At 36.8% G+C, this 144,179-nt stretch overlaps 1 long non-coding RNA gene and 2 pseudogenes across 1 annotated transcript, besides 3 other annotated features; 2 read left to right on the forward strand and 1 right to left on the reverse strand.

The window, feature by feature from the left end:
* Positions 34,972 to 35,172: a silencer, noted in NCBI's record as "peak5367 fragment used in MPRA reporter construct". NCBI's record gives its function as "represses an SCP1 promoter by STARR-seq MPRAs in K562 erythroleukemia cells {active_cell/tissue: K562}" and the evidence as "EXISTENCE:reporter gene assay evidence [ECO:0000049][PMID:32103011]".
* Positions 35,332 to 35,532: a silencer, noted in NCBI's record as "peak5368 fragment used in MPRA reporter construct". NCBI's record gives its function as "represses an SCP1 promoter by STARR-seq MPRAs in K562 erythroleukemia cells {active_cell/tissue: K562}" and the evidence as "EXISTENCE:reporter gene assay evidence [ECO:0000049][PMID:32103011]".
* On the reverse strand, positions 41,498 to 44,461 carry LOC100652833 (putative POM121-like protein 1-like; annotated as a pseudogene).
* GUSBP8 (GUSB pseudogene 8) lies at positions 51,728 to 53,467 on the forward strand (annotated as a pseudogene).
* LINC02113 (long intergenic non-protein coding RNA 2113) lies at positions 53,090 to 97,054 on the forward strand. The gene is made up of 4 exons (NR_110562.1): positions 53,090 to 53,698; positions 56,950 to 57,021; positions 68,513 to 68,632; positions 96,823 to 97,054. It is a non-coding gene; the product is annotated as a long intergenic non-protein coding RNA 2113 (long non-coding RNA).
* Positions 81,948 to 82,448: an enhancer, noted in NCBI's record as "NANOG-H3K4me1 hESC enhancer chr5:98898552-98899052 (GRCh37/hg19 assembly coordinates)". NCBI's record gives its function as "activates a minimal SCP1, AML or CMV promoter by ChIP-STARR-seq in naive H9 embryonic stem cells {active_cell/tissue: H9 hESC(naive)}" and the evidence as "EXISTENCE:reporter gene assay evidence [ECO:0000049][PMID:30033119]".
* Positions 97,055 to 144,179: the final 47,125 nt, after the last annotated feature.

Below are 144,179 nucleotides of genomic sequence, written 5' to 3' on the forward strand. Positions count from 1 at the left end.
CTTTATGATTAAAACTCTCTGCAAAATTGGCATAGTAGGGACATACCTTAAGGTAATAAAAACCATCTATGACAAATGCACAGCTAACATTATACCGAACGGGGAAAAGTTAAAAGCGTTTCCCCTGAGAACTGGGACAAAACAAGAATGCCCACTTTCACCACTTTCATTCAACCCTAGCACTGAAAGTTCTAGCCAGACCAATCAGAGAAATAAATATATTGATCAAGAGAAAGAAATAAAGGGCATCCAAATTGGTGAAGAGGAAGTCAAATTGTCTCTGTTCACTGATGACATGATTGTATACCTAGAAGACTCTAAAGGCTCATCCAAAAAGCAACTAGCTCTGATAAATGAATTCAGTAAAGTCCAGGATACAAAATCGATGTAGACAAATAAATAGCACCTATACACCAACAGTGACCAAGCTGAAAATCAAATCAAAGACTCAATCCCTTTTACAACAGCTGCCAAAAATAAAATAAAAAATACTTAGGATTAAACCTAACCAAGGATGTGAAAGAGCCCTCCAAGAGAAACTACAAAACACTGCTGAAATGAATCATAGATGACATAAACAAATAGAAACACATCCCATGCTCATGGATGGGTAGAATCAATATTGTGAAAATGACCGTAATGCCAAAAGCAATGTGCAAATTTAACGCAATTCCCATCAAAATACCACCATAATTCTTCACAGAACTAGAGAAAATATTCTAAAATTCATATGAACAATAAAAGACCCTGCATAGCCAAAGCTAAGGCTAAGCAAAACAAAATCAGCAATAATAATAATAATAATCCCATCAAAAAGTGAGTTAAGGACGCAAATAGAGAATTCTCAAAAGAAGACATACAAGTGGCCAACAAACATATGAAAAAATATTCAACATTGCTAATAATCAGGGAAATACAAATCAAAACCACAATGCGACACCACCTTACTCCTGCAAGAATAGCCATAATTAAAAATAAAAAATAATAGATGTTGGGATGGATGTGGTAAAAAGGGAACACTTTTACACTGCTGATGGGAATATAATCTAGTACAACCACTCTGAAGAACAGTATGGAGATTCCTTAAAGAACTAAAAGTAGACCTACCATTTGATCCAGCAATCCCACTACTGGTTATCTACCCAGAGGAAAAGAAGTCATTCTATGATAAAGACACTTGCACATGCATGTTTATAGCAGCACAATTCGCAATTGCAAAAATATGGAACCAGCATAAATGCCCATCAACTGAGTGGATAGACAACTAAATGCAACTTGAGATCCTGGATGACATTCTGCATTGAGGGTGGGGAAAGGCCTAAGGAGAGCCAGACTTTAGGCAATTGGGACAACTAGTTGTTTGAATAATTAATTAGACATGGCTGAAAGAATAATCTGGGAGGTGGTGCTGAGCATAGAATTTAATAACTCACTTGTAGAACATTGTACTTCTCCAGTGTAACATTTCTCAAATGATAGTGACATGTCTGTATCTTTTACTAGAATGTAAGCTCCGTGAACACAGTGAGTTGTCACATCTATCTGGTTCACCACTCTGTCCAAGTGCTCAATGCATTGCCAATAAATGTGGTTTAAAACATAAAAAAAAAGAAAATGTTGCTTGTGCTTTTTATGTCATAGTTAAGAAACCACTGCCAAACCAAGGTTACAAAAGTTTATTTCTATGCTTTTTACTAAGAGTTTTATAGGCTTAGCTCTTCCATTTTGTGTTAATTTTTGTGAATAGTATGAGATAGGAGTCTGAATTTATTTTTTTTTAATGTCCGTATATAGTTGTTCCAGCTTCATTGGCTGAAAACTCACCACTGAATTGTTTTGCCACCCACATAAAAAGCCATTTGACCACAAATATATGACTTCATTTCTGAACTCTTAATACGGTTAATTAATCGATATATCTACCCTTCATCCAGTACCACTCTGTCTTTATTACAAGAGATTTTTAGTAAGTTTTTAATGAAGGAAGTGTTAGCTGTTTCACTTTGTCCTTTCAAAATGTTATGTTTGTCTTTGGGTTTTAACATTCTGATCATGATATATCTGTGTGTAGATTATTTGTATTTATCCTACTTGGAGTTCATTAAATTTTAGGATATACAGATCATTTTCCATCACATTTGGAAAGTTTTCTGCCATTAAGTTTTCCAATATGTGGCCGGGTGCAGTGGCTCATGCCTGTAATCCCAGCACTTTGAGAGGCCGAGTTGGGTGGATCATGAAGTCAAGAGTTTGAGACCAGCCTGACCAACATGGTGAAACCCTGTCTCTACTAAATATAGAAAAATTAGCTGGGCTTGGTGGCGTGCACCTGTAATCCCAGCTACTCAGGAGGGTAAGGAAGGAGAATTGCTTGAATCCCAGAGGCGGAGGTTGCAGTGAGCCGAGATTTCACCACGGCACTCCAGCCTGGGCGACAGAGCGAGACTCTGTCTCAAAAAAAAAAAAAAAAAAAAAAAAAATTCCAATATGTTTCCTATTCCAATATGTCTTTCTCTCCTCTTCTGGTGCTTCTAGAATGTTGTTGCATTAACTGATACTCTTATTTCTCTGAGATTATGTTTACTTTTCTTTATTTTTTTTCCTTGTCCTGAGATTGTCATTCTCTATCCACCTGTCTTCAAGGGTGTTGATTTCATTTTCTTCTACAAGGCTATATCTACTATGGATTCCCTTTAGTAAATTTTCCATATTGAGCATTTTAATTTTCACCTCCAGAACTTCTATTTGGTTTTTAAAAATGTTTTATCTCTTTATTGATATCTCTAATTTAATGAGACATTGCCATTATACTATCCCTTACTTAATCATGATTTTCTTTAATTTTTTAATATTAGCATTTCTATTTATATTAGATGCTTTGAAGTTTTGTTTTTATTTTGGTCTGTATCTCGGCCCTGTCAAAATCTGTTTCTATTGGCCACTTTTCTTTTTAGTTTTCTGTGTATGGGACCTATTTTCCCATTTCTTTGCATGGTGTTTTAGTTTGCTCTTCTATAACAGAATACCATGGATTGGGTGGGTAAAACAATAAATAATAATTTACCACAGTTCTGGAGGCTGGAATGACCAAAATCAAGGTGCCAGCAGATTCAGTAGTTGGTGAGCACATTCTCTTCGTATACTCACATGGCTGAGGGCAAAGAGAAAAAGGATGAGCTCTTACAGTGTTCTGATAAGAGGAAATGAACATGCTTCATCTTCATAACCTAACTACCTCTCAAAGGCCCCACCTCCTAATACCATCATATTGGAAGGGCACAAACATTCTGTCCATAACACATATTTCATAATTGTGTGCTGGAAACTGGATACTTTAGACAATATATTGTATCAACTCTGGATACTTATCCCTTCAAAAGCATGTTATTGTTTGGTTGTTTACTTGTTTGTTTACTGATTTGAATGGAGGATTTGGGTGAAGTTTATTTACCCCACAGTATGCAGCTTCTGATGTCATACCTTATATTGTGCAGCGTGGGTTTGTATTAAGTCCCTGACTACCAGTGAGAGGACTGGTAATTTAGCCAGGATGTCTCTTTGACCTTTGCTTTCTCAGTTGATTAACTGGCTCATCTGCCTCTTATTATCTTATATGGTTTGGCTGTGTTCCCAACGCAGTCTCATCTTGAATTGTAGCTCCCACATTTCCCACCTGTTGTGGGAGGGACCCAGTGGGAGGTAATTGAATCATGGGGGCAGGTCTTTCCTGTGCTGTTCTCATGATAGTGAATAAGTCTCATGAGATCTGATGGTTTTATAAAGGGGAGTTTCCCTGCACAAGTTGTCTTCTCTTGTCTGCTGACACGTAAGGTGTGCATTTCGCCTTCAGCCATGATTGTGAGGCCTCCCCGCCACGTGGAACTGTGAGTCCATTAAACTTTTTTTAATTTATAAATTACCCAGCCTCTGGTATGTTTTTATCAGCAGCGTGAAAACAGACTAACACATGATCGGACACTCAGCCTCCATTGTTGACCTCCACCAAATTCTAGCTGATTGTTGTATTGTTTTTGACCAACGGGGCATGTATTATAAAACAGTCTGATCCAATTAATGTTGGGCCGCTTTGCACGAGTAGATATATTAGGCTTAGTCTGACCTTATACTTTAGGAGGGCCCTTCTTAGCTGTTTCTTTCCCTGTTTCTCTCTTATAAACATAATCTTGTAGCTGGTCTCCTACTTTTGTCTCCTTTTAGTTGTTCACAATCAAAATCTCCAGTATTTTTGACAATACCCTTAGACATAAACTTCTACACTGCCTTCCAAATATAGTTGGTCTCCTTAGGAAAAGCTGAGGTGACTCTATTCTGGTGGCCTGCTTTTTAGCTAGGAAGAATCTAAATAAGAACCTAAACTAAGGACTCTGATTCAGAGGTGATGATCTTGAGCCCTTTTGGCAAGGTGGTTTCTGCTGGATCTTGGTGGAGTCTCTGGAATTTTCCAAGATCTCCACTCCACACCAAGATCACTGGGAAAATTTGTTAATCAACAAAAATTAAGCTTATTAAACTTACCGCAGCAAGAGAGAACATGAACTACTTAGCAGAGCCTTATTTGTGTTTCGAAAGGAGAAAGGGTTGTTAAAAGAAATAAGACTTTTATTTTGGTATTTTAGGTGATTTTACAAGATAAGAAACTTGAAATTAAACAGAATTATGATATAATAGCTTTGGATTGGTGGGTTCCTCAAATCGATGGTCTTAAAATGAGTCTTGATAGTGTTCTTAGTTTTGACATGTAGAATCATTTATTTGGGTTACAAACTCATTTTCTGTGAGGAAATAATTTCCTAGGGCCAACTGCTAGGTTATTTTTTGTTTGGTGTCAGAATTGTTTAACTAGGAATAGAAAAATGTGCATGGTTTCATTTTTTATGTAGGGACAGGTAATTATATTGTCTTCATTTCTCACCATCTATATACGTCCTATTTTTGAGAAGGAATGTGGAGGAAATAATATTAAGGAAAAAAAAACAGGACAAATAAGCTACTTATTGAACATTTATAACTCAATTACATTTGGTGTTTGAACTTTCTATGCATAATAAAAATATTTAAATTAACATTGGTAAAACAAGGCTAACTTTTAACCTTTTCTGCTGAAATTACTTATATAAAAATTTAAGGTCAAAACATTTTAAGTTTTATCTGTCCTCAGGTTTATTTGAAATGTGGTTCTTTATTTAAAATTCTTTCATATATTTGTCTAAGTTTCTTCTTTGGTCCTAATAATTTGGTTTAACTGTGATATTTTTATCTCTGTCTTCATTTTTTCAATATTATTCTTCTTAATGGGCTGCAAACAAAATGCACATAGAGCCAATTAGGGTCAGATACATTTAAACTAATTAATAAGACTTGCATTTTCTCCCATTTTGTAGGTTGCCTGTTCACTCTGATGGTAGTTTCTTTTGCTGTGCAGAAGCTCTTGAGTTTAATTAGATCCCATTTGTCAATTTTGGCTTTTGTTGCCATTGCTTTTGGTGTTTTAGACATGAAGTCCTTGCCCATGCCTATGTCCTGAATGGTAATGCCTAGGTTTTCTTCTAGGGTTTTTATGGTTTTAGGTCTAACGTTTAAGTCTTTAATCCATCTTGAATTGATTTTTGTATAAGGTGTAAGGAAGAGATCCAGTTTCAGCTTTCTACATATCACTAGCCAGTTTTCCCAGCACCATTTATTAAATAGGGAATCCTTTCCCCATTGCTTGTTTTTCTCAGGTTTGTCAAAAATCAGATAGTTGTAACCTACTCATCTGACAAAGGGCTAATATCCAGAATCTACAATGAACTCAAACAAATTTACAAGAAAAAAACAAACAACCCCATCAAAAAGTGGGTGAAGGACATGAACAGACACTTCTCAAAAGAAGACATTTATGCAGCCAAAAAACACATGAAAAAATGCTCACCATCACTGGCCAACAGAGAAATGCAAATTAAAACCACAATGAGGTACCATCTCACACCAGTTAGAATGGCAATCATTCAAAAGTCAGGAAACAACAGGTGCTGGAGAGGATGTGGAGAAATTGGAACACTTTTACACTGTTGATGGGACTGTAAACTAGTTCAACCATTGTGGAAGTCAGTGTGGCGATTCCTCAGGGATCTAGAACTAGAAATACCATTTGACCCAGCCATCCCATTACTGGGTATATACCCAAAGGACTATAAATCATGCTGCTATAAAGACACATTCACACGTATGTTTATTGCGGCATTATTCACAATAGCAAAGACTTGGAACCAACCCAAATGTCCAACAATGATAGACTGGATTAAGAAAATGTGGCACATATACAGCATGGAATACTATGCAGCCATAAAAAACGATGAGTTCATGTCCTTTGTAAGGACATGGATGAAATTGGAAATCATCATTCTCAGTAAACTATTGCAGGAACAAAAAACCAAACACCACATCTTCTCACTCATAGGTGGGAATTGAACAATGAGAACACATGGACACAGGAAGGGGAACATCACACTCTGGGGATTATTGTGGGGTAGGGGGAGGGGGGAGGGATAGCATTGAGAGATATACCTAATGCTAGATGACGAGTTAGTGGGTGCAGCGCACCAGCATGTCACATGTATACATATGTAACTAAGCTGCATTGTGCACATGTACCCTAAAACTTTAAGTATAATAATAATAAAAAAAAGACTTGCATTATAATGACTAAGTAAATATTGTTCAATTCAGAGCCAAAGGATGTGCTACTACATATATAGACACATATATACATAGATAGATAGATAGATGGATAGATAGATAGATAGATAGATAGATAGATAGATAGATATAGATGTATTTTGTCACAGTTGCCATCATCCCATCACCAGGAGGTACTTATTGCTTATATTTTTCTTATCTGCCTTTTTATGACATGCCTAAACTGTGTCAATGTCTCAAGCTTATCTATTGATCTACGGAATCCAAGAGATGCAAAAGCATTTATATCCACCTGGCCCTCTTACCCTGTTACCCTCTTCATCTGTTCTCATCATTGAGTCTAATGATTTCTTTAGGCCTTCTGCATAGATGTTATTCTCTACTTGTACTTTCCTTACTTTTCTGAGTCCAAATTTTGTTTGCTTCAATCTTCTTGGAATAATCTCATATTTTGCAAAGCAATCCTCAGGTTACTTCTTAGCATATGGTATTCAAGGGGTAAAATTTCTGGATGTTTTTATATCCAAAGTTGCCTTTATTCTGCACTTCACTTGACAATTTTGTTGGGCAAAATTTGTAGTTGAAATCTTTTATTTGTAGTTGAAAATTTGTAGTTGAAAACCTCAGCATATTTTCTTCCAGCAATCAGTTTGATTTTAACCTGATTCACATTACTTTTTTTTTTTACAGAAATTTCAGAATCCTTGACTTTATCCACAGTGTTCTGAAATTTCATGACAAGTGTGTTCACTTATATTATCTTCTTCAGCATGAACGGCAGTTTAAAGAAGCTTGTCACTCTTAAATCCAGCATATTGGTGTAAATGATTGTATAATCAAGCTTTCTGCCTTTGAAACTGTTGGACATTTGGAATCAATTAGGTACTTTATATTTTCGACTTACCTTTTATTCTACATTTTTGGGTATTTTCTTCATTTGAGTTTCTAAACTTTCTATTGCATTTTAATTTTTTCAGTTATATTTTTAATTTCCAAGAGATATTTCTCCCTCTCTGAACATTGCTATTTCATGGTATCTCTTATTCTTATATTATCATTTATCTGAGGCTACTAAATTAAATTTAGTTCTAAATATTTGGATTACGTCTACTCTAACATCAAATTGTGTATTTTATTATCTAGAATTTTTCTCTTTCCTCCTGCAATTTCTGAAACAATTTGGATAACCCTTGGTTTCCCTCTCATATTTAAGAATAAAACAAAATAAATTCTTAGGAGCTCTGAGGGTATGGGTCAAGCACACCTAGTTTTAAGTTCTACTTTAAGAAATAGTCAAGGATCTGTTAGAATTATGTTCTCTAACCTTTAATTTAAAACACCAGACCTCTTATTAGATTGGACCAAAGATTTCTTCTCTTCACACTGTACACCACACCAGGTAAATTGTCCCTGATTTTTAAACATTGTATTTAGTTGTGATTATCTAATTTCTGTGTGGTGATCATTTTGTAGAAAGGGCAGGGAAAATATGTAGAGAAGTTCGACTTTTTCAATGTAACCTTTTAATTAATACCTGCCCTTCTCCTTCCTGCCCTCCATTGAATGTACATTAATTGTATTCCTGTGTCTTGGGGTATAAGCTAAGCTAAATAACTGAACCCATTGCTTTAGCTCCATTTTGTGGGGCATATCCATCACAATTAACACTATTTCCTTAGTTTTTCATCTTTGAGAAATGTGTTGACTCTCTTGCCTGGTGATAGCATGGCAAGAATTTTCTTCCCATTTTCCTTGTGCTTCTGGCTTATCCTTTTTCCCCTCAAGTTTCTTTAATGTCATTCTGTTGGGTTTTTAGTAGAACAGGAAATAAACTCAGAAGTTGAGCTAGACATTCTAATCTTATTATGCTTTAACAATAGTGTAGGCACCCCACTATTTAATCACATTCAAAAACTCTTTTCACCTACTATGTAAGCAATAGTTAGAGAGTATATTGCTATTGTTGAGAGCAATTAGATGGATGACCGTGCGCTGTCCGTGGCAGTGTACATTGATATTATTATTATGAAAACAAATTTGGCTATATGGATCAAGACACTTAAAGATTTAATGTCTGGTAATTGTAACAATCTGTCCTAAGCAACTATCTAGAGACTTGTATGAAGAACTCTGAACAGAGCTGTTCATAGCAGTTTAAAATAATAAGAAGTTTTAAGTAACCAAACTGTCAAAAAGTTAGGAAGTTATTATACAAAAATATAGTAACAACTGTGGAAAGAAATTTTAGGCAACGAACAAAAATCAAGACATGTTTAAATGATGACAATATAATATTAGAGGAGAAAGCAGGATAAAACTGTGTATTAAATAAAATTGAATTGTAAGTCATTACCCTTTTTTTTAGTCAAAACAGTCAAATATTGCCATTTTAAATAAAAATATAAATGTATTTTAAATAAGTATAATTATATGACTTTAAAATTTCATAAGTCAAAATGGATTATATAAATATAAATTAAATTGGATAGAATGATTACAGGGAGAAAATACTAACAGGTGTTATCTTGAGGTGATATAATTTCGGTTGATGTTTATTTTTCAAATTATCTATAGAGAATGCACTGTATTTGTAATCAGAGTAAAAACTACTAGTTTCTATCCATGTTTTGGAGTTCACACTGTGAACAACTTGTAAACTTCAAAATATCTTGGCTATTAAATACTTATCCAGAATGAGTGACACAGATGTAGGAAAACATATTCTAGTGTTATTCATTGCAGTGTTTCTTTAATATGCATGAACTGTATCATTCTACTCTCAGGGTATTTATACCATTAGAACAGCGTATATAGAACAAGTGCACTGCTTTAAGATAGGATTTGATATTATGGATTCACGAAGAGCTGTGTTCCTGCTCTACCCCATCCCATTGAGGAACTTTGTTGGCTTCACGTCTATTTGGCGTACTTTTTGCTGCTGTAGGCATTTTTCATCTTCTGCATAGAAAGCACCTTTTCTCTGTTAAAGTTCAGTGCCATTCAGAAAGATAGTGGCTTAGAAGGGAGGTTGCAAAAGCAAGATAAGAGACTTTTAAAATTAATACATTAACAGACAAGTCTGAACTGAGTCATTTTCTGATATGCTTGCTGAGGAAAAAGTTCAATTGATGGAATTTTAAAAATTCATTCATTGTGCAAAAAGCTGCACTCATCATTTTCAGTTGAAATTGGCCTAAATGTTTATAGTTCTGTTTTTTATTTGATTGGGAGATGTATATAAACCCATTATATGTTCTTCATTGAAGTGTATTTTTAAACATGGTTAAGATATTTTAGCACTCTGAGAAAACTTATTTTGTAATAAATTCCTATTAAATTTTCAGGCCTTCCTGAGTGTAACAGTTTAATGACACTACACATTGTTGTAGATTGTATAGCACACATCTTGTCAGTCAGTTGTAAAAAATAATTTTATGCACTAATATGATAGATTATGTAATTTTAATATAAAATTAATAATTGTTTAATGACTGCACCGTTTTTTCTGGCCTTTAAAATTAACTTTTACTTTGTATAACTAAATACATTTGTGTATATTCATATATCTGCTAATTTTAAACTTAAATTATGTCAAGTTTTCCTGTATATAGCCTGAAGACTGTGGTAGATCTTTCGAGTTAGCATAAAGTTTTTCAAAAATCTCTTTAAAAAATGCCTTATAATGTCACACTTCTCTGAATTCAGGATGATAAGATTCAAATTGATACAAAGAAAGTAAGCCCTGTTTGGATATAAAATAATTGCCTAATGTGAAATACACATGATTCAAACCAAAAAAGACTGAAGGCAAGAATTCTTTTTTTTTTTTTTAAAAAAATAGCTTACTTTGCTTTGAAAATCTCAATTTCTAGTCATATAGGTTTAGAATACTTGAGCAATAACTTTAAACATAGTATGAAAAATGAAAATATGTACAGAGGGTTTCATATGCTCTGGGCAACTCACCACTCTCCTTAACTAGTCACTGCAAGTATTACCCCTAAGATATGTTGGGCAAGATGTCATTATTTGTCAAGTGTGTCTCCAGGAACTGCTTCTCTAGGTAAAATGTTTTATTTACAGTATTAAATCTTTATCTTTCATAATTCTCTCCAGTATCTAGATAATATTAAAAATGATTGTATGTCAAATAGTATGTATGAAAAGGAGAATAAAAAGTTAACTCATTAGATTAAGGTGGCATGATTATGGATATCTTTAAACTTAAATATTATAGTAATATATTTTAAGACATAAAAATAAACAGTCTAGCTGATTATATTATTAAACACAACTTGATCAATGAGTTGTTTAAAATGCCTAATTATGGGAATTTCTATCCTGGAAAAGAAATTATAGTAACCAGATATATTAATCATGTTCATACTTAGATTGAAGTAAAAAACAGCTTTCTCATAGAAAAAATTGAATGTCTGTGTAATATCACTAAACAAAGCATCCTTTCCATGCCAGCTGTGGGAGGTGTTACTTTTTACTTCTTTTTGGAGCCAGTATATGTAGTCTGCACAAAGGCCCATCACCTAGAGGAAAATTTTTTTTTTCTCAATAAGCTACCAATTTTCTTGCTAATGCTTATTATTTTTACTTTTTTGTCAGAGTTATTGATAACTACATTTTGCTGGTAATAAGTTAATGGTCTAAATAACTATGCTAACTACAATTATATTTGAGGTGATTATATTAACTATTATTTCTTATTTTTTTACTTTATGACCCAATTGGTGATACTATAAAACTGGAAGATACTCAAGAAATTTTAAGTGCAATTACTATATCCTATAAGTGGAGAAACTTTCTATTCAGAAATGTATAAAATAATGTCAAGTTATCAGGCAAAATAGCATCAGAATTGAGAGATATATGATGAATTATGAATTATTGTTTGATGTTTTTTTTCATTGCACTCTAACATAATTTTTCTTTGACTTGTAGTGGAACAGAGTAATTTTTTTCTAATCCTTTGGTTTAGCTGTTGAGAAAATTAAACTACATTTTTATTTATTTATTTATTTTTTGGTGACAGGGGTCTTGCTCTGTCGCACAGGCTGGAGTGCAGTGGAGTGATCAGATTTCACTGCATCCTCCACCTCCTTGGCCAAGGGATCATCCTGTCTCAGCCTCCAGAGGAGCTGGGACTAGAGGTGCATGCAATCATGCAAGGCTAATTTTTAAAAATTTTGGGGGAGAGAGAGAGTCTCACTATGTTGCCCAGGTCGGTCTTGAACTCCTGGGCTCAAGTCATACTCCCACCTCAGTCTCCCAAGGTGCTGGGATTATACCAAGAGTCACTGCACCAGCTAAAGTACAGTTTGAATCAACTTTGTAATGATATAAAACTGTAGAATCTGTGCATCTGCATTTGAACTTTCTTTTTTATTTATTCCAAGTCTACCTATATTTACATTTGAAATGATCTTATATTTATTTTTTATGTTTCTGTACTACCTTATTTAAAATTCTTGGGACCAGATGAGTTTCAGAATTTAAATTACTTTTATGTTTATTTTAGGAAGGAATTTGGAACATATTTTAAATATTCACAACAACTCATAGTCAACTACATTCATATTTCTGCTGCAAAATGTATAAATACTCTAAGTGGAATAAATAAATACCAACATTAAATTTACATGAGTTCTAGTCAGGTTTTGTAGTCAGATCAATGACAGACTGTTTATCTTCAGAAATTTTTGATTTTAAAATTTTTATAGGGATTGTGTAGATGTGGTTGTTTTTCTGAAAAGTTTATATTTAAAGTGAGTAACTAATTTAAAAAAAGGAGAAGTAAATGTACTAGAAGATCAGAATTTTCAAAATAATATAATGGCCAATCCTTGTGCTAAAAAAATTGCCGGGGTAAAGCAAATATTTCTTTTTAATTTCCCTTTCCTAATAGACCATTATTAGTTCCAAGTAGTTAGAAGAAAAGGCTTCAAATTCAAATGCTTGCTTTCTGGGGTAAGTCAGGTAACATAAAGATGTGAAGTGGTCAGATGATTTGTTGAATTAGAGAAAGGTAGAGAATTGAAACTGAAAAGAGGATGCTTGTCTAAAGACATTCAGTCTCTCCCTCTCTTTCCTCTCTTCCTTCTCTCTGTCTCCATCTCATAGTACACACACACACACACACACACACACACACACACACACAGAGTGAGAGAGAGAGTGCCGGATGTGATGTCTAAGTCAGAAATACATATACATTGTAAGGAAAGATGGAACAGAATTTATTATGAAAAGCTTTATTTCACCTTAAGTGATTTTTCACGTTTAGCTTCTTTGTTGTTGTCATTTACTTTTACTTCCCTAAACAATTTACCTAACCTATCACTGAATTATTCATTTTCTTCGTCAATCAGTCTTTCAACAAATAGTATTACATTTCCACTCTATTGAACAAATGTAAAACTCTGGAAAAATACAAATGAATGAGGCAGTTCATACCTTAAAGATGAGCTAGCCAAGATACAATTAATAATCAGAGGTGAGAGCAAGGTGCTGCAGGAATGCAAAAGATGTGTACTCAACTTAGTCTAAGGATGTCAGAGAAGCACTTGCAGAAGTGATGAAACTATGGTTGGAAGGAGAAAAAAAGTTAATCAAGCAATGAATAGGGTGAGTGTTTTCCAAGCAGAGAGAACACGAGGAAAAAATGCACTGAGTGTGAAGGAAGAGGTGTATTTGAGTAACTGAAGGGAATTCCTTATAAAAACAGCCTGGGGGTAAAAAAAAATTATCTCTAGTTTCAAACAATCAGGGCAAAATACAGCTACCTCAATTGTTCAGAATGTTTGAATCTTTGTCACTTCCACATTTTATCCATCCCCCAGCAGTGACAAAATTCAATACAATTTGAATGTAAATGATACTATTTATATGTCTGCTCTAGTTGTTTTCATTTGTTAAAACATTCTTTGAAATCCCTACACTCTGAGACCACAAATAAACAAACAAAACCTCCTCTGATTATATTTGATAAATGCATGCCAAGGAGAAACAAAAGAAATGCAATAATATATAAAAAGGGAAAACTATAGCAAGAAAAAAAGTGGCTAGTTCTTTCTTAAACATAATTTCAGAGTAACTTTACTTCGTATTTAAAAGAGAAAATGCAATTTTTATTACAATTGGGATCCAGTGTTATTTTATCATATCAATGTTTTAATTTTAATATAAACCTCATTGCACTTTAAAACACCAAAATAAAAGTCTAAGATATGCTTTAAAATGTTCATTTTATTGCTATTTGAAGCTGCTGCACAGTAGCAAAATGAAAGAAATTGAATTAAACGAAATTATATATTGCCCTCATTTATTAAAAAATCCCTACAAATGGGGGAAAAATATCTGTTTCAATTGCACCCAAAGTTATGATATGAAAACTATAACAGAGCAACAATATCTTGGAAAATTCATCAGGAGAAACTTCACACTGACCTGGGTAAGACTGCTAATTTAATTTTATCGTTTCAAGTGAAAGTGACTTGAAACCAAGGGAGACTAATTTGAACAGTAAGCTTGATAGCAAATGCTTCAGTACATTATGCAGATAATAACAGCTCCCATGTGGATAATAGAAGTTAGCAAGAGTACTGAAAATTACACTTTTTTTCTTGCCATAGTGAAAATGAACAGATATTGAATCTTATCTCCTTATCCACATACTAAAATAGAAATTGCTTTCCAGGTTTTACTAATTTTACTGACAGGATATTATGTGAAGGATTTTTTCTCTTATGCATTTATTTTGATTTAATTTAAAAGTACACCCAGAAGCAATATTTGAAAGTTATAAAAAAATCAGAAAAGGAAAATTCTAGTCATGTACACATCTATGATTTCATATGGCTTTATCAGCAGCATTCATTATGATATCCAAAAATAAAATCTGAAGATTTCTCTTCCAAATGAGTCTATATTAAGCAAAAGATATTCTGCTGCCTCTTTGAGAAACCGGATGTATCTGAAATTAATGTGAACGGCTAAACCACACACACAAACCTTACACTGTCAAATACCGTAAATGCCATTATGAATAAGTTTGAGATGTTTAATATTCGCATATGAGTTTAAATTAGTTGAGTAAATTATACTTCAAATAAAAGTAAGACTTTCATGTCTCCAATATAGAGTTTTAAAAGAAATCAGCCACTGGGAGAGGTTATATAGCTACACACTGTGGGAGCCTGAAAGACAGTTCTATAGCACAGACCTTCTAAGAGCACTTCAGTAAAATGAACACGAGACTCACTCAAGTCTTGTGACTCTGAGTCAGTTTGTTCAAATCAGTCTCTTAATGATGTCTGATGTACTCTTAGGAGAGTTATCATTATGTTTATTTTTTATATCTCTAAGTTTATAAGATTTTGTGCTCTTTTTCTCCTTTTAGTGAATATTTAGTGAATATACTTACTATGGCATAATAGTCAACTGAACCCTTCCCACTGAATGTGATGATAAAGTCTAAAGCTTTTTGAAAGGAGAGAGGGTGATACACATTAGTTCTTTTAATATAAATGTTAAAACTGAAAATTTGTGCTCATTCCCAAGTTGGAACAAGACAGTTTTCTTTTTGAGACAAAGTCTTGCTCTGTCACTCAGGCTGGAGTGCAGTGGTGCCATCTCGGCTCACTGCAGTCTCCACCTCCCAGGGGTAAGTGATTCTCCAGCCTCAGCCTCCCGAGTAGCTGGGATTACTGGCACTCGCCACAACACCGGGTAATTTTTGTATTTTTAGTAGAGATGGGTTTTTGCCATGTTGGCCAGGCTGGTCTTGAACTCCTGACCTCAGGTGATCCGCCTACCTCAGCCTCCCAAAGTGTTGGGATTATAGGCGTGAGCCACTGCGCCCAGCCTCTGAGCTCTGTTTTCTATCTTTCTAATTACCTCCTTCATATCCTTTTGGTAAATGACGAATCATATATACAGTCAGCAGCAGAGATCCTGATACTTCAGTGAATGGTAGCACTGAAAGCCTCATTTTGTAATTTTGCTTTTTAATTTGTCATCTTTCTTCTTAGGAGAACAGTCAAGTTTGCAATTTATTCTGTTCTTCCTTGATAGAAAGGAATTTATCTCATATTTGTCAGACTGCATGTTTGTTTTACATAGGATTTTACAATTTTTAGTTTTCCTTTCTTTTAAACACATATTTAGTAGAGTTTGTATTTTGTGCCAGGTTCAGTGCTGGGCACAGACAAGGTCTCTGTCCATATGGTGCTAATACTCTTGAGGGAAGGATAGGTACAGAATAAGGAACCACAGATGAAGTTGTAATTTTATATTGTGTTGTAGTGAGATGAACACTGGTGGGGTTAGCCTTATTAGGAGGAGAAATAACTTTTAAATTGTAACAGGAGGGAAGAAGGATAGCATAATGAATGTAGAGGCAAGTGAGTTTGTAGGTGGTGGTAGCAGAAGCCACTTCTAGATTTTTAAAACTACTGTTCATTTATTTTTGTTTTTGATTGTTTTTTAAGACATTATTGTTCGGGCATAAAAAATGACTTTGTTTTCACTTGTATATTTTCCTTGACATCTTTAGAGTTCACGTCTAATTTTAACATAAGTATTATTATTTATGTATGATTCCCTTATATTATGAAATCGGTATTTGCAAGTGCTAATTGAAATGAATATGTTATTTTGTCAGTATCTGACTTATTTAATTATATTAATTACATTTCAAGTCTATTTATTAGGAGAACTGATTTATAGAAACTTCCTTTATGTAAAACGTTGACTCTGGCCAGGCGCCGTGGCTCACACTTCTAATCCCAGCTTTGCGAGTCTGAGGCAGGCAAATCACCCGAGATCAGGAGTTTGAGACCAGCCTGGTCAACAAGTGAAACCCCTTCTCTACTAAAAAATACAAATATTAGCTGGGCGTGGTGCTACGTGCCTGTCATCCCAGCTACTTAGGAGGCTGAGGCAGGAGAATCGCTTGATCCCAGCAGGCAGAAGTTGCAGTGAGCCGAGATTGCACCACTGCACTCCAGCCTGGATGACAGAGTGAGACTCTGTCTCAAAGAAAACAAAACAAAAAAAACCTTTGATTCTTTTACTGTGTCCAATGTATGGTAATCGCATTAAATATTCCTACTGCAGTTCTTTTCTTCTTAGAGGGCAGTAGATCTAGGCACTTTCTGCTTCGAGAGAAAGCTACATATATCTTAGGAACAAGGAGTTACACATTGGATATTGACGTGTGAATTGGACCTAGGAAAGTTCACAGGGAAAGCAATTTTTTTTTTTTTTTTTTTTTGAGACAGGGTTTCGCCTTGTTGCCCAGTTGGAGTGCACAGCCACCATCTCAGCTCATTGCAACCTCTGCCTCCCGAGTTCAAGCAATTCTCCTGCCTCAGCCTCTCAAATAGCTGGGATTACAGGCATGCGCCACCATGCCTGGCTAATTTTGTATTTTTAGTAGAGATGGGGTTTCTCCATGTTGGTCAGGCTGATCTCGAACTCCCAACCTCAGGTGATCCGCCCGCCTTAGCCTCCCAAAGCGCTGGGATTACAGGCATGAGCTAGGGTGCCTGGCCTGCAAATTTTTTTTTTTTTTAAGACAGAGTCTCGCTCTGTCACCCAGGGTGGAATGCAGTGGCACGATCTTGGCTCACTGCAACCTCCGCCTCCCAAGTTCAAGCGATTTTTGTGCCTCAGCAGTACAGGTGCATGCCTCCACGCTCAGTTAATTTTTGTATTTTTAGTAAAGATGGGGTTTCTCCATGTTGGCCAGGCTGGTCTCAAACTCCTGACCTCAAGTGATCTCCCTGCCTTGGCCTCCCAAAGTGCTGGGATTACAGGCATGAGCCACCGTGCCCAGCCGAAAGCAAATATTTTATGGAGCCAATATAAGTACTATTATTATGTGATTAGTCACTTAAAAATTCAACTTTAAAAATAATTGTTTAAGGTGAATATACGGAGCCATTTGACCATAAGGGACAGATAATTCTGCTTTGTTCTACTTTGTTAAATAGATTTCTTAAAGCTCCCTTGGTGTTACTCATTTTGGTAATTTCAGATTCATATGGTTTTCATTCAGTTATGATTAAACTATCTTAAAAGTTTTCCTTAGATTGTATATTGAAAATGCTGAATTATTGTAATTATTTGTAAGATTTTTACTTGTACACTAAAGCACCTTAGTTTATCTTACGGAATTGCAGTGATAGCTATTCTGAGTACATAGTTGATGATTTGGGACAAAATTGTCAAATAGATTTAAAGTATTTTTCTTTATTGCAAAAGAATTAATATAGTAACAAAGTCTAAGAATATAGAAGGCACCATCCATTCCCGCTTTTCAGAAGTAACAATAGTTGGTGGTTTGTGCTTCCAAGGCCTATAACATAGGGGGTGGGATTAAAGAACAGAAATGGGGGTTATAATTGACCATATGTCATTTTGCTCCAGTCATTTTATTTTATTTTTTTAAAACCAGGTGTCTGCTTTGGGTCTGGATCCCTCAGGTGCCCGTTTGGTGACAGGAGGATATGACTCTGATGTTAAGTTTTGGGATTTTGCTGGAATGGATGCTTCTTTTAAGGCATTTCAATCCCTTCAGCCCTGTGAGTGGTATGCATTCACTTACTTAATATCTTCATATTTGACTTAGTATCTTCACATTGGAAGACAGTGCTATTGGCTTTGGAATCCCATCTACAAGGATTTGTATCAAAATACATTATGTTTATATGACTGTATACTGCCTTCATAATTTAAATGAAGTAAAATGAGCCTTACATTTCTTTTGTTTCATAAACTTATATTTTAGGCTGGGCGCGGTGGCTCACACTTGTAATTCCAGAACTTTAGAAAGCCGAGGCAGGCGGATCACCTGAGGCCTGGAGTTTGAGACCAGAATGGACAACATGGCAAAAGCCCGTCTCTACTAAAATTACAAAAATTAGCTGGGCGTGGTGGCGCATGACTGTAATCCAGCTACTCGGGAGGCTGAGGCAGGAGAATTGCTTTAGCCTGAGAGGTGGAGGTTGCAGTGAGCTGAGATTGTGCCACTGCACTCCAGCCCAGCAACAGAGAGAGACTCCGTCTCAAAAAACATTGCAAAAGGCTGGGCACAGTGGCTCATGCCTGTAATCCTAGCACTTTGGGAGGCCAAGGTGGGCGGATCACCTGAGGTCAGGAGTTCAAGACCAGCCTGTCTAACATGGTGAAACTCCATCTCTACTAAAAATATAAAAACAAGCCAGGCATGGTGGCTCATGCCTGTAATCCCAGCTACTTCGGAGGCTGAGGCAGGAGAATCGCTTGAACCTGGGAGGCGGAGGCTGCAGTGAGCCAAGATTGCGCCACTGCACTCCATCCTGGGCGACAGAGCAAGACTCCATCTCAAAACAAAAAAATTTAAAAAACAAAAAAATAGTTTGTTTTAAAACATTCCAATTAATCCCGAGAAATGAGAAATTAACATATGGTAAGCCATTAACCAGGTACCAGTCCATTTTGTACTGTTTAGGTATGGTCGGCTAGCATTATGTTAGAAAGGGCCTTCCATGTTGCTACAATGAGCCAGCCTTTCTCTTTTTTTTTTTTTTTTTTTTTTTTTTGTGACAGGCTCTGGCTCTGTTGCCCAGGCTGGAGTGCAGTGGCGAGATCTTGGCTCACTGCAACCTCTGCTTCCTGGGCTCAAGACATCCTCCCACCTCAGCCTCTCAAATAGCTGGGACTATATGGATGTGCACCACCATGCCTGGATAATTTTTGTATTTTTTTGGTAGAGATGGGGTTTCACCATGTAGTCCAGGGTGGTCTCAAACTCCTGATCTCAAGTAATCCACCTGCCTCGTCTTCCCAAAGTGCTGGGATTACAGGCATGAGCCACCGCGCCTGGCCCATAAGCCACTCTCTTTTCTGTTTTTGACCATATCTGATCTTTTGGCATATTGCTTTCTTTTGGTATCATTTAACTCAGTGGTCCCCAATCTTTTTTGCACCAGTGCCTGGTTTTGTGGAAGACAATTTTTCCATGGACTAGGGGTAGCGTGGAGGTCGGGGTGGTGGGATGGTTTCCGGATGAAACTGTTCTATCTCAGATCATCAGGCATTAGATTCTAATATGGATTGTGCAACCTAGAGATCCCTCGCATGTGCATTTCACAATAGGGTTCGTACTCCTACGAGAATTGAATGCCATTGTTGATCTGACAGGAGCCGGAGCTCAGGTGATAATGCTTGCCCACCCTCCCAACACCTGCTGTGCACCTGCTTCCTAACAGGCCATAGAATGATACCAGTCCATGGCCTGGGCTTTGGGGACTCCTGACTTAACTTGTTTCTTTACCTCCTCTCCAATATTTCCTGTGGAATATCAAAGGCTTTCTCAGAATTATATTGTATCACTTGATGGCATGTATTGTCTAGTTGTTTCACTGTTAGTGACTAGAAATTAAGGTAAATCCCTGGATTAAGGTAGTGACGTCTGATTCCTTCATTGTAAAGTTAATATTTTATACTTGAGATAGGTAAGAACTTCGTAGAGAGATAGTTTGGTACTATGTAACTATCCAGATACTCATCATTCTTTCACTTAATGAGCTTAGTGTCCATTGATGATTTCTTCCTGAATCGGTTATGTCACCGAGGGCTACAAATTGGTGATTTTCCTATTCTGTTATTTCATCTGCCTTTATTACCTGGCATCTTCTTAAAGAAAAACTTTTCCATCGATGTTCATTAGGGATATTGGTCTAAAATTCTCTTTTTTTGTTGTGTCTCTGCCAAAATCCTCAATAAAATACTGGCAAACCAAATGCAGCAGCACATCAAAAAGTTTATCCACCATGATCAAGTGGGGTTCATCCCTGGGATGCAAGGCTGGCTCAACATACGCAAATCAGTAAATGTAATCCAGCATATAAACAGAACCAAAGACAAAAACCACTTGATTATCTCAGTAGATGCAGAAAAGGCCTTTGACAAAATTCAACAGCCCTTCATGCTAAAAACTCTCAATAAATTAGGTATTGATGGGACATATCTCAAAATAATAAGAGCTATCTAGGACAAACCACAGCCAATATCATACTGAATGGGCAAAAACTGGAAGCATTCCCTTTGAAAACTGGCACAAGACAGGGATGCCCTCTCTCACCACTCCTATTCAACATAGTGTTGGAAGTTCTGGCCAGGCAATCAGGCAGGAGAAAGAAATAGAGGATATTCAATTAGAAAAAGAGGAATTCAAATTGTCCCTGTTTGCAGATGACATGATTGTATATTTAGAAGACCCCATTGTCTCAGCCCCAAAACTCTTTAAGCTGATAAGCAACTTCAGCAAAGTCTCAGGATACAAAATCATTGTGCAAAAATCACAAGCATTCTTATACACCAATAACAGACAAACAGAGAGCCAAATCATGAGTGAACTCCCATTCACAGTTGCTACAAAGAGAATAAAATACCTAGGAATGCAACTTACAAGGTATGTGAAGGACCTCTTCAAGGAGGACTACAAACCACTGCTCAACGAAATGAAAAAGGACACAAAGAAATGGAAGAACATTCCATGCTCATGGATAGGAAGAATCAATATCATGAAAATGGCCATACTGCCCAAGGTAGTTTATAGATTCAATGCCATCCCCATCAAACTACCAATGACTTTCTTCACAGAATTGGAAAAAACTACTTTAAAGTTCATATGGAACCAAAAAAGAGCCCACATCACCAAGACGATCCTAAGCCAAAAGAACAAAGCTGGAGGAATCACGCTACCTGACTTCAAACTATACTACAAGGCTACAGTAACCAAAACAGCATGGTACTGGTACCAAAACAGAGATATAGACCAATGGAACAGAACAGAGGCCTCAGAAATAATACCACACATCTACAACCATCTGATCTTTGACAAACCTGACAAAAACAAGAAATGGGGAAAGGATTCCCTATTTAATAAATGATGCTGGGAAAACTGGCTAGCCATATGTAGAAAGCTGAAACCGGATCCTTTTCTTATACCTTATACAAAAATTAATTCAAGAAGGATCAAAGATTTAAATGTTAGACCTAAAACCATAAAAACCCTAGAAGAAAACCTAAGCAATACCATTCAGGACATAGGCACGGGCGAGGACTTCATGTCTGAAACACCAAAAGCAATGGCAACAAAAGCCAAAATTGACAAATGGGATCTAATTAAACTCAAGAGCTTCAGCACAGCAAAAGAAACTATCATTAGAGTGAACAGGCAACCTACAGAATGGGAGGAAATTTTTGCAACCTACCCATCTGACAGGGCTAATATCCAAAACCTACAAAGAACTCAAACAAATTTACAAGAAAAAAAACCCCATGAAAAAGTGGGTGAAGGATATGAACAGACGCTTCTCAAAAGAAGACATTTGTGCAGCCGACACATGAAAAAATGCTCATCATCACTGGCCATCAGAGAAATGCAAATCAAAACCACAATGAGATACCATCTCACACCAGTTAGAATGAAGATCATTAAAAAGTCAGGAAACAACAAGTGCTGGAGAGGATGTGGAGAAATAGGAACACTTTTACACTGTTGTTGGGACTGTAAACTAGTTCAACCATTGTGGAAGTCAGTGTGGCGATTCTTCAAGGATCTAGAACTAGAAATACCATTTGATCCAGCCATCCCATTACTGGTTATATACCCAAAGGATTATAAATCATGCTGCTATAAAGACACATGCACACATATGTTTATTGTGGCACTATTTGCAATAACAAAGACTTGGAACCAACCGAAATATCCATCAATGATAGAATGGATTAAGAAAATGTGACACATATACACCATGGAATACTATGCAGCCATAAAAAACGATGAGTTCATGTCGTTTGTAGGGACATGGATGAAGCTGAAAACCATCATTATCAGCAAACTATCGCAACAACAGAAAACCAAACACCGCATGTTCTCACTCATAGGTGGGAATTGAACAATGAGAACACATGGTCACAGGAAGTGGAACATGACACACCGGGGCCTGTCGTGGGATGCGGGGAGGAGGGAGGGTTAGCATTAGGAGATATACCTAATGTAAATGACGAGTTAATGGGTGCAGCACACCAACATGGCACAGGTATACATATGTAACAAACCTGCACGTTGTGCACATGTACCCTAGAACTTAAAAGTATAATTAAAAAAGAAAAAAAGAAAAACTTTTCCTCATTAACTGATGTTATTTGGTTACCCTGAAATATAGTTACTACTGAAGAGGCAGGATAAAAGCTTAGTTATCTTTCTTTAATTGCCCATTTTTAGCTTAAGGGCTGGTGGTGATAAATGAGTTGTTTCTGTTATTGGTGATGATTTCTTTTTCTTTTTTGAGTATCAGTCTTTACGATTTTTAAATTTTCATGTTTCAGTCAATTGCAGTCATTATTCTTTTTGATGTTTAAATTGTCCTAGATTTGTCTAGTAGGAGTCCTTGATTGCTGTATAATTTTGACATGACCTTATTAGTCTTTAAAACTTTCTTGGTTTCTGGCACAATATGATGTAGGCTTCCTGTTACATTCCTTTCCAAGTCCTGGAATCAGTACTTCGCTGAGTAGCCTGTCTTTCTTTTTGTGGGAATGGTATTTAGAGACCAAATCTGGTTGCTAGGCATGCTCATTGATATTGGGATGTCATTGCTTTTGACCTTTTGATGGAAAGAGGTAGAAAATATAGATGCATATGTATTCATGCATATATGTGTCTATGTTTAAATTACAAGGTCACTTTGATATTTCTATTTCAATGTCAAAATATTTAGTAAACTTTTAAATTTCAGAATATTTTTAAATTTATAGATAAGCTACAAAGGTAGTACAGAGTTTATGCATACACTTCACCCAGTTTTTCTTATGATTAACATCCTATGGTCCGTTTGTCACAATTAAGAAACTAACATTAGTCAGTTACTATTAATTAATCTCCAAACTTTATTTGGATTTCACTTTTTTTTTTTCACTAATGATTCCTCCAAGATACCACATTACCTTTGGTCCTTGTATTTGTTTAGTCCCTGACAGTTTCTCAGTCTTTCATTGTTTTTCATGGCCATGACAGTTTTGAGGGGTATTGGTCAGGTATTTTGTAGAATGTCTCTCAATTTGCTTTTGTCTGATGCTTTTCTCATGGTTAGATTGAGATTATGAGTCCTTGGGAAGAATATCACAGAGGTGATGTGGCTTTCTTATTACATCATATCGGGGTACTTCTATCGTGTTTTTTTAGGTTCTTCATGGTAAAGTTACTTTTTCCTTTCCTTTCCATATGCCATTCTTTGGCTGCAAGCCACTGAGTACTGCTGAAACTAGAGGAGTGGAAAAATTCGGCTCCACTTCCTGGAGTGAGTGGTATTTAAATAAACTTTTTGGTTTTCTTGTGTATTTATTTTGTTGCTCAGCTTGTTTCAATTGTGGTGATTGGGAGCTCTTTTAGTTTGGTCTTTTGTCCCTTTGACATGCCTCCTTTCTTTCGTTTTTAGAAATACTTCCTTAATTTTTGATACTACAGGATGCTCCAGTCCGGGCGCAGTGGCTCACGCCTGTAATCCCAGCACTTTGGGAGGCCAAGGCGGGCAGATCACCTGAGGTCAGGAGTTCAACACCAGCGTGGCCAACATGGTGAAACCCCGTGTGTACTAAAAATACAAAAATTAGCCGGGCATGTTGGTGGGTGCCTGTAATCCTGGTTACTTCAGAGGCTGAGGCAAGAGAATCGCTTGAACCCGGAAGGTGGAGGTTGCGGTGAGCTGAGATCGCGCCATTGCACTCCAGCCTGGGCAGCGAGTGAAATTCTGTCTCAAAAATAAATAAATAAACAAATAAATAAAATCAAATGCTCCAGGCTATAGATGCTTGTATTTTCCCAGCCCCAGTTCTAGAATCAGTTCTTTTCCCCAGGAAAAGTATATTAGCAAATAAGATCTAGGTTCTTTATTATTATTATTTTTACTATAGTTCTAAGTTCTGGGATACATGTGCAGAATGTGCAGGTTTGTTACATAGGTTTACACGTGCCATGGTGGTTTGCTGTACCCATTAACGCATCATCTACATGGCTATTTCTCCTAATGCTGTCCCTCCCATAGCCCCCCACCCCTGACAGGCCCTGGTGTGTGATATTCCCCTCCTCGTGTCCATGTGTTCTCATTGTTCAACTCCCACTTATGAGTGAGAACATGTGGTGTTTGGTTTTCTGTTCTTGTGTTAGTTTGCTGAGAATGATGGTTTCCAGCTTCATCCATGTCCCTGCAAAGGATATGAACTCATCCTTTTTTATGGATGCATAGTACTCCATGGTTTATATGTGCCACATTTTCTTTATCCAGTCTATCATTGATGGGCATTTGGGTTGGTTCCAAGTCTTTGCTATTGTGAACAGTGCTGCAATAAACATATGTGTGCATGTGTCTTTATAGTAGAATGATTTATAATCCTTTCAGTATATACCCAGTAATGGGATTGCTGGGTCAAATGGTATTTCTGGCTCTAGAAGATCTAGGTTCTTAATATGCTCATTGCTCCTGGGATGTCACTGCTCTTAGGCTGACTCAGCTGACAAAGCTAGGAAATACATGCATATATATTATACTAACCTACGTATATAGCATATAGTATTTTGTATTTCTCTACATCCACATTAACCTGAACACCAGTTCATACTGATGTTCTAATTCTAATCCAGTACTATGTTGATTTATTCTAACCTTCCTGCTTTTCCATATCATCACTTTCCAATGGTGAGAAACCTAGCTTCCACTATCCATTTACTTACTTATTCAGCCTCAGTATACATGTAAAGCAATTTAAGAATTGTTCATTGTAACTGTGTTCCAATTTAAATTTAGCATTACAGAATTTTTCTTAATGTCTTTTAATTTGATATTCAAATTAAAAGATAAAAGTCATTTATAAGAAAACACTTATTGGTCAAGGGGTTGGCAAAGATTTTTTATAAAGGGCCAGGTAGCATTTTAGGCTATACAGGTCACAAATGGTCTTTGTTAAATTTATCTGTATGTGTATATATTTATGTGTGTGTGTGTGTCTGTGTCTATGTGTGTGTTTGTGTGAGTGTATACATTTTCTTTTTCTTTTTGTTTTTTTTTTGAGATGGAGTTTCGCTCTTGTTGCCCAGGCTGGAGTGCAATGGCGCAATCTCGGCTCACGGCAACCTCTACCTCCTTGGTTGAAGCGATTCTCTTGCCTCAGCCTCCTGAGTAGCTGGGATTACAGGCATGTGCCACCACGCCTGGCTAATTTTGTATTTTTAATAGAGTCGGGGTTTCTCCATGTTAGTCAGGCTGGTCTCAAACTCCCCACCTCAGGTGATCTGCCCGTCTTGGCCTCCCAAAGTACTGGGATTACAGATGTGAGCCATTGCCCCTGGCCTACTTTTTTCAAGAAAAGACAGTAAAATCTGACTTGATGCCTTTGATTTGGTTAAGAAAGAAAATAAAATCGTTTTCTCGCTGTACTTTCTGTTTGATTGAGTATTCCAAGGGTCATCACCTGATGATTCCAGTAGTTTAAGAGTGCTGTCCAATATAACTTTCAGTGGTAGTGGAGATACTATGTATCCGTATCATCCAGTATGGTAGTCACTCATCACATGGGGTTACTGAATACTTGAAATGTGTTTAGTAATTCTAAGGAACTGAAATTTCTTAAAATCGAATTTTAATTAAAATGTAAATAACTACACGTGGCTAGGTAGCTGCTGTATTGGATAGTGCATATCTTGAGCCTCCCTTTAAGTGGCCAAATCCAGTACACACAGACTACCACGGTAGATAACAAGGTACCTCTAGACATAAAAATATGTGACTTAAGTTCAAAAACAGGAATACTACCACCAAAAACTCACTAAAGTTTAATGCAGATTTTTAAATGAAGAAAAAGTGAGGCCGGGTGCGGTGGCTCATGGCTGTAATCCCCGCGCTTTGGGAGGCCGAGGCAGGCGGATCACGAGGTGAAGAGATTAAGACCATTCTGGCCAACATGGTGAAACCCCATCTCTACTAAAAATACAGTAATTAGCTGGGTGTGGTGACACCTGCCTGTTGTCCCAGCTACTAGGGAGGTTGAGGCAGGAGAATTGCTTGAACCTGCAAGGCAGAGGTTGCAGTGAGCTCAGATGGTGCCACTACACTCCAGCCTGGCAACAGAGTGAGACTCCATCTCAACAACAACAACAACAAGAACAACAAAAAAGACAAAAGAAAAAAAGTGAAACATATGTATTTTTATATTTATTTTCCCCTTCAATTTCATTCTCTTAATTTTGTTGGATCATTGTTCTAGTTTCTGATTGTAACACCCAATGTGTATGTTAATGATCACTGCTTGTGTTTTGCCAATTGCAAATTTGGTGAATGTACAGTAAATTCTCATTCAGCTGATACCTGTGGAATATGGGAGGGTCAAACTCTCATATGCCATTAGAAGCCTTTCTTTATTTTGACACTGATTTTTTTTTTTTTGAGATGGAGTCTGTCTCATGTTGCCCAGGCTGGAGTGCAATGGCATGATCTCGGCTCACTGCAACCTCCACCTTCCGGGTTCAAGTGATTCTCCTGTCTCAGCCTCCTGAGGAACTGGGATTACAGGTGCATGCCACCATGCCCGGCTAATTTTTGTATTTTTAGTATAGACATGTTTTCACCATGTTGGCCAGGCTGGTCTTGAACTCTTGACCTCAGGTGATCTGCCTGCCTTGGCCTCCCAAAGTGCTGGGATTACAGGCGTGAGCCACCATGCCCCCGCCCGACATTGGTCTGTTAACCTTTTAAATTACGTTTTTCACCCAAGTGAGAATCCACACATGCCTGTAACTGAGCTAAATTTCCCCACATCTTTTTGTCACTGATCTGTATTATTCCTATATTATCCACAAAGATAACTTGAGGGAGTTTGTTGACTGTCTTGAAGATGTGGAAACATAGTATGATGTTTTCAAACCGTCTCCTCACCTGGAATAGCAAACATCAGAATTTGTCTGAGATCCAACAGACAGCATCATGGTGAGTAAGTGGATATCAAAGAGGCAGTCACACACAAAGAACGCCCCCATAGCTATTCAGGAAGGGAGATAGAAGTCCAAGTCTAGGAGTGAAGCTGAGGTAAATAAAGTATTCTGGATTTTGGGCATCTCTGACGAATTTCTCCAGAAGAGCTCTTTGGTGCTGTAGTATTCTTAGCTTGTTTCTCACTCACCTAGCACACTTTAAAAAGACTGACGTTAGGTGTTTTTTTCTTGGTCTACCAGTATAAAAATTGAATTTTAAAAAAAGCTTTTCTTTTGTTGTTAAGCACAGTTTATTATTTGATATACATTATTTACCTGAATATATTTTTCCTTCTTGCCGAGACCAGCTCTGTCAGGGAGACCCTAACCCAGTGGCGCTAGAGGAATTAAAGATGCACACACAGAAATATAGAGGTATGAAGTGGGAAATCAGCGGTCTCACAGCCTTCAGAGCTGAGAGCCCCAAACAGAGATTTACCCACATATTTATTAACAGCAAGCCAGTCATTAGCATTGTTTCTGTAGATATTCGATTAACTAAAAGTATCCCTTATGGGAAACGAAGGGATGGGCCGAAATAAAGGGATGGGTTGGGCTTGTTATCTGCAGCAGGAGCACGTCCTTAAGGCACAGATCGCTGATGCTATTGTTTGTGGTTTAAGAATGCCTTTAAGCAGTTTTCCGCCCTGGGCGGGCCTGGTGTTCCTTGCCCTCATTCGGGTAAACCCACAACCTTCCAGCATGGGCATTATGGCCATCAGGAACATGTCACAGTGCTGCAGAGATTTGTTTATGGCCAGTTTTGGGGCTAGTTTATGGCCAGATTTTGGGGGGCCTGTTCCCAACACCTTCTCTTTGACATTTTCATGGTAAAATTATGTAAACTGTCTGTAATAGCCTTTTACTTAATTTCCTGGTTTTTGCTTCCCTCTGTAACTGTCATCAAGTTACATAATTTTAAAATTTTATCTTATTAAGATCCAGTGACCTTCTTTTGAGTCATGTCTCAGCTCAGATGTCAGCTCCTCAAAGAGACCTTTCCTCACCATACTGTCAAAAGTAGCTCCTCTCCCACCTCTCCACTACCACCCACTCTACCCATTACCCTGATTTATTTCTTTTGTAGCACTTATAACAATCAGAAATGATGTGTTTTTCACATTTGTTTACTTCTATTCCATCACCTAAAACAGTGTTTGGGATATACATGGAACTTATTATTCATTAAATAAGTCATACAATAATAGTGTTTCATATTTTTTTTCAGTAGTTTTCTGTTGAGAAATAGAGCAGACGGCTATTTTCAGCAAGGTGTACCCACCTTTTGGAAAAGAAAGGAAGCATAAGGATTTCTTTTTCTGGAAGATCTGAAATCCTTGGCTTAAACCCTATCAGTTCAGGGCAAGTAAGGAACAGTTTTTAAAATCACTGGCTCTGCACTGTAAGTGACACCTTGAGCTACAGGCTTAAGGCTGATATGTTTAGCTTTTTTTAAAAAAATAAAAATATGTATTCTGAAGATAATTGAATAGTGAGTTTTAGTGCATCTTATGATTTCCATTCATTTTATATTAAAAGTGATTGCCACTGAGAAATTTCCATCTATTCACATGGTATTTATAGTTCTTGCTATGTATGAACAGTTACTTGATTAAAGAGTTTCAGAGTTCAAATAAATAAAAAAAAAACAGATACCTACTGTTTTGCATTTCTGAGTCGATCCTAGATTCTGAAATTTAAAAATTTCTGTTACTGGAAATCAGAATGGATGAGTCAATGCTGTAGTCATTGAGTGTTATACACTGTCTTCTCTGCTAATTTAGCTGAGCTTGTGCCATAACTATCAGTTTTAGTGGAATGAGGGGGAGATTACTGTCCTAGATTTTCACTGAAGTATTTTTCCTCCTCTTTCTTTTTTATAGCATATTAGTTGATGTAAAATTTAATTCTGCAACTAAGTATAACTATAGACTTAATGTGCATAATGGAATGTGAGCATGGATTCTGACTCATGAAAATCTGAATTTGAATTATGTCTTGGCTTGTTCATTTGCTGTATGGCTTTAGGCATGTCATTTAATCACTTTGACCCTTAGTTTCCTTGCCTGTAAAATAGAATTAATACTACCAGTTTTTTGGTGTTCTGATTGATGATTAAATGAAATAATGTATATATTATAAAGTGCATGGCACAGTGCCTGGCACCTAGTAAAGCATTCAGTAGATAATAACTCACCTAGTATTTATTTAATATGAAGGAATATCAGTGCACAGATTCTTAAGTTGATATCTCTCATGTCTTTCAAGTATTACTTCCCATTTCTGAGTTTTTAGTATTGTAACATTGGATTTTACCTCTGAAAAATCAGACTACTGTTTAAGACTATCACCTGTCCTGATTTCTTTCTTTTTTTTTTTTTTTTTTTTTTTGTGATAGAGTCTAGCTCTGTTGCCCAGGCTGGAGTGCAGTAGCACGATCTTGGTTCGCTGCAACCTCTGCCTCCCAGGTTCAAGCGATTCTCCTGCCTAAGCCTGCTGAGGAGCTGGGATTAAGGCACGCCACCATGCCCGGCTAATTTTTGTATTTTTAGTAGAGACGGGGTTTCACCATGTTGGCCAGGCTGGTCTTGAACTGACCTCAGGTGATCCTCCTGCCTTGGCCTCCCAAAGTGTTGAGATTACAGGTGTGAGCCATCGCACCTGACCCTGATTTGTTTTCTGGGAGTATAGGCTATTTAGCTTTGGCTCTCTGTTATCTGTTCTCCATTTCCCTTTTTCTCTCTCTGGTCCAGTTCTCTTTATCCTTTTTTTTTTTTTTTTTTGCCACAATTTGTGAAAACTTCTTAAGCCAATTCACTTTACTAATTTTCTACTCTTTTAATGAACTTTTTAAAAGTCACATTTATTCAGGTATAATTTACATTTAGTAAAATTTATTCTTTTTACTTGCACAGTTCTATGAATTTTGAGAAATGCATACAGTCATAGTCATACACTATGATTATCCTCCAAAGTTCCCTTTAGCCCCTTTGCAGTCAGTCCCTCCTTCTGACCCCCAGGTAACCACTGATCTGATTTTGCCTCTATCAGTAGTTTTGTTCCCTTTTATAGCTGTGTAGTACTCTTTTGTATGACTATATTACATACAGTTTGTTTATCTCTTTACCAGTTGATAGACATTTGGCTTATTTCCAGTTTTTAGGTATAAGGAATAAAGCTTCTATAAATACTCCATACTGTAGAGGTCATTTTTATAGACAGGTGTTTTTATTTCCCTGGGTCAATACCTAAGTGTGAATTGCTTTGTCAGATGATATGTGAGTATTAACTTTATAGGAAACTGCCCAACTTTTTAAAAATGCCGTATCAGTTTGCTTTCTTAGCAGCAATGTGTAAGAGTTGTAGTTACTTCATATCCTTACCTACGCTTGGTATTGTCAATATGTTAAATTTTAGCCATTCAGTTGGGTGTGTAGTGATATGTTATTGGGTTTTAATTTGAATTTCCCTGATGATTAGTGATATTGAGCTTATATGTCTTCTTTGATGAAGCAACTGTTCAAAAACTTTTGCCCATTTTAAAAACTGGGTTCTTTTCTTGGATTGGTTGATAAAGTTCTTTATAAGATATGTGTGTCACAGATATTCCAGTCTGTTGCTTAGATAGAAAGAGTTCCATAAATATTTTTTAAAAAGAAAAAGTAGTTTCCAAAAAAATTCCACTTTTGTAATATATAATTTATGTATTTGTGTTTTTTAGTTACTAGGGAAAGTTTGAGAGGTTATGTCCTAAAAATGGAAGTGTATTATGTGGGGGTATTGGAGAACTTTCATTTTATATTTTTATATGACATAACAAAACAGCATGAATTACTTTTACAATTTAAAAAGATATTTTACACTTCAGAAAACAAAGGACATCAAAAACAAAATTAAAAGACAAATTATAAACAAAACATTGTAACACAGATGGAAAGCAATGGGCTACTATCCATAATACAGTTTCTGTAAATAAAGAAAGGGATATTTGAAAACTAAAACTAGCCAAAGGAAATGAATTAATAGGTAACAGCAGAAGAAATACAAATAGTCAATAAACAAAGATATTCAGCTTCATTAATAAAGAAGGAAAAATTAAAGTGCCAGTGAGGTACTATATATTACCTGTAAGATTGGCAAAAGTGAAGAGAACATATACTATCCAATGTGAGAAGGCTAAGGTGGGGGTGTAAATGACCAGACTTTTTTTTCCGCATAACAATTTGATAATGTCTTTCTTTTTTTTTTTGAGACAGAATCTTGCTCTGTCGCCTCAGCTGGAGTGCGGTGGCGCAATCTTGGCTCACTACAACCTCCACCTCCTGGGTTCAAGCGATTCTCATGCCTCAACCTCCCAAGTAGCTGGGAATTCAGGCATGCACCACCGTGCCTGGCTAATATTTGGATTTTTAGTAGAGATAGGGTTTCACCACACTGGCCAGGCTGGTCTCCAACTCCTGACCTCAAGTGATCCACCCGCCTTGGCCTCCCAAAGTGCTGGGATTACAGGTGTGAGCCACCGCACCCAGCCAGTATATCTTATTCTTATGTAAACTGTAAACTATGATGGCAAGATTTGGAGAAACAAATACTATCAGGCATGGTGGGAGTGTAAATTGGCACTGTCTCATAGATGGCAATTTGGCATTCTCTTCCAAATTACAAATGCATATACCCTCTGAACAAGTAATCCACTTTTAGGAATTCCTCTGACAGATATATCCACATATGTGGAAATGGTCAGGAACAAGTTTATTTATTATAGCATTATATGTAATGATGAGACGTTTTCTTGAATTTTTTTTCAGCACAAAATAACAGTCTGATAATATGTTCTTTTTCCTTTAAAAAAATTCCACAGCTATATTCTTTGTCTTTTATATCTTAGAACAGTACAGAGTGTGACCAGTGGCTGAACTCTAGTCCATGGCTTGTTTTTGTACGACACTTGAACTAAGAATGATTTTTTACAGTTTTAAAGGGTTGTGAAACAAACCCCAGAATAATGAAGAAGAATATGATACAGAGATCATATATGGCTTGCAAAGCCTCAAATATTTATCTGATCCTTCACATAAAGTTTGCTGACCCTACTGTAAAAGCTCTTCACAACCGCTTATTATTTTGCTCTTCTTATTTACGCTCTCTGCCTGGTGAGATACAGGCTGAAAAGATTCTTCTTGTATCTCCTTACCTTCTTAACCTCACTGCTTGTGGCCAGTGGAATGTGTCTGTGATCTTAGGAAGTTTGAGGGAGCTGGGGCTGAGAGTAATCCTTATATGTGTGTTGGGGAGTTTCTCCTCTATGTGATGGATGCTATAGTTTTGTTGTTGTAAACTGTGCAACAGAGTGAGACAGAGTCTCACTCTGTTGCCCAGGCTGGAGTGCAGTGGCGCCATCTCCGCTCACTGCAAGCTCTGCCTCCTGGGTTCACGCCATTCTCCTGCCTCAGCCACCCGAGGAGCTGGGACTACAGGTGCCTGCCACCACACCTGGCTAATTTTTTGTATTTTTAGTAGAGACGGGGTTTCACGGTGTTAGCCAGGATGGTCTTGATCTTCTGACCTCATGATCTGCCCGCCTCAGCCTCCCAAAGTGCTGGGATTACAGGCGTGAGCCACTGCTCCCGGCCCGTATGCTGTAGTTTTAGGAAAGATAGTAGGTTTTTGACTATATGCCTTTGTTTTATTAACCCTATATTATCTCTTCCACATTGTTTTTTGTGCCTGCTGCCTAATTTTTGTGACAACTGCTTCCGTAAGGGCATCCTTGCTGCTTTGAGAATGAACCGCCCATGGACTTCATGGTTTCTGGGTACTTTCATATGAGGCTGTTGCACTCTTTCTGGGTGGTGCTTTCCTAATCATTCTGATCTTTTCCTACTAGAAATTTCTGGATAATTTCCAGTTTTCAGTAGTCCTTTCATTTATCCTGATTTTATATTTTTCTAGGTTATTTCTTTTGGCATTTGGAGTAGGGAAGTCTGATGAAGTCCTCAGCTCTTTTTCCTTAGACGTCTTCTATATTTCCTATTTCCAAATTCTTAAGGATTCCTTATTTCTATTCTTTTTTTGCACCCTCTGCAGAATCAACCTTATATTGACAAAATATATTTTTACATTTTTGGGTGACATTTACAAGTCCTTAATTAATTAATTAATTAATTAATTAATTTTTTGAGATGGAGTCTCACTCATTCACCCAGGCTGTAGTGCGGTGGCGTGATCTTGGCTCACTGCAAGCTCCACCTCCCGGATTCATGCCATTCTCCTGGCTCAGCCTCCCGAGTAGCTGGGACTACAGGCGCCTGCCATGACGCCTGGCTAATTTTTTGTATTTTCAGTAGAGACGGGGTTTCACCGTGTTAGCCAGGATGGTCTCGATCTCCTGACCTCGTGATCCGCCTGCCTCAGCCTCCCAAAGTGTTAGGATTACAGGCGTGAGCCACCGCGCCCGGCCCAAGTCCTTAATTTGTAAGTCTTGAGTATTTTGGTTAGCAATAATTAAGACATGTACTAAACATATACTAACTTGTAGTGCATTTGAAATAACATTGCATTTGGCTACCAAGATTTTATACCCCTCAAATAATCTTAGCATTGGAAATAAAGTAGTAATAATAATAATTACTTGTTTCAGTTACTGTACTAGGTGTCTTTATGTATATTATTTTTAATCCTCACCCAATTTTATAAAAAGTATTATTTCTCATGTTTTTTTCAGTGGAGGAAACCAGGACTCAGCAAAGTTATATTAACTAGTACATGAACTCCGTGGGTTCAGGAGCATCTCTGTATAGTGCTGCCATCTAGTCTTGTCTCCTCATTTCCCATGAAATAAGGAGACTGAGGCCGGGCGTGGTGGCTCATGCCTGTAATCCCAGCACTTTGGGAGGCCAAGGTGGGCGGAACACGAGGTCAGGAGTTTGAGACCAGCCTGACCAACATGGCGAAACCCCGTCTCTACTAAAAATACAAAAATTAGCCCAGCGTGGTGGCACGCGCCTGTAATCCCAGCTACTTAGGAGGCTGAAGCAGGAGAATTGCTTGAACCCAGGAGGTGGTGGTTGCAGTGAGCTGAGATCGTGCCACTGCACTCCAGCCTGGGTGACAGAGCGAGACTCTGTATCGAAAAAAAAAAAAAAAAGAGACTGAGTCTAGTGAAGCCAGTGGACTTGCTCATCATCACGCAGCTAGTTAGCAGCAGAATGAGGACTTGGATCCCTGAACTCCTGACTCACATTCCGGTGCACTTTTCACTACAGCAGGACACCTTGGCTCCTGAGCCCCAAGTGACAGCCCCAGACAGCTGTGTTTATCTGTCTTGCATGTCCCAGCTTGTTTTGCTAGCTGAGCAAAAACTACTTAAAAGGATCCTCAATCTTCACCTTCCCACTCCCTTCCACTTCTACTCATATACTCCCACTTGCCCCATGAATGACTTCACAGAAACAATTGTACAATGTCACTAAGCCTTCCTCTGGTGTCAGAGTTACTCCCTGAGAGAGCATTCACTTCCTCATGACTCCGGTTTACTGGTTAGATTGGCTTTCCCTCTCTTCTCTCTGATCGGAATCTTCATTGTTTAGGCAGGAATTTGAGGAGCAGATGTTATGCCCCTTGAACAGGCCCTTTAATTCGCCTTAGTACTGTGTCTAATGACTCTTAATCCTGTCCTTTTAACTCTGTGGCTAGCAGATTTCGGAGTGAAGTGAGACAGGAATGATGAGCTTGAAGCTGAACATTTCATTTTAATGTTGGCAAAGTAGTCTACAGATAGTACATGACAAACAGTGAGACAGAGGGAACATGTTAAAAGTGTTCCTATATAGCAGAAAAACAATGTGAACATTAGTGTGGGATCACTGAAATTTTGGGTTTCCCGTCAAATGTAGATAGAACAGTTTGGTTGATTAGTTTGCCAGAGAAATGGAGCCATTGACTGTTTCTACTTTGTCTTCTTAAACTTTTATATTTTTTAGATTTTCATTTCCCTTTTAAAATAAAAATAAATCATCAGAAGAAACAAAGTGATCTCTTATTTTTCCTGGTTACTGGAGAAAATTACACTTCCCCCAAATGGGAGTAGCATTAACAAGCATATATCCTGTGAACTGATTCCTTCCATTCTTTAGAGACTTTGGTTTAGCGCTCTGAACTTTCTGATTATCAGATCTTATGTGTTTGCTAATACATAAAATAACAAATTAGACATAATGCCCTATAATTTTCTCAGTTTGATTAATTGCCTGAAATTTGATCTATCAGTTAGTGTTTGATTAGAATAGAGAAATCACATGTAATTTGAACAAGGAAAGATTAATACGAAGAACTGCTAGCTATAACAGGGTTTTGGAGCAATGAGGATTGGCTAGTAAAAAGTGAAGAGAACTCTAAGGAATATAAGAATAACAGATAAAAGGAGCATCAACCCCTGGGGTTGAGATAGAACATCCAGGGCCTCTGGGATTAAGATCCAGACCCTGTTTGAGGGGGCATGGCTGTGGCTCACTGAATGAAGAGAAGTTGCTGTGGTAGAAATCTGTCTCATCAGAATCACTCTGCTATAATACTGCCTTGTGGAGGTACTGGTGGAAGATACTGGGTGCTGCTGACTGCTGTGCACTTCAGGAGCCTGACAATGGAGCAAACTGCACGGGTTCTGGATCTGGACACTGGAGAAGCTGTGTTGCAGTACAGAAGCCTGCCAAGAGGAGCACACAAGACTCTTGGAAAGAAGAGGAAAATCTCCTCTTACAATGTCGATCTAACATCATGCCAACTAGCAAAGGAAAAATGTTTAAAGGGTCCAAGTTCATTTTTGCAGAGCAGACAGGAAAGGATGAATTCAGAGCTGAGAGACAATAAGTGGACAACTGGCACATTTGGTCAAACTTGTAATTTTATATCTTAGATGGACAAATTTAAACCCAAGTCCATAGGTGTTTTCCTTACAAGCTTACATTTAAATTTGCGATCCTGGTCAGAATTTTGCTAAGGACTTCATTCTTTCCCAGTGTTTCAGGAAGGCTACCATGGGGCCAGAGCCACTTTTCTTTATTGTAAGGTCCTGGGCTGTGGCCCCTTTTGCTTTTCTGGGCTCCTTTCTCATGGGCATCTGTTTTGGGAGCTTCATTTCCTCATCTGCTTTGACACTTTAATCTTGGACGTTGTAGTGAAATGCTTCACATTGTCACACATTCTAATCTCAGAGACCACTCCAAATCTTTTTGAATTTTCTTGGCCATTGGAATTAGTACTCTGGAATCAGTACATTAAGAATGGTTTTTTAAAAACTATGAGCTAGAATTTCAACATTTTAGAAGAAATAGTCAGTATAAATTTGGAGAAGCAGTTTCTAGCTAGTAGTAGCTGTGCAGAAAAACAGTTTTATTGATAAGTATCTGATTTGGATTTAGGAACCAGCTAGGATGAAAAATTCAATTGAGGTCTGGCCAGTTAGACATAAATTTTATTTTTCCTTTATATTCTGTGTCCAAAAGACAAATTGTCATGAGTTATTTTTTTTTTCTGAAGTATCCGTTTGTTTCTCAGCTTTGGAATTAGAGGTGTAGAAAATAAACGGGACTCAACAGCCTAAGATTTTGTTTAAAAAGATGTTCTTATTTATTTATATTAAAAAAATTTCTAAACTTTTTTTTTTTGCAAGAAACTGTATGTCAGCATTTTCACTTTTGATAGATAAATTTTATATTTGGGATTTTGATTATGAAGTTCTTTCTGCACCAGAATTCCTTATGGATTTTTGTAATAATCTGTATTTAGTGTGTTTAATTATTTGCTTTCCATTTATATTTATTTTGGGATTTCTTTTTTAAGAGAATGGCACCTGTGACAGCATACTGTTAATATTACCCTTGTATCGTACTTTACCATGCCATCTCTGAAGAATGTTACAGACCATTTTGGAGCATGGTGAATAACAAATTTTTACCTTAGGAGTTCACTTGAATAGTCGTTTTTATATTTGTGACTGCAAGTCACTTTTAGGGGCTGTACTTCCTTAGTACTGGTAGCATTATTATCCAATGGACTTTTATAGCTTTCATTAGGTTTTCTTTTGTTTTTGTTCTTTAAAGAACATTTTACTTATCTTAGTATTTCATTTTTCATCTATATTATGAGGCAGTAAGAGTCTTCTGTTTTTCCAAAGTGGAGACTGCTTTATATTTATTTCATATTGTCTACAGCTGTAGTGTTCAATACAGTAGCCACTGGCCACATGGGGTTATTTAAATAAGATGAAATAAAAATTGGCCGGGCGCGGTGGCTCACGCCTGTAATCCCAGCACTTTGGGAGGCCGAGGCGGGCAGATCATGAGGTCAGGAGGTCGAGACCATCCTTAATAAGATGGTGAAACCCCATCTCTATTAAAAATACAAAAAATTAGCTGGGCGTGGTGGCGGGCACCTGCAGTCCCAGCTACTCAGGAGGCTGAGGCAGGAGAATGGCTTGAACCTGGGAGGCAGAGTTTGCAGTGAGCCGAGATGGCGCCACTGCACTCCAGCCTGGGGGACAGAGCGAGACTCCTTCTCAAAAAAAAATAAAAAAAAATAAAAAAAAATAAAAAAAAATAAAAATTAAGTTCTTTAGTTGCACTAGCCATATTTCAAATACTTGATGGATACCTGTGGCTAGTGGCTAACATAATGGATAGCACAGATATAAAACATTTCCTCGTCATATAAAGTTCTATTGGATAGTGCTGGTCTGTAGCTTATAGGATGGTATCTTAGTCTGCTTCAGCTGCTAAAACAGAATACCACAAATTAGGTAGCTTAATCAGTAGATATTTTGACCAGGCATGGTGGCTTATGCCTGTATTCCTAACACTTTGGGAGGCCGAGGCAGGTGGATAACTTGAGCTCAGGAGTTTGAGACTAGCCTGGGCAGCATGGCAAAACCTTGTCTCTACAAAAATTAGCTGGGCATGGTGGTGCACGCCTGTAGTCTGAGCTACTTGGGAGGCTGAGGTGGGAGAATTGCTTGAACCTGGGAGGTGGAGGTTGCAGTGAGCCATGATCGCACCACTGTACTCCAGCCTGGATGACAGAATGAGACTCTGTCTCAAAAAAAAAAAAAAAAAAAAAAGAAGAGGTATTTCTCACAGTTCTGGAGGCTGGAAGTGCAAGATCAAAGTGTTGGCAAATTACGTTTCTTAAAGAGGGCCTCCTTCCTAGATTGGAAATGGCCATCTTCTCTCAGTATCCTCACATGGTAGGGAGAAAAGCAGCTCTAGTGTCTCTTCTTATAAAGGAAGTAATGCCACTATAGGGGCTCTATTCTCATGACCTCATCTAAACCTAATTCTCTCCTAAAGGCCACGCCTCCCAATATCCTCACCTTGGGGGTTAGGGCTTTATCATATGAATTTTTTTTTTTTTTTAAGACAGAGTCTCGCTCTGTCTGTCACCCAGGCTGGAGTGCAGTGGCACAATCTCGGCTCTCTACAAGCTCCGCTTCCTGGGTTCACGCCATTCTCCTGTGTCAGCCTCCTCAGTAGTTGGGACTAAGGCGCCCACCGCTGCGCCCGGCTAATTTTTTGTATTTTTAGTAGAGATGGGGTTTTACCATGTTAGCCAGGATGATCTCGATCTCCTGACGTGGTGATCCACCCGCCTCGGCCTCCCAAAGTGCTGGGATTGCAGGCATGAGCCACCGCGCCCGGCCTATCATATGAATTTTGAGGGAACACAAACATGCAGTCTGTAGCAGATGGTAATAGGCTGATATATTGCACTTGTTGATGTAAATCTGATAGGTTTCTTTCTCTCCAAGGACAGCTTTTAAAATATTTAACAATACCAATAATTTTTCAGGTTCTGTGAGAATTTTGTAATTTATAAGTTGCAAACTTAAAATAATCTATAATCTATTTTGTCCTAACAATTACAAATATATTTTTTTATTTCAGATTATATGTATTCCTACCAGATGGAGATAATTACAGCTTTAAAAATTTTTATTTTTTCATTTTATTTCACATATTGACATTAAATTTTTATTGACACATACTTGTACATATATATGGGGTACAATGTGATGTTTTAATACATGTACTCAATGTGTAATGATCAAATCAGGGTAATTTGCATAATGATTTTTCTGTAGGGAGAAAATTCAAAATCTACTCTTCTGGCTATTTTCAAATATATAATATGTTATTGTTAACTATACTCATCCTACTATGCAATAGGACACCAGAACTTATTCCTGGGTTCTACATCTGTTTATTAAGCCAACCAAGGATTGGAAATATTGGGAAAAAAAATTGCGTCTGTACTGAACATGTACAGACTTTTTTCTTGTCCTTATTCCTTACACAATATAGTACAATAACTATTTGCATAACATTTACATTGAATATTATGAGTGATCTAGAGTTGATATGAAGTATATGGGAGGATGTGTAAAGGTGATCTGCAAATACTATGTCATTTTATATCAGGGACTTGAGTATCCTATGTTATCCTCAGGAGATCCTGAAACTAGTCCCCCATGGATACTGAGGGCTGACTGTATAGTCCTATCCTCACGGAACTTTCATTCTAATGAGGGAAGACTGACTATAAACAAAATATATATAATAGGCGGTGGTAAGTACCGTGGAGAAGTAACAAATGGGGCAAAGTGAGTTATACAGCTCCATTCTTAGAAACCTTGGAGTACTTTTCTTAGTTTATACTCGTGGTGGTTTCCTTTTGTCTCCTTTATTACATGGGACTCTGACATGTGCGCATAGCTAGGGTGGCAGTAGGATCTACCCGATAGTAGGGTGGAAGTAGGATCTACCCAAAAAGCATCCTGCTGATACAGGACCAAAGAATCCTGTTGTTCTCCAGCCTATAAAAAGAGCTAATGGTCTTGCTTCTCTTAACTGTGGCCTCCTACACTGTGTTTTGGACGATTGGTGATGTCTTGGATATTCTGTTTCTTTGGAACTTTGAGTATACAACACTTTACTAGGGAATTAGCAATGGAAGCAGAGCAAAGATGTACAGAGGAAACAATGCATAACTCTGATGGAATTGAAGTCATGAGGCAGCAGAAAGCTGAAATAGGCAGAGTGGGAGGGTTAGAGGGGATTCAGTTGGGAGTAACAGAAGTAATAGTTAACGGAGCCAGAATGCTTGAGTCATATAATTGCAAAGCAGAGTTAGGAGCAACAGGTGCTAAAGAGTAGTTGCTGTAGTTCCTCTCTGGGTGGTAGGAGCAGTTGTCATATTACTATATAGCTACTGAATGAAGAAGAGTTCTTAGTGAGGTCTGGGTGAACAGCTCTTAGTATTCTGTGTGACCCCATTTGACCTTTTAGCAAATCTCTAAGTCAATAAATAGCCCCTAAGGTAAACTAAGTTTTTCTCTGCTATTTTTTTGCTTGAGAGAGCTATAACTGTAATAGACTTATATTTCTGAACATTTTAGTGCTTGCCAATATTTGGTAATATTTATGTTTCCTATATTTGTAATGAACATACTTCTTCTGGTACATTTTTTGTAAATTATTGTTTCATGCATAAAAGTTCGCCTTTTATTGTATAAAATTCACTCAGATTAATTTATACACATTGACAATGGGTAAATAGAATTTTTCAGATTATTAAAAGCTGAAGGATGCCCATGTAAGCAAAAAAAAAAAAAAAAAAAAAAAAAACCAACAAACATAAACCCAAACCCCTCAAACAATTTCAAACACAAAACATTCTTCGCATGCCGGCATTCATTCTCATGCCGGCATCCATGCTTGCAGCTGTGAAGGGGGCAGGAATCAGCGAGGTGACCTGGGCTGAGTCCCGGGAGTGGGAATATGTGGCAGGAAGGGGATCTGAGGAGGAGAACAGGGGTCCTGGTGGTCTGTGCTTCTTCCCAGACACGGGAGCTGTAGAGGGGACCTGTGCAGCAGATGCTAGGGGGGCCACTAGGCCCAGGCAGTCTTGGGACTTGGGTCTGTCCTGCTGTGCATCCATAGTGGGTGCTTTAGAAACGCTAGACCCACCAGAAGCCCCTGTTGCAAGTGAGGACAAAGTGTGGGAAGGCCGTGAGTGTCTGCAGTGCCAGATGGCCTTGTCCTCAACCTGCAGTGCACTGTTGATGCGGGGCCTAGAGGCCTGGGATCTGGGGGAGCCACCCCTGGGGGCGAGTGTCTGCCCTGGTGCTGTATCTGCGTTGTTTTCACAGTGGCTGTGACCCGAAGAGACAGCCTGAGGTCCATCCTCACTCACTGTGTTTGAGGAACTGAGGGCCAGCTGGCAGTGGGATGAGGCTGGCCCCCTCCTCCGCTTTAGTTCCGGGAGGCCTTCCGTAGAGCTGTAGGAGCTCGAGCTGGCATTTCGTTTGGTGCACGATCTGGTCCGGGAGGTCTGGGATCTCTGGTTATATCTCACTTCTGACCTCTGGGCACCTGCTGCAGCTGTGGCTGAGGCCCAGAAATATGAGGGGCCTGCATCCATTGCATTGAGTAGTAACCCCAACATGGGGTTCAATGTGGAGGGGGGAGGGGCTGCTGCGGCAGCTGCAGGAGCCGACGTTCTAGGCCTCCTTCTTCTCATGCCGGCATCCATGCTTGCAGCTGTAAAGGGGGCAGGAATCAGCGAGGTGACCTGGGCTGAGTCCCGGGAGTGGGAAGAGGTGGCAGGAAGGGGATCTGAGGAGGAGAACAGGGGTCCTGGTGGTCTGTGCTTCTTCCCAGACACGGGAGCTGTAGAGGGGACCTGTGCAGCAGATGCTAGGGGGGCCACTAGGCCCAGGCAGTCTTGGGACTTGGGTCTGTCCTGCTGTGCATCCATAGTGGGTGCTTTAGAAACGCTAGACCCACCAGAAGCCCCTGTTGCAAGTGAGGACAAAGTGTGGGAAGGCCATGAGGGTCTGCAGTGCGAGATGGCCTTGTCCTCAACCTGCAGTGCACTGTTGATGCAGGGCCTAGAGGCCTGGGATCTGGGGGAGCCACCCGTGGGGGCGAGTGTCTGCCCTGGTGCTGTATCTGCGTTGTTTTCACAGTGGCTGTGACCCGAAGAGACAGCCTGAGGTCCGTCCTCACTCACTGTGTTTGAGGAACTGAGGGCCAGCTGGCAGTGGGATGAGGCTGGTCCCCTCCTCCGCTTTAGTTCCGGGAGGCCTTCCGTAGAGCTGTAGGAGCTCGAGCTGGCATTTCGTTTGGTGCACGATCTGGTCCGGGAGGTCTGGGATCTCTGGTTATATCTCACTTCTGACCTCTGGGCACCTGCTGCAGCTGTGGCTGAGGCCCAGAAATATGAGGGGCCTGCATCCATTGCATTGAGTAGTAACCCCAACATGGGGTTCAATGTGGAGGGGGGAGGGGCTGCTGCGGCAGCTGCAGGAGCCGACGTGCCAGGCCTTGTTCTTCTCATGCCGGCATCCATGCTTGCAGCTGTGAAGGGGGCAGGAATCAGCGAGGTGTACTGGGCTGAGTCCCGGGAGTGGGAAGATGTGGCAGGAAGGGGATCTGAGGAGGAGAACAGGGGTCCTGGTGGTCTGTGCTTCTTCCCAGACACAGGAGCTGTGGAGGGGACCTGTGCAGCAGATGCTAGGGGGGCCACTAGGCCCAGGCAGTCTTGGGACTTGGGTCTGTCCTGCTGTGCATCCATAGTGGGTGCTTTAGAAACGGGAGACCCACCAGAAGCCCCTGTTGCAAGTGAGGAGAAAGTGTGGGAAGGCCGTGAGGGTCTGCAATCCGAGATGGCCTTGTCCTCAACCTGCAGTGCACTGTTGATCCGGTGTAATGCCGCCTCTTTTTCCAGGTGCAGGTCTTCATCAGTGACCCGGTACCCCCGCTCTAAGGGAGGTGGCAGCATCAAAGGCTCCCCTCGCCTGCGTGGCAGCAGGGGAATCTTGTGTCTATGGGGCCTAGAGGCCTGAGATCTGGGGGAGCCACCCCTTGGGGCGAGTGTCTGCCCTGGTGCTGTATCTGCCGCCTGTTCACACCGTGTTTGACCCAAAGAGACAGCCTGAAGCCTGTCCTCACTCACTGTCATTGAGTAACTGAGGGTCAGCTGGCAGTGGGATGAGGCTGGCCCCCTCCTCTGCTTTAGCCCCGGCAAGTCTCCCGTGGAGCTGTAGGAGCTGGAGATGGCATTTCGTTTGGTGCACGAGCTCGCCCAGGAGGTCTGGGATGTCTGGTTATATCTGATTTCTGAGCTCTGGGCATTCAGTTCTGTCTGCAGAGGCCCGGGCCTGGGCACAAAGGGAGAGAGGCCTCCATTGTCCCGCAGGGGCCGAAATGCAGACCATGCATCCCTGGTGACCTCGGGGACCGTTCTCTGATCATCAGGATTTTCTTGGACTCTAGGGTCCTCGTCCTGCTCAGGCATCCCTGCCCCGCTCTCCTGCCCTGCTGGCCCCCTCCTCCACTTTAGCCCCAGCAAGCCTCCCACGGAGCTATAGGAGCTGGAGATGGCATTTTGGTTGGTGCACGAGCTCGTCCAGGTATTCTGGGATGTCTGGTTATATCTGATTTCTGACCTCTGGGCATGGAGGTATGTCTGCAGAGGCCCGGGCCTGGGCACAAAGGGAGAGAGGACTCCATTGTCCCGCAGGGGCCGAAATGCAGACCGTGCATCCCCGGTGACCTTGGGGACCCTTCTCTGATCATCAGGATTCTCTTGGACTCTAGGGTCCTTGTCCTGCTCAGGCATCCCTGCCCCGCTCTCCTTGAGGGCCCTCAACACTATCTTCCCTGGACACAAGTCTGGGGACAGCCGGGTGTTGTGAACCCCAATGGGGTGACTACCTGCTCCTGGGGCCCCACAGAGTCCTTGTGCTCAGTGTAGTGGCTGAGCTGGAGGATGCCCTGGAACTCGGAGCACACAGCACTGACTTGCTATGGTACCTGTGCAGTGAAATTGAAGGCAGAATCACCAGGATGGAACACAGGTCTTGCAGGATCACGGAAAACCTTCTTGGAGTTGTCTTGACACCACTGATGTCGAGTGTCTGGGTGCTTGTAGGATGACCTGCCACTCAGTCCAGGGGCAGGAGCAACGGGGAGATCCCACAAGCAAAGTGAACTGGGGGATGGGTTGAAGGGGCTCCAGGCAACTGAGCCCTACTCGCAGGTCCTCAGCCTTGGCCCAAACAGGAATGAGGGGCACAGAGTGCCCAGGTAACCGCTCCTGGGAGCAGTGGGGAACCGTCGGATGCTTGAACTCTCGAGAGCTGGGCTCTGAGCGTCCTCATCCAGCTGCCAACTCGGCCAAAGGCTAAGCCAGCAGACTCTTCTGTTGCCGGGCAACGCGCCTTCTAAACCTGAGGGAGTGGGCACGTGAGCACATAATGGCACCAGTGACAGAGCGACCATAATGGATTAATAAGCACAGCCAGGTACCCGCACAAGGCACTTGCTGGCAATGGCAGGAGGCGGACGTGGGGTGTCGTGCAATAGGTACTGGAGGGAGAGACACGGGCACAAAGGTCGTGGGAGGAGCAGGTGCCCACAGTGGCTGCAGATCTGCCCGTGGATCACTGAAGATTCCTGCTCTCCTGCTGAGGTGGAGACTGCAGTGAGCTGAGATCGCACCATTGCACTCCAGCCTGGGCAACAAGTGCAAAACTCAGTCTCCAGATAAAAAAAAGAAAAAGAAAAAAAAGAGGCTGGGTGTGGTGGCTTATGCCTATAATCCTAGCACTTTGGGAGGTCGGGGTGGACGGATCACGAGATCAGGAGTTGGAGACCAGCCTGGCCAACATAGTGAAACCCCGTCTCTAGTAAAAATACAAAATTTAGTCAGACATGGTGGGCAGGAGAGAGCATGTGCAGGGGAACTCCCATTGATAAAACCATCAGATCTCATGAGACTTATTCACTACCATGAGAACAGCATGGGGGAAACTGCCTCCATGATTCAATTATCTCCACCTGGCCCCACCCTTGACACATGGGAATTGTTACAATTCCAGATGAGATTTGGGTGGGGACAGAGCCAAACCATATAATTCTTCCCCAGCCCCTCCCAAATCTCATGTCCTCACATTTCAAAAGCAATCATGCCTTCCACAAAGTCCCCCAAACTCTTATTTCAGCATTAACTCAAAATTCCATAGTCCAAAGTCTCATCTGAGACAAGGCAAGTCCCTTCCACCTATGAGCCTGTAAAATCAAAAGCAAGTTATTTTCTAGATACACAGGGATACAGGCATTGGGTAAATACACTCGTTTCAAATGGGAGAAATTGGCCAAAGCAAAAGAGCTACAGGCCCCATGCAAATCCAAAACCCAGCAGGCAAATCTTAAAGCTCCAAAATGACCTCCTTTGACTCCATGTGTCACATCTAGGTGATGCAAGAAGTGGGTTCCCAGGGTCTTGGGCAGCCCCGCCCCTGTGGCTTTGCAGGGTACAGCCCCCCTTCTGGCTGCATTGAGTGTCTGCAGCTTTTCCAGGCACACAGTGCAAGCTGTCAGTGGATCTCCCATTTTGGGGTCTGGAGGATGGTGGCCCTTTTCTCACAGCTCTGCTTGGCAGTACCCCAGTGGGAACTCTGTGTGGGGGCTCCAACCCCATATTTCCCTTTGACACTGCCCTACCAGAGGTTATCCATGAGGGCCCCCCCTCCCCCCCGCAGCAAACTTTTGCCTGGATTTCCAGGCATTTTCATACATCTTCTGAAATCTAGGCGGAGGTTCATGAACCTTAATTCTTGACTTTGGAGCATCTGCTGGCTTAACACCACCTAGAACCTGAAAGGCTTGGAACTTGCACCCTCTGAAGCCATGGCCTGAGGTGTACCTTGGCCCCTTTTACCTATGGCAGGAGCAGCTGGGATGCAGGGCACCAAGTTCCTAGGCTGCACACAGCAGGGGTTTCTGGACCCACAAAACCATTTTTCCTTCTAAGCCTCCTGGCCTGTGATGGGAGGGTCTGCTGTGAGGGTCTCTAACATGCCCTGGATACGTTTGCCCCATTGTCTTGGTGATTAACATTTGGCTCCTCATTACTTATGCAAATTTCTACAACCCAGTCTCCTCAGAAAATAGATTTTTCTTTTCTGTTGCATCATCAGGCTACAAATTTTCTGAACTTTTATGCTCTGCTTCTTCTCGCATGCTTTGCTGCTTAGAAATTTCTTCTGTCAGATACCTTAAATCATCTCTGTCAAGTTCAAAGTTCCACAGATCTCTAGGCAACTCTAGAAAAAAATTCTTATTTTCACTCTTTCCCGCCTATCTTATGCCCGTTTCTAATACAGGTGCACAATGCCTGCAGTGTCTTTGTATAGTAAGAGTGACTTCACTCCATTTCCCAACAAATTCCTCATCTCTATCTGAGACCACCTCCGCCTGGACCTTATTGTCCATATCACTATGAACATTTTGGTCAAAGCCATTCAACAAGTCTCTAGGAAGTTCCAAACTTTCCCACATTTTCCTATCCTCTTCTGAGCCTTCCAACCTGTTCCAGCCTCTCCCTGTTACCCATTTCCAAAGTTGCTTCCACATTTTCGGGTATCTTTACAGCAGCACCCCACTCTACTGGTATCAACTTATTGTATTAGTCTGTTCTCACACTGCAAGTAAAGACATACCTGAGACTGGGTAATTTATAAAGGAAAGAGGTTGAATTGACTCACAGTTCTGCATGGCTGGGGAGGCCTCACAATCATGGTGGAAGGCAAGGAGGTGCAAAAGCATGTCTCACATAGTGGCAGGCAGGAGAGAGCATGTGCAGGGGAACTCCCATTTATAAAACCATCAGATCTCATGAGACTTATTCACTACCACGAGAACAGTATGGGGGGAACCATCCCCATGATTCAGTTATCTGCACCTGGCCCCACCCTTGACACGTAGGAATTATTACAATGCAAGGTGAGATTTGGGTGGGGACACATCCAAAGTAAATCAGTAGGTTTTGACTTCTTGCTTGATTGCTAGGTTGCATAGAGGACAAACATGGAAATTAATTAAGTACGTTAATATCTGGCTTCAGATCTTAGACAGGATCAGAGGGCCAGCTCAAATTTGCAAGGAGGGGAGGTAGATCCCACCATTTTATGGGTGAATGGCAAAATCAAACAGAAATTATGTGGGATGGGAGATACTGATGCAGGCATCTTTGGAAACATTCTACTTAGCTAATTTTATGCTAGGCTTTAGGTCAAGAAGAAGAGAGAGAGCTGACATGCTGTGGTACACACTTATAGTCCCAGCTACTTGGAAACCTGAGGCAGGAGGATTGCTTGATCCCAGGAGTTTGAGGTAGTGTGCGATGATCATTCTTGTGAATAGCCACTAGCCACTGAACTCCAGCTTGGGCAACATTGAGACACCCTGTCTCTTAATTTAAAAAAAAAAAAAAAAACGGAGGGAAGAAAGTGATCAGTTTTTAAGGTAAATATTTTTAATGGGATAATGATATTTTAAGATTAATGTATATTGTATATCAGTTAACTATAGGTCAATAATTATATAAAGCTTAAGGTACGAAAAACATTTATTTTTGCTAACATATCCGTGAGTTGACTGTTCTTGGCTTGGTGAGGCTGCAAGCTGCAGATGGAGTCTAGGTATGTTTTCTGTGTGTTTGTTCCCCCTTGGATCAGTGGACTACCTGAGAATGTGTTTTTGTCACAGTGATAGAATCACAAGGAAACTCCAGTTCTGGAAGTACATTTTAAGCCATTGCTTCTATCATGTCCACTAACATTCAGTCAGCCAAAGCACATACCTTGTCCATGGCTCACATTGATAGTATAGATAAATATACCTGATCTCTAGCAGGAGGAACTGCATTGTCTTGGGGAAAGGTTGTAGATATAGGGAGGGGTGATGAGTTGGGAACAATAATGTAGTCTGCCACAAACATATTAAAGTGTAACTGGATATGGTTGATGCAGAATTTTGAACCTTTGTTTTAATTCTGATTTTTACTCTTTTCCCCCTATCTAGTGCCCTTTTGTAATACAGTAATTCTCATGATTTTTGTCTGAATTGAAATCTTCTATGAGATTAGATTGTCTACAAAAATACAGTCGATCCTTCTTGTTTTCAGCTTTTGTATTTGTGAACTCACCTACTATTTTTTGTAACCCCCAAATCAGTACTCACAGCACTTTCATAGTCATGTGTTTGCATAGAGTGTCAAAGAATTTGAGTTTGAACAGGGTGATATTCTGCCTTCTTTTTCAGCTCTCATACAATAGTCAGGTATCCTTTTTGTGGTCCATTTAATGCCATGCTTTTCCTATTTTTGTACTGTTTGTTGGTTGTTTTGCCATTTAAATTAACCCCCAAGCATAGTGCTGAAGTGCTGCTTAGCATTCACAAGTCCAAGAAGTCTGTGATGTGCCTTACAGAGAAAATACATGCATTAAATCAACTCCATTCAGGCGTGAGTGCTGTAGTGCCATTGGCTGTGAGTTCAGTGTTAATGAATGAACAATGTATATTATTTATTTATTCATTCATGTAATTAATTATATATTATTTTTTTTTTTGAGATACAGTCTCACTCTGTTGCTCAGGCTGGAGTGCAGTGGTGCAGTCTTGGCTCACTGCAACCTCTGCCTCCTGGGTTCAAGCGATTCCCCTGCCTTAGCCTCCCAAGTAGCTAAGACTACAGGCATGCGCCACCATGCCTGGCTAATTTTTTTTTTTTTTTTGTAGTTTTAGTAGAGACGGGGTTTCACCACGTTGGCCAGGCTGGTCTCGAACTCCAGACCTCAAATGATCTGCCCACCTTGGCTTCCCAAAGTGCTGGGATTACAGGCGTTAGCCACTGTGCCTGGCCAACAATATATATTAAATAAGCACACATACAACAAAAGTAGGTGTTGGTAAGCTTACAAAAATATGACCAGTAGCTTGCTGAAACCTAACTTTTTATTTGTTCATGGAACTTTCTAGACCGTAACTACACTGAATAATGAGAATCTGCTGTAATCTTTTTAGGTGCTGTAGATGAGCCATTGGATTAAATTATTACAGTATGTTTCAGACTGCTGTATGTTGAACCCTAGTGAAATGCCTCTCAAACCCTCATAAGGATCACAATCTCATGTCCTTTGTTTTGTTATTAAATGCCCAGTATGTGTTAGCGATTTAAACAAAATTCAAATATAATTTTATTTTTTTGAGACAGAGTCTCGCTCTGTCACCTAAGCTGGAGAGTGCAGTGGCATGATCTCGGCTCACTACAACCTCTGCCTCCCGGGTTCAAGCGATTCTCCTGCCTCAGCATCCTGAGTAGCTGGGATTACAGGTGCCCGCCACCACGCTGGACTAATTTTTGTATTTTTAGTAGAGACGGGGTTTCGCCAGGTTGTCCAGGCTGGTCTGGAACTCCTGACCTCATGTGACCTGCCTGCCTTGGCCTCCTAAAGTGCTGGGATTATAGGCGTGAGCCACCATGCCCGGCGTTGACTTTTTAATAATAACCATTCTGACTGGTGTGAGATGGTATGCCATTGTGGTTTTGATTTGCATTTCTCTAATGATCAGTGATATTGAGCTTTTTTTCATATGCTGGTTGGCCGCATGTGTGTCTTCTTTTGAAGTGTCTGTTTATGTCCTTTGCCCACTTTCTAATGAGATTTTTTTTTCTTGTAAATTTGTTTAAGTTCCTTATCAGTGTTGGACATTAGATCTTTGTCACGTGCATTGTTGCAAAAATTTTCTCCCATTCTGTAGGTTGTCTGTTCACTCTGTTGATAGTTTCTTTTGCTGTGCAGAAGCTTCAAGAAGAAAGGAATCCGATTGGTTCTGTGTCTATCTCTTTTGGTATTCTCAGACTTATGTAGTCACCCATATAGAAAGATGATTAGGAAAATAGGACAAGAATAGCAGAAATCTACATAAAAATGTAGGAAATTAAAATTAGTTACCAGCATACAAAAAACTACTATATGTTATAATTACATACTATAACTCACCCCTCCTTGCCAAATATTCTCTCTCTTTTGACTTCAAAATCATGGCTTATATGTACTTTCTCTATTTCCCAGATGCAAATATAATTAATTGACTTTATTTATCTAGGAAATGTTACTGATATCTTAATTGTAGTCATTGGCTTGAGTGACGGGTTTTGGTAATTCAACTACTATTACTTGAAAGTGGTAGATTTCATAGGATACTGTTATAAAATCTTTTTAACCTCTTTTCTGATTTCAGGAGTAATTGGTAATTGTGGTTTACTGGAAAATTCAATGAATAGGGTGTTAAAGGAAGCAATTCATTAATAATATATCTAATCTATTGGGAGACTGAGGCGGTTGGATCACCTGAGTTCAGGAGTTCGAGACCAGCCTGGCCAACATGGCAAAACTCCGTCTCTACTAAAAATACAAAAATTCGCCGGGCATGGTGGTGCATTCCTGTATTCCCAGGTACTCGGAAGGCTGAGGCAGGAGAATCACCTGAACTCCAGAGGTGGAGTTTGCAGTGAGTCAGGATCGCAGCACTACACTCCAGCCTGGGTGACAGAGTGAGACTCCATCTCAAAAAAAAAAAAAAATTAAATTAAAAAAAAGCGGGCCGGGAGCATTGGTTCAGGGCTGGGCACAGTGGCTCAAGCCTGTAATCCCAGCACTTTGGGAGGCTGAGGCAGGCAGATCACGAGGTCAGGAGATCAAGACCATCCTGGCTAATGTGGTGAAACCCCGTCTCTACTAAAAATACAAAAATTAGCTGGATGTGGTGGCAGGTGTCTGTAATCCCAGCTATTCCAGAAGCTGAGGCAGGAGAATCACTTGAACCTGGGAGGCAGAGGTTTCAGTGAGTCCAGATCATGCCACTGCCCTCCAGCCTGGGTGACAGAGCGAGATTCTATCTCAAAAAAAAAAAAAAAAAAAAAAAAAAAGCAACAGAAGCAAATGAGGGTGCCTGGAAGTGGTCATTGTGGGGCATTCCCGTTTGTGTGACCCAGGTCATGTCCCTCCCTAAGCCCTGGTCTCTCTTGCCTCCTGCAGGGCTAGTGAATTACCAGATCTCCGTCAAGTGCAGTAACCAGTTCAAGTTGGAAGTGTATCTTTTGAATGCAGAAAACAAGGTCGTGGACAACCAGGCTGGGACCCAGGGCCAGCTGAAGGTGCTGGGTACCAACCTCTGGTGGCCGTACCTGATGCACGAACACCCCGCCTACCTGTACTCGTGGGAGGTAATGGTGGTTTGGGACTTGCTTAAGGGAGGTCTTTTGCCCCCATCTGGTAGCCCTGGCTTCAGCAGGATCCCAGGATAGGTGAACGGGCAGGTGTGGTCCTCTGAGCTTTCTGATGTTTCCCACCCTTGGTGGGAGGCCCAGATTTTTTATTTATTTATTTACTTATATTTATTTATTTATTTATTTATTTATTTATTTATTTATTTATTTTCTGTGATGGTCTCACTCTGTCACCCAGGCTGGAATGCAATGGCCTGATCACAGCTCACTGCAGCTTTGAGCTGCAATCCTCCTACCTTGGCCTCCTGAGTAGCTGGGACTACAGGCACATGCCACCATGCCTGGCTAATTAAAAAAAATTTTTTTGTAGGCCGGGCATGGTGGCTCACGCCTGTAATCCCAGCACTTCGGGAGGCTGATGCGGGCGGGTCACTTTAGGCCAGGAGTTGGAGACCAGCCTGGCCAACATGGTGAAACCCCGTCTCTACTAAAATACGAAAATTTGCAGGGCATGATGGTGCACGTCTGTAATCCCAGCTACTCGGGAGGCTGAGGCAGGGTAATTGCTTGAACCCAGGAGGCAGGGGCTGTGGTGAATTGAGATCATGCCACTGCACTCTATCCTGGGTGACAGAGTGAGACTGTCTCAAAAAACAATCCTTTTTATAGAGTTGGGGTCTTACTCTGTTGTCCAGGCTGGTCTTGAACTCCTGAACTCAAGTGATCCTCCTGCCTTAGCCTCCCAAAGTGTAGGGATTCCAGGCATGAGCCATCTCGTCTGGTCAAGGAGAAGGCCCGATTTTGAAGGGCAGGTCCCAGGGTCAGCCAGTGAAGGGCAGAGCCTCTGATTGCTGCTTCTCTGCAGGCCCAGAGGTGACTGCTGGGGTGCATGCACGAGGGGTCTTCCTGCTGTAGGGCAGGCCAGATGGGGCTCAGGCTGTCGGGGCGCTCACACCTGGCACTTTGGCTGTCGTAGGTGTGGCTGACTGCACAGAAGTCACTGGGGCCTTTGACTTCTACACACTCCCTGTGGGGCTCCGCACTGTGGCCGTCACCGAGAGCCAGTTCCTCATCAGTGGGAAACCTTTCTATTTCCACGGCGTCAACAAGCATGAGGATGCGGACGTGCGTTGGGGCTCCTGGGTCCTCGTGGGGGCTGCTTCTGGTCACCTTCCACTTTAGCCTTCCCTGTGTCCTGCAGTTGAGGGCAGCTCAAGGCAATGAGGCAAATGGCTCCAAACCACCCCATGGTGGAGCCGGTGCTTGGGCTGGAGAGGGGACCTCATGGGGTGGTTCTCCAGGGTCCTGGCTCTCAGAGGAAGTGCCGCTTCGACAGGGACAGGGGTCACTCGGCTCTGCTGTCCCCTAGATCCAAGGGAAGGGCTTCAACTGTCCGCTGCTGGTGAAGGACTTCAACCTGCTTTGCTGGCTTGGCGCCAACACCTTCTGCACCAGCCACTATCCCTACACAGAGGAGATGCTGCAGATATGTTACCGGTATGGGATTGTGGTCATCGATGAGTGTCCTGCTGTGGGCCTGATGCTGCCATGAGTCCCTGCTGTGCACCCGCTCTGCCTGGCCAGCCCTCGGGCCACACCGTGACCCTCTGTCCCTTCCCTCCTGGCCCGCTGGCAACTCTTCAACAACGTGTCTATGCATCACCATATGTGGGTGGTGGAGGAACCGGTGCTCAGAGACAAGAACCACCCCGCCATGGTGATGTGGTCCTTGGCCAAAGAGCCTGCGTCCTTCCTGGAATCTGCCGGCTACTCCTTCAAGTGAGTGCCCGCTGCCTGCCCTGGGCTGGATCAGGCAGGAGACCCTGGCAGATGGCAGACTGTGGTGGACGTGTGCTATCCGAGATCAGCATCCTGTCCCAGCCCAATGGGAGGGCCGTCCATACCCAGACGGTTCAGGGAACTAAATATCTACCCACCCAAATTGTAGTTTTCTTTTTCTATTTTTTTGAGATGGAGTTTCGCTCTGTCGCTCAGGCTGGAGTGCAGTGGCACGATCTCAGCTCACTACAACCTCAGCCTCCTGGGTTCAAGTGATTCTTCTGCCTCAGCCTCCTGAGTAGCTGGGATTACAGGCACAAATGAGCCACTGTGCTTGGCCTGTTTTTTTTTTGAAACAGGGTCTCACTCTGCTTGCCCAGGCTGGAGTACAGTGGCACGATCTCAGTGCACTGCAGCCTCGACTTCCCAGGCTCAGGTCATCTTTCTGCCTCAGCCTCCCAAGTAGCTGGGATTATAGATGTGTGCCACCATGCCCAGCTAACTTTTGCTTTTTTTTTTTTTTTTTGATGAAGTCTTGCTCTGTTGCCCACACTGGAGTGCAGTGGTGCGATCTCGGCTCACTGCAACCTTCACTTCCCAGGTTCAAGCGATTCTCCTGCCTCAGCCTCCTAAGTAGGTGGGACTACAGGTGTGTGCCACCATGCCTGGCTAATTTTTGTATTTCTAGTAGAGACAGGGTTTCACCATGTTGGCCAGGATGGTCTCCATCTCTTGACCTTGTGAGCCACCCACCTCGATCTCCCAAAGTTCTGGGATTACAGGCGTGAGCCACCGTGCCCGGCCAACTTTTGCATTTTTTGTAGAGACAGGGTTTCACCATGTTGGCCAGGCTGGTCTCAGACTCCTGACCTCAGGTGATCCTCCTGCCTCGGCCTTCCAAAGGGCTGGGGTTACAGGCATGTGCCACCGCACTCAGCCGCAGCCAGTCTGTTTTCAAAGATGGTCTTTGGGTTAATGACAATTCTCTCTCTGCTTACTCTCCAGGCAGTGTGGCTTTCTGAATCCAAGGAGGCTGGGAATAGGGAGATGGGATTTGTTTTGCTTAGTTTGGACTCAGCATTTTTTGTACTCGATTTAATAGACTCATAAAATGTCAAAGGTTTAAGTGAGCTTAGAGTTCATCTGGCCCAAACCTGGCTGATCAGAATCTCCAGGGGAAGTTTTTTTTGAAATGCCAGATCTCTGCATTCTGAGATCCTGATTTAGTAACTCCAGGGTTGGAACCTGAGTTTTTTTTTTTTTTTTTTTTTTGTGAAGGCAGGGTCTTACTCTGTTGCTCTGGCTGGAGTGCAGTGGTGTGATCACAGCTCACTGCAGCCTTGAATTCCTGGGCCTAAGCAACCCTCTTGCCTCAGCCTTCCAAGTAGCTGGGACTCCAGGTGTACACCACTGTGCCCGGCTAATTTTAAATGTTTTTGTAGAGATGGGATCTCACTGTGTTGCCCAGGCCAGTCTCAAACTCTTGAGCTCAAGTGATCCTCCTGCCTTAGCCTCCTAAAGTGCTGGGATTACAGGCATGAGCCACCGTGCCTGGCTGATACTAGCATTCTTTTTTTTTTTTTTTTTTTTTTTTTTAAAGATAGAGTCTTGCTCTGTTGCCCAGGCTGGAGTGCAGTGGCACAGTCTCAGCTCACTGCAACCTCCGCCTCCCAGGTTCAAGCAATTCTCCTGCCTCAGCCTCCCAAGTAGCTGGGATAACAGGCACATGCCACCATGCCTGCGCTTGGTCGTGGGAGGCAGAGGTTGCACTATTGTGCCACTCCATTCTAGCCTGGGCAACAGGGCGAGACTCTGTCTTCCAAACAAAGCGAGAAAAGATTATCTGCGAGAATGACTGCATTGGCTCCTTGGGTGGGAGCGCTTCTCCAGGGCAAGGTGAGGGGATGCCCAGTGCTGGGAGTGCTGCCTGGAGAGGAGTCAGTTCCAGTGGCGGGGGCCCTGGGTTTTGGCTGAGGACTACGTGTTGGCAGCTGCTCTGCCTCTCACAGCCCTTCCCAGCTGCACACGTCGTGAGCGTCAGTGTGCAATCACAGGCCTGCCTCCTTTGGGCCACTTTGTGACCATGTTTTTTGCTTGTGGGGCAGGGTAATTTCAGGATCTAAATTGGTGCAGTTGGATGTTCTCAGCCCCGAGAGGCAGCTCTTCCCGTTCTAGGCTTTTTGTTTTGTTTTGTAGAAATGGAGTCCTATGATGTTGCCCAGGCTGGTCTCAAACTCCTGGGCTCAAGTGATCTTATTTGTGCATTATAAGATTTTCTGAAATGCTCAAAAAAATGCAATGCTCATCACAAAATCAGAAGTAAGTTCAGGGACAACATATAATCTTCAGATCAAACAGGACTTTCCTCAACTAAGAAAATTGGAGTGTAATATTAAACGCTAAATGATTTTGATGTTTTAAATATTATTTCTTAAAAACTAACATTTCTTTTTCCGATTAACGTAAAAAGAAGTTTAAACTATCAAAGCACAAGTACCCAGATGTCTATTTAATGCACATAAAGACTTTTTGTACATAAAAAGAACGCATGGGATGATTTATACTGGCTTTTAAACTTTATATATAATAATAATTGAGAAAAACTTTATTTGGCATCATGATGTCAGAGACAGTGAAAACAAACAAACAAAAAAAATCAGATCTCTGAACAATTTAACTTGTGGAAATTTCTTCTTCCTTAAATATAGTTATAACGAGTCTTTTCAGAGTCATTCAGTAATGATCATTCAATATGATCATTATTACTGTATTTTAATGTTGTGTTAGTTTTCGTCATGATCAAACAGACTGATGGTCAGTTAATACCCAAGATGATAGTAACGTTGAGAACCTTCTTATTTCACCGTGAACTCACCCAAAATGCAAATAAAATGGGTCACAGAGAAATACCTAACCTGAGAAATGTTTGCACTTTAAAGACATATGTAGCTTATGAAGGTGATGATTTTACTTGCACATTTTTTCCTAACAGGCACTGCTTTCACAGCTTTGAGCATCTTAAAGGACTTTCTTTACATTCTGAACTTCTGGGAATCCTTAGTTATTTGTATTGCAAATAACTCCATTTTTAACAAGTCACAAAAGAGCCATTAATATGCAATATTATAGTATCCCCTGACAGGTTTAAACCCCCAAACAGACCTCAACTGTAAATAATTTTATATACATTATTTTGGTTTTCTTCCCCTCATCTTCACATTTCATCTTTTTTACTGACACTTTTATCTTAGATTTGGAGTCCAGCCTTCCACACCTGATCTTATACACCAGCCTCGCTTTACATCATGCTGCAAAATCCTCAGGTAATTAACATCATTTTTTCAATGATTTGACCCTCTCTGATATTTCTCAGACATACTTCCAATGATCCTGAAATAATGTCTCCTCTCTGACCAGTTATACACGATTAAAATACTAAAATTATTTTCTGTGGAAATCTCAGAAGCCTATTTCATTTTTTAAATAAACTGCCTATTTCTTTAAGAAAACATGTTTAGAAAACTTCTATCTGAGACGTTAAGACAGCCTGCTTTAGGTGTATCAGGTTTTGAAAGTTAGAAAATTTGATGTGTCCTCTGTGTAAAAAAACAAAAAGGCAAAATTGCAATTGTCACATTAAGTCCAAACATTACTATATAAATCACAATGAATAGCCAATTTTATAAAATTACAAATTTTGAACACCAGAAATATTTTTAAAATCATATTTTCACCATTTAACTTTCTCACCAACCTCTGTAATACATTTTCTTACATTTTGTTTGTATTTTTTCTGATTACCATGTCATATGATGACAATTGTGTAATAGCATTGTCTCTACAAAAATACAAAATTGTAATTCAGTCTTTCTTCTAGCATGGTTGATGAAGACCTTTATTATTAGTTAATGTTTAGAAAGGTTTCTTTCAGCTTCAATCTTGTTATTGGAAATGCTATGCAAATTCTAGGATTGTTTCTAAATTTGTCAAAATCTCTTTTTAGTTTCTTTTAGTATAAACTTTAAGATTTCAAAACTTATTTACTTTGTACTTCCTTTTGCAGTGTGTTGTCTTAAATAATTTTTGGCATGACCACCGTTTGTTGATTAAATTCTTGTTAATGTTTTTGTTTGTTTCATCATCATCAGCGGCATTTTGTGGTATTCAACCAGAAAATAAGGCTCTGTAAAAATGTAACTGGACAATTCATTATAAGATGAAGGAGACATGTAGGTGCTCAGGCATAGCTAAGTAGAGAAAAATAGTGAGGTTAAAAAGTATGGGTGAGATAGAAGTGGGCAATTAGAATGAAAATATATGTAGAGCCAGACAAAAAGATGGCTCATAGTGACAAATTCTGGACATAAGTAAGAATCAACTAGAATATATATATATATATTAAACAAAGTCTCACTCTGTCTCTGCTCCAGGCTGGAATGAAGTGACATGATCATAGCTTACTGCATTCTGGAATTCCTAGGCCCAATACATCCTTCTGCATCAGCTTCCTGAGTAGCTGGGACTACAGGCAATGCCACTGTGCCTGGCTTATTTATTTATTTATTTACTTTGTTTGTAGAGATGTGGTGTGGGGGGCGGTGTCCCATCTTCTTACCCAGGCTGGTCTTGAACTCCCGCCTTCAAGTTTTCCTCCCACCTGCTGGGATTCAAGTGATCCTCCCACCTGCCTCCCAAAATGCTGGGATTACAGCCCTGAGCCTCTGTGCCTGGCCCAGCTAGAATGGTTTTAAATTAAAAGTCCTGTTGATGGATCACTAAACATGAGACAGATAATTTTGTATATTGTTAAGATCATTAGCATTAATTTCAAACAAATTGATGCTTGAATATTAGTGCTGCCCTTATTAGCCTGTGAAACCTTATTAGCAATTACTGAACACAGAAGTAACAGCAGTATGACACACATGTGCACTACATCTAAACTAATTCTAGCGCTAACTTTTTTTCCTGTCAGTTGGGTTCCCAAAACACCTTTGCCTACACCAAATCCCCCCCCTACTAAATAAAACTAGGCAAAGTTAAACAGGTAAGGAAGGCTTATTCATGGATCTTGCAATTGGGGGAAAGACTAGAATGTAGTCTGAACTCAATTCCCTTGAAACAAAAGGGCAGGAGAGTTTTTAAGAGCTGAGGTGGGAAAGAACATACGCCATCTGTGTTTGCTAATTGTCCTGACCTAAAAGAAAAGCAAACTTTCTAATTTCTTCACGACAGAAAGTAGTTTCACAACCTGAAGCAAAGTGTCCACCAAAGTTAGTTTCCCTGCCACAGAGAATGAGAGATAGGCATGTCTATCTTCCTTGATGATGACATTTCAAAGAGATGGCTCCCAGGCCCTTAAGAAAAAAATCATTCCTGGGTTGTAAAACTGGCAGTCTTTTAAAAAGATTTACATCTCAAATGGGTTGGGAAAAAATTTACAATGACAATTTTTTTTTTAAGTCATTGCTACAAGAAAAGTGAGATTGGAAGGTTAGTGAGGAAGCCTGTCTAAAGTTTATTTAAACTCAGGGGAATTAAAACTGTCTTGGCCACAACTAACATAAGGAGAACTGGAAAGAAAGAGGAGTCTGAGAGGAAAGACAGTGAACTTTTACACCTTTTACAGAAGTTTGTGCCCATGACAACACCCTAATCATTTGTAGGGACCTGATTAAATGAAGAATACTGGTTTAAATTTCTTTCACTTCCCAATATATCTACCACTGTAAAAGTACATGGGACATTAAATTAGACAGAGCCAAGCAGAAATCCCAGCTCTGTCATTTATAAAACATTTTCTTGGCATATGCTTGTTCTTTCTTCACCCCTCATTCTTTATATCAACCGAGCAGCCAGATCTGAAAATTAGGCCTCCCAAAGGTTTTTCTATTCTTCTCTTCCATATTCACAGATATCATATGGTTCAGAACGTCATGATCTTTCACATAGAATAACGTTGACACCACCTAATGAGCTGCCACACTTCTGTTGCTCTCATATAATCCTCACACAATAGCCACAATCATCTTTCAAAAATTTAAACAAAGTCTATCATTTACCTGCATACAACTTTAAGAATATCCCCATTTCACTTCGAAATAAATCTGCCTCTTTCCTGTAGTCTACAATGGCTCAAGTTTTCTCTTTCATTTATTGTATTCCAGAAACACTGGCTGTCTTTCATGCCTTGAGCATGTTAAACTTTATCTTATCAGGGCTTTTTCACAGGCTAATTCCTCTCTTAAAACTGAGCATTGTCTGTATTTTCAATCACTCTCAATATAATACAGAGAACCATGTAAACTTACTCTGGTTACTAGTGAGGTTAAATAACTTTTCATGTGTGTATTGATCATCTTGAATTCTTTTTCATATGCATTTTTCACTCAAATTTTTTGCTTAGTGTTGCTATTGTGCAAAATCACTTTTAAAGGCTTTTGTATAAGGTTATAGAAACGTTTTTACATATATTGCAGACATGTAAAAAGTTTTTATTATGTTTTATTCATTGTTTAAAATGGAGTTTTGTGCTTATTTCATTTTTAAAAATTTAAATATTAATTCCATCTTTCTGTATAGTTGGTAGTGTATTATTTTTAACTGTCATTTCATTTCTGAACTAAAAAGGAAGATATGCCTTAGTCTACTCAGGAATTTCTCAAATTTCAGTACTGAATTTTTTGACATATCAATTATTAACAACAATCTATCAACTTAATACCCAGCATTTCATACTTGTGAATTTTTAGAGTAGTCTAAAACATCCCTGTGTCTTCTCATATTAGTAAACTTTCAAACTCTTTCTTAGGTTTTAAGTTTTCACATAATGAATCTTGCAGGAAAATAAAACTAATCTCTTGGTTCACTATTTCACTGAAAAGACTGAACACTTTTGGTGCATCACATACCCTTTTAGTTGCTGGGAATAACGCAGTGAAAACAGACAAAACAGAAAAATAATTTATGTCTTGGTAAGCCTTCTAACAAGTGAGTAAACAGAAAAAAATACGTGAATTTTTTTAAAGATATATATATATATTTTAAAATATATGTATTTTAAAATATATATATATATATAGACAGATAATATGTACACATAGGCTTAAAAGAAGGCTAGTGCAACAATAAAAGTAAGAATAGTTCACTATAATGAGATCAATGAGGATGGAGAGGAGTTTTCAGAATGTGGGGTCAACAGGATTTGCTGAAAGATTTGACTGGATTACATGTAGAAGAATCTAGAATGACACAAACGTTTTAAACTAAGAACTTGAAAATACAGAGATGCCACTTATTGAAATGGGGAATATTTTAAGTGAAACAGGCTTGGTTAAGGGAAAGATCAGGACTTTGATTCAGACCTTTGAATTTTGAGATACTGCTCTATGGTTATGTGGAAATGCTGATCAGGCAGCTGGATATAGAAGCTCATGGGGGATATTTAGGCTGAATATATAATTCCAAAAGCTATCACCATATAGATGATATGTATGCCACATGCTGGTGTGAAATCACCAAGGTAATTATGCAGACTGATACTCTGGGATTTCTATGTCTACTTGAAAGGGAGAAAGAATTAGTGGTGGAATTGTGAAGATAACCAGTGGCAGAAAAGAAAAACCAGAGAGTATAGTGTCCTAGAAGTCAAGTAAATAAAGTATATCAGTGATAAAACAGTAATCAACGCTATCAAATTCTGCCGATATATAGCAAATTTTGAGAATTTATCAAGCATTTAGCAAATGGAGGTTATTGGGTACATCGCCGACAGCAGTTGCAGTAAAATAGCAGGGAAAAATTTTGTTTGTGCAATATTCAAGAGAGAATGGAAGAATAGAAATTGGAGACTAAAAGTCTCTTTCAAAGGAGTGTGATTTAAAAGCGCAGAATAATGTAGTTGGTCTGTAGAACGAATAGAAGGTCAAGGGAAATTTGTTTCAAATAAATTACATGTGGTATTGCTGGCTGGTTTGATTCAGTAGAGATTTAAAAAATAGGTGATCCAGATAAATATTGAGGAATGTCTGAGAAAGGGATGGAATCCAGTGTATAATCAAGGAGTTAGACTCCTTAGTAACAAGAGGAAAGAAAGGCTGAGCATATGGGATTAGCAGCATGTAAGTGAGTAGAAGTAGTTCTTATGTTCTCTTGCAGTTGTCCTATTTTTTTCAGAAATATAATAAGAAAAATCATTAACTGAGAGTTAGAATGGAGAGATATTATTGGTGTTTTCTAAGAAAAGAATAAGATAAGAAATACTAGACTAGGAAATGAAGCAATAGAAATATAATAATTTTGCTGGACTACACTAGACAACAATTCAGCACTTACATATTTATTCAACAAATGTTTATTGTGCCTCTTCTGAATTCTAAATGCTCCTGTAGGCACTTGTGATATAACAGTAAACAAAAGAGATTCTTGATGTTATAGAGCCTAGGTTAGTGGTTATAAATTTTAAATGAGACCAACTGTAATTTTCTTCAGATAGGTTCTGTTTGGGAGGTTTATTCAAGTAGAAAGGATATAGAATTAACCAGAATTGAGATTGTGCCAGACAGTGACATGGAATGAGGGTAAACGGAAAAGAGTGATTTTAATCATGTCATGGAGTTGTAGCTGTTAGAAAGTGAAGATTTTAATGTGTGAGATACAACAACCTCAGCAGTATTATGGCAGATTCTGATAAAAGTCAAAAGATTTCTCAATCTGAAGCATTAGAGGAACTAGGCTAGAATAAAGTGGTACTTTTTAAATAATTGGATTCTTGAGTTTGAGATTACAATAATAACAATAATTGATAATGTGAATCACAGAGATTCTTGATTTTTTGTGAATTATAACAAATTAAAGCAGGTCACAAAACCCCAGTATGGGTCCTGAGGTTTCATATTTTTAGCTGCTCCACAGATGACTCAAATTTACAATCAGAGTAGAAAACCTATGGTAGGATTATGATCATGAGAATGAATGGCTAAAGTAGGATAGAAGTCAAAAATCACTGGAGGATCTGAGAAACCAGAGAAAGAATAAGCTATGTTCAGCCAGGACTTTAAAAGTGCCAAGATTTATAGCAGCACTAGTGTTGGAGAGTGATGGTGATCCAAGAACTCTACAGGAGAGTGATTCTAAAGTGGATATTTAGTAAATATATAGTTGATGGCATGTGATTCAAAGCTGAGTGGTTTTGTTTTTGTTTTTGAGAGAAAATGGCTTTGAAATATCAATAAGGAATTTAAAGATTATTTTATCTACTGCCATCCCAGAGGTTTGAGGTATGTGGGCAGATAAAATCAAACAAACAATAATGATAATAATAACAAAAATACACGCCATAAGGAGGCTGCAGGAGAAATAATGCATCACCTCAAGGAAGAGCCAAAACCTTTTCTTTTTTTAAACTGATGACATTTCATAAGTTCTAGGAGGCACTCGGCGGCATTCCAGAATTTAGGGAATGTGAGAGTGTGGTCAGAAAACAGATTGTTCAGAGCCAAATGAAGATGGGAGATGGAATGAGAGCCTGAACCTCTTACGGTAACAGATATGTACAGGGCTAAAAGGGCAGAATTGTTCCTGGTGTCAGCCACTTACAAATATGAATAAACTGTTGTGTTTTGTTTTTAAATAATAAGCAGACGCCCTAGAAGATCTGATTTTTATATTAAAGCTTAACAAACTAATTAAATTAAAATTTAAAGTGATTACTGTAAACAAATTACGTGGAGATTTAGATAGCTAGTGTCCTAAAATTATGCATTTAAACTGTTTTCCCTGAGCCATAACCTGTCAGGCAAGTAATCCAGTGGTTTCTGTAATTGGTTCAAGCTCTGATAGAGACTTCAGGCTCTTTTCTGTTAACAAAGATAATATTATCATTTCTCCTCCATGAGTAAAGCAGCCTTTGTTGTCAGTGTTAAACAGTAACTGTGACATATAAATCCTCCCCTGTGCTACACATTGGCCGGAGTAGTGATGAGGAAGATAGTCTTCAGTGTCTCAAATACATGGATTTAAATTCTACCTCTGCTACTCCCTAACCAAGTGACCATGAGCAAATGACTCATTGTCTCTGGTCTTCACCTTCTTTGTTTATAAAAATGGGTCATCCTGTTGATAATTTCTTTTGCTGTACAGAAGCTCTTGAGTTTAATTATATCCCATTTGCCAATTTGTGCCTTTGTTGTGTTTGTTTTTGGCATCTTCATCATGAAATCTTTGCCTGTGCCTATGTCCAGAATGGTATTGCATAGGTTGTCTTCCAGGGTTTTTATAGTTTTAGGTTTTGCATTTAAGATTTTAATCCATCTTGAGCTGATTTTTGTATATGGTATAAGAAAAGGGTCCAGTTTCAATCTTCTGCATATGGCAAGCTAGTTCTCCTAGCACCATTTATTGAATTAGGAGTCCTTTCACCACTGCTTGTTTTGGTCAGCCTTGTCAAAGATCAGGAGGTCAGAGGTGTGAGATCTTATTTCAGGCCTCTCTATTCTGTTCTATTGGTCTATGTGTCTGTTTTTGTACCAGTACCATGCTGTTTTCATTACAGTTGCCCTGTAGTATAGTTAGGATAATGTGATGACTCCAGCTTTGTTAGTTTTGCTCAGCATTGCCTTGGCTATTAAGGCTTTTTGGGGGCTGCATATGAAATTTAAAATAGTTTTTTTTCTAATTCTGCGAAGAATGCCATTGGTAGTTGATAGGAGTAGCATTAAATCTGTAAATTACTTTGGGCAGTACAGCCATTATAATTATATTAATTCTTTCTGTCCATGAACATGGATGGTATTTCCATTTGTTTGTGTCATCTCTGATTTCTTTGAGCAGTGTTTTATCATTCTCATTGTAGAGATCTTTCACCTCTCTGGTTAGCTGTATTCCTAGGTATTTTATTCTTTTCGTGGCAATTGTGAATGGGATTGTGTTCTTGATTTGGCTCTTAGCTTGGCTGTTTTGGTATATAGAAATGGTAGTAATTTTTGTACATTGATTTTGCCTCCTGAAACTTTGCTGAAGTTGTATATCAGCTGAAGGAGCTTTGGGGTCAAGACTCTGTGGTTTTCTAGGTATAGATTCATATCTACAAACAGGGATAGTTTCAACTCCTCTCTTCCTGTCTGAATGTCCTTTACTTCTTTCTCTCAACAGATTGCTCTGGCCAGGACTTCCAATATTATGCTTGAATAGGAGTAGTGAGAAAGGGCATAATTGTCTTGTGCCAGTTTTCAAAACGAATGTTTCTAGTTTTTTTTCCATTCAGTATGATGTTGACTGTTGGTTTGTCATAGATGGCTCTTATTGTTTTGAGACATGTTTCTTCAATACCTAGTTATTGAGAATTTGTAACATAAAGGGGTGTTGAATTTTATCAAAAGTTTTTTTTTCTGCATCTATTGAGATAATAATATGGTTTCTGTCTTTAGTTCCATTTATGTGATGAATTACATTGCTTGATTTGTGTATGTTGAACCAGCCTTGCATGCTGGCAATGAAGCCTATTTGATCATGGTGAGTTAGATTTTGATATGCTGCTGGATTCAGTTTGCAAGTATTTTATTGAGGATTTTTTCATCAATGTTCATCAAGAATATTGTCTACAAGTTTTCTTTTTAGTTATGTTTCTACCAGGTTTTGGTATCAGGATGATTCTGGTCTCATAAAATGAGTTAGGGAAGAGATCTTCCTCCTTAATCGTTTCGAATAGTTTCAGTAGAAATAGTATACAGACAACCTACAGAATGGGAAAAATATTTGCAAACTGCATTTGACAAAGGTCTAATATCCAGTATCTATAAGGAACTTAAATTTACCAGAAAATACAAAGAACCCTCTAAAATGTGGGCAATGGACATGAACAAACACTTTTCAAAAGAAGACATACATGCGACCAACAAGCATATGAAAAAAAGCTTAATATCACTTATCACTGGATAAATGCATATCAAAATCACCATGAGATCCCATCTCACACAGTCAAAATGGCTATTTTTAAACTTTTATTTTAAGTTCAGGGGTAACTGTGAAGGTTTGTTACATAGGTAAACTTGCATTATGGTGTGTTTTTGTTATACAGATAATTTCATCACCCAGGTATTAAGCCTAGTACTCATTAGTTATTTTTCCTGATTCTCTCCCTCCTCCCACTCTCCACCCCCTAATAGGCTCCAGTATATTTGTTCCCCTCTATGTGTACATGTGTTCTCATCATTTAGCTCCCACTTATAAGTGAGAACATGTGGTTTTCTGTTCCTGCATCAGTTTGCTAAGGATGATGGCATCCAGCTCTATTCATGTTTACACACACACACACACACAAATTATGTCATTCTTTGTATGGCTGTGTAGTATTCATGGTGTATATGTGACACTATTGCTTTATCCAGACTATCATTGATGGGCAGGTAGGTTGATTCCATGTCATTGCTATTGTGAATAGTGCTGCAATGAACATACATGTAGATGCGTTTTTATAATTCAATGATTTCTATTCCTTTTTGTATATACCCAGTAATGATATTGCTGGATTGAATGATATTTCCATCTTTAGTCTTTTGAGGAGTTGCCATATTGTCTTCCTTAATGGTTGAACTAATTTATTATCCCACCAACAGTGTGTAAGTGTTCATTTTTGTCCACAATGTTACCAGCATCTGTTTTTTTGACTTTTTCATGCAGAATGGTTATTATTAAATAGTCAAAAAATAACAGACGCTGATGAGGTTGCAGAGAAAAAGGAATGCTTATACACTATTGGTGGGAGTGTAAATTAGGTCAACCATTGTGGAAAGCAGTGTGGTGATTCCTCAAATAGCTAATAACAGAACTACCATTTGACCCAGCTATCCCATTATTGTATACATACCCAGGGGAATATAAATTATTCAACCATAGTGACACATGGACGTGAATGTTCATTGCAGCACTGTTCACAATAGCAGAGACATGGAATCAACCTAAATGCCCATCAATGACAGATTGGATACAGAAAATGTGGTACATATACACTATGGAATACTATGTAGCCATAAGAAAGAATGAGATTATGTTTTTTGTGGGAACCTAGATGGAAATGGAGGCCATTAGGGTTAGAAAACTAATGTAGGAACAGAAAACCAAAGACCAAATGTTCTGTCATAAGTGGGAGCTAAATGATGAGAACTCAAGGACACAAAGAGAGCAAAAACAGACACTGGGTCCTAGTTGAGGGTGAAAGGTGAGAGGAGGGACAGGAGAAAAAAAATTATTGGGTACTAGGCTTAGTACCTGGGTGATGAAATAATCTGTACAACAAACCCCCAATACACAAGTTTACCTATATATAAAACCTGCACATGTACTCCTGAACCTAAAAAAAAATAAAACCCAAATGGGTAACTATAATACTTATTGAATGTTGAGATTATGAAAATGAAAAAAAAATCCATGTAAAAGTGAATACTCAGCATGCACTACCTATTTAATAAATGTTGTCACCTTTCTTATCTCTTTCTTCCCACAATACTCCTATTATGCAGATGCTATTAGAACTTTACAGATGAAGAAACTGAGGAAATACAGCTAACAAATGACAGAGCCAAGCTGGATCGCTGTCTCTTCACACTGTACTTTACTTATTTTTAGTTAGCACAGTAGCATATTACCTTCCCTCTCAAGACTGACTCACAGGTGTTGAGGACAATGAGGGCACTGGCCTAGAACTTCTCCAAGAGTCCCTTGCAAAGGAACCAAGAGTTAGCATAGGGAAAGAAGACTCTGTGTTCACTACCATATCAAACTTGGCAATAACCTAATATCCCTTTAACCCTGGTTGTTCAAAAAACCCAGAGGCACAGAGTCATACATTCCAATTAATTCCTAGGATAACCAAATACATACATACATATATCTATCTATATATATATATACACACACACACACACACACACATATATGTATATATATGTGTGTATATATATGTGTGTGTGTGTGTGTGTGTGTGTGTGTATGTGTGTGTTTCTAATGGGAGACATCTGCTAAATTCAAATAATCATCCTGGTATGATCCCTACTAAAAGTAAATAACATAGACTGATTTTTTTAAAACTATAGATTCCAAAGATTTTGTAATATGAAGAGTTACAAAGCAGCTTAGCTGCTATGGTAGACTATGGATATTTGCTTCAGCAGTAGCTGTTTTACAGAAATCTATCTGGGAGAACAAAATAAAAACAAAATTAAACTATTTTCATTCATGTTCAGCCTAACTTATCTCTTCATATGTTTAATAAAATTATTTTTAAATAAATAGGATAAGTTTCAACAGCTATATTGTCTTACATTTTCCTTTCTAAGCAGCATTCAAATTAATTCTTTTTTTTGGAATATGAAAATCTGATTCCTGCATACATTTATTTTTAGAACCAGTTCTAAAGGAATAAACAAAACTAAACAAAAACTGGTCTCTTCTGATAAATTTCACAGCTTCACTGAAAGAGAAATATCTCTCATACATAATCCAAATTTCAATTGTAATAAGTGTGTGAGTATAGTATAATGACTAAGAGCCTGTTGCTCTGACATGGAACAATCCTAAGTTGAAAGTATGACACTATCACTAATTTAAAGTCTCTTAGCTTTCATTTCTTCAGCTTTAAAATGATAATGATATAATTAACTCATAAAGTTGTTGTGATGATTAAATGGGATAATGTTTTAATATAGCAATTAACATATGATGATCACTCAATATTATTAGCCATGAGTTGTAGTAGGGGTAATAAGGTGGTTGAAAAATGTTTTCATTAACAATAGTCTTTCTGGTTTATGGCTTTAGACTGGGAAAGAATAAGTGTCCCCGCAAAACTGCAGCACAAAAGAATTTCAGATCCACCCACTCAGAAGTCTGAAGCCAGTGTGGCTCGCCCTCACTGATCTCAGGGTCTGCATTTGCAATGTAAGGTGCATTTTGTTTGTTGTAATGCTGCTACTTTGGTCTTTCTTTTTTCTATATTCATTGCTCTGAACAGAAGTAATTAAACAAAAACAAAACAAAAAATGCTAGCTTGGAGAATGCAAGACAGGTTGTGTTGTAAAAAATGCAGTCTAGAAAGCCATATCCAAAGCATTTCTAGTTTACAAAAACAAAACGTATGAATAGAGGGCATGGCCTACACCAAAGACACATTCAGTGCTTACAAATTTGGTCAGTGGCACGGAGTGTGTACACTGTCCTGGGCACAGGACTAGGCATTGTATACTGTTTACATGTTTTAATTCTAGAGGAAGGTTCTAGTGTCCTCTTAACAAAGAATGAAAATGAGATTCAGAGAGGTCAAAATGAGGAGGACCAAGGTCACACAAGGGCTGAGTAGGTATCCTAAACTGCCTCTTCTTGGCTCCAGATACCAACTCCCTTTCTCTGTGCCAAGCTACCTGAAAATTTTCTGAAAATGCTCTATGAGAGTTGTCTTTAAACAGCTGAATTTTCCATTTGAAAGATGGAAAACAGCAAAGGGAGGACATATGGTATATTTCTCATGGCAAAGGTAACATTACACTTTTTGAAAAATAGAAAAAGAAATAAACTTTAAATTATAATTACTAGGGTTTCTTACACTAATGGGAAACATCAAGTTCAGCATTTCTCACAAATGTAAATGTGTGTATGAAATTAAATAAACAAAATGTGACATTTTTGTAAGTCAAAGTTATCAAACATTGGCAGCTATCTACAATTCAATCAAAAATATATTTGAGAATCACTTTTATTCTTATTTGCAGACATTTAAAAATATTTCCAAAGTAAATTATATAGTGGGTTAATGTCTTCATTATTTGCTGTGTGACATAGTTGAAAATGTGATTATATCCCTTTAGCATAAAGAAAATAGGATACTACTTTTCATAAAGTTCAATTAAAACTTTATCTTTTTATCCAAAGAGATTTTTGATATATATGTCAGCTGTAAGATTGAAGGGAAATTAGCACAAATGAAATATTTAAGAAAGGAAGAGAATCAGGAATGTTCAGTGAGAACTGGCTAGCAGTTATAGGACATAATATAATGTTTATGAGTATATGTTGATAAAATTGTAATATTAATTAAGATATTCTCTTCTCCCCAAGTTGTGTTAATATCTTAAAATATACTTTATTATAAATGGAAAAAATGAAGGAAGTTATCAATATTATTCCACAAACTTAAAAAGTAGAACCTAATAGGAGATTGTTGAAATTTTTTACCTAAATGAATAAACAATTATTGTGCTTAGAAGTTTATCAAGAAAAACATCATAAGCTAAAAATATACCTTCATGTGATTCTGCAATAAAGAAAATGAGATGAAACACATAAGTCATTTATAGTATACATTTATTATATTATTATAAAAATTATTATCATAGTATACATTATTATAGTAGCAGTAGAAGTATCATTATTACTACTATCTTCTAGGCAGTGGGGCAGGAGCAGTAATGATCTCCGACTTTGTGTGTGTTTTAAATTAAAAGATAGTGTAGGATAGTTACCTAAATTTATTGTGTCTCTTATATTTGTGAAAATCTCAAGACAGGAACACGTTCTGTGGCACATTATCCCATTAATGGATCATTTCTTTTGGCAGCAGAATATGCTCAATTATCCTCAAACTTGATCTCCTATTACTGCTAGATAGAACATTGTGTGTTTAGAGCTTGATAAGAAATTAGACATGTAAGCAATCTATTTGCATTATCTCTTCTTCTTAATCTAATGTGTAATTTAACTCTCCTGCAGTCTCTCTCTTAAAATCCTATTGACTTTCTTAAAGGGCTGGCGATGGAAAGAGAAAAGTCCGTGTAACCAACAATTAAATCAAATGGTGGAGATCTGTATTCATCTAGTGCCTCTGAACCCTTTCAGCCCATAAAAGTCACTTTAGCAAGGGCCTGAGTTACTTTTCTTTACAAAGATTCTCAAGTATTGATTTCAAATGTAATAAGACAGAATCCAGGTGAATTCAGTCACAGCCTTAGTATATCCAGATACTTCATTTCACAGATGATAATACTTAGGAATGTAACTACAGATTTTTGAAGAGAACAGATACAAATCATCAGATCTTTTAATTTTAATTTTTTTTAAACATTGGAGTGTATGACTGAGTTTTAGCATAAATCGGTGTTATCTTACTTCACTTATTACTTACATTAAGTGGATAAAATTAAATCTTGGGAATGAAAATGTATTCCTCATATTTATATTCACCATAATGAGAAACACAATTTGTTCATCTGAGCAGCATTTTGTTCTTAATCTCTACAGATAGATTACTATGTGGCCCCTCATGTTGTTTGGGAGCCTCTACTCAGGTACCTTCAGGACCTTCATTGACAAAATTACCAAAGAACATCCCACAAGAGGCATTTATAAAAATGCATAGTGACAAGTTAACTCAGAGCTAGCAACTTAACGATGCTATTAGTGGGCTTTAAAATATTAGAGAAACATTTATACAATTCAGGATAGAGTAATATAAGTCTGGTGTTTGTATGAGAATCATTCAAAGGTCTTATTTAAAATTGAAATTGATATGATGATATTAATATGAGATCTCCATTCATCTTTAACTGACAGTCATGATAATATCTAATCAACAGAGACAATTTAATTGGGTGTGGGACACACAGTTTTAAACATAAGCATATAATTTAAATCACAATTGGGTAGAATAATGCAATAATATTCCAAATCTCTCAGGATTAATTCAGCTAGTATATGCTATAAATCTAAGAAGAAAAATATAAGTAATTCACAAATTTCAATTCCACAAAATGCAGAGAATATTTCTTAAATTTTATATAAAAGAATAAAATAATCATCAAGTAAATGAAGAATTTTAATAAAAGGCAAATAAGATATTGTGCAAAGGATATAATCCATCTTCCCAATGGTATGTATTTTAAACCTTTATTATAGTATATAATCATTTGGACATTCAAAAGCTATGTAATGAGTATCTGTACTCTAAGCATTATAAATATAGAGATGTATATGTATATTGAAGGAAGCCACAGGTCCTAAGAGTGATAAACAAGCCAGACATTATGATATTTCATGATAAGTCGCTCAGCTATTTTATATATGGGTGCTATCAGGCCACAAAAGTTGGTCATCAAACTCAATTTGAGAAAGAAATAATTCTAGAAGTATATGCTAAAAATGAGGCAGGTCAGATGATTAAGAATACAGTCTCGAGTAAAAGGGAAATATTCTTTTAACAGACAGCAGCATATATAATACAACTATTCAAATTCTATGTCTTCTTTTAGTAGAAAATGGAGGTCCAGAGTTTTGTAATTTTCATTTTATTCCTCTGATATAGTAAGATCCTTATGCACGGTTAATGTGACATACAGATTATTAAATGAATTAAATATTACATCAATTGATGTAATTTATTTGCCACAGAATGTACACATTTGCCAAAACCGAAGATACATACTGAATAAGACACAGGTTGAAAGCAGGTAAATTAAGAAATAAAGCCTGATATATGGAAGATAGAAAAGCAGAAATAAAGAAATGAAGAAGAATACTGTGCTAAATAAAACTGAGTTTTTAGAAGAGATGTCACTTTTCAGAAAAAAAATGGTTTGGAGAAACACTGAAAACTGTTTGAGTTGAAATAAGATAGAGAGAAAGAGAAATAAAATTGCAATATGATAATAAACTAGAGAGAATATAAATGTATTTCTGCTATTGGTGACAGTACTACAATAGCATCAGACCAATGTTGAGCAATTTAAATGGATATGGAAAAAGACGGGGAGTCTCAGTTACAAGATAGATCATTGTCATTAACATTAGAAAATTGACTGGAAAGCTGAAGTTTAGAATGAGCTACTCTCCTGGAAAGCCACAACATGAGAAATTAATCTGCCCAGAGTTTGAGATAAATGCTGTAACAAAAGGAAATGACAGAGAAAACATAATTAATTCCTCAGCTCCCATTTAATTTCTGACTATTCTGTCTATAAGGAAACTCATAAAGCTGTAAAGGAGAGAACAAATGGTATTTGGCAAGACTTGAGTCCTAAGAAGAATACAGAGCCCTTAGAAAAAGACACATGGATTTAAATACTCTGACTTGGGCAAATTACATTCCTACAGGATTATTACAATGTAGAGATGAGATACCTGAATTGATGCCAGTGATCTAAGGAGTGAGTAAAGAATGAGAGGTCTAAATGGAGAAAAATAATCCCGATTAAAACAAAAAGGTGTATTTGTAATACAAATTTTGATATTTCCATTATAAAGCAGAATTCCACAATGGACAATTTTAAATACTCTTCTCTTTATGGAGATTTGCAAATATGAAGAGAAGCCAGCTGGACTTTATTCTGAGGTGGTCATGGAAACAATTTTTTTAACTCTTTTACCCACTCACCTCTCTGCTCAGCAATATTTATTTGTGCTAACAAGGGTAAAGAATTTAAAACTTCTCAAAATACAAAATTGTAATTCATGTGAAATTCCACATTTGGGCTCAATAACCAATTGTAAGTATGAACAATTTTCTAGTCTTGGAGGTGAGAGTGGATATACTAAAAAGAAGAGAATTTTTGCAATGCATATTTTTTCAAAAGAGGGCCACTATAATATTGAGAAAATTTAAAACTTTGTTTATATTAGAAAATTGTTTGAGATTTAGCCCGAAGAAGAAATCTTCAGAGAAAACATGACAACTCTTCAAAAAAGTAGAGGGCTATCATGTGGAAAAGCGAGGAAATGCAAGATCTAGGAACCAACACGAAAAAAGGACATTTGGTTTATTTTGAATTGAAAAAAATACATAACCCTTAATTAAGCAATTCATGCATAAGCGAGATTACTTACTAATGATTTTTTTGGTGGTATCAATGCATAGCATACTGGTCAAGTTTAAATGACCTCTCGTTATTTTTTATTCTAAAATAATATTTTTCATATTATGTTACAATTTTATAGTTCTTTATTGCTCTCATGTTTAAAAAGGTATTTAGAGAAATAGTGACAATAAGTGGAATGATTTAAAAGGTTTTTATTGTAGATTATTGATTCAGAATTATATAATATAGGAAATATATAACCAAGGGAGCAAACGATTATCTATGGTTTTCAAAATGGATTATTTTGAGGACAAAGACTGGTTGTTCATATTTTATACGTGACAACGGGTTTAAACAATATAAAGGGTATTCTCCTAGAATAAACAGACTAATAGACTCCTATCACTTTTTAATTGTTCCATACGCTTCAGAGATAAATTGTGGCACTTTCATAACAGATGAATTTTTATGATAGTAAACTAGGTCTTTTGGATGTCTTAGGAATTCTCACCATCTATGTTTCAGATAGTATGTATTATCTGCATAGTTTCTTTGTCAGAGAAACTCCTTAAAAATCCAGAATTGCTGTGGTCTTTGAAAATTTATCTTGTGTGATATTTTCCTTTTCATTTCCTACTGCCACTGGAATATCTTCTCCATTGATAAGTAGTATTTTGCACAATTTAATTTTATGATGGTTACTGGTGCTTTGTTGATTCTTTTCTGTTAAATAAACAAAGTCACTAACTTCTATTTTTTGACATTAATTATATATGCTGAATTATCTCAATAAATAAAATTTCCATATAGTAATTTTAAGTATTTTCTAACATATTGTCTGTGCTGCTTTTGAGTGCTAGTATTAAATATTATAAATAATATTCTCAAGAATATAAAAATATTATAATATCACAAAATATAAAAATAAATTTAAAACATTTCTGTGCCTTAGTAACACTCTCCTGGCTGAATCAAGCAGAGATAATTTAGAAGTGTGTTTCTTTTGAATATTGCAAAATAGATCTTTGAATTTCTCATTCTATTAGATTCAATGTATACTATAACATTTTTCCTGGTTAAGACAAGACAGTCAATTAAGTTTTTCTTTTCTGCTATTTACTTGCTCTTCCTGCATTTGTCTATCTTTCTTTTTATCTGTTAGGATTATGTTTATTTGCACAAAACAGAAAAACATATCTTAACTCAATTGGATTTATTGGCTTACCAAATTAATTAGTCATCCAGTGTTGGTATGATAGCTTCATGATACAGGCTTTTATCTTCCTACTCAAATATCCTTAACTAGAAGGAGCAAAAAGAAAAGCCAGCTTTTTTTTCCCTCCTTCAAAATGATGTCTTGAGCTTTAACCAATAATTTCTGCTAACATTACATTGTCAATAATGCATGATGGGCCATCTCCAGCTGCAAGAATTGTTAAGAGATCAGGAAACTTATCTAGACACAATGTCAGTCCAAAAAAAATGGATATTATTAGTAAGAAGAAAGAAATAAGTGAATATTGTATTTGCAGATAAGTACCTGTCATAGAATTAAGAAACTCAAATTTCAAAGAAAGCAAGAGTATATAAAGCTAGTATTTTGAGAGACAGGCCAGAAGAAAATCTTTCCTTAGAAACTTTTCTTGTATTCAATATTTATGGTGACTATAGTAACTGCTCTTTAATTCAAAATATTTTGTTCCAGAAGATATAAAGGCATTCAGTGATATTAATTCAGCTCTTACATGAATAAAAAATTGTTGGGGAAACTCCTTAAATAATGTTCATTGTTCCAGGTCCAGTTCAGGTAAGGTAAATTGAAGATACTGTAAAATTAAGGACTGTAAAATTTTTTCAAAAGGGTCAATGTTTTATGGAATTTGTTTGACAGAAACCATTCTTTTTTTAACAGATACATGTAGACATTGTTTTATAAACTTTTTTAAAAGAACCTTCATGATGGTAACTCCACAAAATAGATTTTATGTTCGGTGTTCACTGATGCATCAAATTCCATAGTCCCTCACATCCCCATGACTTAGTCATAATTAAAATTGAAGACTTTTCTGAAAACCTATATTATCATAATATTGAAATTAATGACACCATAGAGAAAATTATAGTAGAAGGCTACCCAATGGTTCAAGGGTTGTGAACCTGTTTGACAGAATAAGTCAACATTTATATTGGAAGGTATATAACACTAAATGATATCAAATGGAGATATGAACTCTCTGACTTTTCTCTCTTTAAATATTTTACTATTGTTCACCCTTCATCTCACAAATTGACATCCCTGTAATCACAGTTCATTATTCATTCATTTAATAATTAATACTTTGGAAGCATCAGAAAAAAATTCACAATATCTTGTGATTGAATTTGATCACAAGGATTAAAAAAGAGACTGTCACTTTGATTACTGAAGATTTTGTTCAGTTATTGCCACTTGCATGCAAGTAAGCAAAAATAAAATAGTCAACAACTATTATCATTCAAAGATATTCTTAAAGATGCATATTCATTTACAAATATAAGGTAAAATTAAAATGTATTGAATTTCAAAAAATAATAATAATAAATGTCATAATTATTTAATATTTTTCTCAATATACAAACTAAGTGACATATAGGCCAAATGATGCTTAGATATTAGATTATTTTTATTCAGCAGTAATCAATTATTTTCAAATAATACTCTACATAGAAAAGTAATGCTACAGTGAGCCAAAAATATGTTACACGAGTTAAGGTCTATTTGCACACATCCTTTCAGAGACTTGAGAAAAAGGAAGCTCACCACAGACAAGAAGAAGCTATACCTATAGAAAAAAATTTCAGAGAAAATAAGAAACCAACATTTCTGAGTAAAGTATGTGTTTTAATAGTAAATATAATACCTTACTATTGATTCCATCAGCTGTTAATTTGACGATGTTTACAAATATAATGCTTGTGAAAATAAAGATGGTACAGATATTTTCCACTGAGAAGAAATCTTATTGCCATCTGCATTATGCACTTTCATAATGCATCGTCTTAGATATTTCTGAGAGTGACATAATATTTAATAGGAGTTATTCATTTTTAAGCCCCTATATTGTCCTGTAATGGAGAAGAATTTCATCTAAAGCAAAACAAAACAATCCAAAAGTCCACACAGATCATTTTTCTAGTTCTTATTTATTTATGAAGTTAATTCCCTAAAACATTAAATGTGAAGTGCAGTTTTTAGTAAGCTTGCTTATTAGTTAAAAATGGACGATAAACATTTACATTCATAAAGATATCTTTTTTTTCTTTTTTTTCATTTTATTATTATTTTACTTTAAGTTTTAGGGTACATGTGCACAACATGCAGGTTTGTTACATATGTATACATGTGCCATGTTGGTGTGCTGCACCCATTAACTCGTCATTTAGCATTAGGTATATCTCCTAATGCTATCCCTCCCCCCTCCCCCCACCCCACAACAGGCCCCGGTGTGTGATGTTCCCCTTCCTGTGTCCATGTGTTCTCATTGTTCAATTCCCACCTATGAGTGAGAACATGCAGTGTTTCATTTTTTGTCCTTGCGATAATTTGGTCAGAATGATGGTTTCCAGCTTCATCCATGTCCCTACAAAGGACGTGAACTCATCCTTTTTTATGGCTACATAGTATTCCATGGTATATATGTGCCACATTTTCTTAATCCAGTCTATCGTTGTTGGACATGTAGGTTGGTTCCAAGCCTTTGCTATTGTGAACAGTGCTGCAATAAACATACGTGTGCATGTGTCTTTATAGCAGCATGATTTATAATCCTTTGGGTATATACCCAGTAATGGGATTGCTGGGTCAAATGGTATTGCTAGTTCTAGATCCCTGAGGAAGCACCACACTGACTTCCACAATGGTTGAACTAGTTTACGGTCCCACCAACAGTGTAAAAGTGTTTGTATTTCTCCACATCCTCTCCAGCACCTGTTGTTTCCTGACTTTTGAATGATTGCCATTCTAAGTGGTGTGAGATGGTATCTCATTGTGGTTTTGATTTGCATTTCTCTGATAGCCAGTGATGATGAGCATTTTTTCATGAGTCTTTTGGCTGCATAAATGTCTTCTTTTGAGAAGTGTCTGTTCATATCCTTCACCTACTTTTTGATGGGGTTGTTTGTTTTTTTCTTGTAAATTTGTTTGAGTTCCTTGTAGATTCTGGATATTAGCCCTTTGTCAGATGAGTAGGTTGCAAAAATCTTCTCCCATTCTGTAGTTTGCCTGTTCACTCTGATGGTAGTTTCTTTTGCTGTGCAGAAGCTCTTGAGTTTAATTAGATCCCATTTGTCAATTTTGGCTTTTGTTGCCATTGCTTTTGGTGTTTTAGACATGAAGTCCTTGCCCATGCCTATGTCCTGAATGGTAATGCCTAAGTTTTCTTCTAGGGTTTTTATGGTTTTAGGTCTAACATTGAAGTCTTTAATCCATCTTGAATTGATTTTTGTATAAGGTGTAAGGAAGGGATCCAGTTTCAGCTTTCTACATATGGCTAGCCAGTTTTCCCAGCACCATTTATTAAATAGGGAATCCTTTCCCCATTGCTTGTGTTTGTCAGGTTTGTCAAATATCAGATGCTTGTAGATATGCGGCATTACTTCTGAGGGCTCTGTTCTGTTCCATCGGTCTATGTCTCTGTTTTGGTATCAGTACCATGCTGTTTTGGTTACTGTAGCCTTGTAGTATAGTTTGAAGTCAGGTAGCGTGATGCCTCCGGCTTTGTTCTTTTGGCTTAGGATTGACTTGGCGATGCAGGCTCTTTTTTGGTTCCATATGAACTTTAAAGTAGTTTTTTCCAATTCCGTGAAGAAAGTCATTGGTAGCTTGATGGGGATGGCATTGAATCTGTAAATTACCTTGGGCAGTATGGCCATTTTCATGATATCGATTCCTCCTACCCATGAGCATGGAATGTTCTTCCATTTCTTTGTATCCTCTTTTATTTCACTGAGCAGTGGTTTGTAGTTCTCCTTGAAGAGGTCCTTCACATCCCTTGTAAGTTGGATTCCTAGGTATTTTCTTCTCTTTGAAGCAATTGTGAATGAGAGTTCACTCATGATTTGGCTCTCTGTTTGTCTGTTATTGGTGTCTAAGAATACTTGTGATTTTTGTACACTGATTTTGTATCCTGAGACTTTGCTGAAGTTGCTTATCAGCTTGAGGAGATTTTGGGCTGAGATGATGGGGTTTTCTAGATATACAATCATGTCATCTGCAAACAGGGACAATTTGACTTCCTCTTTTCCTAACTGAATACCCTTTATTTCCTTCCCCTGCCTGATTGCCCTGGCCAGAACTTCCAACACTATGTTGAATAGGAGTGGTGAGAGAGGGCATCCCTGTCTTGTGCCCATTTTCAAAGGGAATGCTTCCAGTTTTTGCCCATTCAGTATGATATTGGCTGTGGGTTTGTCATACATAGCTCTTATTATTTTGAGATACGTCCCATCAATACCTAATGTATTGAGAGTTTTTAGCATGAAGGGTTGTTGAATTTTGTCAAAGGCCTTTTCTGCATCTATTGAGATAATCATGTGGTTTTTGTCTTTGGTTCTGTTTATATGCTGGATTACATTTATTGACTTGTGCATGTTGAACCAGCCTTGCATCCCAGGGATGAAGCCCACTTGATCATGGTGGATAAGCTTTTTGATGTGCTGCTGGATTCGGTGTGCCAGTATGTTATTGAGGATTTTTGCATTGATGTTCATCAAGGATATTGGTCTAAAATTCTCTTTTTTGGTTGTGTCTCTGCCAGGCTTTGGTATCAGGATGATGCTGGCCTCCTAAAATGAGTTAGGGAGGATTCCCTCTTTTTCTGTTGATTGGAATAGTTTCAGAAGGAATGGTACCAGTTCCTCCTTGTACCTCTGGTAGAATTCGGCTGTGAATCCATCTGGTCCTGGGCTTTTTTTGGTTGGTAAGCTATTGATTATTGCCTCAATTTCAGAGCCGATTATTGGTCTATTCAGAGATTCAACTTCTTCCTGGTTTAGTCTTGGGAGGGTGTATGTGTCGAGGAATTTATCCATTTCTTCTAGATTTTCTAGTTTATTTGCGTAGAGGTATTTATACTATTCTCTGATGGTAGTTTGTATTTCTGTGGGATCGGTGGTCATATCCCCTTTATCATTTTTTATTGCGTCTATTTGATTCTTCTCTCTTTTCTTCTTTATTAGTCTTGCTAGCAGTCTGTCAATTTTATTGATCTTTTCAAAAAACCAGCTCCTGGATTCATTAATTTTTTGAAGGGTTTTTTGTGTCTCTATTTCCTTCAGTTCTGCTCTGATCTTAGTTATTTCTTGCCTTCTGCTAGCTTTTGAATGTGTTTGCTCTTGCTTTTCTAGTTCTTTTAATTATGATGTTAGGGTATCAATTTTAGATCTTTCCTGCTTTCTCTTGTGGGCATTTAGTGCTATAAATTGCCCTCTACACACTGCTTTGAATGTGTCCCAGAGATTCTGGTATGTTGTGTCTTTGTTCTCATTGGTTTCAAGGAACATCTTTATTTCTGCCTTCATTTCATTATTTACCCAGTAGTCATTCAGGAGCAGCTTATTCAGTTTCCATGTAGTTGAGCAGTTTTGAGTGAGATTCTTAATCCTGAGTTCTAGTTTGATTGCACTGTGGTCTGAGAGACAGTTTATTAAAATTTCTGTTCTTTTACATTTGCTGAGGAGTGCTTTACTTCCAACTATGTGGTCAATTTTGGAGTAAGTGTGGTGTGGTGCTGAAAAGAATGTATATTCTTTTGATTTGGGGTGGAGAGTTCTGTAGATGTCTATTAGGTCCGCTTGGTGCAGAGCTGAGTTCAATTCCTGGGTATCCTTGTTGACTTTCTGTCTCGTTGATCCATCTAATGTTGACAGTGGGGTGTTAAAAGTCTCCCATCATTAATGTGTGGGAGTCTAAGTCTCTTTGTAGGTCACTCAGGACTTGCTTTATGAATCTGGGTACTACTGTATTGGGTGCATATATATTTAGGATAGTTAGCTCTTCTTGTTGAATTGATCCCTTTACCATTATGTAATGGCCTTCTTTGTCTCTTTTGATCTTTGTTGGTTTAAAGTCTGTTTTATCAGAGACTAGGATTGCAACCCCTGCCTTTTTTTGCTTTCCATTTTCTTGGTAGATCTTCCTCCATCCTTTTATTTTGAGCCTATGTGTGTCTCTGCATGTGAGATGGGTTTCCTGAATACAGCACACTGAAGGGTCTTGACTCTTTATCCAATTTGCCAGTCTGTGTCTTTTATTTGGAGCATTTAGCCCATTTACATTTAAAATTAATATTGTTATGTGTGAATTTGATCCTGTCATTATGATGTTAGCTGGTTATTCTGTTCCTTAGTTGATGCAGTTTCTTCCTAGCCTTGACAGTCTTTACAATTTGGCATGTTTTTGCAGTGGCTGGTACCGGTTGTTCCTTTCCATGTTTAGTGCTTCCTTCAGGAGCTCTTTTAGGGCAGGCCTGGTGGTGACAAAATCTCTCAGCCTTTGCTTGTCTGTAAAGTATTTTATTTCTCCTTCACTTATGAAGCTTAGTTTGGCTGGATATGAAATTCTGGGTTGAAAATTCTTTTCTTTAAGAATGTTGAATATTGGTCCCCACTCTCTTCTGGCTTGTAGAGTTTCTGCCAAGAGATCAGCTGTTAGTCTGATGGGCTTCCCTTTGTGAGTAACCCGACCTTTCTCTCTGGCTGCCCTGAACATTTTTTCCTTCATTTCAACTTTGGTGAATGTGACAATTATGTGTCTTGGAGTTGCTCTTCTCGAGGAGTATCTTTGTGGCGTTCTCTGTATTTCCTGAATCTGAACGTTGGCCTGCCTTGCTAGATTGGGGAAGTTCTCCTGGATAATATTCTGCAGAGTGTTTTCCAACTTGGTTCCATTCTCCCCGTCACTTTCAGGTACACCAATCAGACATAGATTTGGTCTTTTCACATAGTCCTGTATTTCTTGGAGGCTTTGTTCGTTTCTTTTTATTCTTTTTTCTCTAAACTTCTCTTCTTGCTTCATTTGATTCAATTTATCTTCCATCACTGATACCCTTTCTTCCAGTTGATCGCATTGGCTACTGAGTCTTCTGGATTCATCACGTAGCTCTCGTGCCTTGGTTTTCAGCTCCATCAGTTCCTTTAAGGACTTCTCTGCATTGATTATTCTAGTTATCCATTTGTCTAATTTTTTTTCAAAGCTTTTAACTTCTTTGCCATTGGTTCGAATTTCCTCCTGTAGCTCAGAGTAGTTTGATCGTCTGAAGCCTTCTTCTCTCAACTCGTCAAAGTCATTCTCCATCCAGCTTTGTTCCACTGCTGGTGACGAACTGCATTCCTTTGGAGGAGGAGCGGCACTCTGATTTTTAGTTTCCAGTTTTTCTGCTCTGTTTTTTTCCCATCTTTGTGGTTTTATCTACCTTTTGTCTTTCATGATGGTGATGTACAGATGGGTTTTGGTGCGGATGTCCTTTCTGTTTGTTAGTTTTCCTTCTAACAGACAGGACCCTCAGCTGCAGGTCTGTTGGAGTTTGCTAGATGTCCACTCCAGACCCTGTTTGCCTGGGTTTCAGCAGCAGTGGCTGCAGAACAGCGGATATTGGTGAACCGCAAGTGCTGCTGCCTGATGGTTCCTCTGGAAGTTTTGTCTCAGAGGAGTACCTGGCCGTGTGAGGTGTCAGTCCGCCCCTACTGGCGGATGCCTCCCAGTTAGGCTACTCGGGGGTCAGGGACGCACTTGAGGAGGCAGTCTGCCCGTTCTCAGATCTCCAGCTGCGTGCTGAGAGAACCACTACTCTTTTCAAAGCTGTCAGAGAGGGATATTTAAGTCTGCAAGAGGTTACTGTTGTCTTTTTGTTTGTCTGTGCCCTGCCCTCAGAGGTGGAGCCTACGGAGGCAGGCAGGCCTCCTTGAGCTGTGGTGGGCTCCACCCAGTTTGAGCTTCCCTGCCGCTTCGTTTACCTAATCAAACAACTAACTGGGCAATGGCGGGTGCCCCTCCCCCAGCCTCACTGCTGCCTTGCAGTTTGATCTCAGACTGCTGTGCTAGCAATGAGGGAGACTCCGTGGGCATAGGACCCTCTGAGCCAGGTGCGGGTTATAATCTCCTGGTGTGCTGTTTTTTAAGCCCATTGGAAAAGTGCAGTATTAGGGTGGGAGTGACCCGATTTTCCAGGTGCTGTCTGTCACCCCTTTCTTTGACTAGGAAAGGGAATTCCCTGACCCCTTGCACTTCCTAGGTGAGGCGATGCCTCACCCTGCTTTGGCTCGTGCACAGTGCGCTGCACCCACTGTTCTGCACCTGCTGTCTGGCACTCCCCAGTGAGATGACCCGGGTACCTCAGTTGGAAATGCAGAAATCACCCGTCTTCTGCGTTGCTCATGCTGGGAGTTGTAGACAGGAGCTGTTCTTGTTTGGCCCTCTTGGCTCCTGCCTCAAGATTTCTTTTAATACTATCCTTTATCCATTTTATCTTTACCTGAAACATCAGTCATCTTGGACATGTCTAACATTTCTTACAGATGTTCTAGAAAATCTAAATAAAATTGCTTGTCTCTGCCTCTGGCTTTGTTCATCTAACCTCATATCTATCTTCTTCAACTTGGGAAACAGGATTTTCCATTTTATGTACAAAAGAAAATGGAGAGACAATTCAAAATAAAAAGCATGTTTTATTTCTTATTTCTATACTGTACCCAAAATAAATGAAACAGATTATCTTGCCTTTCGTGAAGCTGTCATAAGTACCTATAAATGTATTGAGTTTCTTAATGTCCTTCGAATTTTAGTTGTGACTATTATAACCATATTTTGAAAATATGATTTCAAGTAACTCAAATAGAAAGTTTAAAAGTACATCTTAAGAGGGCTGCATCACATCAAGACACTAATTTTTGAATCACACATGCTAGCACTTCTAGTTATAGATATATCCTATTCAACAGTGACTTATGTTTCCTAAGGTTTTGTTCTTCATCTGAAGGTGCAAGGCTCATTTATTTTGCAAGACTTTTTGGATTTTTAAAAGGATCAAACAAGGTAACAAATGTAAAGCATCATAATGCCTGACCTGATAAATAGTAACTGTTACTCCTCTTCTGTCCTGGCAACTAAAACCTAACTGATGTTTGTTATGCATTATTTTGAACTAGGAACTAGAAATTAAAGTAAAAGTGTAAATGTTGTGATTTCAACAAATCAACTATATATCATCTTTTGCATTTAATAAAGTGAACATTTTGATGTGATTACTCTTGAAATTAGGAAATCTAAGAATCAGGCCATGTCTGGTTAACTATGTTCTTACACTTAATCTGGGCCTCATTGTTAGCCATCTTAACTTAAGAAGTTATCGCTATTTACACAGCTCTCTAAAAATAATTAATTTAAAAATCAATCTGTTGGAAAATAAAGTACTAAAATTATGAATATGATTGAAAAAAGACAAAACTCATGTTCAGAAGAAAATAATAAAATTAATCATAATTTCCTTTTGTTTTTACCTTAAAATTCATCTACATCAACGGTTATTTGAGTGTCAGAGAAATGTATGTTTTTATACCATTATTTGTCCTGTGTATTCTAATGCACATTAAAGAAAATGAAAACAAAACTAATATTTTGAAACATAAAGGATGGAGACTTTCATATATACTATATAGTTAAGTGCTTAACAGGGCTTGTTATTCAAATGGAATTTTAAAAACTTGAATGTGTGCAAGTGAACATTAAATCCCACAAATTATTTGCTATTAGAATGGCTAGGATTCTTAGATGATAGTAGTTTTGACTTATTTGACTTTGTCAATAATGTAATAACTATATCAATTTATAAATTCTCAATGACTTTTAAAATGTGTTTATTTTTAAAACTTTCTGATTACTTATTTTGCCATCTGCTGATAGGTGAATAAAGATCAACAGTATGGAGGTCTGTGTTCATAATCAACTGAACAGAACAAAAAGGCTGATCCCCCATCCAGTAAGAGAGAATTCTCTTACTTAGGTTAGAGAGGTTAAATTATTTCATTTAAAATAAAGTATATAGTTTTGTTAAATCAAGTTTAGCCTAAAGCTGCCTCCTTCTGGAGTCTCAGGGCCTACTGTGGCTCAGGAGTCTGCCCGATTTGTGAATCTTCCGTTACTCAATTAAACTCCTTTAAATTTAATTCAGCTAAAGTTTTTCTTTTAACAGTTTATAAGCCTGTTTCAAACAAAAAGTTTTTCATTGATGAAGGGTTTACTGTGTGTGAACAAAAGAAAGTGTAGTGTAGTGTAGTGAGGAAAAATAAGTTTTAGAGTCAGAGGATCTAACTGCATGCCCTTAATAAGTGTAATATAGCAGGGATAATGTATATCTACTGTGTTATCATCAGTAGGTGTAGCTGTGGCCAAGTATGCCATGTTAACACTCTCATTATCTTTGTGGTGCAATGGCTATTTAATAGTGCATGTCATAGACTCTTCATGGTCGCATGGCCTTGCCCTCATTACACACCCTGCTAATGTAGTCTACCACTATAACTGGGCCTCAATATGTTTTTTTGTAAGAAGGAAGCTAACCTTTGTTTGATGTCCATTTACTGGAAACCATCCTATATGCATATATATACATAATGTCTTCTTAAAGTATTTGTATAATGCCATGAAATAGTTATTATTAATTCCCATTTTTAACAAATAAAGTAAGGCTAAGAAAATTTTACTTTTTTTACTTCTGTCTCTCTCACTTTCTTTCTGTCTCTCATACACACCTGAGCATGTGCACACACACATACTGTAGGAAATCTAGTAGAGTTCATCTGATGTTTACATCACTATTTTGAGCTAAATGCTGACTCTTCACCAGTTTTATAATATGTGCATTTTTCATTTAGTCATAATCAGAAAAATACGTGTGATTCTTACACATACTCCATGAATGAAAAAATTGAGCACTAGAGAGCTTAAGTATCTTATTAAAAAAAAATTACATGGTAGAACAGGGATTTCACCATAGGATCATTTGACACAAACCTTCAGTTCTAACAACTACTCTACTGGTACTTCTGATGAGACACAGGTTATAGTTTAAGCGTGGTCAGATATATGTAACTGCAATTCATCCAGATAAAAATAGAGCTCCTGTTCAATCCCAAATAAAATGAATTAATATCTCTGATATTAAAGGATATTAATCCTAATGGAATGTAGAATTTTTTATTCATATTGCATTAAAGTATAATAAAAGTATAACTATTATAATATCTACATTCTGTTATTATATAGTGATTGAATTAAACTTTTTTGGCAAATTCTAAAAGAATAGAACTTTGATTCTTATTTTCATTTATGTGCTGAGCAGTAAATTTTAAAAAACACTTTAAAAACTTGTGCTTTTATGTTTGAGTCTTACTATATTCCACGTTTCATTATTTTGTTAATTATTTCAGAATGTAAATATTATTGTCATTCTGGTCAAAAATAATTTTTAAAATTTCACCATGAATAACATTTTGCATGTTTTTCAATAGATTAATATTCTTTCCACTGTGTACATGCATATAAATGATTACTGTTAATGAGAAATATATTGAAATGTGAAAAGAGGAAGAATGCCTTATCTGAGTCTATGAATATATTAAAATTTTAAGAATATTTTGGTTATATCTGACAATCAAATGGATAATTTAAGTATAAATATCTATCTACTTTTCTATTTACTTATTCATCAATTTATATAAAAACATACACACATGCATACATATATATGTGTAGGAATCATAGATGTATATATGCATATGTCATATATGAACACATATTTATATACAGTATGTGTGTGCTTGCAGATACACAGATTCACACACATAGACACACACACACACACACACGCATGCAGAAAGAGAAGACACAGATTAATTTAGTCCCAATAATTATTTAACTATCTGGGACAGCAGATTTTACAAATACTGCAAAGAAATAATGTTATCCTTGCCTTTTAGGGCATCATAATGAAGATGAGCAGAAAACAAAATTATTACTCTCAAGAAATATTTAAAATATGCTTGTATTAAGTTGGGATTCTCCAGGGAAACAAACCTAACTGAATGTGCATATGTGTTTGTGTGTATATTTGTGTGTGTATACATATACATGTGTGTGTTATACACATGTATATCAATTTAAGGCATTGGCTCACATTATTATGGAGGCAAGCAAGTTTCAAGGTCTGCAGTGTGAGTTGGAAACTGAAGATCGAGAAAACTGTTGTTTTATTTCCACCTGAGTGTGAAGATCTGTAAACCAAGAGAGCTGATCACGTTTTTCTAGTCATAAGGCCCCAGACTTGGGACCCAAGAAGAGCCAAGGTTTTAGTTAAGTCTAAAGGCAAGAAAAAAGTCAATACCCCCATTTGAAGGCCACCAGGCAGGAAGAATTCTTTTTTACTGGATGGGGGATCAGTCTTTTTGTTCTTTTCAGGCCCTAATCATTATTCGGAAGGCTACTTTAGGTTGAAGGACACTTCAATATCAAGAGAACTATCTAACCAACAAAAATTGGTTTCCAACATGATCTAGTAGATTGAAAAACTGGCCACAGTTCTTCGTTCCTTCTTATGTTTATGCCCATTTAATGTAGCTTTTATTTATTTTTTGTTTTTTGCCTCAAGTGGTGGGGTTTCTTTTTCCTTCTCTTTAATTCGAGTTGACTATGTGATTGGCTGGCAATAGAATGCAATATAAATGACAGTGTGTCAATTCTGATCCTAGAGCCCAAAATCTGGAGTCACTGACCTCCACTCTTTACTTTGAATTTTGTGCAGTTGCCACTTAAAAAAGTTTTAGCTGGCCTGCTGGGGATTGAAAGACCACAGAGGGCAAACACATTTGTCCACATAAGGCCAGCCCAACTGCCAAATCACAGAAGCATGAGTTAAAGAAATGGTTATAGTTTTAAACCACTTAATTTTGGAGTGGTTTGTCACAAAGCAAAAGCTAACTGATATACATGGTCAATATCTTCCTGGCAGAGGAGTAGGACATTAGTTTGTCATGTAGGCAATCTAAATTCACTTATACTGTATATAAAATTAGTTTGACACTTTATTTAATTATAAGATGAACTTCTTTTCACCCAAGTATATTAGACAAGCCACAGGTGTCAAGTCAGTCTTGCCTCTTTATAGTCTATCTTAACATGAAGATCCAGTGTGGTTTTAGTCTTTCGTGAGTTCTAGCTTTCTGATGCTGCCGTATAAGCACCACGAGACTTTGATTATCCAACTTACTTTTGAAATAATCACTATAAACCTGACTCCTGTTTAATTTTTTTTTTTTTTACATTAGAATGCCACACAGTTGTCTAAGGAAGGGGCCCATGGAATGATACAGGTCTGTGGCCTGTTAGGAACTGGGCCACACAGCAAGAGGGAGAGCAAACATTATGGTTTGAGCTCTGCTTCCTGTCAGATCAGCAGCTGCATTAGATTCTCATAGGAGTGAAAACCTTATTGTGAACTGCGCATGTGAGGGATCTAGGCTGCGCACTCATTATGAGAATCTAATGCCTGATGATCTGAGTGATCTGAAGTACAATGGTTTCATCCCGAAACCATTGCCCCCACCCCAACTCCCACCTCCATGAAAAAATTTTCTTCCACCTTTCAGGAAACTGGTCCCTGATGTCAAAATGGTTGGGGACCAATGGTCTAAGATGTCTAAAGGAAGAAAGAAATTTTTCTGCGTAAAACATTTGGTATATTTTTAGGTAGACCTAGTGTAAGTCCAGATTGAGAGGCTTTGCTGTGTTTCACAGTTGCCTTTTTGTGTGTGTAGACACCGTGTATGTGTGTGAGTATATGAGTGCATCAAATAATGAATAGTAATATAAAACAAATTGCCTTTCTTATTGTCTAATGTTAATTAAAACCAAATGTCCCTTTCACAATGCACCTAATGTGCTTTAATTATTCTGTATTGTGCGGATGTGACAAAAGGGAACATGCAATTATTAAGCGGAAAAAGTACACATTGTACCAATAATTGTCCATAACGTGAAATAGTATTGCTTTTCCCCTGTGAATAACTTGAATCCTTGCCAAATAATCCACTCCACGCCCTTTAAATAATGTAAATTATTCTTTCATAATAATATGTATTTAAAATTACCTTTTATTGAGTTTAACAGAAACATGTTCATTTCCATTTTCCTTCTTTCCATAGTTTGAAATAATACAAAGCCATAATATGTTTTTAATGTTTTCTACTGGCATAAATTTTAATCATAAAAATGGGTGTTACTCTACAGAATATAGAGCTTTGGAAGCAGTTAGAATTAGATTTGAATGCTAATATTTTGTATTTAAATGTGAGCAAATCTCTTACCTCACTGAGATTAATTTTCTTGGGGTAAGAATACCTATACCTACAAGGATATTGGATGTGAAGGGGCTGATGAACAGATAACAGGTATAAGGTGGCCAAGCCACAAATAACCTTTCTTATAATGCTTAATGATTAGGAAATAGAAACAAAATCCATTAAGATAAACTCAGATTCTCAGATATCTGAATTATTTCTCAATCTTTCACTCTTAAATTATCTTCCTTTGCCTTTTCAATTATTTTTTCTATCAGTGAACCCTTACTTTCCTTCTAAATGGTGAAATTATTTGGGAACTACTTGAATAATATTTCTCACTTAACTAAATGCTGACATATCAGAAAGAAACTCTAGATAAAATACAAGGGTTTCCTGAAAGACAGCTACTGTCTTCGTTAGACGTTTTTCTCTCCAAAGGAGGAAGCTGATTTTCTCTAAAGTGATGTTGAAAAAGATCATTGAAAGAAGACCATGAAACAGAGACTGCTTTTCAGCCCAATTTTGGTGGTCATTTTTCTGCAGCTCTGTTCCCTTATCCATTTTTCAGTATCATGAAAGTCAGGTGTCAACTCTGGGAATGGCTTTTTGATTCTGACATTAATTCTCATGGTGGTTTTGAATATACAGGTGTAGTTCATCAGTTCATTATTCTTGTGGGAATTATTTGTGGACCCCCAGTTAGAATCTGGTTTTTAGCCATCAATCTGCAATCACTTAATTCCTAGAACTGAATTACTTCCTTTTTTAAATATCTAGGATGTTTTCTGTTTTTTGCACTACACCCTGACAGATAAGGTTTCAAAATGTTTTTGAAAAGGCAACGTGTTTGCCCAACATAGTGGGATTGTAGGAAAGAAATGAGGATAGAGAGGTAGGTTGGATTCAAATTAAAGGGATTGTTCACTGTGTTGGTAAGGAATTAATTTTAAACTCATGACAAGCCACAAGAAGCTTCTGAACATAGTGGCAGCATGATCAATGTGTGTTTTAGAAAAGTGATTCTAGAATCTGCACCTGGAGTAAATGGAAGGATGCCAGACTGAAAGCAAGTGGTCTGATCTGATGGGACCTGTTGGAGCTGGCATCAACTATCATTGGATCAAAGATAATCTTCTGAGATAACCGTCCTTTCATAAACAATAGGCATAAATTGCTTTCAATACAGCTGAAAAAATCCAAGAAGAAAATTTTTATTTGATACCATAGCCAATAGCTGCCATTTTACTTAACACTTTAAAGAAATATCCATAACAGGCATTTTAAAATAAACATTATAATATGATGTTCTAAAGAGAAGAAATACATTTTCAGGCTGACAACATGGGCATGGAAATATGTAAATAAATGATGTAGGAGATACATATATCAAGTATTCTCTCTGACAGAGTTCTTGGCAAATATATCAGTTCTTAAAGCTTCAGCATATCAGTTGTCTTCAATAAACCAGTAGAGCATTTGCAGAATCAAAAACCATTCAATGAAACCAAGTGCCTGACCTTTTATAAGTCTTTGGTACACACTGGTTCTTTTATTTTCCAGTATCCCTACAACACAGAAAGACTCTGATATTCCAAGCCAAAGCTAGGCATATTCTGAGGTAGAATGTGTCCATAGGTACAGATATTTTGTCTGTGGAGTACCAACAACTATATGGCCATTGAACAAGCTGACATAAGTGTCATAAAAGAAAATAAGTACTCCCTGATGATTCAGGAAAAGGAAGAATTATATAAATCTAACCAATCTTGCTGAAACTATTCCTAAAACTCAAGGAGGAAAGACTCTTCCCTAACACGTTTTACAAGGCCAGCATCAATCCTCATAGCAAAAACTGGCAGACACACAATGAAAAAAAGAAAACTTCAGGTCAGCATCTCAGTGAACATAGAAAAATCCTCAACAAAATACTAGCTAACTGAATCCAGCAGCATATCAAAAAGATAATTCACCACAAACAAGTAAGCTTTATTCCTGCGATGCAAGGTTGGTTCACCATACACAAATAAATAAATGAGTCCCACCATATAAACAGAATCAAGAACAAAAACGATGTGATCATCGCAATAAATGCAGAAAAAGCTTTTGATAAAATCTAACATCACCTCATGATAAAAACCCTCAGCAGATTAGGCACTGAAGGAACATACCTCAAAATAATAAGAGCCATCTATGACAAAACAACAGCCTGCATTATACTGAACAGGCAAACTCTAGAAGCATTCTCCTTGAGCGCTAGAACAAGACAAGGATGCCCACCCTCACCATGCCTATTCAATGTACTACTGAAAGTTATAGCCAAAGCAATGAAGCAAAAGGAAGAAATAAAAGGAATCTATCTAGGAAAAGAGAAAGTCATACTATCTTTCTTTGCTGATGATATGATTCTATATCTAAAAAACCCTACAGACTCTGCCAAAAGGCTTATAGCTAATAAAAAGTTCAGTAAAGTTTCAGGATACAAAATCGATATGAAAAATCAGTCGTATTTCTACACACCAACAACATTAAAGCTAAGAGCCAAATCAAGAATGCAATCCAACTTAAAATAGTCACAGAAAAAAATAAGTCACCTAGAAATATAGCTAGCAAAGGAGACGAAAGATATCTACAAGGAGAACTACAAAACATTTCTAAAATAAATCAGAGATGACACAAATAAATGGAAATATATCCCAGGCTCATCAGTTGGAAAAATCAGTATCATTAAAATGGCCATACTGCCCAAAGCAATTTACAGATTCAACACTATTCCTAATAAATTACCAATGTCATTTTTCACAGGATTAGAAAAAACTATTCTAAAATTCATGTGGAACCATAAAGGAGCCTGAATAGCCAAAGCAATCTTAAACAAAAAGAAGTAAGCTGGAGGTATCATATTACCCAACTTCAAACTATACTACAAGGCTACAATAACCAGAATAGCATGGTACTGGTAGAAAAGCAGACACATAGGCCAAAGGAATACAAAACTCATAAATAAAGCCACACAACTACAACCATCTGATCTTTGACAAAGTTGACAAAAATAAGCAATGGGAAAAAAGTCCCTGTTCAATAAATGGTGCTGGGAAAACTGGCTATTCATATGCAGAAGAATGAAACTGGACCCCTACATCTTCACCATGTACAAAAATTAACTCAAGATAGATTTAAAACAACTGTAAGACCTTGATCTATAAAAATTCGAGAAGAAAACCTAAAAAATACCCTTCTCCATATTGGCCTTGACAAGGAATTTATGGCTAAGTCCTCAAAAACAATTGCCACAAAAACAAAAATTGAAATGTGGGACCTAATTAAACTAAAGAGCTTCTGTGCACAGCAAGAAAAACTATTGAGAAAGTAAACAGACAACCCACAGAATGGGAGAAAATATTCACAAACAATGCATCTTTAAAAGGCCTCATATTCAGAAGATATAAATAATTTAAGCAATCCAACAAGCAAAAACCAAATGACCTCATTAAAAGAGGGCCAAAGACGTGAACAAACAGAAGATATACCAGCAGCCAACAAACATCTGAAAAAAAAAATTCATCTTCCCTAATCATCAGAAAGATGAAAATAGAAAACACAAGGAGATGCCATCTCAAACCTGTCAGAATGGATTTTGTTAAAAAGCCAAAAAAATAGCAAAACTCCTAAAACCCAAGGATGAGGTTGCAAAGAACAGGACTGATGTAAATTAGCTCAGGCACTGTGGAGAGAAGTTTGGAGATTCCTCAAAGAGCTGACATGAATTACCATTCTACCCAACAACGCCATTACTGTGTATATACCCAAAGGAAAATAAGTCATTCTACTAAAAAGAACAGGTACCCATATGTTCACTGCAGCAGTATCCACTATAACGAAGACATGCAATCAACCCAGTTGCCCATCAATGATGTCATGCCTAGTGCCAGGTTCCAGCCAATGATGGGGTCCGAAGGGAGTGGTGGATGAGTGGCAGATAACTGAAAGAACACTTGGGGCATAGGCAGATGAAGTATGGTTTTATTCAGCAGCTCTCTCATCAGCAGCTCACTCACACTAGTTCTCTCATCAACAGCTCTTTCACATTTTCCATCTCTGTCCCGGCCACCTGCTCTGGCTCTGGGGTTTCAGCTGCTCAAACACACAACTGCACAACCAGCTCTCCCTTACAGGGTCAGCAGCTTCACTCTCTCCCTCTCAGGGCACAAGCTGAGCCACGTCCTGGCTTTCCACTGTCTCTCTGCAAGATGGACATCTCTGACTCTCTCTCTTTCTCTGGGAGTGCCCTGAGCCAAGCCCGGACAGCATCAGCAGGGCAGTTATACCTTTTACAAATAATAGGCTCTGAGCCAGGTATGAACTTATAAAAGCAGGTTATATAACAAGTGGAATTATGCACCTGTGCTCCAATCCCACTGAGTCATGCAGGATGTTACCTCAGCATACTCTTGACCAAAGCACATCCATGTAACTTACATATGGTGTATTGGATAAAGAAAATGTGGTATATATATATCATAAAGTACTACACAGTCATACAGAAGAATGAAATCATTATCCTTTGCAGCAACATAGATGCATCTGGAAACCATTATCCTAAGTAAACTAACGCAGAAAGAGAAAACCAAGTACCTCATGTACTAGTAATGCATGTTTTCTCTTTAACTATTACTGAACTATGAGCCTAAGAATTCAAAAGTATTCAAGATCTCAAATGTACACTTTTGCCAATAGTAGCTTATTATTAGTTCATGAATCATAGTTGCTTTCTGTTTACTTTTATTTACTATAAATATTTTTTCTACATGACGTTACTATTCAGACTAGAGAGAGCAGGCTCATTTTAGTTTTTTTTAATCAAAAGCTTGAGTGTGTATCAGAGTCACTTGGAGAATGTTTCAAAAATGAATAATTATGGCATTACCCTATACCTACAAAATAAAACTTTATGGGCAAGGCAAAAGGATCTTACTTATAAAGCTCTGACTATAGATGGATTATTAGAGGTTTTGGATTCCACTAACAAATGGCAAATCAGTGTTACCATTGGTCTCAAGTAGTTATGAATTGTATTGTTTGTGAAGAAGCTGTCACCTGTAATCTGTAGGAACAATTTAAGTGTGAAAAATATAATGAGAGCCCATAAATAATGGCTGGGATATTATGGGAATGTACTATAGATCCTTCAGTTAGATAAAAGCATAGATGACACATTCCTGATCAAAACGTTAACAATGAAACAGAAAATGAAAAAATGAAATAAATGAATAAGAAAAATGATTTATTGAATGCTTCTCTATGTCATAAATTGTTAGTCAATAAACATTATATCATTAGTTTAAACAAAAATTCTAACAAGTAACCATTTGTTTTAAAGTTATTCTGATACGGTAACAGACTGATTTACTACTATATTCCTTGTAGTCATGTACTGATATGTTTGGATTTGTGTCACCGCCCAAATCTCATGTCTAATTGGAAGAAGGGCCTGGTAGGAGATGACTGGATTAAGGGGGTAGATTTCCCATTGCTGTTCTCATGATAGTGAGTGAGTTCTCATGATAGTGAGTGAGTTCTCATGATAGTGAGTGAGTTCTCATGAGATCTGATGGTTTAAAAGTGTATGGCACCTTCCCCTTTGTGTGCTCTCCCTCTCTCTCTCTCTCTCTCTCTCTCGTGCATATTGTAAGATATGCCTGCTTTCTCTTCACCTTCTGTCATGATTGTAAGTTTCCTGAGGCTTCCCAGTAATGCTTACTGTTAAGTCTGAGTAAATTCCCAGTAATGCTTACTGTTAAGTCTGAGTAAATTAAATTTCTTCATAAATTACCCAGTCTCAGGTACTTCTTTATAGCATTGTGAGAAATAACTAATACAGAATATTGGCACCAGGAGTGGGATATTGCTATACAGATACCTGAAAATGTGGAAGCAACTTTGGAACTGGGTAACAGGCAGAGGTTGGAACAGTCGTGAGGGCTCAGAAGAAGATAGGAAGATGTGGGAAATATTGGAACTTCCTAGAGTATGGTTGTGACCTTGAATACTGATAGTGATATGGACAAAGAAGTCCAGGCTGAGGTGGAGATGAGGAACTTACTGGGAACTGGAGCAAAGGTCACTCTTGCTATGCTTTAGCAAAAAAAAAAAAAACAAAAACTGGCAGTTTTGTGCCTGTGCTCTAAAGATGTGTTGATTTTTGAACTTGAAGACATGATTTAGTGTGATTTAGTGCAACTTAGTGTAACTGGTGGAAGAAATTGTTAAGCAGCAAAGTGTTGAAAATGTAGCCTTGCTGTTCCTAAAAGCCTATGCCCATTTGCATAAAGAAAGAGAAGGTCTGAAATTGCAACTCATATTTAAAAGGGAGGAAGAGTATAAGAGTTTGAAAAATTTGCAGCCCACTTATGTGGTAGAAGAGAAAAACCAATTTTCTAGGGAGAATTCAAGCTGGCAGCAGAACACATAAGTAAAGTGAAGACTAATGTTAATAACCAAGACAGTGGGGAAAATGCCTCGGAGACCTTTGCAGTAGCCCCTCCCATCACAGGCCTGGAGGCCTAGGAGGGAAACATGATTTCATGGGCCAGACCCAGGAGGGTCCTGCTGCTCTTTGCAGCCTCGGGATATAGTGCGCTGGGTCCCAGCCACTCCAACTTCAGCCGTGACCAAAAGGAGGCAATGTACAGCTCTGGCTGTTGCTTTAGAGGGTTCAAACCCCAAGCCTTGTCAGCTTCCACGTGGTGTTGGGCCTGCAGGAGCACAGGGATGGAAAGTTGAGGTATGGGAACTTCCACCTAGATTTCAGAGGATATATGAAAATGCCTGGATGTCCAGGCAGAAGTCTGCTGCTAGGGCAGAGTCCTCATGGAGAACCTCTACAAGGGCAATGTAGAGGGGAAATTTGGGGTTGGAGTCCCCACGTGGAATCCCCACTGCCTAGTGGAGCTGTGAGAAGAGGGCAATTATCTTGCAGACACTAGAGTGCTAGATCCACCAGTAGCTTGCACTGTTCACCTGGAAAAGATGCAGGCACTCAATGCCAGCCTGAGAAATCAGCTGCAGGGGGTGTACACTGCAGAGGCACAGGGATGGAGCTGCACAAGGCCTAGGGAGCCCACATCTTGCATCAGTTTGCCCTCGATGTGAGACATGGAGTCAAAGGAGATTACTTTGGAACTTTAAGATTTAATGACAGTCCTGAGTGGTTTTGACTTGCATGGAGCTAGTAGCCCCTTTGTTTTGGCCAATTTCTCCCATGGGAAATGAAAGAATTTACACAATGCTTGCCTGTAACCCCATTGTATCTTGAAAGTAACTAATTTTTTTTTTTAATGGTCTAGGCTCACAGGCAGAAGGGACTTACCTCGCTCACATGAGGCTTTGGACTGTGAACTTTTAAGTTAATGCTGAAGTGAGTTAAGACAGGGGGACTCTTTGAGAAGGGATAATAGTATTTTGCAATGTGAGAAGCACATGAAGTTTTGGAGGCACCAGAGGCAGAATGACAGTGTTTGGATTTGTGTCCACAACCAAATCTCATGTCAAATTGGAGGTGGGGCCTGGTGGGAGGTGACTGATCATAGGGTCAGATGTCCTCCTGTCTGTTCTTATGGTACTGAGTGAGTTCTCATGAGATCTGATGGTTTAAATGTGTGTGGCAATTTCCCCTTTACTTTCTCTCTCTCCTGCCACCATGGTAAGTTTTGCCTGGTTGCCTTTCACCTTCCACTATGATTGTAAGTTTCCTGGGACCCCCCCAGTCATGTTTCCTGTTAGGCCTACATAACTGTGAATAAATTGAGCCTCTTTATCAAATATATAGTTTGCAAATATATATGTATATATGCCTAGACTCTTGTAAATACAATACTCTTGTAAACACAACCAATATATTTCTGGTATGGTTCTTGTTTACAGGTACCAAGACAGACCTGATCATAAAACCAATAACAAAGAATGTCAGAAGTCTTTTACATGGAAGAAGAAAAAAATGCGAGCAAGAAGGCCTAAGAAAGGAGAGGTTTCAATAGACGGTACACTCGGTTGTTCCCTTAGACCACCTTTGTTAGTCTTCGCCTCAAAGAAAAACATTTCCACTGAAAACCACATAATCTGGTTTAACAGATTAAATATATAAACTATGATGTGCTGGGAGAACTTCAGCTTTTTTTCCTAGCACTCACCTGATCCCAGAGATCTTATTCCAACATCTTAAACAGAAGTTAATAATTCTTTATTTGATTTAGAGTTTCAGATTCACTCTAAAGATCTGAGGACATCAGTTTAATTTTTAGGCTAACCTTTTTTTTTTTTTGAGATGGAGTTTCACTCTTGTTGCCTGGGCTGGAGTGCAATGGCACAATCTCGGCTCACTGCAATCTCTGCCTCCTAGGTTCGAGAGATTCTCCTGCCTCAGCCTCCCTAGTAGCTGGGAATACAGGCGCCTGCCACTGTGCCCAGCTTATTTTTTATATTTTTAGTAGAGACGGGGTTTCACTGTGTTGGCCAGGCTGGTCACGAACTACTGACCTCAGAAGATCCACCCACCTCAGCCTCCCAAAGTGCTGGGATTACAGGCGTGAGCCACCACGCCCAGCCTAGGCTAATCTTAAAATACAACACATAAGCAAAACCTATTTAACAAGGGCAAAACTCACAAAATGAATTTAATTTTCATTTACAGTCCATTCTTAAATTCATATCTCTAGCCCTATCATTTTCTATGAGTTGTAGATCTGTTTATTCTGGGGCCCACATGAGATTAACTGATTCTAAACCATTTGAGATTCCATCTTATGCAGGAATTAATTTTTTTCTCTCCTCCTAAAAATGATACATTATCGTTCTTCCCTAAATAAGTGATTGACACTATAAGCACAATTCCTCAAATCAAAAAATTAGGAGTCTCTATTTTGACTAATTAGTTATTAAATATATCAATTTAATATTATCCATGTTTAATGCTTAAATATACTTGTATCTATCTTCTTTTTCCTCTCTGGCCATCATCCCATTTTTTCAGCTATTATTAGCCTCTCATCTGGACCTCTGTCAAATACACATATGATTTGACTCTACCTATGGCTTTTTTTTCTTCTTACACCAATCTTCAGTGCTGGCACACAGGATACAGGAAGTTTTTAGATATGTTCTCTCTCTCTGGAGTACTGTTCCTTTCCTTGTTTACTTTGTTACCTCTTTTTCCTTTTTTTAGATCTCAAATAAGTTGTGACTTCCTCTGATAAATCTTTGGTAATTTCCAGTATAGTGTTAGCTAACCTCGCTTTCTGTTAGTTACCATACCACCATTTACCTCTCCTTTGTAGCAATTGATACAGGTGCAATATCATAGTTGTTTAGAAAATTTTGATCAATGTTTACACCTACTATTTTATAATAAAGTCCATGAAAGAAAAGGAAAAATAAGTTGCATTTGTTAAGAATTTGTTTCCAGTTTTGATCAGTGTTATTACACTTTCTACCTTAGCAACTAACTGTTTTGGAATCAATATGTGAAGTTTTGTTGACAGGTAACAGAGAAAAACAACACTAAGAGCCACAGCCTGGCTGAGTACAATCTGCTTGTCCTTCATGTTGCAAAGAGCTGTCAGCCTGGCCCTCAATGCCTTGGTGTTCTCTTGGTGAACATAAGGCATTTCACAGAATATCATCAAACAAGGCCACTCTGTGACCGTAATAGATCAATAAGAAAAAAAAAAACAAAACACTGTGTAATCAAGTCTGACAACTAACAACAAACATTACTATTTTCCTAAGCATAAAAATAACCAAATGATAGTTAATAGCTTGAAAGCTGTTTCTTTGCTAATTTCATTTGGCCTCACTCTAATCCTCTTTCCTTCTAGATACACATTATTGTTATTCCCAATCTAAATTTACTCTCGCTTCCGAACAACACATAAACTATAGGCAAGCTATGCTTCCTCTATCACTCCCAAATCACCTACCACAAGTTTAAATCTTATACATCCTTTCTAAGATTCCCTAAATGAGAAGCCTCATTATTCCTTGTGGAGTGTTTCTTACGGTCTTTGGCTGGAGAGTATTGGCAGAGGCAACTTAAAAACCTGTATGGATTTCAATCACAGTACAAATTCCACTTGTGCTTTAAGTATACTGACACACACACACACACACACACACATATCCATATTTGAATGATACAAAACCAAATTGACTTGATGTAAAATAATAAATTAACAAGATAATAAAAACTGTCTTTATAATGTATTATACTTAAAGCATGCTAGCCTCTTACCTGCTTAACCTCGTTCAATTCTTAAAACAATGGTATAAGGGAGATGTTTACCATATTTATTTTATATATGAGGAAATACAGGTTTTGCTGTAAAATCTGAAATTTTTGACACATTTGGAAATTGTATATTGACTGTCAGATTCTTGAAACAGTCTTAACTACTAAACCACATTGTATGCATACTTAAGTCATGCTTATGAATTTTCTCTTTAATCTGTGCAATTTCTATCTCATGACCAAATATCTGAAGTCTAAATAAAGTGGTATATAAAGTGGTATAAAGAAAGTAGTGGAGAAACAACACCAAGGAATTTAAACTGCACAAATATTTATAGGATAAGTACTATTTGCTAAGTATCAAATAAAAGGTCTCAAATCTCAAGATTCTAGGATAACAATAAAAAACAAATATATAGATATTTATAATACAAGACAAAATATAATGTGTTATTAGGCAATTTTCAAGTGCTTTTACAATTCAAAAGAAAGGAGATATTTTACCTGGTCAAAGAAATTAGGGCAATTTATTTGGCAATCGTTGACTTTTAATTGAGCTTGAAAACTGCTTAGGATTTTAATAGTGATTATATCTAGAGGAGAAATTGGGTATGGTTTTTGAATTTTCTTCTTTATAGTTCTTAAAATCTTACTGATACGATAGCTTAAGAGAGTAGTAGAATTTTTGACGGAATGAGTTAGAATAAGAATGTTTAACAAAACTGAAAGTTTTATTAGGCTAGGGATCAAATCTGTTTTGCTCACTATGGTAGCTACTACATTAAATGCATAGTGTATGGAGTACTAAATAAATAATTAAAATTATGGAAAAGAATGAATAACAGTGAGTTTGGGATGATGTGGAAGGCACTAAGGAATATTGAAGGTATAGGATAAATTTCTATAGTGGAGAGATTGGTCAGAATACATATCATGATTTTGAGGAGAAATTTGAATTTTTGCCTAAGATCATTTCACTTAATAAATCATGAAAAGCCTTTGACTATTTTTAGTCAAAGTGTACAGAAATATAATAATTTCAAATATATGCCTTTTTAAGTTTAAAATATATTTCAAAATATGGCTACTTGGCATACTGAGTATTTTAAGCTGAAGGAATTTGAGAAATGAACAGAAGCATGAAAGTCTCTCTGACCTTCTTCTATCAATTTCCCCTGAAGTAGGCCAGAAAAGAATTCTTTGACCTTTCTCTAAAGTGGGTCATAGACACTCATTCCAGAGGTGGTCCTCCTATATTCAGAGGAAAAGAATGTCCTTATCTCTAAAGACCATGCGATACAAAGAACAATCTGAACCAACTCAGATACACTGCTCAATTCCCTGCGGTGTATTACCATTAGATCATTCCCTTTTGTCCTCCAATCATACTTGTACCTGATTGCTCATAAAAATATGCAGACTAATCTATTTATTTGGGTCTTCATTTCCGAAGGCTCTCATGTCCCATAAAACTGATATTTCTCTTATTATTTTATCTTTTATTATAGGTGTCTCAGCCATGAATTTGGCAACAAGTGAGAAAAAGATACACTTTTTCTCTCCTACATGTATATATGGTAAATATTTTAATAGCATAAGTAGCATTACACACTCATACTGCAGTGAGCTCAATAAAAGTCAGTGAAGGATGGTGAATACTGATAACGATGGCTATGATGTTGATGAGAACATGATTAGACAGGTGTTTAATATGATAGTTTGTTAAGATCCACTTTAAATAGATTGACTTCTCAGAGGCTTGCATAGATTGAGAACATTAACTGGATGATAAGTGCCTTGAGAATAAGACCCACATCTTAAGGATCCTTATAGACAGTAAAATTACGACTTGACTAATAGTCATTAAATGTAGAGGTAAATAGAATTTTTGTGAATATTAATTTCAAATCATCTTAAAAGTATTCTGTGAAAATGGTGACTATTTTAGTAATAAACATTTCTTTAAGAAAACAATCTGTTTACTTAATATATAAAGTCAGTAATGTATATCATAGGAAGAATTTCTTAACTTTCATGAGTAGAGAGATTGATAACTGGAAACAGTGCTGAGAAGATATATTAATCTACAACAAGAATACTTAAATTATACAAGATTGTCAGATTTTATTTTAAAAAGAAATCAGTGATGGTCTTTCTACAAGTAATATAATTTAATTCTGAAAACAGAAAGATTGAAGATTTAAAATTTGGTAAATATTAATTAAGCAAATAATTCATATAGCTATGTTAATGACTACATAATGACAATGTTAAATTCATCTGAAAGATAAAGATCACAAATATTGATGGACCTATCAAAATTATAAAGATAAAAGTAAAATATTGATTAAAATAAGAGTGAGAAACTAAAAAGTCTACCAAAATAGCAGTGGATGATTCTCTCATGTATATCTCAGTTATTGATTACTGAACCAGAGAAGAAGGAAGAGAGAGAGCAGACAGGTGTCAGGTGGGAGAAAAAGGAGAAGGGGAAGAAAAGACATAAATTATTTTTCTGTTTTGTCTATTTTCACTGCGTTATTCCCAGCAACTAAAAGGGTATGTGGTGCACCAAAAGTGTTCAGTCTTTTCAGTGAAATAGTGAACCAAGAGATTAGTTTTATTTTCCTGCAAGATTCATTATGTGAAAACTTAAAACCTAAGAAAGAGTTTGAAAGTTTACTAATATGAGAAAAGATAGGGACGTTTTAGACTACCCTAAAAATTCACAAGTATGAAATGCTGGGTATTAAGTTGATAGATTGTTGTTAATAATTGATATGTCAAAAAAATTCAGTACTGAAATTTGAGAAATCCCTGAGTAGACTAAGGCATATCTTCCTTTTTAGTTCAGAAATGAAATGACAGTTAAAAATAATATACTAGCAACCATACAGGAAGATGGAATTAATATTTAAATTTTTAAAAATGAAATAAGCACAAAATTCCATTTTAAACAATGAATAAAACATAATAAAAACTTTTTACAAATCTGCAATATATGTAAACACGTTTCTATAACCTTATACAAAAGCCTTTAAAAGTGATTTTGCACAATAGCAACACTAAGCAAGAAATTTGAGTGAAAAATGCATATGAAAAAGAATTCAAGATGATCAATACACACATGAAAAGTTATTTAACCTCACTAGTAACCAGAGTAAGTTTACATGGTTCTCTGTATTATATTGAGAGTGATTGAAAATACAGACAATGCTCAGTTTTAAGAGAGGAATTAGCCTGTGAAAAAGCCCTGATAAGATAAAGTTTAACATGCTCAAGGCATGAAAGACAGCCAGTGTTTCTGGAATACAATAAATGAAAGAGAAAACTTAAGCCATTGTAGACTACAGGAAAGAGGTAGATTTATTTTGAAGTGAAATTGAGATATTCTTAAAGTTGTATGCAGGCAAATGATAGACTTTGTTTAAATTTTTGAAAGATGATTGTGGCTATTGTGTGAGGATTATATGAGAGCAACAGAAGTGTGGCAGCTCATTAGGTGGTGTCAACGTTATTCTATGTGAAAGATCATGACGTTCTGTACCATATCATATCTGTGAATATGGAAGAGAAGAATAGAGAAACCTTTGGGAGGCCTAATTTTCAGATCTGGCTACTCAGTTGATATAAAGAATGAGGGGTGAAGAAAGAACAAGCCTTATTTCCTGGTTGAATACCACAAAATGCTGCTGCTGATGATGAAACAAACAAAAACATTAACAAGAATTTAATCAACAAACGGTGGTCATGCCAAAAATTATTTAAGACAACACACTGCAAAAGGAAGTACAAAGTAAATAAGTTTTGAAATCTTAAAGTTTATACTAAAAGAAACTAAAAAGAGATTTTGACAAATTTAGAAACAATCCTAGAATTTGCATAGCATTTCCAATAACAAGATTGAAGCTGAAAGAAACCTTTCTAAACATTAACTAATAATAAAGGTCTTCATCAACCATGCTAGAAGAAAGACTGAATTACATTTTGTATTTTTGTAGAGACAATGCTATTATACAATTGTCATCATATGACATGGTAATCAGAAAAAATACAAACAAAATGTAAGAAAATGTATTATAGAGGTTGGTGAGAAAGTTAAATGGTGAAAATATGATTTTAAAAATATTTCTGGTGTTCAAAATTTGTAATTTTATAAAATTGGCTATTCATTGTGATTTATATAGTAATGTTTGGACTTAATGTGACAATTGCAATTTTGCCTTTTTGTTTTTTTACACAGAGGACACATCAAATTTTCTAACTTTCAAAACCTGATACACCTAAAGCAGGCTGTCTTAACGTCTCAGATAGAAGTTTTCTAAACATGTTTTCTTAAAGAAATAGGCAGTTTATTTAAAAAATGAAATAGGCTTCTGAGATTTCCACAGAAAATAATTTTAGTATTTTAATCTTGTATAACTGGTCAGAGAGGAGACATTATTTCAGGATCATTGGAAGTATGTCTGAGAAATATCAGAGAGGGTCAAATCATTGAAAAAATGATGTTAATTACCTGAGGATTTTGCAGCATGATGTAAAGCGAGGCTGGTGTATAAGATCAGGTGTGGAAGGCTGGACTCCAAATCTAAGATAAAAGTGTCAGTAAAAAAGATGAAATGTGAAGATGAGGGGAAGAAAACCAAAATAATGTATATAAAATTATTTACAGTTGAGGTCTGTTTGGGGGTTTAAACCTGTCAGGGGATACTATAATATTGCATATTAATGGCTCTTTTGTGACTTGTTAAAAATGGAGTTATTTGCAATACAAATAACTAAGGATTCCCAGAAGTTCAGAATGTAAAGAAAGTCCTTTAAGATGCTCAAAGCTGTGAAAGCAGTGCCTGTTAGGAAAAAATGTGCAAGTAAAATCATCACCTTCATAAGCTACATATGTCTTTAAAGTGCAAACATTTCTCAGGTTATGTATTTCTCTGTGACCCATTTTATTTGCATTTTGGGTGAGTTCACGGTGAAATAAGAAGGTTCTCAACGTTACTATCATCCTGGGTATTAACTGACCATCAGTCTGTTTGATCATGACGAAAACTAACACAACATTAAAATACAGTAATAATGATCATATTGAATGATCATTACTGAATGACTCTGAAAAGACTCGTTATAACTATATTTAAGGAAGAAGAAATTTCCACAAGTTAAATTGTTCAGAGATCTGATTTTTTTTGTCTGTTTGTTTTCACTGTCTCTGACATCATGATGCCAAATAAACAGTTTTTCTCAATTATTATTATATATAAAGTTTAAAAGCCAGTATAAATCATCCCATGCGTTCTTTTTATGTACAAAAAGTCTTTATGTGCATTAAATAGACATCTGGGTACTTGTGCTTTGATAGTTTAAACTTCTTTTTACATTAATCGTAATAAGAAATGTTAGTTTTTAAGAAATAATATTTAAAACATCAAAATCATTTAGCGTTTAATATTACACTCCAATTTTCTTAGTTGAGGAAAGTCCTGTTTGAGCTGAAGATTATATGTTGTCCCTGAACTTACTTCTGATTTTGTGATGAGCATTGCATTTTTTTGAGCATTTTAGAAAATCTTATAATGCATATATAACATTTGCAGTAGTATTTGATTGTTTAAAGTAACCATGATTGCAATATGGATAATTTTTTTAATGCATAAGCCTGGAAAATTGCTCATGAGTTTACATCTCTCTCTCTATATATATCAATATAATCTATGTCCCATCATAGAGGACTGCCTCAGTTTCAAGCCACTGTACTGAATCCCTAGAGTTACTAGGCAAGAAATGTGAATGTAGGAACTGGGCAATGTTCAAGAAAAATAAAGCAGCCCTCTCAGTCTATCTTAGGTTTTTTATTTTTTCACTTCAGATAAAGATATGGGTATTGAAACTGTTATGAGTTGAATTACATGCCTCAGAAAGGATATGTCAAAGTCCTACCTACCCCAGTACCTCAGAATGTGCCCTTATTTGGAAATAGTGTCATCATATAGTTAGGGTAATGTGTGATCATACTGGAGTAGAGGAGACCACTAATCCAACCCCTTGGTTTTAGATTTCTAAACTCTAAGTGCTGCTATAACAAATACCAGAAAATGTGGACATGGCTTTGGAATTTGGTCATGGGTAGAGGCTGGAATAATTTTTAGGTGCATGATAGAAAAAGCTGAGATTGCATTGAAGAATCTGTTAGAGGAATTATGTATGTTAAAGGTAATTCTACTGAGGGATGCGGTGGAAATGAAGAACATGTTATTGGAAACTAGAGGAAAAATGTTTCTTCTTAAAAAATGGCAAACAGAGAACTTGTAAGCCATGAACTTGAATATTTATTTATTTATTGTTTATTTTTTATTCATTCATTCATTTGTGAGACAGGGTCTCACTTTGTCACCCAGGCTGGAGTGCAGTTGTGTGATCTTGGCTCACTGCAGCTTTGACTTCATGGGCTCAAGTGATCTTTCCGCCTCAGCCTTCCAGATAACTGGGACTACAGGTGTGCACCACCACACCCAACTAATTTTTGTACTTTTAGTAGAAATGGGGTTTCACCATGTTGCCCAGGCTGTTCTCAAACTCCTGGACTCAAGTGATCTACCTGTCTTCATCTCCCAAAGTGCTGGGGTTACAGGTGTGAGGCACCATGCTGGGTCAAACTTGAATATTTAGCTGAGAGAATTTCCAAGCACAGTGTTCTTCAACACAGCCTGATTTCTCCTTGCTGCTTATAGTGAAACGTGAGGAGATAAACTGAAGAAGGGACTGTTCAGCAAAAATACACTAGAATTTGATTTGGAAAATTCACACCCTATCCAGGTAGTATAGTTTGGAAACAGTGCCAAGAATTTGACAGGGAAAGCATTTGCTACAGAGATCAGGTGTGTGACTTACAGATCTAATCAGCCACTCAGCAGAAGCCAGGAACAATGATGTGGTTTTCCAGGAAAAGTCTGTGAGGGAATTTCTTGCCTGATATCTTGGTGCCTAGTGCATTGCACAAGAAGCTGACAAAAATTTGGAGAATTTTATATCAGCAGAAACACTGCTAGCTTGGACTGAAAGGAACAGAGATGGGTTACAATTGAGGAAAAATGACTGTAAGACAGAGCTACAAATGCAAAGGCCTGGGATAGCATTACTTCCTAGGTTCCAGAGAGTAGGGCTGCTGCCTAGAGCTGAGCTGGCAGGGCCATCCCTCCAGGCCCAAAGAAGAGCACATTTGGCAATGAATTGTTATTTTTAAGCCTTAAAACTGAATGGAGGCAGAGTGCGGTGGCTCACGCCTGTAATCCCAGCACTTTGGGAGGCATAGACGAGTGGATCACTGGAGTTCAGGAGTTCGAGACCAGCCTGGCCAACATGGTGAAATGCCATTTATACCAAAAATACAAAAAAATTTAGCTGGACATGGTGGTGCACACCTGTAGTCCAACCTACTCAGGAGGCTGAGGCAGGAGAATCACTTGAACCCAGGAGGTGGAGGTTGCAGTGAGCCAAGATCGCACCACTATACTCCAGCCTAGGCAACAGAGTGACACTCAATCTCAAAAAAAAAAAAAATGGATTTGCCCTACTCTGTTGCTAGCTTGCTTATACCAACTACCCTTTTTTTTCCTTCCAGTTTCTCCCTTTTCGAAAGGAAATGTCTGTCCTATTTCTGTAACTTGTTTTCTAATTTGTCTCAGGATACAGCATGTGCTGAATCTCAAACATACCTGATTTAGTTGATATTTATATGAGATTTAGAGTTGATGCTGGAATGAATTAAGACTTTTGGAGATGTTGAGGTGAAGTGAATGTATTTTGCATGTGGGAAGGATGTAAATTTGTTGCGGGACATGCTACATGCTAGACGCTGACCTCTTATGGACTGAATTATCTCACTCCCTACCCAACCCCGATCAAAAAAAAAAAATGTTAAATTTCTAACTTCCAGAGCCTGAGAATGTGACTTTATTTGGAAATAGGATTATTGCAGATGTAATTAGTTGGAATAAGGTCATACTGGAGTAGGGTGAGCCTCTAATCCATTATGACTACTGTCCTTATAAGAGGACAGCCTGAAGATAGTCATACAGAGAAAGCACCATGTGGTGACAGAGGCAGAAACATTAGAGCAATGAAGGTGCAAACCAAGGCCTGCCAATTGCCAGCCACTCACCAGAAACCAGAAGAGACAAGAAAGGATTTCCCTACAGGTTTCAAAAGAAGCATGGGCCTTCCAATGCGTTGATTTCAGACATCTAACCCCCAGAGCTGTGTGATAATGCATTTCTATTTTAAGAAATACAATTTGTAGTGCTTTGTTACAGCAGCCCTAAGAAACAAATACAGAAACTTATATTCTTCTGTTACAAAAAAAGAGGAACAAATAGTATGAGAAAGATGATGTGTGCCAAATGACATGCAATCTTACTGACGGGAACCAATAGAAATATATGGGAATTACGACAACCAAGGGAACAAATTCCACGTCTGAAGGATACAGCTTCCTTTATTAATCTCTTGGCGCATTGAGGTTTGAGTGTCAACCTTCTATTTCTTTAAGAAAAACTAAAAAATAGGATTTTTTAGGATTTTAATGAGATTTTAAAATTTCAAATTAATAACTTAAAATATGACTACCCTCAGATTGAACACAATATGTCTTAGCAAATATCTAGGTCATATGTCATTGATTATCAACCCTCAAAACTGATGGTTAAGGAGAAGAGAATCAAAACAGATTATAGCTGTTAGAATTTTCTTACACTGTTCAGCTATGATAATTTTCTTCCAGCCTTTTAAGTCTATCAAATAAAACCTTCTTCTGCCATTTTTATCTTCAACTAGTGCAATCAAGTGCAATAGCAAAGAACAACATCTGATGTTTTGCTGCCATCTTTGTTATTCCAGGTTAATGTACTTCTTATCCTTTTGTTTACTAAAATACTTTCATCATAACCATTTTACTATCCTTCTCTGCTGGTAGAAGAAAGATATATGAAAGTGTAACAATTTGTTAATTATAAGAGATGTATGGAGAGTACTTAATTCTTTTTGTTCACTTAAAGTAATAATTTTTTTTTCTGGCAATGCTGTCTAAATCAGAGCTTTAACTATTAGATGCACTCATTAGATTTTAGTAATTTTGGCATAATTTCCTCTTACCCTAACTCATTCTAATACTTCAATTAATTTTCAGGATTATCTACATGACACCTTCAGATATAAATATAGAAAAACCCATCTAGATGGTCATATCTACTTAGTTGTAAATGGCTTCCCATCAGACACTGCCTCCTGTCCATTGTACCCTCATTTGCAACCATCATGGCAGATGATTTTCAATTAAAAATACTCATTGCACCTTGTTTGACTCTAGAGAAAAATACTTTTTCTACCAAAAAATATGCAAATTGATTTGCCATGTGATTTTCAGTATGAGAAATAGTTTATTAAGACAAAATCAGTAGCTCTGAAAGCAATTAATATTCAAACTAGTGGTAGAAATGGAAGGTTAAATATTAATTCAACTTTTTTAGTTTCAATTGTTAAAGGAAAGCCCTTTTACCACTGCGGCATTTCAGTTGTTTTGGTTTCAAATTCATTATCCTCATATATCAGCTTTTATTCATGTGAATATTGATTTGGGCTTTGTTTTCTTAAAAAGAGAGTAAATGCACCTAAGTAAGAGAACCAAATAATTTATAGCCCCTAAAAAAGGAAAGAAAATAAATGAACAGAACATTCCCAGTGCAAAAGCTATTTACACTATGGTTGAAAAATACTTTGTAAATGAAAACATACTATTTATAACACCTGTTAAAAGAGAACAACATTTGTAGAAACTATTTGCCATGCCTTTATACTTTCTAGGAGAAGACAGTTTATGGATTTTTCTAGAAGGTGCCAGCTCTTCTCTGTCTGGCCTGCTATAAACCTTTGATAATTAATAGGCTGTCAACTGCTCCTCTAAAACTTCTATGCCTCTAGTTGCCATGAATGCCACCCAATATAACCCCCATGTTTCAAATACCCACATTCACACTATAAAAAGAAGAGCCATGTTTACTTGCCTACATGCTGGTCTCTGATTATCAGTATCTATAAAATGACTTTTGCCATATAATTTACAATACTGCTTTGTTTTGATTGCAAAAACACATCAATGGAGATCACATCCTTCTAAAAATTATTGCTTATGTATACCATGGGTTCACGAATATATTTATCGCTACAATGACAAGAATAAAAGAGACATCTTTCTCAGAATTCTATGCCATTCACTCTCTTTCCATGCTGATTCTTCCCAACCCACTCAAAGGCACAGCTGTCTCCTAGAGAAGAGCTGCAACCTGAAGTATCTCCAGAGATTGACTACTGTCATCTAACAGTGCCTATCACAAGAGAATTCTAGGGGATCATTTGTTCCTGCTTAGCTTCTCAATGACTAGGAGCTTACAATTGAAAGCACTTTATGCTATGAAAGTACAGAAACATTTTATTCTACTAAGTTAGAGTTTAATATTTAGAGATTCAAAATATATAAATGTGGAAAAACAAGAAACAGAGCTAGGCTATAGACGTAACTCTTGTCTTGTTGCATTACTGATCTTGTGTTTCAAGTGTTCACCATTCTGTGGGCTATAGATACATCTGTCTGCATATTCACAAGACAAATATGGGTAGGAGTTATAGATCAAATAACAGTGATCAATGAACACCCTACCCTAAGTTAATCAATGACCGTTTGCTCTACTTCCATCATATTTTATGGACATGAACTACAATACAAAGCAATCAGCCTGTGATATAAGACCCATGTTTTTGAGAAACAAATAATTAAGTAATGGGATATGATTCAAAATGTGAAGATAATGACATAATTATACCCCCAAGGGATTTACAAGGCTTCACCTGTGCTAAAATGTTTCTAAATACTACAAGGGTGATTCATATATTTTATATAAACCTTATCTCCCACAGTTGCCTCATTTTAAAGATAAGAAATGCAATTACTGTATTCTAAGTAAATATACCCAGAGATACACAGGAGAGTTAGGTAGTCTGAAGGCTGAAAGGTCCACATAGGAATTTGGGACAAACAATTGTAAGATTATTTAAATATGAATTGAACTGTTTTGGTATTAGAAGATAAACCTTCTTATTGAATTGAACTGTGATTCATATCTATATAAAAGTGACAATTCTTAATTAGCAGCCTAGAATTCCACCCCTTAGAAACACAGATTCTCCCCATTGCCCACTGTAATGCCATGACACTACATATAGCTGCCTTCAGTTTTAGGGTATGCTTGCTGAGAAAATAGTAAATCTCTTCCAGTTCCCTCTTGCAAATATTTCCATCTTATCTAGAGCATTTCTCCTGGCTCTAGGCTGTAAAGCACTCTTGAGGGAGGGGTAGAACACTGTAGAAACAAACATATGTTTTCCTGAAAGAAAAGTCCCTGAAGTTTTGTGAGCAATTTTCCTGCTTGTGTAGATTTATTTTTTGTTATTACCCCATAGTATAATTCACCAAAAAATGAAATAAAGTGGCTTAGTTATCTTAACACATATCTGCAAATCTGTTGCTTCATATAACTCTCTATACATTTGTTATTAAAGAATGTATCCTCAAGTAGATTATACCCATAAATTTGGGGGCCCTGAGATAAGAGAAGCCATTGAGTGACCTTGTTAGAGAAAGGGTGGGTTACTAACAAATTTCTAAGATTGCTTCAAAATAGATACATCTGATACTCCATCTGACTGTTGATTGCATATTTGACAAAATTCTTTTGAAATTGTTCAATGACTTATTTCTTACTCAGTTTTTGTGATACTAAGATCATCATAAGTCTTATTTAGAAATAACAGGTTAAAAAAAGAAAAAAATCACATAGAATTGTAAATTAGTATCAGGTTTTGTTGTATAAACAAATGTACACACACACAAAAAAGTGTGGTGTGAACAGACAAAAGCAATCTTGCTATATAAAATTGTCTTGATTATTTTGGTAGCTCCAATTGTTAAAGCTGGGAGTGATATGGCACAATGTAGTTGACCAGTTTTGTTAGATCAGAGGTGGCCCCACATCTGTATTTGGAGACTCACATTAGCACCTTCATGAAAGACTCTCTCCAGAATGCAGATACTAATTCTGAGGGCCAGACCTAAAGATGCTGTAGTATTGGAGGTGACAATGCTCTGTGAGGTAGAAGGACACGTACACAGTAAGATTCCAGGTTCCTCAACAGTATTTTGCTGAGCTTGCCATGCTCTTATAATTAGTTTACATAGTTGTAGTAGAGCTTATGGAATCTTCCTATGCAAGCACCTATTTTGAAAAACACTCATTTAACCAATGAAAAGCACTTTCTTATAACATTTCTATTAAGTAAAAAAAAGAACAGAAGATCTCTGATAGAGACTTCAATAATGGCAATTAAAGTATTTAAATATCCACATTTGGGTTGTTGATTTCTTACCTGCATGATTCAAATGCTAACTACTATTATCAGACTGTATATACAAAAGTTGTTTTTAAAGCAGTTTTTCAAACCAAAAAATTAACTCTTGGCAGAGAATAAAGGAAAATAAAAAGCAGTGTGGGTATTAAACATACTATGTACCAATCAATCAAACAGGTAAGAAATTAGTATATAGGTCTGGAAAGGATGATAGTTTAAAGTATGATCCAAGGGCTTGATCTGAGATCAATGAGTTAATATTACAGCAAGAGAGAGATTTCAGGACCCTGTGAGGAGAAAACAAGTCTGCTGTAAGAGTGGTTTAAGAATGGGAAGGGTAGTCACAGGTCGTAGTCATTCCATGGGAATCAGTGGTAACGCTTGGTAAAGATGCTGCTGAAGGGGATCTGAAATGAAGGGGAAAGTTGAAGGGACTATCTTTCAAGTTACTTGCAATGTCATACTTCTATGACAACCCTGCCTGTTATGTCTCCTTGTTTCTTGATAATATAATAACAGAATAAAAAAATACTCATTAAATTACCCAAACTTATATCAACCTAGAGCTCTATCTGTAGATAGATACAGGTTGATACTGGTTGATACAGGTAGATATAGAATTGACTTGCAGTTATAAGAGCAAGAGAAACATGGTTGTTATAGCTTCAAAAGAAGGCAATTTACATTGTAGGAAAAGATGAAGTGTTTATCTTATATATACTCTTAAAGAATGTAGGGATTATCCAGGGGAAGAGATGAGACAGAGAGCTGAGAGTATGGAAATGGGAGAAGGGTTAAGGGAATTATGAATAAAGCAAGCAGATTGAGCAAACAAATGAGGGTAGTAAAAGGCATAATTGGAGAGGAGCAGGACAACAAGAAGAATGGTATTGCTAGAATTAAAATATCTGAAAATATAAAGGATTGGTGAGGGTGTGATTCACTGGGAAGTCTTACAACATATACACTCCAAGAAAACAATATTAAACACACATTTTAGGCATTAGTTACCTGATACATGTTTCAATGTAAATTGGTACACCTACTTTGGAAAATACTTAATTTTATCTTGCTAAACTGAATAAAAGAATCTTCTTTGACTCACAGATTTTGCTCAGATGTTTGTATCCTGGAGAAACTTTAATACATTTTCAGGGGAAAGAATAACATAGACACTAGAGAACATTTTAGCCTCTGTCACCCAGAGCAATCAATACATGCATCATAATTCTTACTCAAATAAACATAAGGCCTCACACTAATAATCTATTTACCTCAGGTCCTTTTACATGATGCATCATGTTCAGGCTCCAACAAAAAGTTAGAAAGCATGCTAAAAAGCTAAAAACACAATCTAAAGGTACAAAGCAAGCATCAGAACCAGAAGCAGATATGACATATGTTCTGGAATTATCAGAGTAGGAATTTAAAATGATCGTGCTTAATATGCTAGGGTTTCTAATGGAAAAGTGATCAATATAGGCAGAAATGTGGAAACTCTAAGAATCGACTGAAAATGCTATAAATCAATAATACATAACAGAAATGATGATATTTGATAAGTCTGTTAGTAGATAGAATATGGCCAAGGAAAGAATCAGAGGTTGAAGATACATCAATAAAATCTCCCCAAACTGAAAAGCAAAGAGAAAATAGTAAAGAAAAAATGGAACAGATTATCTATGAACTGAAGAACAATAATAAATGTGCAATACACATACAATGGGAATACAAGATGGAGAAGAAAGAAGAAAATAATGGAATAAATACTTGAAAGAATAATGGTCAAGTGGCTTCTGTATGACAAAGTCAACAAAATAGGAATCCAACAGGTTCCTCTCAAAGGCAATATTGATGCAGACACAGACTCCTCAGCTGGTCGGTTTACCACAGAACCCTGTAAAATGATATACCTGCAGAAAGTCTTTCAAATTTTCTTGTTTCCTTTCCAAAACTTCTTGCTCACTATCTCCATTGCTTGGTCGAGTTCTACATTTTAAATAGATGCTTTGATTCTGTTTTGCCAGTGCTTAAATTTAGCCAGATACCTCAGTTTATTAATCTTGGTACCAAGGGCACTTTCCATGGCCTACACTCTCTACAGCACTCTTGATTGTTAACAGGATCTTTTCATTTGAATCTCCAGTGAGCTCAAACATCTTTGGACTCACCATCTTAATGTAGCATGTTCACCTGTTCCATCTCCTCAGAATCCTAAGAGCCCTCCTACAGAGTTGTGTAGGTGAGTGATAATAGGGACCTCGATGTCCTTGCTTCTTTCTCTTGCTCACCCAGGCCAGGGGTAAGAATACTTGCTATCCTCATCTTCATCTTCATCTCTTCTCTAGAAGAAATAGCTGCAGAACACTTACAGACTGATATTCAGCACTTCCTTCTCAGCTTCTGCAAGTACCTAACTGCTCACTCTGGGAGAAAGTAACAGGCACACTCACTTCAGAGTGACTGCAGGCTTTATTTCTGATGGCCCCTTGCAGAGAAACTCACTGTGAAACTTTTTGTCATTTACTTACAAACTGGATCCAATGGGTAACCTTTCTTATTTGGTGCTGGATTGATGGAAAAGAATTTCACAATAACTCTTCCCACTGACCTCACCGTTGTGTATCAAGGAATAGAAGTGTCATTCACTTCATAGGAGGCACAGGAAGCATCCTATGAAACTTTGTTCTGTATGAAGTGCCTACATCAAGAGTTCCCTTCATTTGCAAGAAAAGGAAAAATGTTTGATATGAACCTGGTCTCTTAAAATATTATTTTCACTGGGAACATGTCAGAAGTGAGTAAACTAAAACTGTAGACAGTCCCTGGCAGGGTCTTGAAAACTGAAAACTGTTGAAAGCCTCAGACTCCTTGCCTGGGTACAACCCTTGTGATGAGAACAGACATCTCCTTCTTTGTCAGGATAAGGAGCAAGTTTGAGTATAGACGTTGGCATTTTTGGAGAATTCCCATAACTGCCTGGTTACTTGTTACAATCTCAAGATCATCTGTTCTTTTGAGGTTTTGATTGATTTGATTAGGCATTTTAGCTGAAAATCAGAATGGTTTGTAGGGTAATAGAAGTCATTTTGTGAAAGAGGGAAGATGTATCACTTATGAGCATGTCTAGCTTTTCTGAAGGCTTTAAGTAATTCTGCCTCATTTTCCTGAGACTTTTGAAAAGGAAGTTCTGAGAACACGAGGTTCATGATGTGAGGTAGATAATATCGTTAAGAAGGAAAATGTTTTTAATCTTTAGTTTGAGGCTGCCTTAGTCTAGGCTGCCACTTTATAAAGAATACGGTGTGAGAAAGCACTGTAGATAAAATAATCGGAGTTCAATGTATGTAATATTTTGTTTCCTAAAACATTTTAGTAGAGCACTGAATTTATTAAGTCCCTTCTGAAAAAGCATGGTTGGAAATCTGCCCATAAACTCAAGTTTCTCTTTGCCATTGGAGCTCAAAGTACATAGAGCGTTAACACAGTAGCACATTCTCACACTTCAGTGTTATAAATAGGGGCTGACTTTGATCTTATATAGGACAGAGAACTTAAGCAACTTTTTCAAGGTGACATTTGATAAAGCAATTTTCTGCATAATAAATGTCAGGCACACAGGAAAAAAATGAAAAAAGCTAAGGATATCTAGTTTTTAAATTCACTTCCTTATCCAAACTGTGAAAGTTTTGCAGCTTATGCTATTTCTGATAACAGTTTCCAAATAGTAATGTAATAGATATTACTTTAGGAGTAAACTATTGTGGAGGCAATCCAATTTGTTGGTTCACTTCATTTGGTGATATTGGCAAGCTCAGTTGTTGTAATTGCTAAAGGAAGATTAAGAGAGGAATATTATCTGACTCCATGGAGATCAAATTAAGTTATAAGGGAAATCGGTGCAAAGGGAAAACATAATTTAATGTTGTTTCTATGTTTTAACTTTTGTTGCTCGTGTTTGTTTTCACCTATTTTAACTCATTTAATTGTCTTAAAATATGTCATAGGTGAAATGTGAGAGTTAATGAATTTTCAGTCTCAAATATTGTTTTACCAAATGGGGTTATGTTCAATTTTTTTCTGAGGCAGACTTTTAGGTTCACTGCTTTCTGAAATAAACTTTAGGGCTGTCTTGGATCTTAGTCAGTATAACTTAAGCCAGAACACTTGAGAAATAGGTAGATGACAGCAGGTATTTACTACCTGAGTAGTTAAATAAATATTTCAGGTCAATTTTCTTTTCACAGTACTTCACCAACAGTAATTTATAGGGTGTAGCCGTCGATTAATTCAAATCACATATGTCAGATTGAGCAAAATATTATTTGATCTGCTTCTAACCTGAACATCTCAAATGTGGCACTGTCTCTTCAAAAATAGGGAATTGTGAAGATATATTTATGGTGTTTTAAAATAGGAAAATAATGTTTTAAATCAGAATCTTTTAATAAAGAAATTCCAACCAATGATTTTACTATTTTAAATGGACATTTGTAATTAAAGACAATGACAAATTTTAATATTAAATGTAATCTGAATATGCTCATTTCTCTTTTGAAGTTTCTGTATTTGTAACTTATTATAAATACACAAGTCATATGCATTAATATGCATACTTTTTCATCATACATATTCTATGAATGTGTTTTAAATGTTTGTTAATATTATTATTCATATTTATATATTTTTAAATCAGATATGTTAGAAAGGCTGCTACTGCCCATACATTAATTGCTCTATTAAAAATTACTTGGTGATGTAACGTATAGGTGGATTAAGTTTTGAATTTTGAATGGGTGGCAAAAATGATGCATTCCTAGAATAAAATTTAGTTGTTTTACATTTTTGCTTACTATTTACAGCTAGAACACAAGTTCTGGTATTTATATATAAACCATGTCTTCTTATGTATACTCATTATAAGCCATGTAGTTTTGTTCATCTTTGTTAGTTATATATTTATTTTATTATAATAACTAAAACTATCCAAATACACCATTTAAATATATGACAATGATAATTGTAATGTCTCATAATTGTATAGTTACGCTTAATTAATTTCATAAAGTTGACAGTTTTAATTAATGTTTTATATTTCTAGTACTCAGTAGCTGAGAAGTTATTTTCTGTTTCAATAATTCATATACAAAAATGATGTGGGAAGCAGAAAAACACACAGATAAAATGTTCAGACAATACTGAAATCCATAAATGATTCTTTAAAATTATATTACAAATCACGCTATAAAAAGGCAATGAATAAAGAACAGTTAGATTAATAAATTGCAGGGAAATTATTAACTTGTCACAATTTCTGATTTTTATTCTGATTACATCTCAGTAATGTTTCTTAAGTCGTGAGAGTTTTTTATCCTATCCTTTAGTATAAAGATGTATGAACAGACATTACTTGTCTCTGACACTCAGTACTAACCATCACACTGATCATTGATTTTTAGTAGTGCCGATTTAGATTTGCATTCAGCCGTTTCTTACCTGAGCATCTATCTGTCCAGAGGTCACACGGTTTGCTGAACTTAGAGCTCTAAGCTATGACTACAGTCCCCATGGTAGCTAACTAGATCATCTGGGGATTAACTCATCAAAAGAAATTTGCTTCATTCAACCATGTAAAATATTAAGCCCAAGAAGCATGTTTCTAAGCATCATCTCTAAATTTAGTTATGGTTTAACAAGGCAACTTAGGAGTAATGGTCTTGACTGTTTTGACCTTCTTGATAACCTATTAATATTGCAGGGCACTATATAATCATATTTAACAAAATAACTAGTATATTATAAAGAGTAAGTGACTCCAGCCTGGGTAACAGAGTGAGATCCTGTCTCAAAAAAAAAAAACATATATATATATTCATATTCATATATATGCATATATTTTATTAGATAATTAGCTCTTTTCATCGTGAGGCTTAATTCAGTTGAATTATTATCTTAAATCCAAATTTTGAGAAGTTAATAAAATTCTGTGAAATTTACCTAAAACAACACAGAGCAAACCATGTCTTACAATAAATGGTTACTGACCTTTCACATGAAAATTTAGTGAAATTACTTCTCTGAGGAAAATAAACGTGACAGAAAATGAACATATGGGATTTTGTTGCTCAAAAGCATTTATATGATTAGTACATGTTAGTTATAAATGGACATATATTTTAGTTTTTGTTTGTTTGTTTGTTTGGAGACAGAATCTCACTCTGTTACCTAGGCTGGTGTGCATTGACGTGATCATGGCTCACTGCAGCCTTGAACTCCTGGGCTCCAGTGATCCTCCCACCTTAGCCTCTTCAGTGGTAGGGATTGCAGGTATGAGCCACCTCACACAGGTGATATTTTTGAATCACAGAAAAAATAGTAAATTTTATGGGGTAGTTCGTCATAATTGATTCCCTCTTCATGTTTTTTAAATAAAATAGAAATTCATTCAAGTTTAGATTTTAATGATACTAATATAATTTTTGGAGATTATTTTACTGAAAAATGGCTAAATGTAAGGCAAAGTAAGAAAAAACTCAAAAGCAAGGAGTGAAATTATTCATCAAAATGTATAGGTTATTCCTACTTAATTATTTAGACAACAATAATTTTTTATAAGAAACATAAATGTTAATTTCTTTTTAACATTTATTTTAGGCTTTGGGGATACATTTAAAAGTTTGTTACGTAGATAAACATGTGTCACAGTGGTTTGTTGTACATATTGTAACATCATCCAGGTATTAAGCTCAGTATCCAATAGTTATCTTTTCTGCTCCTCTCCTTCTTCTCACACTTCCCCCTCAAGTAGAATTCTGTTTCCTTCCTTGTGTTCATAAGTTCTTATCATTTAGCTCCCACTTATAAGTCAGAACATGTGATATTTGGTTTTCTGTTCCTGTGTTAATTTGCTAAGAATAATGGCCTCCAGCTCCATCCATGTTTCTGCAAAAGAACATGATCTTGTTTTTTTCATGGCTACATAGTATTCCACGGTGTGTATGTACCTGATTTTCTTTATCCAGTCTGTCATTGGTGGGCAGTTAGGTTGTTTTTTTTTTTTTTTTTTTTTTTTTTGCTATTGTGAATAGTGCTTCAATGAATATTCACATGCATTTGTCTTTATGGTAAAATGATTTATATTCCTCTAGGTATATGCCCAGCAACAGGATTGCTGGGCTGAATGGTAGTTAGGATTTTAGCTCTTTGAGGAATCACCGTACTGCTTTCAAAATGATTAAACTAATTTATACTCCACCAGCAGTGTATAAGTTTTCCCTTTTCTCTGCAACCTTGCTAGCATCTGTTATTTTTTGACTTTTTAGTCATAGCCATTCAGACTGGTGTAAGGTAGCATCTCGTGGTTTTGATTTGCATTTCTTTAATGATCAGTGAATTGAGGTTTTATTCATATGATTTTTGGCTGCATATTTGTCTTCTTTTGAGAAATATCTGTTCATGTCCTTTGCCCACTTTTTGATTAGTTGGCTTGTTGGATTTTCTCCTGTAAACTTGTTTAAGTTCCTTATAGATGTTGGATATTTTGTCCAATGAATAGTTTGCAAAATTATTCTCCCACTTTGTAGGCTGTCTGTTTACTCTGTTGATAGTTGCTTTTGCTGCGAAGAAGCTCTTAACTTTAACTAGGCCCATTTGTCAATTTTTGCTTTTGTTGCAATTGCCTTTGATGTCTTTGTCATGAAATCTTTGCCAGTTCCTCTGTCCAGAAAGATATTTCCTAGGTTATCTTCCAAAGTTTTTATAGTTCTGGGTTGACCATTTAAGTCTTCCATAAATCTTGAGTTGATTTTTGTATATAATGTAAAAAGGGGTCCAGTTTCAATCTTCTGTATATGGCTAGCCGGGTATCCCAGCACTATTTATTGAATAGGGAGTCTTTTCCTCATTGCCTGTTTTTGTCACCTTTGTTGAGGATCACATGGTCGTAGGTGTGCAGCCTTATTTCTGGGTTCTCTATGCTATTCCATTTGTCTATGTTCCTTTTTTTGTACCAGTACCATGATTTTATGGTTACAATGGCCTTGTAATATAGTTTGAAGTCGGGTAATATAAGGTTTCTGTAACAAATTAACACAAATTTTATCAAATTTAACACAAATTGGTGTCTTAAAACAACATAAATTGATTCTCTTATAGTTCTGGTGGTTAAATCTCAAATCAAGGTTTTGGCAAAGTCAGTATGATAAAATGTACTCCCATTAACATAATCAGAGAAGTAAAATCCCATGTTATTTGGCACAATTAAACTTCAGACAGGGAGATCATTTGGCTGTGCTTGACCTAATCACATGAGTCTTTTAAAAGCAATTTTTTGCAAACAATTTTTCCCAAGATGGTAGTAAGAGGAAGTAAGATGTTAAAAAAATGAGAAGGGTTGGATACTCCTTGTTGGCTTGAAAGTTGAGGGAGACTACTAGTGTTAAATAATGCAGGCAGTATAGTTATTTAGAGCCATCCCCAGCTGATAGCTAGCCAGGAAGCTTTAGTCCTACACTCACATTGAATGAATCCTGCTAACAAGAAGAATGAGCTTGGAAGCAGAATTTTCCCCAAAGCCTCTAGGCAAGAACTGTATCCAACCAGTCCTTGATTTCTGCTATGCGTATATCAAGCAGAGAAATCAGCCACAGAGTCAAATTTTTGACCTATGTAAGTATGAGTCAATAAATGGATGTTGGTTTAAGTTGCTAAGTTTGTAGCAATAAAAATAAAGCTTCTATGTTAGTAGTATTAAAAAGTTTCTAACAATTAAAGAGGCCTATTTTGTGCTAGAAGTATGGTACCTCTATAACAAAATATAAAATGTAGGAGTGGTTTTAGAATTGGTCAGTGGAAGAATGCTGAGGAAATGTTAAGGAGTGTTATTAAAAAGCCTATAGTCCTTTGGACAGGCACTATAGTTAGTAGAAATAGAGACATTAAAGACAGTGCTGTTAGTAGAAATAGAGACGTTAAAGACAGTGCTGGCTAGAAGTCAGAAGGAAGAGAGGAACATTATAGAAAAATTCTGGATTGTTTTAACAGAAGCCTTAAATCACTGTTAACATACATTTGTTAGAATTCTAGACTTTAAGAATTATGTGGTGACCACCCAGAAGAAGTGTAGAGCATGTTATTGGAGACTAGAAGAAAAAAGATATTTTTATGTGATTACTGAAACTTTGACCAAATGTGTCCTGAAATTATGTGGAAAGCAGAACTTGTATGTGACAAATTGGATACAGAGCTGAGGAGATTTCTAATTAAAGTGTTGAGGACACTCCCTGGTTTCTTGTTGCTTATAGTAAACTGAGAGAAAAGAGATCAATATAGAAAAGAACTAATCAACAAAAAGGGACCAAAGTTGACGATTTGAGAAATTCTTAGCCTGCCCTGATGGTGAAAGACATTAAAATTGCATGCAAAAGCATGACATAAAATAGATCAAAAGTATGCCTCACAGATTTTATCAGTCTAACTTGAGAGACCACAGGAAGTTTACAGGCATTGTCCCTTAGCCATGTCAGCAGAAGCAAAAGATAGAGAAATGATTGTCTCAGAATCACCCATGGATATGGTTTTTGTCTAAGAGTCAATCTTTGTGAAATCCACATAAGGCCAACAAGGTTCCATTACTGAGAACACAGTCAAGTTGGACTGAACATAAGGTTACAGTGAGCCGAGATCGTGCCACTGCACTCCAGCCTGGGCGATGGTGAAAGATCTTATCTCAAAGGGAGAGACAGAGAATACAAAATGAAAGTAAGCCATAAAGCCCACAAAATTTTACTGACAAGGTATTACAGCTGCTCAGCTTTAATTAATTAATTATTTTTGGGGGGACACCTTTCATGAAAATGGAAGCATGTCTCACAGCGTGGAAGCCAGAGCACCAAGGATGGGGCTGACACCCCAGAGGCCAATAATGACAGCCACAGAAGATTATTTCCAGGACTCATCCCTAATTAAGAAACTCTGACTCTAGTTTGCCCAGCTGGATTACAAAACTGCTTTGGAACAGTGACTCTATTTTACATTCCATTTTCTCTCTTTTTGAACTATTCTCTCTTTGTTTTAAGTATCTATAATTGTTGACTTATGGCTATCCCATCCATTGTCGTATACTGAAGGTATTGCAATGAATAACTTATCCAATTAGTTTTAAAGTACACTTTCAGAAAAAAATATGCCACAGGATTTGTACTTAATGAATGTATACTCAGGGCATCCATTTTACCAAACTTAGATGAGAAATTTTTACTTTTGAGCCAAGGATATTAGGATAAAATGTTGGATTTGAGGTGATGCTATAATGGGATGATATCCTTAGGAACTTTGGGAAGGAGTGGATATATTCCTTATTTGTAAGGGACATGAATATTTGGGATCAGAGTGTGGACTATGGTGACCAGAATTCTAAGATGGTCACAGATTTCTTACACCCTATTACTTGATATATAGCTTCCAGACTGTGAATTTGATAGTTTTTAACCTGTGTGATTATGTTATTTAATAAGAAACAGTTGACCTTAAACTATAGATATTATCCAGGCAGACCTTGAGCCCTTTAAAAGCTGAGATATTTCTGCAGCTGGTCACAGAAACGGAAGTCAGAAACTCCACGGATGAGCAGGATTTGATGTGGCCTGCTTACTTACTAATGGAAGGCATCATGTGGTAAGGAAGGCAGATGGCTTCTAGGAACTGACAGTCAGCAAGAAATCACGAACCTCAGTCATACAGTTACAGAACTGGACTCTGTCAATAGTAATAATTACGGAAGCAATTTTATCCCCAGAGCCAACAGACAAGAAATAAATACAGCAAATGCTCTGATTTCAGCATTGTGATGTACTTAGCAGAGAACCAAATACCTTGTGCTAGACTTGGAATGAGAAAACTGTAACTTAGTAAATGGATATTAAGCTGCTAAGTTTATATTAAGTGGTTAAATCACAATAAAATACTAATGTAAATGTCTTTTGATTATCAAAGAGTTAATTTTCATGAAATTATCCTTTTTTTGTCATTCATATTTTTTGAGTTCTAAAAAATCTTTGCCTAGGCTTAGGTCATGAAGATTTTTTCAGTTTACGTTTTCATTTTTTTATGTCTATGATTTATCTCAAACAAATTTTTGTTATAGAGCTATTTAGCAGTTAAGTTTCCTTTTTTTCTTTTTTTTTTTCAGATATCAATAGGTGAATAGATAGACCGAGGTACACTCACATAATGGAATATTATTGAGTGATAAAAAGTGAGCTCTCAAGCCATAAAAACATGGGAAAATCTCAAATGCATATTACTAAGTGAAAGAACCAATCTGAACAAAAGCTAGAAACTGCATGATTCCAATTATTTATGTCCTGTCATCTGGTATTATGTAAGATACAATAGTGTTCATCATGATTCACTAGAAGTTATTATAATTGTGATATCAGACTGGAAAGTTACTTATACAATCTGTACCTCAGGATTGGGATGAAAGGCTTTAGGATGTATCTCTGAACTTATGTAAACATTTCTCTGGGAAGCATAACTTTATAGGTGACCGTAAACTTCCAAATAAATATTTTAAATCAGTCAAGTCCAGGGATTTACTAGATTTTTAAAGGACAAATTATGTTCACAAAGAAAGAAGCACTGTTTGCAAATATAATACTACAACATTTTTATTAAATATTTACTAATTTTTAATGATTTATTCACAGAGAACTTTTTTTAGAAATACAGTGGTACCTGGATTGATGAGTCTAATACTGCATCGCACACCCATTATGCAACCTCTTTCACCTTTACAAGTTTATGCACACTTATCCATACACACACACTCATATCAAGTTCCTTTTTTTACGCTTCATAACAGATAATGTGTCAGTTGGATTATTTTTAAACTGTATGGTTTCTCTACTCTGGCCAAGGACATAGCTGAGTTCTTCCTATGTTTTAGTCTTTACTTTTCCATTATCAGTGAATCATGATACATGAAACAGCAAATTTAAGTTCCATCTATCAAAAAGAAAATTTGTAAGAAATTCTCATATATACAGCATTATAAAGAACTGGTTCTAAATTCTGGAATCATATAGCAAAAATGTGACTGTAACAATTTTTGTTTTGTCTGTTACCCTTATTTCCTAATATATACTGAGATTTCTTCTGAACCTGAAGTATTTTAGCTTTCATTTCATAGACAGTAATGAAAAAGGAACAACAAAAGCATTGCTTCAGTCTGTAAACAAGTTTTATATTATTAGTAATATTACAAAGAACTAAGAAACTAAATTTATTTTGGAAAAACTAAATCATTGTTATAGAGATTTTTTAAATGATTGAATTATTTTTGTTTTCAATTTTATATTCTTTTTACCTCAGCCTAGAGAATTGCAGGGTACATGGGTTTAAATGGATAATTAAAATAGTAATAGGGGCTGAGTAAAATAATTTCTGTGATTGTGTAAATCAGTAAGATGAATATTAAACATTTTAGTTATTTAGATATTCTGATTAGGTAAAATGATGGCATCACAACTGAACATCAGGTTGACTGATGAAATATTTCACTTTCCAGTCATTGAAAGATCTTCTGTCTCTACTAATTTATCAACAAGTATTCTTTTTATTGATTGTTCTACTAAAAATGAAAAAAATACATATATTTAGGTGATTATAAAAACTCAGAGTTTCTGATTATGGATTTATAGAGTAATAGGTGGTCATGATCTAATATAAGATAATTTAGAGGCATTTAGAGGATTACCTTTTCAAAAGCATTAAACATTGTTAGGAAGATTGATATATTAAAGAGGAATCAGTGATTTAGGATAATTTTTATTATAACAAATAACATGCTGTAAAATAATATTTGTGTTAATATGGATTATAGAAATAAACAATAGGGAATCAAATGAAATTCTGGTAAATATTCAATATTAAATATGGACATGTAATTTTATTCATGTGTCATAATGTTTTTCTTGCATTTCATGATTATTATCAGAGTGAGGCAAATATAAAATAACCTGTATATGTTATAGCATATTTAAAGTGGTAAATATTTTATTTAACAAATATGGAAAATAATCAAATAATAGTAAAACCAATAAAACAAATTCTGATTTTATTTTAACCTGTTCATGTTAAATCATCCAAATACTCCTTGGAAAACATTAGATTATTTAGTGATTTTTACACTTACTATAGCAAAATATGAGTTCTGTTAGCCTCTGGAATGTACCTTACTCAAATAATGGTTCCTGGATCCTGTTATGCAAGTAAAGGTAAAGAAATTATCATCTGTTCAACTACAATATGTATTTACGTTTTTTGGTTGTTTTTTTTTTAGACAGAGTCTTGCCCTGTTGCCCAGGCTGGAGTGCAGTGGTCCCATCTTGGCTCACTGTAAACTCTGCCTCCCAGTTCAGTGATTCTCCTGCTTCAGCCTCCCTAGTAGCTGGAACTACAGGTGCAACCACGCCTGACTAATTTTTGTATTTTTAGTACAGACAGGGTTTCACCATATAGGCCAGGCTGGTCCGGAACTCCTAACCTCAAGTGATCCACCCAGCTCGGCCTCCCAAAGTGCTAGGATTACAGCTGTAAGCCACAATGTGTATTTCTGTCAACCACATATATGTGATTGTTCAATGGAAAGTCATGTTAGTGTGACAAGAAATAAGAAAGTTGTGTTAGCTCATCAACCTTTTGACCTAGGCAAAAGAACTGTAATTGGAGAGTTGAATTATTCCCTTTGACAGAAAAGGAAAAAGCATTTAACTCTGCTTTATACACAAATGGGAACTCTCTTAGCTAGAATGAGACACTTTATTTATTTATTTATTTTTGAGACAAAGTCTCACTCTGTTGCCCAAGCTGGAGTGCAGTGGTGCCATCTCAGCTCACTGCAACCTCCACCTCCTAGGGTTCAAGCGATTCTTCTGCCTCAGCCTCCTGAGTAGCTGGGACTACAGGCACGTGCCACCAAGCCCGGCTAATTTGCTATTTTTAGTAGGGACGGGGTTTCACTGTGTTGGCCAAGCTGGTCTTGAACTCCTGACCTCGTGATCCACCCACCTCGGCCTCCCAAAGTGCTTGGATTACAGGCATGAGCCACTGCAAGCCAGCAAATGAGGCACTTTAAGTAGAAAATTTGAGCTCTTCTTTCATAAAATTAGAAATGATTGCCTAATAAATCCAGTTCCAGTTAGGATGTGAGATTTCTCTCATCATACAAGACAACATTGGATAAACAAACAAAATCACACTTTGCTTTAAAGTCATCTAAGTGTATTGGATATAAGAATGTCGGCCGGGCGTGGTGGCTCACGCCTGTAATCCCAGCACTTTGGGAGGCTGAGGCAGGCGGATTACAAGGTCAGGAGATTGAGACCATCCTGGCTAACACGGTAAAACCCTGTCTCTACTAAAAATACAAAAAATTAGCCGGGCGTGGTGGCGGGCGACTGTAGTCCCAGCTACTCGGGAGGCTGAGGCAGGAGAATGGCGTGACCCCGGGGAGGCGGAGCTTGCAGTGAGCCGAGATCGCACCTCTGCACTCCAGCCTGGGCGAAAGAGTGAGACTCCGCCTCAAAAAAAAAGAATGTCTAGAAACCCAATTCCCAAGAGAAATGACTGGGGGATGCAAGTTAAGGGAGGACTGAGGAATATACCTGCCACAGAAGAAGAGACTTTTTGGGGATGGGGAGAAACAAGCTAAACTTGTAATGAATGCTTGTGTTGGAATGACTGTTTGGAATCTGGAAGAGCCTCAGGGTAGAAATAAATCTCTTGACCACACAGTTATAACCTATAAGAATTTGCTCAGTTAGCATCTGTGGTTGTAAAGTGGGAAACACAGACAGCCATCATAATCTCATCTAGGTTTAGGTTCAAGTACCCAGCTAGTATTGAATTCAGAGTTGAACTGAAATTAAATAACACTTCAAACCAGCCCCAACTCAGCTCAACTTATAATTAGCTTCATATTAACTCCCCACAAAAGGAGTTCAGATGGAAATTTACTGGAAAAACAAACTACACTACAACAAAATTAAGCACTTTAATCTTTATTATTTTATAAAAAGTTAATATCAAAAATTAAAATACATAAAAAGATGCAGAAAAATGCAACTTGTAATAAAGAGACAATGATAGTAGAGGGGGATTCTCAGCTTCAGTGTAGGATTAGCTGGAAAGAGCACTGTTCCCATTCTTATAGTATGTAAAAGCCAGATGACTTGTATAATACAACTGGCGATAACTGAGTATCAATTTACATTAGAATATTACTGGGGATAGGATAAGAAGATGAAGGGAGACCGTCTCTGGGCACAAGTGTAAAGGGAAGTCTTTAGTTGAGGGTGAAGCAGACTTTGAGAAAATCTCCCAGATAACCAGCCCACATCCTAAGCACAAAGTGAATCAAGAACAGTTTGAGGTCTGTAGTGCACTGAAGGTAACCGTAAGAAGAACAAAACTAAAATACAGCTCAATTTCTGACTATATTGACTAAACTCAACAAACCAAACAAATTCTGGAATTGAAACAAAAACATCTGAATTGAAGAATTCCTTGGATCAAAGAAACTGTAGTTTGAACACAGCACAAAAAAAGGCCACTGTACTGAAAGACAGAAAAACTTAAAAAGTCTGAACAATCACAGAACTGAAGAGAATTAGCAACATAGGAAAATTTCAAATGATTATCCCTAAATGTAATTAAAATTCCAGAAAAGGGGAGAGGAACCAAGAGGAAAGAATATTTGAAGATATAGTGGAGAAATCATTCCAAATATGATTAAAAATAAACCAGCAAATAACCTACCGATTTAAAATGTTCAGAGAGCCTCAGGCAGGACAAATGACATGAAATGCATATCTAGGCCCATCATAGTCATACAGATAAAAACTAAAGAGAAAGAAACATTTCATAAAGCTGCCACAGTAAGACAATTAACATTCAGGGAAACAATGATGTCTGCCTTCTTATCACAAACAGAGGAAGACAAAAAGAAAACAAAATGATGTATTCATGTGATACAAATAATAACAGTCTAGAATACCATATTCAATTAAGATACCTTTCAAAACTGAAGGTGAAATACAAACTCTTTTCAGAGAAAGTAAAAGTGAGATTATCTGTCCTTAGCAGATTGTACTGCAAGAACTCATGAAGTTATATAGGCAGAAGAAACATGATTGAAACACACATCCAAAGGATGAGATGAAAAACCCCCAAAACTGTAAATATTTTGTTAGATATAAATGACTATTTTTTCTTAATTTCCACAGAACAGTATGTATAAAGTAAAAATAGCAACAATATATTGTAAGGTTTATAAAATATGCCGTTTAACATATGTCAACAAAATCATACATTTAAGAGTGATATAACTAGGATTATATGGTTGATAAGAATCATATTGCACATTAATTGGTATAATATTAATAAATATAGACCACAGTGGTGCTATGAACATTCACGTCTTTGATATACAATATGCATGAGTACTCTTCTGTTGGAGTAAAATTTATTAGCATGTGCATGCAAGATTTCAAAACGTATTGCCAAACTGGTTGCACCAACTTATACTTCCTTCAGTTCTATGTGAAAGTTTCTATTGCTCCTTCTTCACCTCAATCGTATATTTTCAGTCTTTTCAATTTTAGCCATTCATTTTGTATTATCACTTAGTGTTTTTCATTTCTGTTTCCCTGATGACTAATAAGAATGAGCATCATGTCGTGTATTTTTTTTTTAATACTTGACTATTCTGGGTTGTTTTTCTTTAAGTATCTTGTGTGTATTTTCAATGTCATTTTTCTTATCTATTTGAGGAAAATGTTCTCATTAATGGTCCATGTTAGTTATGTTTGTTCCAAACATCTTCTGCTGCTCTGTGGTTGGTATTTCATTTTTCTTATGTTTTGGATAGACAAATGTTTTTAATTTTAATACAATCTGATGTCTTAATTATTTACTTTGTAGTTAGTGTAATTTGTGTCCATTAAGGATTGTTTGCTCACCCTAAACTCATGAAGACATGCTAATATATTATAGTAACTTCATTGTTTTACTTTAATATTTAGATCTGCAATCCAACTGTAGTTTATTTTGTATAAGGCATTAGACAGCGTAAATTTTTAATCTTTCTCATATGGATATACAATCGATTTAGCACTATTTACTGAAAAGACTTTTTTTTCTGCTTTGCTATGGCTCCTTAGTATTAATCAAGTGTTTACAGATGCATAGAACTATAATTTATAGTAAGATCTTATCATGATATTACCTCCAATTCTACATGTTAACAGGTAAAAGAGAGAAGTTTAGACATTTGCAGAAACTTTTCACTGCTTTTCAGGGATTGTCTTTCAAACCACTGTCACAATATGGGTTAAAGAAAGCCAGATTTGAGACCCTTAGTGAAACATTGTTCTATGTGTTTCAGATGGTAATTGGCTTCATTTTCTTGGGTATCTATACCTCATTTCTCAGTTTATGGATGAAATAATGTAGCAGGGTATTAAAATATGTTTTTCTAAATTTTAAGAACATTATTTCTATTCTAGTAGTCCATGAATTAATCTTTAATTTATGTCATTAAGTAGGCATAGACAGAAGTTAAATGAAAAGTCAGATGTGAAAAATTTTATGAAGACATGTCTTAGAGGATAATATTGTTGATGGACATTATTGCTATAAATAATCTTGTAGTTTTCTCTTAGTCAACATGTTTAAGAGTTTCCCTAAGGAAATATCTAGAAGTAGAATTTTAGAGCTATAGAGAATGAACCTTTTAAACTGTAATTGATAACGGATGCCGATTTTCTCCCTAAATGTTTAGTATCCCTATCAATTTGCAAGACTAATTTGCTCTGAATCCTCATCAGTAATGGATATGATCAAATTTTTGAATTTCTAAAAATGTGCTGGGTGTGAAATTTGATCTTAAGATTGTTTAAATTTGTGATTTTTTGGTTAATATTCAGGTTGAACATGTTTTATTCAGCCAATTAAATTTTCTTTTCTATGTAGTACTAATTTAAAAATTTGCGTTGGCCGGGTGTAGTGGTGTGTGCTTGTGGTCTTAGCTACAAGTGAGTCTGAAGGAGGAGGGTTGAGCCTGGGATATCGAGACTGCAGTGAGCTGCGTTTGCACCACTGGCCTCAAGCCTGGGTGACAGAGTGAGACACAGTCTGAAAAAAATTGTCATTTTTTGTGAGGTCCTCTGTGTATTTTTATAATGCTATTATTGTTTTTAGTCATCCTTTATTTTTAGAGATATTAATCAATTAGAAGTATTACATGTTAAAAATGCAATCTTCCAGTTTTTATCTTGCCCTTCTACTTGCTTTATACTATACTTTATAATTTATATTTTATGAATATACAATATATAAATGTGTAATATAATAGAATATATATTTATAATTTATGTTATAACTTTATAATATATAATATATAAACTTATAATTCAAGTAAAAATATAAAATTTATATTTTATATAAATTATAAGTGATATAATTTATATATGTATACAAATATATATAAATATTTATTTATAATTTATAAATAATATATATTTATATATTTATAATTTATATTGATATTATTTATATTGTACTTTGATGAATAGGAGATTTCAAAGTTTCATATTTTCATCTTTCTCATAATAGTTGGTAATGCACCTGGAAAGGATTTTGGTGTATGTGTGGTTGTCCTCAAATTTCTCTTGGATGTCTCAATTCATTATTTGTTGAAAATTTCTTTATTAAACAAAATGCTAGTTGTGCCATAAAATTACTATTGGATTCTATTGATTCCTAATCTAATTCCATTTTAATATTCTACTTTCTAAATTATAAATTTCATGCAACGTCTTTTTTTATATATTATCCTCACTGGTGCCTTGATTACTCCGTAATCTTTACTTTTTCATAAAATTACAGAAAATGTTTGTGAGGTTTTAATCAAGTACACACACACACACAACAATACTTTTTAGAATTTGATTTGTTTTCAGTGAATCTATAGCATAACTTGGGTAGAACTGACAACTTTAGCTATTGAAATGTCCAATCATGAAGGTTTCTCTATATTTTTAAAGTATTCTTTACTGTATGAAATTTCAGTAAAGATTTACACTTTTCTATAAAATTGTTACCTATCCTTTGTTAGATGTATACCTTGCACCAGACATAAAAATGTACTCAAAATCTACTGTAGACCAAAACTTAAAACCTAAATTATAAAACCTCTGAAAAAAAATATAGACAACATTCTTTGTTAACTTATGTTAGGCAAAAACTTTTTAAATAGGACACAAATAGCACTAAACATAAATATAGAAAAATGACAAACTGGACTTCATAAAATTTTGAACTTTGAATCTTTGGTGAGAGTTTTAATAGATGGGTGAAAACTATTTGCAAATCATAGATTTATTAAGAAAATTATGTCCAGAATATATATAAATAATTCCCAAAACTTAAGAAAACAAACAATTCAATTTTAAAAAATTAAATGGGCAAAATATTTGGACAATCACTTTATGAAAGAAGATATATGGATAGCAAATAAACACATATAAACATGCTCAGCATCATTAGTCATTAGAGAAATGTAAATTAATACCACAATAAGAAATGACTACATATATATTAGAGCAAGTTAGATATAAAAGACTGACAATATCAAACATTGGCCAGGATGTGGAGGACTTTATTTCTGTTAATACTTATACAATGATGAAAATATTTCAAATATTTCAAATATTCCTAGTCAAATGCTCTCACTGTATTACACTTTTCATTCAAAACATTTATCATTTGCTTGTAAAACAGTGATGCTAATTTGAAACTGTAGACTACAGTATATGAATTATTTTTTTCCCCTTAAATAGCTGTTTGGCACCATTTACTGACAAGAACTTTTCATCATAAACTATATCAGCAAATTTGGAACAACTGTTTTGAATGAAATACTGAACAGCTAGCTGTGCAGGGCAACTGTCTGATGCCCCAGACCCATTTCATGGAAAGTATTTTCAAGATTATATTCCATTCTAAATGTTGGGAGTATATAACATTAATTCCATTGATATAAATGTATAGTACATTGTGAATATTGGCTCAATGTCTTAAAAACATCTTTTCATTTATGAATCATGGCCAATACAGGTAATACAAACTAGATAAATTTATCACAATTTTAATGTCAATGAAGTAAACCAATATAGCCGTGATTACATTGTCCTCATTTATCCATGAAGCATGCTATTAATTTTAATAATACGATTTCTTATTGAATGTACATCATTTATAAACTAATATTCCTTCTAGTAACACATAAAAATTATAATTTGGAGGCATCTCACTTTTGAATCAGACTCTAAAATTTCCATCATGTTTCTAAATTTGTCTTTCTTTATAGATATCTCAACATCATTTGCTAGCAGATAAATGAATTTTAGTTTATTCCTACATTGTTTTCTGTGTATCACTTTAGTGATTGTGTGTAATTGGAGTGGAAATTGTTTTCTCATTGGCATGTGATTATTAGATTAGAAATCATAAAAGGTTTACAAACATATGTATATTGATAAATTTAATGAATTTGTCAAATATTGAAATGAGAATTATATTTCATTAAATATCACTGTAATTGTAGAGGTGTGACTTTACAAATGGTTACATTTGTTAACCATTAGCAAATATCTCAAAGTGCAATATACAATTAGCATAGCCTATTATTAACAATAGTAGGTTAAAATCATAGTCGCCATGATTACTTTTGCTGACTTTTCATATATCATTTGACTGTCCTTATTTAAACCTCTTAGTATGACTTATATTCTTTGTGAGATTACGATAAATATCAGGTCTGTCATTTTCTCATTGTCTTGAGTATTTAATATTAGCAATGCTTCAATATATGATTTTCTGCAGAAATTTTTAAAAACTTCTATTTCTGAGCATTAGTTTAATTGAAGTTAGAAATATATATTAATTATGTTATCACATATAGAATTATTAGTTATAGGATATACAATAATATAAGTATACATTAAACATATATTTGTATATAGAGTTCTGGTTTAACTTCAATTAAGCTAACATGTGTCTGATACATAGCTTACCTAGTAGATATTTCTAACTTCAATTAATTTTTACATATCTACATACATTTTTAATTTCTATTAAAATTGAAGGAATTGTAATCATATATTCCATTGATTCAATTATTTTGACACAGGTACACTAACATTACATCACCCTGAAGATGAATATTTGAACACTCTTCACATTATGGAAGTAACACTTTTCCAGTATACTATATGTTGTAATCATTCCTTTGCTTAGTACATTTTTTTTAGTACCACCTGTCTGCTAGATACTATATTGCAGTGAGTAAAAGACAATGTCTTTTCCCTAACAGAGCTGACATTTTAGAAGGAGTACTCAGGCAATAAACAAGGAAGTATAAAATATAATACTAGATGGTAATAAATGCTAAGAAGTAAAATAAAGTAGGTAACTAGAACAGAATGTAATATGAGTCAGAATTTTAATAAAATAGGCCAGAGGAGGATTTTCTTATGAAGTGACATTTTAGCAGACATCTGAATAAAGTGTTAATGGGCACTATGTTAGTCTGCTGCTGTAACAGAATACCACAGACTGGGTAATTTATAATGAACAGAAATGTGTTTCTTACTGTTCTGGAGATTGGAAAGACGAAGACAAGGTGCCAGCAGGTTTGGCTGTCTCGTGAGGGCTTTCTTGCTGCATCCTCACATGATGAAAGGTTAGAGCAAGTTAGATATAAAAGAAGAGCAAAAGGGAACTGATGCTGTGTCCTCATCTGGCATAAAAGGGGACCCAATCCCACAAGCCCTTTTTATAACAGCATTGACATATTTATGAGGGCAAAGCCCTCATGACCTTCCTATCAGACCCCATCTCCCAACACTGTTGTATTGGGGATTAATTTTCAAACACATGAATTTTAGGGAATGCATTCACCCCATAGCAGGTGCCATGTAAATATCTGGGAAAAGAATTGAGAAGCCAGAAGTAGGTGTTGTTAATTGTGTTTAAGGAACTGTAAGGAATGCAGTCTGACTGAAATGGCATGTGCAAGGAAAATAGAGATATAAAGTAAGGAGATTTTTATGTGCTAGTTCATATGATGAGGTAGCCATTGTAAGGTGGTCAGACATTATCCTTTGTGTATAAAAAAAAACTATTGGAGAAGCTACATGGAGAAGGAATATGATAAGATTGACGTATTCAAAAGGTTATTTAGATTCCATGGAGAAGAATACTACACCTGGAAAAGAAAAAGTGGGAACAGAGAGGTAAGTTGACTTTAACAGTAGTATAGACAGCAAAGGATATTGACTGGAACCTGTGACTGAAAAGCAAGAGGATCTACTGATGCATTTGATGTAAGATAAAGAGATGATTCAAGATGCCACAAAGTTTTTTTGACCAAGTATCTGGACAAGAGGAAGTGCCATATTTGGAGGTAGAAATGTGTATTTTAAGCAAGTAATATTTGGATACTTATTAGTCATCTAAGTGGAAATGTCAAGCAGGCACTAGGATATGTGATTCAAGAGTTTAGGAGAGTTGTCAGAATTGTAGATATAATCTGGAAGGTATCAAAGTATACATGGTTTTTAAACTTAGGGAATGAAATCACCAAGGAAGAGGATGTAAAGAGAGAAGATACTGAGAACAGAGATCGAGAAGAAAAGAATTAAGTAAATGAGACTGAAAAGGAATGACAGTGTTATGGAAAACCAGGTCAGTGAGGTGACCTAGAGATGAAGTACAGAAAGTATTTAAAGAACTAGGCAACAGCCAGCTGTAATAAATACCACTCAGAACTTGAGTACAATAAAAACTAAGGATTGAGCGGTGGAGGTGAACAAATGATCTTGTCAAGAACAGTTTCAGAAGAATACTGGGGATAAATTGCTTTTTATTAGCTGAAAAATTAGAATATGGGGAAAGTTGATAACACTGAAAAGTAGAAATTTAAGCAACTTAGTTTTTAATATAATCTTTAAATATGTAGGAGATTATGTAATTCCCTTATATAGTTCTTGATTATTTTCTGTGAACCAAGAATGATTTATCTTTATTATGAGTTGGACTTTCAAGTTAATATGAAAATCGAATATTTATGGCTTCTCATGCTGCTGTGTCAATAGAGATATCATACTCTTGACTTTGTACCTCTGCTTTAATGACAAATTTGTTATTTTTAAAATGAGGTGTCAAAAGAGTAGGGTAGTTTTTGTAATCTCCAATATAGAAAATAAGTGATTAACAGGATTTCAACAGTGCTCTTATAAAGTTTACAGTTTTACAGTTACATGTGAAATCCATTATTTTACACTGTCTGAGTATTTATAATTGCCATGAAACCATATAGAATATATGTATATGCGTAAAAATAAAAATTCTTTTGACTCCTACAGGTTATTCTGAAGAGCATCTGAGTGGATTGTGTCTCTCTCTAATTTTACTTTGCTTCTATATTGAACACTTCTGTTGCCTGGAGGTTTTCCTAACACTGTGGTGATATTTGGCAGATTTTAAGTTGTCTTGTATAGTAGAAACAATGTAGAATCTTTGCCATCAATGTTTGCTGACCATAATTTTTAGAAATATAAATTTAAGTTGGAAGATAACACTATTGCATTATTAAAAATATTTTATCTTCAAGGATGTTTGTGTATATTTTCATGCATACAAAATACAGATGTGATTTTCTTGTAAGCAGTACATCCAATAAACTTGGCTCATAGGATATAAAAAAAGTAATTTTATTATTCTTTCCTTCTTACCATTTAAAATGTATTTAGTAGACAGAGTTTTCATTATGACAGTGCATAAAATCTTTGGGAGGAATAATGACTTTTATAATTACTCTAAAATAATGAATAGTCTTTCTCTTATTTTAAATCCAAAAATAAGTCTCAAGTAAAATCTCCAGTTTCATGAATTTTGGTTTTGATTTAAACATTCTTCACTCTCCCTGATGGGTCATATTCATGTGGGGTGTATTTATGCTAATGGCAGATGAGATGAAGGTTGTGAATAATTTCCTTTTCTTCTGGCCTGCTTCTCATGATTTTTGGCCATTCTAGGGTTGAGAACGTGGGTATCAAATAGGTGAAAATAGAGACTTACTTAAGTTGTAGTTACTTAAAGTGTGAGTTAAACACTAATCTTAGGAAGGATTTAAAACTGATTCTCATGTAGGACATTTTATGGCTTTTTAGAGGTTCTCTACTGTTCTCCTCTACCCACAACATCCATTTCAGACAATATAGATTTTATACTCTCGCTGCTGCTCTTTCATCACCTCCTGAGGAGTTTCCTCACTGGTTCCTGTCATCACAAGATCTTTAAGGACTAAATATAAAATTTTAATATAGAATTATTTTCTATATGACTCATCTCAGTCCATTGGAAATACAATTTGCCATCTTGTTGATGATGTTAGTTCCTAAAATGTCTCTCTCTCTCTCTCTCTCTCGCTCTCGCTCTTGCTCTTGATCTCGCTCTGTCCCTTACATCTTTATCTCTATCTTATGTATTACCATAGTCCAATGGTGGCAGAATCTAGTCTTAGATTCTTCAGGCATAGTCGGTGGGATGGCTCATGCCTGTAATTCCAGCACTTTAGTAAGCTGAGGCAGATGGATCACCTGAGGTCAGCAGTTCGAGACCAGGCTACCCAACATGGCAAAACCTCGTCTCTACTAAAAATACAAAAATTAGCCAGGTATGATGGCGTGTGCCTGTAATCCCAGTTACTTGGGAGGCTGAGTCAGGAGAATCGCTTGAACAACCCGGGAGGTGGAGGTTGCAGTAAACCAAGATTGTGCCGTTGCACTCCAGCCTGGGCCATAGAGTGAGACTTCATCTCAAAATGAAACAAAAACAAACAAAAAGGCTCTTTAGGTATGAGTGTCAGACGCAAGTCCAAAGGATCCCATTAAATGCGGGTGGCAAGTATCACTACTGTTAAGCTGTCTCACTGTTGCCTTTTTCATTACTCTTATGGTGAAAGGCGCATACAAACTCTTTTCTCTCCTTCTTGTGAGTGTTGGAATTCATAGCAAAGTAGTAACTCTTTCTACAAACACATTTTCCATTAATTTTCGTTGCATAAAATCTCTCTTTAATGCTTTCATATGCTTAAAGTTAATGAGAGATTTCAAGAGCCACCGAAATGCTTCCAATTGATTTCCTTCATAAATTTGCATTTTTGTTTGCCCATCTCACTTTGATATCTTATATGTGTTTTAGGACACCAGTCAAAACTTCCAGTTTAACATTGTATAGTACTAGCATGACAATTCTTATGTTCATACTATGCTTATCTAATCATTTGAAGTCATAGAAAAATTACTGTGTTGTTCTTGATTGCAATCCATGCCACTATCTTACTACTGTGTTTTCTATTAGATTTTAAAATAAAATTGTCTTATTATAAACTTAATTTTTTTATTTTAAAATTCAAGCACTTAAACATCCTGAAGTAAATATAGACATTTTAGGTTATTAAACATAAGGAATTTTTACAAGTAATACTTTCTATGATACATAAGAAAATAATGTAAGCTTATGATAGTCTGAAAACTTATAATTTTACTTCAGTAATTCCAACATTATTCATCAGTGCTTATGAAACATCATGCATGTAAGTGCTGGTGTTTTTTTGCTACTAAGCAGGAGAATAGAATTATTTCCAAGGAAGCTTTTCCCTATAAAGCTATAGATGCTAGACCATGTTGAAGATTTATGACTTAATGTCTTGCAATGAAATAATATGGTTCCTGTGAAGCTTACATTATTTCACAAACATTATTTAATGTATAAAAATCTGAGTAGAATCTCTAAAGTGAAAGGAACAAAAGTCAACGGGGAATATCGAATATTTTTTAGCTTTGTGTGAATATTATCCATGCTTTAATAATTGTCACTTCTATGAAGCTGTGAATTCAATAATAAACTGATCTTATTTGCACTAGAAGCAAGTTTGGGCATTGCCTATGGAAAAGGTTAATCAGCCTGTTTGCCATTATTACTGGTTTCATTTTTTTCTACTTTTAGACAAAGTATGTTTCTGTTTTTCAAAAATGTATGTTGTGGATGAAGATTACTCTGTTGAACTTAGTCTATACCTTTCAGTAGAATTTCCTGGTTTATAAAAAGCATTATTTATTCTTTAGAGTGAAAAAAAGTGGTACTACTCAAAAATAGAAGGTATACATCCTCCATACAGGAAAATTTCTTTGTAGAAGACAGAATTGATTAGTCTAATATGTTTAATGTAAAAATTTGACTAAAATATTAATGTAAGTATGATATGCTGACATTTTGACCATTTTGTGCATATTAAAAATAAACCACACGAGCACTCAGTTTGTTTTCATAGGTGGGGTTCATTTGAACCACTGCAATTTTATTAAACAATGACAGATAGACATATGAAAATTTAGAATTTGTAAAAATTAATTGGAATATTTTAAAATTAGATATTGAAAATATAAAAGTGAATGAGTAGTTTTCACCTAGAGGGAACTGCTTAATCACTGAGTTGCAAATCAAAGTTTTTTTTGGTTAATAGAGGTATGTGTCTGCTGTTATAGATGCAAAGACAATATAATGTAAACACACCTTTGAGTACCCTCTGATTCTTGAATATTTTTCACTTTTTCTAATTATATAGAATTAAATAGTTACTTCCTGCTCTACCAAATGTATAAATTGATATTTATAAGATATTTATAATGAATTAAATACCAACATTACTATTTTATTATTTAAAAGGACATATATGATTTATGCAAGGAAAAATATTTATAAGATATTTATAATGAATTAAATACCAACATTACTATTTTATTATTTAAAAGGACATATATGATTTATGCAAGGAAATATATTTAAAATATACTTTCTACTCTCATAAAAATTAAGAAAATAGTCTGATATTCAAATGTCTCAATTTCAGCAATTTTCCATGCAGCTGTATTCAAGGAGATGAATCACTTTGTTACACGATAATTATTCTGTTTTCAAATTTGTGGGAAATTTCAGAGAAGAGCTTTTACATCCAACCTTCCATAAAATGATTCTGTACACATTATTATTGCTTAATCTCAAGATTCTTAAAAGTTCTAGTAAATAGTCTTTTAGGTAAAAGATGAAGCCTTCATGCATGTGTACAATCTAATTATCTTCCTCAGGTGTTTCAGTTTTATAAATACTTTCAGTTGTTCCCAATATCCACATAGCTCTAGATACCTAGTTAAATTAGTAAGGGATTTGTACACAGGATATTTTGGTAAAACTATGCTGCAACATTTATTTTGATTTATATTTGAGTCTATAATAAGTTATTTTCTTTTCAACATACAGGCAACTTCAAGGCAAAAGACAGTGGGAAGAAGAAATCAAAGGCCATTTTCTTATTTTCGTTACTTATGGCAATCATGATTATCCCTTTTTTGTTATAAAATGCGAAATAACAGCTGAATTTGATTTAATTTGTTATTTGTCTTTTAGTTGAATTTTAAACTTCTGTTAATACCCATAAAGTGAAAAGCCATCAGTAGACAAGATAAATAAATAAATTATATCTAATTTTCACAGATATACCCTGCTTCAAAGCCATGTCAGAGTGCAATTCACAAGAGTTTAGCTATATATAAATGATAAGATGCTCTGGGGAGAAGTTTTGAAGATTTGCAAGCTTCTTCCCTCAGGATCAACATTGATGAATCTAAGTAAATGAAGGAGAAGAAGCATACAAGATAATAATTATTTACAAAAACAACAAAATGTTAGAAACATTTGAAAAATGAAGGTTCTGTGCCGAGCACAGTGGCTCACGCCTGTAATCCCAGCACTTTGGGAGGCCGAGGCAGGTAGATCACCTGAAGTCAGGAGTTTGAGACCAGCTTGGCCAACATGGTGAAACCCGGTCTCTACAAAAAATACAAAAATTAGCCAGCCATGGTGGAGAGCGCCTGTAATCCCAGCTACTTGGGAGACTGAGACTGGAGAATTACTTGAACCCGGGAGGCAGAGGTTGCAGTGAGCTGAGACCACACCATTGCACTCCTGCCTGGGCAACAAGAAAGAAACTCCATCTCAAAAAAAAAAAAAAAAAGAAAAGAAAAGAAAAGAAATAAAAGAAAAAAATGAAGAAAGAAAAAGGTTCTTGTGAGAGTGTGTGTGTGTGTGTGTGTGTGTGTGTGTGTGTCTGTGTCTGTGTCATAAGTTGGGGAAAGGGTTCCTGGTTGCATCCTAGGGTGAAACACATCTGAGGGCAGCAGTAAGAGTAGTATTGAGTGAAGAGAAGTTTTGAAGATTGGCTCTGGCCACTTCCTCATACGATCATTATCTTTTAATAATAAATACATGACTCTTACACCTGACTGATAAAAACTATACTTGAGTTCCCCATCTACAAATTTATATTCTTCCTTTCATCTTTGGGATATTATAATGCAAACTGAAGGTGGCTGTTTTCTTTCAAGGCTTCATATTTCTAAGAATTCAATGATGACTACTTGAAGAGAGAAATTGTCTGCTGGAGTAAAAGCAAAGGGATAGGATTCTTACTAGATCTTCTGAGAGTTAGGGATCCTCATCCCAAGGCTGATTGCCTCCTCCCTCCAAATCACTGGAAAGGCAAAATTTGTTCCTAGCCTTCTCCCTCCTTAATCTATTTAATGTGTTAGTGTAAATAATCTGGTGGTGTGAAGGAACCCATTTGTACCCATTTCTCATACTTGACTACGCCACTCTTCCCAGCTCTGAATAGAGTGATGATGATTGCCTGACATCTGTCGTCGAGGGGTATTTAAGCCCGCAGAAATTAGAAAATACCTCAAATCATACTTTTTTAAAAAAGATTGCTAGCTTAACAGAATACTACTTCTGATAATAAACTCAGTTGAAAATCATAATAAGCTGGGAAATGCAAATGCAAATAAGAAAAACAACATATTAAATTTATAACAATGTAAACAAAATTAACGGAACTGATGGAACAATTGTTAATTGGCATAAATATATTTAAAGAAATAAGAAATGTGTGGGCAATATATTACATATAAAAACAGAATCTTCTAGATCAAGACAGCTAACTGGATGTGTTCAGGTCTTGCCTCCTCCACAAAGAAGAACCAAGACAGCAAGTAGATAACCATATGAAAAATAAAGCATCTAGGGGAGAATGCTGGGATCCACCAAGGAAGCAATAGGGACAATGTGAGGCACAGAAGCAGGAGATAGCGGCATACACAGGGAATCAAGACAACTGGCTGGATTGGCTTGGAGCCAGGAGGGACTTACATTATAGAGAAAATGTAAGCCAGAGATCCTCAGCAGTTCATATTCCCGCCACAGACACCGGCAGTCCTAGTTACAGAAAAGGCCCTCGACCCTCAGAGGCCCTAAGCTTAGTATAGTGAGCTGACCAGAGCACACGGGACTACATTGTTCCAGAGAGGAAATTCATGCTGAATGTTAGCCACAAAAGCCAAGCTATTCGAGCATGACACCATTTTTAGTGCAGTGCCAAACTGTATTTCAATTTTCCCTGTGGTCCAATAGTTTCCGTGTCTCTATATTCCTGGGGCCTCACTAACATCCCCCACATCCACCCAAAGGGTTGCAGAGTCACAGTGCTGGCTGGACCCAGTAATGTGGCCAGCCAGGTTTATAACACTTGAGGCCACGCAGCACCCTGTACACCAGGAAACAGGTGGTCTAGCAGATGAAGGAGCCTGCCGCCAGGACAAAGGAAACCAACGCATGCATTCTCCCAAGTCTGAGAATAAACTGCCTGATGCTGCTGCCACTGGCAACAGCCCCACCCCCACCCAGCAGAGGAACCACCACACACCTATGTGCCCTGTCTAGGGGCTCAGAGCTGGCCCAAACTGAGCTAGGACTCAACTGAGCTGTGCAGGAACAGTGATGGTCATCAGCTCCGGGAATTCAGAACCTTTGGCGGAGCATTTTTTTCACCTTCTCTACCTCCACAACCTCCTGGATAAACAGGATAAAAAATTGGGCTTCCTTACAGAAGGTTTTTCTCTAGAGACTGTGGAAAGAGTAAAATCTTGCCTATTGTCTGTGATAAAATGTCTACAAAAACAAAAAGCATGGAATTGATGCCAACAGCCTTAAAATCATGAGTAGGATGATAGTAGAGTAGGGAAATAGTAGAATTAGGAGAGAATATCTATCTTTGCTGACTTTTCTTGAAAAACTAACCAAATATAAAATGGGCTATAGGAAAAATTGCTAAAATGGATTTAAGGTAGAGTGTTGAACATGCTGCAAAAGTTTTAAACAGTGACTAATTCTACTACAAAATACGTGTACTAAATATATTTCCTTGTAATCAAGTGTCCTGAAGACTCTGTAAAGTCTGTGAATGTGTTGAAAGATAATTAGTTTAAAATTTTTATTTACACTTTTTATTTTTCATACTATATTTAATTTTTGTGGGTACAATGCAGGTATATATATATTTATGGGGTGCATGAAATGTTTTGATACTGGCATGCAATGTGAAATAAGTACATCATGAAACATCGGGTATCTATTGCCTCGAGCATTTGTTCATTGAGTTACAAACAATACAATTATTCTCTTTAAGTTATTTTAAAGTGTACCGTTATTATTTACTATTATTGACTACTATCACATTACTGTGCTATCAAAGAGTAGGTCTTATTCATTCTTTCTATTTTTTTGTACCCATTAACCATCCCCACCTCCCCTCCAGCCATCTTTCCCCACCTCTGGTAACCTTCCTTTTCTTTCTATGTCCATGAGCTCAATTGTTTTGATTTTCACATCCCACAAATAAGTGAGAACATGTGATGTTTGTCTTTCTGTACTTGGTTTTCTTCACTTAACATAATGATCTCCAGTTCCATCTATGTTGTTGAAAATTACTGAATCTCATTATTTTTAATGTCGGAACAGTATTCAATTGTGTATAAGTACCAAATTTTTTAAAATTTATCTGTTGATGGACACTAAGTTTGCTTCCAGATATTAGCTATTGTAAACAGCTGCAACAAACATGGGATTACAGATACCTCTTCAATATATTAATTTCCTTTTTTTGGATAAATATCCAGCAGTGAGATTGCTGGATCATGTGGTAGCTCAATTTGCAGTTTTTTGAGAAACCTCCAAACTGTTCTACATAATGGTTGTACGTATTTACATTTCCACCAACAGTGTATGAGATTTCCCCTTTCTCCACATTTTTACCAGCATTTGTTATTGCCTGTCTTTTAGATATAAGTCATCGTAACTGGGGTGAGACAATATCATTCATCAAAGATACTGGCCTGTAGTTTTCTTTCTTTTTTGATATGTCTTTTTCTGGTTTTGGTATCAGGGTAATTTTGGCCTCATAGAATGAGTTTGGAAGTATTCCCTCCTCTTCTATTTTTCAGAATAGTTTCAGTAGGATTGGCATTAGTTTTTCTTTAAATGTTTGGTAGAGTTCAGTGGTGAAACCATCAAGTTCTGGGCTTGTCTTTACTGGCACATGTTTTATTACAGCTTCAACAGGTTGCTTGCTATTGGCCTGTTCAGGTTTTAGATTTCTTCCTGGTTCAATCTTGGTAGTTGTATGTATCTAGGAATTTGTCCATTTCTTCAAGATTTTCCAATTTATTCACATAGAGTTGCTCATAGTAGCCACTAATGTTCCTTTGAATTTCTGTAGTATTAGTCGTAATGTCTCCTTTTTCATTTCTGATTTTATTTATTTGGATCTTCTATTTGTTTTTTCATAGTTAGTTTGCTAAAGGTTTGTCAGCTTTGTTTAAGTTTTCAACCCACTTTTTGTTTAATGGATCTTTTGTATGTTTTTATTGAAATTTTATTTATTTCTGCTATAATCTTTATTATGGCTTTTCTTCTATTAATTTGATTTTTTGTTAGCTCTTGCTTTTCTAGTTCTTTAAGATGCATTGTTGGATTGCTTATTTGAAGTTTGTCTTCAGTTTCGAAGCCATTTATAGCCATAAACTTCCCTTTGGGTACTGCATTTGCTGTATCCCATAGGTTTTGGTATGTCATATTTCCATTATCATTTCTTTCAAGATATTTTTCAACTTCCTTCTTAATTTCCTCGTTGATCTACTGGTCATTCAGGAGCATATTGTTTGGTTTCCATGTATTTGTATAGTTTCCAAAACTCCTCTTCTTATTAATTTTTAGTTTTATTCCATTGTAGTTCATGAAAATGCTTGATATTATTTTAAATTTTTGAATGTTTATGATACTTGTTTTGTGACCTAACATATGGTCTAGCCTTGAGAATGATCCATGTGCTGAGAAAAAGAATGTGTATTTTGCAGCCCTTGCATGAAATGTTCTGTAAGTATATATTAGATCCATTTGGTCTATTGTGCAGATTACATGTGATGTTTGTTGATTTTCTGTCTGGAAGGCCTGTCCAATGCTAAAA

Source organism: Homo sapiens, chromosome 5, assembly GCF_000001405.40.
Source record: "Homo sapiens chromosome 5, GRCh38.p14 Primary Assembly".
In the NCBI taxonomy this organism is placed as follows: domain Eukaryota; kingdom Metazoa; phylum Chordata; class Mammalia; order Primates; family Hominidae; genus Homo; species Homo sapiens.